This window comes from Dendronephthya gigantea, unplaced genomic scaffold (genome assembly GCF_004324835.1).
Source record: "Dendronephthya gigantea isolate DGI-Jeju-01 unplaced genomic scaffold, DenGig_1.0 000006F, whole genome shotgun sequence".
NCBI lineage: Eukaryota > Metazoa > Cnidaria > Anthozoa > Malacalcyonacea > Nephtheidae > Dendronephthya > Dendronephthya gigantea.
The window spans coordinates 292-144,470 of NW_021163016.1; the positions used below are offsets into that span (position 1 = coordinate 292).

Genomic DNA, 144,179 nt, shown 5'->3' on the forward strand with positions numbered 1-144,179 from the left:
TTTCCGTATGTTCCTTGATAACTTGTATTGGAATTGTGGTTTGCGCGGCATTAGTCGAGATGAAGTTTATGTATTCTTCAGCAAGGTTGTGTTTTGGTATCTTCGATTGCGGATGTCGTGACAGGAAATCTGCTGGGTTAACACTGCCTGGTTTGTAGATAACATTGAAATGGTATTGCTGAAGTCTTAGAAACCAACGTTCTATTCTAGCTGGAGGTTTGGACCGAGGATTGTTGTAGATCAACTGTAATGGCTTGTGATCAGTAATTAGGTTGAAAGGTGCACCGAACAGGTAAAATGTTCAATGCCCCACACGATCGCGAGAGCTTCCCTCTCGGTTTGTGAGTACCGTTGTTCTACTGGGGATAATGCTCGGCTGGCATAAGCGATAGTGTTGTCTTCGTTTGTTTTTGGATCCTTTTGCGTCAATATGGCAGATAAACCAACGGGACTTGCATCCACCAGGACTGAGGTTTCTTGGATGTATCGAAATGGCTCATAACTGGACTGTTAGTCAGAGCACTCTTTAGGTCTTCATATGCTTTCTGGTGTATTGTCGTCCATGTAAAACGAGCGTTTTTTTGGGTCAATTTCTGAGTGGCTCTGTAATGGTCGCGTAGTTTTTGATGAACTTAGCGCTGTAGTTAGCCATTCCTAATAGACTTCTCACTTCACCGACTGTTGTTGGTGGTTTTGTATTGGCGAAAGCGTCCACTTTCTTGGGGTCTGGGCTAACACCTTTTTCTGTGAATACCAGTCCAAAGAATTCAAGATTCTTTTTGAGGAATTTGCACTTTTGTAGATTGAGAGTCAGGTTACTCTCTTGCAGACGTGTAAGTACTTCTTCTAATGCTTGGTCATGTTCCTGTCGAGTATTTCCAAACACGATGATGTCATCTGCGATGTTTTTAGCTCCTTGAATTCCTTGTAATGTCTCCTGTAGGGTGTGTTGGAAGAGTTCCGCTGCAGCATTTGTGCCGTAGTTTAATCTTTTATAGCGATATAAACCGAGATGAGTGGAGAAAGTTGTTATTCCCCGAGATGCTGGGTTCAGCTCCAGTTGATGGTAGGCTTGAGTTAGGTCAAGTTTTGAGAAAAACCGAGCTCCGTTAAGCTCAATAGAGACAGCTTCTAGAGTGGGTATGGGATGTCTAGTTCTCTGAATAGCTGTATTTGCTACTCGCATATCTACGCACAATCGAATCTTATCGTCACGCTTTGGGACGACGACGACTGGGGAAACCCACTCCGTTGAAATTCCTTCGGGTATTCTCTCAATGATGTCATCCTGTTCTAATCTGCGTATTTCATCTTCAATTTTTCCGCGTAAATGGAACGGTGCTCGGCGCTGCGGTTGTGCAACTGGTGAAACGGTTTCATCGATAACTAATTCGATTTGTTTGTTCTTTAGTTTCCCAAGTCCACAGAACACAGGGCCATGTTTATCTAGGATGCGTGCGAGGTTTTTATCGCTCGTTGTTGGTGTGATTTTTGAACGTTCTGTTTCCTTGTTTATCTGATTTAAATGGAGACTTACGAGTCCAAGTTCTTGTGCAGTTTCAGAACTAAGTAAACAACCGCCGTCGTCAGAAGTAACAAATATGGTAGCTACCGTGAATTTGTGTTTCGACTCTGCTAAAACGCGGAATTTTCCTTCCATCTTCACAGGTGTTGTGGAATTGAAGGGATATGCTTTCACGGATGTTGGCTGAAGTCGGATATCTCGCAGTTGTTGGAACGTGTGTTTATCGATTACATTTATGCTTGACCCCGTATCAATGGTCATTTTTACTCTTTGTCCATTGAGAGCAATTGACGCTTGCGGGTGTTTTTGTTTGTTGTTGACCGCGTAACAATATTCTGGACCACTACTGTCGCTGCTAGTGTTGTCCTGGAGGTCTGTGTTAACTGGTCGTAGGTCTTCGCGTGGTTTACCAGTTTGTCTATTTTCTCTCGTGTTGCTACTGCGGCACTGGCTAGCAAAATGGTTTAACCACAATTGGCACATGTCTTGTTTTTGGCAGGGCACGGTTTGTTGGTGTGAGGGTAGCTGCCACCACAGTAAAAACATGTCTTATTGGATGTCTTGTGTTTTGTTTCTTTCGCGGTTGGCGTTTTAACTGCTTGAATATTGCAGCTGTCTAAATGTCCTTCAATGTCAGCTGCATGCGTCTTGCTTATTTCTTCCCGCCTGGCTGCGAGCAAAAGATCTTTTAAAACATACTTGGGGTCTCGCAACGCTTGTTTACGCACGCGACTTGACTTTCCTCCAATAACAATTTGTACCATAATTTCGAACTCTACATCTGAAAACTCACAGTTTTTTGACAGTGTTCGTAGACGCGTGTGGTATTGATCTATCGTTTCCGTGTCGCTCTGTTTTGCTTGTCGAAATTTGTAGACTTCGTATAATCGATTTTTTTGAGGCTCGAAGTATTCGGTGAGAAGTTCCGTCGCTTTATCGAAGTCGTCGTCGTTACCAGGGTCTGGAAAGTGTCGAAAGATTTCCCGTACTCGCGGTCCTGCTTGGTATAAAAGTAATGCTCGTTGGCGTGTCTTGTTTGTAATGTTGCTCGCCGTTAGAAATGTTTTGAAATCTGCCAACCAAGTACGCCATTTAGCCGCTATATTTCCTCCCGCGTCAGCATCAGGGTCAAACGGTGGCATAGGCGTGAGATATGTCGCCATTATAATATGTTTTAATCACTTGTTTTAGTCTTCGTCGCCAATGTAATATTGCTTGTTTCTTACGCTTTTTCTATGTATCTTTCTATATCCCTTACATAACTAGATCTCCCTCAATTAATGTCAATCAATCCCCTAATCAATATCAAGTCTATATTTAGCTATTACTGTCCGTGTCTATATATATATATACATTACAGAAGGGAAATTCATCTCCCTAAATTAGCCAAGTGAGCCAACCTCCGCGATTAGGCAATCAGGGAACGGGGCAAAGCTGGATAACATTTTATGCTATATATGGCTCAGTGGCTTGTTATATAAACGAGCTTAGCGTCCAAGCAAGGAAAAGTACTAGGACCTAGTTTAAAATTCCGTACCAGAAAATTTTAGTTTTAAATAGTTTCGTAAAAGACTATAGTTAAATTTTAACTGTAAATTAGTACGGAATTTGCCAATCAGGGCCAACCGGCCCCTCATCTTTCGTCTTAACAGTTATCACCACGTATTGTCTCTTCAAACAATCCTAGAAGACAGTGTAGTCTCTTTTAAACAGGGCATGAGTTTAGTTAATGCCAAAGGTAGCAAATTAAAAAACATCATAATTCAGTTATTAGCAATTTCATGTGACCAGTGGCGTACCGCAACCGTTACGGGTCCTCCGTCAACAAGCCATTTGAGGCCCTTTGCTGCATTATAGAATAGGTTGAATGATGGTATTTATATATCCCCGGATATATATAGCCCCTAAAGCTTGTGTAACGGTTATCGGATAATGGATTAACTGTAAATATAGACTAACAGTAATAGAAGAAGGAAAAGTAAGTTGCCGCGGATGTACCATTGCAAGTGCTTCCGAGATTAAAATATAAATATAGAAGTTGATAATAAAAATTGCATTATGGATAGTGAAAAAAAGCGTAACCGTTTAATTGTTTTAAAGGCGTCGTTTTTATGCAAGAACAACTATTAACTTAATATGCGAGGGTTCATATTCATATAGTCGTCTTATGCCCGACTGATTTCTTTTGTAGCTATGCTTTGCATGCTTCTAAGATTAGTTTTAAAAAAATTCTCATTCCAATAAATAGTTTAGTAGAGTATGATAATGATTTCCGTTTGACCGTTGACTTGCGTATTTTTTCGTTATATATACTGTGGTTTCTGACTTGCGAGTTCTTTGGTGATGAAAATAATTGCCAAATTACTTTTAGCATGCTTTCGCGCATTGTTTTAGATTGATACACCCCCAAGAAACAAATAAATACAAAAAATATTCACTAAATTATGCGAACGTAAAAATCCACGGCCAACGCCAATGGCATCCACAATTATCCACAATATTTATCTGCTCAACCCTAGATGAAAGAAAGGAAGATCATCCAAGTTGACAAGGCTCTGGAAGGGTCCGTTTACTGTTGTAAAGAGACTGAATAATCTGGTGTATCGAATAAGGAAAACATGAGGACCAAATGAAAAGTTTTGCATCGAAACAAATTATGGAAGTATTCTGGGACTAATCGAATATTTGGGGTGATGAACAGTGCGCACTGCTCGGTATACATAAAACTAGGACAACTCCTCTCCATCCAGAATCAGATGGAATGGTGGAAAGATACAACCGAACTTTAAAGACACAACTATCTTTGTTTGTGGAAGAGCGTCAACGCGATTGAGACAAGTATACGCACCTCTCCTTGTAATGCCGTATAGGACAGCTGTGCACAAGGCAACTGAATTTACCCCTGCACGTATGATGTTATGGCATGAGGTTCGTGTACTGGTTGATCTTGTTTGCGGATCTCCGGAAGAAAACGAACGCAAGAATTCTTCAGAGAATGTCAAAAGTCTGCAAGAAAATCTGGAAGTAATTCACTGATTTGCCAAGGCAAACTTGGAATAAAGCTACGAGAAGATGAGGAAACAGTATAATAACGACAATATATAGTGCAAACCCTTTGGAAAAAGATGATCTTGTCTGACTATTCAGCCCTCGATGAAAGAAAGGAGCGGCCAAGTTAATGAGGCTCTGGGATGGTCCGTTTACTGTTGTAAAGAGACTGAATGATCTTGTGTATCCGATAAGGAAAAACATGCAGACCAAACGATCGAAAAGTTTTGCATCGAAGCAGATTATGGAAGTATGCTGGCGACCAATCGAATATTTGGGGTGATGAACAATTCGAGACTAGTCGTTTCGAAATAGAACCTCAAGAAAGTGTGGATAAGTATCATCTCCGGATCGGTAAGATGACTCGGGAAGGAGTATAGTGTGGTGAATGTTATATAAAGACTTTTTATACCTAGTATGCGTGAGTGAACATTGCCATTGGGGGCGTATGGAAATATGCTACAAAAGAAGCGTGCACGTAGAGATAGATAAAGAAAATTGATAATAACAGAGTTTTTGTTCGAAGCTAAGCGAGTTATTACAATATCTCAAGTCTACAAGCTGCTCGCAGATGTTTAGCAAATTTTCTAATTACGAATAAAAACACGAATTATCTTTTCTTAGCTATTTTGACAGGTTGTCCTATCTTACAGTAATATTAAATCATTCAAACTTTTAGATCTGTTTCAGTCACAGTCTGCTACATATTTAGTTTATGTGCATGAGTAGAAAAAGAGGGTGGAAGAACATTTCTACAGCTAGGGTGTATAAAAAACTGCAACCCTAAGAAGCGAACATATATGAAAGTTAAGTGGGTTAATATAAAACTATGGAATTCTTTACCTTTGGAAATAAGACAAAAGGATAAAATAAAGACATTTAAAAATAGTCACATTGATCATATTAAAGAGTCGTATGAAAACATTGACTATTTTCCTATTTCATAATATTTTGCAGGTCTGAAATATTTTATTGTAATACCTAGATTTTACTAATTTCACCTAACATGTTTATATGTATGTGCTAATACTTCCAGCTATTTTATTGAAATGTAAATAGATTATAGGGAGGGCCACAAGTTTATCAGTTTCTACCGCAATGTGTTACCCTCATTAAATATCTAATAAATTTGAAAGGCAAATTTCCCCTAGGAACTTATGCATGACGGTTATTCATATGCTAATTTTGATAATTTTGTCTTCGCAAAAGATTAGAACTTATCGAGGCAAAGCCAAAAAGAAACGTAACTTTGTCAACCCCGTTATTGAGTGGCATATAATGAAAGGAAAGCCCAAAAATGACTAACAGCACAATTCTCGTTCCAGTTGCCAGCAGTGTTCTCATCTTTTCAGTTGTTTTCAAATTTATCGCAATGATTATTGGAATATTGGGAAATGTCACAGTTATAATATACACAATTTTGTTGTGTAAAGAAAAGACAGCGACATCTTACTTGATAGCAAACCTGGCATTAGCGGCTCTTCTCGTGTGTTTAATATTTTATCCACTATGGATCATCGAGTTAATTCAGACTATATTAAACATTGAAAGTGATCAGGACTTGTTTTGTAAGTTAAGTCGTGCCACGATCTTGTCTCTGCTGCCTGCCTCAGTGGCAACAATTCTCGCAATTACTGTTGATCGTTATTTATATATCGTAAAACCTCTGAAATATCATCTAATTGTGACACGTCGACGAGTATTTCTGGCCATTTCTGGAATCTGGTTAACTGCTTGCTGTGTCTACGCCATATTTTATGTTTACTTTCGGAGTTTTAACAACAGAGTTAGAGGTTTTTGCTACATATCTCGCAGCAATTATTATCTTGTGGCAGTTCCTCTTGTCTATATTCCCCTCTCTCTTATATTTCTTTTCAATTTCCGAATATTAAATGTTTCTCGACAACACCGCAGGCGAATCTTTGACGAATCAATGGTCGCAGGCACCAGCGACAACAACGAGCATTCAGGCAATATGAGAGTTGTACTTCGTCTATTTCAGGCGTTTACAGAAGTGAAAACATTTTCTATTGTTATTACAGTGTGGACGATCTGTTGCTTTTTACCAACAGTTATCGGGATCGTGTTATACGAATCATGTAGTGATTCCTGCCGACAGGTTTGGTTCGTGGTTGTTCAGTTCGATTTATATGGCATAAACTAGATCGTGAATGCTTTCATTTACGTAATGAGGCATATCAAATACAGAAAAGGTTATGGACAAATTCTTTTCAAAATTGTTGACTGCAATTGTGGCCAGTTACCTGTATTATGAAAAATTTACTTGAATTCTGTGTCTAATTTATGTGTAGAATTGACAGACACTTCCAGAATCTGGCTAACTGCTCGTGTTATCCAATCAATATTTTTACATTCATTTATATTCATTTCTATACTCATTTCTATTGCTGCCTCCTAAAACAGTAGACTTTCCCCTTTTAGCTTTCGAGCGGGCAATGCGTGACGGTAGTTGATTTTCAAGGTCAATTTGAGTTGTGATTTTGCCTTATTCGGGAGCAATTTAGTTTAACTAAGTAGCAAAAAGAATTGGGAAGGTTTTCTTACAAATTGCTTAATAATAAACTAACGCCACGCATTGCGCGCTTGAAAACTAAAAGGGGAAAGGTCTATTGTGCACAAATGAGTGTGGTTTGTAATAATAAATAGTAGAATATTTTAATATGATTCATACCAATCATGGTGTAAAAAATCTTTCCTGACATCTAAAAAAATAAGTCATCAATTCATCAATATATTCCCACATTTTGAAAGACATTCCTGGTAAGCTGGATGAATATTAAATCATGAAAGGTAGAATAAACTATAAGCAATAAAACGTAAAATAAGACGTACTCTAAAAAGTAATTTAACCTTAGCTCATTGTTGTATACTGATATAAATTACTTCATCAACGAACGCATTTTTCAGTATTAAGAGAGACCATACTTTTTGCGGTTAAATGAGAATTTTTGCACCATATATGCAGAAAAGATGAACCAAATAACCAAATGAGAATTGATCAGAATTTGGTCATGGACCTAGGATCTTTTGTTATTGAATAGAAGTGAACATGTATGATTATTAGGTGAGTTGCTATTTTAAGTATTTTTTTGATATAATCTTTGAAGTTGTTTGGATTTTTACTGTTTTTTTTTCTATATGGTTCCTCTATTTTTGTTCTTTTCTATATGGCACAAAATTTTGTAACAGGAGAATAAAGGTGCACTATAATTATTCGTAAAAAGTATATGTTATAATTATTTGTGTGTGTTTGTGTTTTTGTTTACACGTTCTCTTCTGTAGTCGCGCCTATTTTGTCGCGACGCGCGGGCGCGCCAATAGCAATGGACGATTTGCGCTTTAGACTAATTTCTTACATCGGCGATAAAAAGGACATTTTCTAAAAGAGCTTACTAAAATTAGTAAAACTGCCAAGTTTCGCGAGTTGTTGTAAATTACGAAAAACCATGCGAAGTTCACCAATTTTATATACTTTCGTATTACGGCCAGAAGTGTGTAACTAATTTAGTTAAAAGAGTTTTGGACGTATTTCTCACTTTTCGGTCAATTATAAACCTATTGTAGTGTAATAATGTTTTCAAAACGCATTTGAACACAAGTATCGATAGGAAATGTATCAAAAACTGAGTATACAAACAGCAGATATGCCTACCGATATTACTTTCACCTCTCTGATTAATCTATTTCTAACATTTTCATGGCTATTTGATCACAATTATGGCTAGTCATGCCACGCATGAGGCACTATGTTTTTATTGTTTTACATCATATTATTTTCAACCCAGTTTAATAACTATTTTTTTATAAATGGGAAACGCCACATAGTCTGAAGAGTTGAATTTATCTTTGTGTGTTTTGTGATGGCAACCAGTGCTTATAAATTGGCATTTTCTTGAAAAAGAAATTAAACTAGAAACACACAATAATTCTATAATTGATTTATTTTGTAATAGTTTTTTAATTTGATAGGAAATAAATAATATGGATTATTTATCTTTGTATTATTTTAAAAGACCCTTAAATTTTTGCATCACTTCCAGGTGAAGGGAACTGCTGTTAAGCTCCACACATGCAATATGAAACCTTGACAACTGTCGCGCAACTTCGTCTCTGTGCAACCAGATTCAACGAATATTACAACTTAGTAATGCATTTTTCCTCGTTTAATAACACTCTATATGTACAGGTATATTTACACACGTATAGTGCACGTCAACACGCAATACTCTGAAGACAACATGCAGGCTTTAGAAGGACACACTCGCTCCGAACACGACGTTACCGTGACAAAACACCACACAATACAACAAAATCAATCGCCAATTCAACTGTTCCAAAGTTTACAACTCTGCTTATATTTATACTAAAGATAGGAGATGTTCTTGTATTTTCGCGTCAACTTCCTTTGCGCAATTTACGAACGTCCCAGGATGGATGCTTTTTCCCACAACGCGGTTACCTCTTTAACCGCACTGCCCCCATTCTTCCATCCGTTTGCGTTAGCGTATGGGACAGGCGGTTTCCTTTTTCGTTGTTGGACGTGCATATGTGTTTTCGCGCATTATTTCTCCTATTTACAAGTTTACTATATCTTAACATAAACGAACATAATTATATAATACACATGCAAAAACTTTACATTTCTTCAGGCTTTTCCAAAAAGGCCTAATTGATATTTCTGTAAAAATAAAATAATACATAGCTTATCTTCAGTATTTAAAGTATTAGAGTAGACTTCTGGAAATTACAAAAAAAAAAACTCATTCATGCCGAATATTAATTGGTCCCGTTTTCGAGGTATATTTTCCCTTTTTTTACAAATATGAAAGTATATTTCAACTTATACAAGACGCCTGCTCAAGGCGTTACTCTGCCTGCAGGTGAGGAAACAACAGAAGGTGACAAAAGGTCACAAAATGAGGTGATTTTGCTTTTTGTACTGTTGGATGTCAAACTGTTTTCTATCATATACTTTTGGGATTTTTTGTTATACATTTTGTATTCATTAATATGAAATTATTCATTAATGCATCTTTATTGATTGATGTAACTAATTTATTTAATGATGTAACTTCATTCAGTTGCTTCAGTTTGTTCACTGATGTAACTTCATTAATTAATATAACTTTATTCATTGTAGCTTCATTGTTGGCATTCAAAGGTAAGTTGGCATTCAAATGTGACTTGGTATTCAAATGTGACTTGGTATTCGAATGTGACTTGGTATTCGAATGTGCATTCATGGAATTCACACTCAGGGACATTAATTTATTTTTGCAACTTCCTGCAAATGAGCACCAAAACCTGGAAATTAGAACAAAAATAGGGTTTTATAAGTTTGGCAAATCAAGGAAAAGGGTAATAAAGGAATACAAAAAAATTAGGGAAAGTCTTTGCCCATGTATCGATTGTTAGTGGTAATTACAGTTTTCCCATGCAATCTTGTGTTTCATGTCACACAGGTGCTCTGCCAAAGGAAAACTCTAAAGTAATTACCACTAACAATCGATATGGTCAAATACTTTGCCTAGAAGCGTGGCATATAAATATGAGTAATCATGCTCTGAATAAGGATGACGGTGCCTATTTGCCAAAGGAATATATGCGTCTCATTGGCAGGTGACATCATCCCTTGGTTATTTAAGAAGCTTCGATTCCAGCTTTAGATCACCCCTGATGAAGACAGTAGACTAGACTGTCAAAATGTTGGGTCCTGATTACAATTCGACCAGGCTTTGTAATTATTTATACATTTATATTTGTGATAAAAGTATATGTTGGTGTAATCTGAAATACGACACAACTTGGCCATTCTTGATTCTGTGAAACCAATTCCAAAGAAACATGTTTCATATAAAAATTCATTGCTGAATTAAGGCATTTTATAAAACCGGCTTTAAAATAGACTCTAGTAAATAGAAATATCGAATTCTTAAACATGCAGGGTCGCTAAACTTGTAGTATGTATAATTTCTGAGAGCAAACAGTACTTTGTATATACCTAGTTTGTATTAAAACACTACGTCAACGTGAATCACTAAATCAACTATAAAACAGAAAATCTTGGGTATACTAATATGCAATTACCGCCACAGAATATGAATACAATTTAAATCTTAACAACTTACCTTTGTAGTTGTTGAACATGGTTCTGAAAGCTCTTTCAATTCGACATTAATATTTTTCAATTTTTCACAAGGGAAGAACGTCGATTCAAAGTTCAAACACGAGCACAAGGACACGAAGAAAAATAAACATTGCACAAAATCACCCCCAAACCTCCCTAAATTCCGACTGATGTACATAATTCATCCGTGACACCCAGGGCTTCTCAGTCAAAATGTTTTGGGTCCCCTGTAGAAATGCCAACTTCTGTCGCCCAAAACGACGAAAAGGAAAAAAGACCAAGGCATTATTAAGACTCCGCTGCGCATACGCAGGCGGAGTAATGAATATATTTTAAACCTACCTGTCAGCTAACTGTCTGTGTTTTTTGAATTTGTTTTTTGTCTGATATTAGCACAAATAACCTGTGCGATATGTACGTTTTCCAAAAAACAGATTAATGTAGGTTTTGTACTTTTGTAAAAAAAATTTATCGAAAATGGAAAACAATTAGATTTCACAGCGAAAAACTAATATTGTTTTGAAAAACGAGGGGAAGAATGCTGCTGTAGCGGGCTCAGAGTTGAGCCTGGTCAGTGGTAAATACTTGGCAAAAAGGCACCATTTTGCGTCAGCAGAGCTTCTCCGCACTGCGCAGAAGGCGAAGTCCGGTGTCCTAGCGGATAGTGTCCCCCGCAGAAAGTGTCCCCCCGGACACTATCCGCTAGCGGATTATGTCTCCCCGGACACTATCCGCGACGCGGATAATGCCCCCCTTCGCGAATAGTGTCCCCCCGATAAAAATAACTAAAGAAGATTTAGTTCTTTGGTCGATCACGATTACGTGATTGAAAAAGTTCTAAATTTGTATTTCGAATTTTAGTGTTATTAGTGTTTCGAATTTAAACATGTTATTACAAAATATCATAACTTTAATATACGACATAAACATGACTAATGACTTGCAAGGCATTCCTCAAAAACAAAAGCGCTCATTAGCTGCACAATGGCTGGATTAATCAACATTACACAAAAGCATTTCACGAATGCCCAGGCACAATGGCTGTAAAAAAAACAAAAAAAAAACAAAAAAAAAAACAAAAAAAAAACAAACACATCACATCCTTTGTAAAATCAGGGGTAAAAATTTGGAATAGTATTCCCACTGATGTCCGAGAGATGGGGAGAAAAAATTTCAATTTGAAAATTCAGAAAAGTCTTTTAACTATGTTTGAGATTGAGGATGACTATGTTGATGTACCCACATTAATTCAATATATGAGTAAGCTTTGAAAACAGTGCTTTCAGGGAAATAAACAGGAAATTAATGCTTCCTTATAATAATGATATTTTATGCTGTCAGTATATTGGGCCACTTTGTAAAATAGATAAGGAATACTCTAATTTCTTATTTAAACACTGAGCACATCTTACCTAATTTCGTTTCACTATCCGCCCCGATTAGCTTTGCTATTAGCGGATAGTATTATTTAAATACACACTGTAATTATTTCCTTATTAATAAAATTTGATTTGATTTTGATTTGATTTTGATTTGACTCACAAAGAAAAGCCGCAAAACAACTGTATAAAGAGTTACCAGTTGCGACGACAGAAGTAAGCGACGACATGATTTTGTGTGATTTGTGCGACCATTGGTTTCACTTTGGTTGCGTCAATGTGGAAAGTATGAACAAAAATGAACAGTGGTTGTGCCCTGAATGCACGCCTCCTGCATCCTGAACAATTTATATGCATGACGAACTTTCAAGTATTGTATCATAGTTAAATGTAAAGATAAATTATTGCTATTCTTGTTCCTTTATATAGTTAAGTATGTTGTTGTGTAGTTAAAATGTATTACTAAGCAAATTTTTTATATAAAATATATTTTCTAGCAAATATTAACTTTTGTTTTGGACTTTCACGTGGGGGACACTATCCGTGGTAAAGTAATTAAAGGGGACACTATCCGCTAGCGGATAGTGTCCGGGGGGACACTATCCGCGGGGGGACACTATCCGCTGTAACACCGGCATCTTTTTGTCCGCAAAAATATAAAATGACGAGCAATTCCTCCAGGAATTTTAATATAGATCAGTGTCCACGACATATTCCATGACATAGAATTTGGACAACTTTGGATTCCGCTATGTTCTCCCGGGTCTCCGGGTGTAATTCCTGTAATCTCCGGGCGGAATTAGTACCTACCTAAAACATGCACACACTAAACACGGTCATATCTGAAATGGTCTGGTTGAATGGAGAATTTTTTTCGAAATGACGCCTGACTGGATGTCTTAGACGATTAGAACAGCCTTCAATATAGATACGAATACCTTTTGTGAATATTATCGGATCCAAGATCATATGACGGTAAACGTGATAAAATCTTCTCTGCCCACTTCGGAACATGTAAGGAACACCATGCAAGATCGAAGACGTATTTTGGAGGCGCTTAAAGTTGTGCGTGTAACCAAAATAATCCTCAAACCCAGTTCCAGATATGATAGGAGCTGTGGCATTTTCTGTTTCAATGATGATATCTAGTTCTTCAGCGCCACCTTGAAAATTTGCTAGAAGGTTAACAGCGACAACATGGCCCCACTCTTTTTCGACACGAAGTAATGTTTTGTGCTTCATATTGGAAGCGCGGGACTCGTATCGGTTCAGTTGTGCACTAAAATATCCGGTCAGCACCGGATTATACGCCACGATGTCCATTTGCTTTGTATTAATCCGAGTGCAAACGACGGCAAAACTAAATCCCGGTGGTCGCTTCACAACAATTCGCCCCGATGTCCAAAATGGCACCTCATAATTTAATTAGGCTAACCAGTCAAGAGTTTCATCCTCAGACAAATTCATGCCTTCACCGCGTGTACTACACCTCTTTTTACGCATCCCCGCCATCAAGCTATTCACTTCACGGAGGTAACCTATTCCAACGGTAAAAAGTCCAGCCAACGGAACGTTGTCAACTTGAGGCTTTCCTCCATCCCATGTCATTGTGACAAAAATCCTCTCCCAGTGATCCGACATAACATATTTTCCGCCTTTCCGCTCATAAATGCGAAAGAGCAAGGATTGGATAAATTGGGCAACATTATTAGCTGAGAATGTTGTCACTTCCTTCCCCGGATCAACATTATAACATGTGAGATCACAGCCTGAGCCTAAACCAGGTATATATTTTTCTGGCGCATTCGCCATTTTTGATACGGCCTGGTTGACATGCTCGAGGTATTCTATCCTGGAACTGGACGATTTGATCGGGAAATAGTTCCCAAATGTTGTCTTAAGTTTTATGCCTTGGACGAATTTATTGGATGTTATGGCGAAATATCCTTTGCAAGGGGCAAGGACTATTCGAACGTCTGCACAATTTAAACGCTTCCAGGTTTCCTTTTCCCCTAATTTTGGACGACCTACCATTCGCACCGAGATTCGCATAGAATATTGATATGCGACTGGAAATGTTAGGTAATAACCACAGTTCAGACAACACGGTCCGGACGAACAAAAGGTTTCTTGAATGGGAAGTTGTGATCTGGCACGTTTTCTATTGTCGTTGTATTCTTGAGTACTACACCATCCACCTAAAAAGCGTGTATTTAATATTGGTCATTGTACGTTACCAATATGCACACGTGCATGTGTGCGCGACAGAAGTCCTTATACATCAAAAACCGAATGTCGAACAAAGTTTAGCAAAAAAAGCAAATAGATATGATTTGTGTCATGCAGCGGCGAATATTTACGGCAGGGAAATATTCCGGCAAATAATTGAAGGGCCGCCGTAGAAGGGGGCATTCGGGCATGGTGCCCCCACCCACTTTGCAAAAAATCAAGATAAGCCCTTTTTCAGCAGAAATGCCCTCGCAGAGAGAAATCATTCATCAGCGTGCCTTATGTTTATTGCAAACCGAAGAAAAGTACGAAACAGAAATACAATATCTCAACAGATATTTGTAACTAGTAGGCACAGCAAATTTTCCTTGGAAGCCTTGATGCTTGATAAAACTTTTTGAACTTTGAGAAACTTTTTTGTAAACAAATAACTTTGAGCGAGTTTCTAAAATTAGAAGAACTTTGGCAAGTCTGAGCTCATATACGTTTTGTTTTTTCAAACATTTTCCCACTTTATATATTTTTATATAATTTATGTATAAACAGTCTTCATATTAGTTAAAAAAAAAGCTAATTAAGCTATGTGTTCAGAGGACCATTAATATCTCTGTTGAATCGGCATGAATGTTGTACATGTAATGCTGGATGTCCTGGTTCAGAGAGTCAATACTATCGCAGGAATTGGACAGGGAGTTGTCTCTGCTTCCGGCGCCATAATGAAACCGATTACACCTTATTTTTAAATCGCACTTATAACGGTAGATGTTATTCGAAGTTTACAGTTTATCTTCATGCAAAGAATCAGATTAAGTATCTCTCACTTACCCGACGTCGACTTTATAGCCATTCTAAGTCAATATACACCACATATATTGCCGACGCTTCGCTCCAGACTCCAGAGTGGCGGGGTCTCTGTCGAGCTAGACGAGACCACAGTTGTAGGGACGATATCATTGTTTGGTGAATTTGAAGTCGTAGACGTCGAGGGCAAACTTGTAGTGGCAACTGAAGATACAGTATTTGTCTCGGAGACGGGACTTGACGCTGTGGCATGATGTTCTAGACGGGCGATCAAGGCGTTACGGCGACCGCGAGTAGGTAACCCTTATCCGCGCACATCCGACGTGGTCACTCGAGCTCGATAGAGGTTTCCCCGTTGGCGGAGATTCTTCCCTTGCTACGGCGAACGGGAGGCATCGCGAAATATGTAGATTTTATTTCCCCTTTCTTTATCTTGCTCCTTTCCGAGTTCGTAGTGTTTGGTCTCGACGTTTATAGCATAGAGTGATAGATTTGCGCGTGTCTATTATTCTAACCCCTAATAATGCCCGTGATTGGTTGGATTTGTTCGAGGCGATAGCGCGGCGATCTGATTGGTTTTTTGTCCCAAACTTTTGGTTAGCTGGAAAACGTGGACACGGACACGCGGACACGGACACACGGACACCCGGACATGGAAAACGCGGACATGGAAAACGCGGACATGGAAAACGCGGACATGGAAAACGCAGACATGGAAAACGCGGACATGGAAAACGCGGACATGGAAAACACGGACATGGAAAACACGGACATGGAAAACACGGACATGGAAAACGCGGACATGGAAAACACGGACATGGAAAACATTTACTATTTTAAATAAACTAGTAAATGAGAGTTTTAAAGCGGAGATATACCATTGTGACAATGTTATGATTTGTTGTTATTTAATGTATTTCTTCATTACTGCAATGCCATGTTGTAAATGTTGCTTTGTTTTTATCCCTTCATATATTGCAGATACCAAAAATGGTGCATTTATCCAAAATAAGTAAAAGCCCTACATGAACATTTTTTATTGCGTATTTTGAAATTCCCAAACATATCATTTTAACATGATATAAGTTTTTCACTCGAAATGTTTTGAAACTACAAATTTAGACCGATTTCGTCGGCATGGGAATTTCAAAATACGCAATAAAAAATGTTCATGTAGGGCTTTTACTTATTTTGGATAAATGCACCATTTTTGGTATCTGCAATATATTAAGGGATAAAAACAAAGCAACATTTACAACATGGCATTGCAGTAATGAAGAAATACATTAAATAACAACAAATCTTAACATTGTTACAATGGTATATCTCCGCTTTAAAACTCTCATTTACTAGTTTATCTAAAATAGTAAATGTTTTCCATGTCCGTGTTTTCCATGTCAGCGTTTTCCATGTCCGTGTTTTCCATGTCCGTCTTTTCCATGTCCGCGTTTTCCATGTCCGTGTTTTCCATGTCCGCGTTTTCCATGTCCGCGTTTTCCATGTCCGGGTGTCCGTGTCCGTGTGTCCGTGTCCGCGTGTCCGTGTCCGCGTTTTCCAGCTAACCCAAACTTTTCATTCTCTTTCACGTGCGCGATAAATGATGCTCTTACGACCTTTGATCTCCCGGGTGCAGTGTGAGTGAACTTTGAACCCACATGCTGTATACCCTATTACTTTATATGTATTTATTATTAAATAATAAAGGAAGTTAATGTTATACGGGTCTTCGTATCGTAGTGTCGCGGGTCCTAGGACGCTTGTCCGGTCGGCTACTTGCCCCCTCCGGTGAGTACAAATATGAGCCCAGTTTGCCTGATCGAGTTGTTAGTTGCTTGCGTGAATCGATGCCGTCACAACCTTGTCCAACAAAATTATTTCGCTATAATGGCTCAGGAAAATATGTCTCTTCAAGGAGTTGCTTTGAGTTTAACGCCAACTAGCTCACCAGTCGTGTCTGCTGTTACAACTTCAACAGTGGCATCGCAGTTGATCGCTACGGCTCCCCTTGCCGTTCGCTCGTCGCCATCTCGGCAATTTCAGCCAAGTTTACACCAGCATATTGCTTCACCGTTATTCCCAACTCGTGTTCCATCGCCGGCTATTGCAAATCAACAAATCGTCAGTGTTGCTTCTACTTGGCCATCGAGTCATCCAAGTTTGACACCATTTTTCGCTCAGCAGCCACCACAACCCGTGTTACTTCAATCAGCGACGCCTACGGTTACCCAACAACAAGATCGTGCCGTAGCTGGACATTGGCAACCGCCTCAACAGACGCTGCAGCAGCCGTTGTATCGGATTCAAAATCCTGTCCCTTCAGGTACGCCATATTTGTTTTCTTCGTCTACGTCCCCGGGCCCCGGGATGGGGTTTGTTTCGCCGGGTGTTTTTTAGCCTCTGGTGGTATTGCCTCGCCCCCTCGCTTCTCTACGCTTACCGTATCGGCTTTTTCTCCCTTCGTGGTCGGGCCTGGTTTCCTCCGGTATCCCCAAAGCTTATGGCATCAATTTTCAACGGCAAGTTGGTCGAGTTGGCCTCTCTTATCGAAGAAACTTCAGTTCATGACGCTCCTTCGTTTACCATCGGGGATAACGAACTAGTTTTGCGACCGTCAAAGCGCCCTAAGGAAATTACAGATATTATGACTTGGCTCCCAGCCTTTTCTGTTTATATCCTCGTGATGACGAATTTTTGGCCGTCTCGCTCCCCGGATTTGCTTCGCTACCAGCTACTTATTTTGCGTTCCGCTCAGAAGCATCTTGGCTCGGCGTGGATCGCGTACGATCGCGCTTTTCGTCGCCATGCAGCTGCTCTCCGCCTCACCGATTGGTTACAACTCCACCCGGAGCTGTATAATTTTCATATATTCGGCGCCGGGAGTTTTCTTCTACTCCTGCTTCGCGGGTATCTACTTCGTTTTCCTCGTCCTCCAGCTCCCTTGAAGCGTCCGGTACCCCGTCGTCGTCCATTATTTGTCACTCTTGGAACGCTGGTCGGTGCTCATCGCAATTCCTCCGGTGTCGGTTCCGTCATGCCTGTGATTTTCCGGGTTGTCCTGCAATCCATCGTCGTAGCGTTGCCCACCAGTCTACACGTTGTCCTCGTTCACCATCTCGCTCGCAACCCGCGAAGTAGCGTCTATCATCAGACACCTCGCGTCGTTAGTTAATACGTAGTGGTCGGTTCGTTTGTTCCCGTTGTTCCGGACGTTAACATTGTTCTGTGCGCTATTTTAGTTTTTTTTTGTTGTAATTCGTGTTCGGTTATGAATTTGCTGATTAAAATAGTTATCTAGCTTCACTTGTGATTTAGTTGCGCACTGTTCGTACCGTTCGCACCGTTCGCACCGATCGCACTGGTCGCACCGTTCGTACCGTTCGCACTCGTCGCTCCGTTCGTACCGTTCGCACCGATCGCACTGGTCGCACCGTTCGTACTGGTCGCACCGATCGCACCGTTCGCACCGTTCGTACCGTTCGTACCGTTCGTACCGGTCGCATCGATCGCACTGGTTGCACCGTTCGTACCGTTCGCACTGGTCGCTCCGTTCGTACCGTTCGCACCGATCGCACTGGTCGCACCGTTCGTACCGATCGCATTGGTCGCACCGTTCGTACCGTTCGCACTGGTCGCTCCGTTCGTACCGTTCGCACCGATCGCACTGGTCGCACCGTTCGTACCGATCGCACTGGTCGCACCGTTCGTACCGTTCGCACCGGTCGCTCCGTTCGTTTCCGCTCGCTGTTCTTGCTATTTTTCTGCTCCGTTGTAGGTGCTTTCGTTCGTGCTGTAGATCCACCGTTGCCGGAGTCCCGCATCCTGTTTCCGTTGGTCTCCCGCGTTTCGCCGCTTTAATACGTCGAGTTTCATCGGGAATTAATCAACCATCCCAATCAAGCTATGGTTCGCTACGTGTTGATGGTATAGCTCACGGCTTTCCGTCGGGTTTTGATCCTTCACTAGTCTCTTTACGACCATCGCACCGAAACATGAAATCGGCCTTGCAACATCCCGATGTTATCGACAAATATTTGGCAAATGAAATTTCGCATGGTCGTGTCGTGGGTCCTTTTGCCTCGCCACCGTTTCCTAATCTACAGTGCAGCCCGTTTTGGGTCATTCCAAAGAAAGGCCAGCCTGGTAAACGGCGTCTCATTCAGGATTTGTCGTCACCCGAAGGCCATAGCGTTAATGACGGCATCCCCAAGGATCCTTTCTCGTTGACTTACATCTCCGTCGATCATGCCATTGCTCGTTTGTACAGCTTGGTCCGGGTGCTCTTATGGCCAAATTTGACGTAGAATGTGCGTACCGTAACATCGCTCTCAGACCTGACGAACGTTTCTTATTTGGCATGTGGTGGCCTGAGTCATATTTCGTCGATTTGGCTCTTCCGTTTGGTCTGCGTTCCGCCTCATTTATCTTCAACTCCGTCGCCGAAATGGTGGAATGGATTCTTAAAGCTAATTATCGCGTTCGTTTTCTCCTTCGCTACCTCGACGATTTCCTGACCCTTGGCCCCGGCAACTCCACCGAGTGCGCTAGTAATGTAGCCATCGCCAGGTGCTTATTCCTCCGTTTGGGTTTGCCTCTCCATCCGTCAAAGTGCGAGGGTCCTACTACTACGTTAGTCTTTTTAGGTGTGGAACTAAATTCTCTCACCCAGTCTGCTCGGTTGCCATCCGCTAAAATTTGTGGCCATCGTAGAGCTTCTTAAAAAATGGAATCGTAAGTCTTGGTGCACTCGTCGAGAGTTAGAATCCTTTATCGGCTCGCTTCACCACGTTACGAAAGTTGTTCCTCGGCGTATGATTAATTTGCTCTGCGCTTTTCGTTCACCTACCCACCCTATTCGGCTCAATACGGAGTTTTTTCCTTTAATGTTTACCTAGCTGCTGTCCGTTCCTATCATATTGACCTTGGCTTCCCGGATCCCACGAAAGAGAAACCACGGTTTCGTCGTCTGCTTCAGGGCATCCGTCGTTATCGGTCTGGCGTTTCCTCGTTACGCTGCCCCATAACCCGCGATCTATTGGATGTTATTCATTCGTCGACGGTTGGTGATCTTGGCGTCTACGATGCAGTTATGTTTTGGTCTGCGTGCTTTCTGGCTTTCTAAGACTGATCCTCTTGGCGTCGGACAGGTCCTGTACATCGGGTCTTCAAGCAATCATCTCTGCCCTGTCTTCGCGCTTCAGGCGTACCTCGATATGCGTGGCAGCGGCCCTGGTCCTTTATTCCTGTGGTCGGATGGCTTCCCCTTAACTGCTCAACAAGTCAATTTTTTCCTTCGCAAAATCTTGAGGCGAGCCGGCGTAATTGGGGAACTACTCATCTCACAGCTTTCGCATTGGGGCTGCTACTTCCGCCGCTGCGGCTGGGATTCCGGATCATCTAATTCAAGCTCTTGGACGTTGGACTAGCCAAGCTTACCTTCGCTACGTTCGCACATCGCTGCAGTCATTTTTCAACGTTGCCCCGCTGCTGTAGGGTTGGAGACTGGTGGAGAAGGTTAACGGTAACCTAACTCCAACCCCTCATCTGGCTTGGAGACATACTTGGAGGAGGTACCGTTAAAATAGCATGGTTCGTTGAGTTATTATCTGCGCCGAAAACAGCAAACTCAAAAGAAACACCGTTTCACCCCTAGCCCGACCGTTTCGCTCGGATACCGTCTCCATCCCTACCGATCGGCAGCGGGCAAAAATATAGTGTAAGAGCTGGTGTGCTATCGTACTGATGTGAGCCTTAGGATCCGTTAGAACGTTAAATGTATTTATTATTAAATAATAAAGGAAGTTAATGTTATACGGGTCTTCGTATCGTAGTGTCGCGGGTCCTAGGACGCTTGTCCGGTCGGCTACTTGCCCCCTCCGGTGAGTACAAATATGAGCCCAGTTTGCCTGATCGAGTTGTTAGTTGCTTGCGTGACCCATCCCGCCCCTTTCCCTAACGACTTCACGCGATGTTGTGAACTCTACGGGAGAAGCGTCTTATTAATCTCGCTGGGGTTTGTTTTTTTTTGTTACTTTGTTTTGCAGGATTAAGCACAGTTCTTTTCACACCCGTTTTGGTCGTGGAATTGGTGTTTGGGGTAAAGGTAAATTCATTAATGATCGCCACATTTACAGGTATTTTTTTTTGTGTGTGTGTGTACTTTGATGTTCGTATCGTTTATTCCACGGTTTCACTTCAGTGACTCACGTGTGACAGTTGATCACGGGATGGAGGAGGTACCGTTAAAATAGCATGGTTCGTTGAGTTATTATCTGCGCCGAAAACAGCAAACTCAAAAGAAACACCGTTTCACCCCTAGCCCGACCGTTTCGCTCGGATACCGTCTCCATCCCTACCGATCGGCAGCGGGCAAAAATATAGTGTAAGAGCTGGTGTGCTATCGTACTGATGTGAGCCTTAGGATCCGTTAGAACGTTAATGCCGTTTTATGTACAGAACAATTCCTCAAAGCATTGCCTCATTAACTGGAATTTACATGCGTATGTACATTACGCTTCAGTGATTTATCATAACGACAGGAAGCGGAACTAACTATTGTGTATAAATACATTCGACCGCCTGAAATCAAACCAGAATTGCTCGCCATCAGGAACAGAAAGCAAGGTTTTTATTGAGATTGATGATAAATACAATACTGGGAGATTCTGTCCTACACAAGTTGATTGACACAGACGACGGTAACAAACACACAGGTGAAAAAAATGTGAATATTTAGATACAATTAGTTTGTATATAATTTTTGCATTCATGTATTGTGTGTACGCCAACCTTTGAACTTTCATTTTCCTATCTTTGCCTAAATGTGTGCAACAAAGGTATATATTTTACAGTTGTGTTCGAAAAATCATATTAAACCATGGTATCTAATATATGCAAAAACGTTTAAGGAACAATCACTTTTAAAAATGAATAAAAACAAAAAATGATTTGAAAGATCGCTCAATCAGCAAAACCTTCAAACCTGATTGTATATTAAGAACACGTCAGGCTTTGAGTTCTGGCTAATTTGGTATTGGTCGCCAAAAAAGACATTCATTACGAGTTTTGCATGAGTCAATCTGAGGAGGGTGTCAGAAGTCTGGAACCTATATCATTTCATATTTTCATATTTCTATGCTGTATTTCTATGCTCAATCGACATAAACATGCATTGGTTAAATTTTATCATATTTTCGCTATTTTTTTAATAAATTGCATGAGTCTGTGAAAACTTTGGTAGTGTATATATACAAAAATGAATAATATAGAAGAATGAATGTCATTTGAAGGAGAAAAACTATGTATCAATTGCAATCGACCATAATTATGTGGACTTCAAACAGCCAGTGGTAGGTAATCCTGGGGAAAATCCCGATTCCAAGTTTTAAAATGAGGTAAACAATCAAAATAATAAGTTGGGATTTAATCGTGGAGGATCTTGTCCGAACGTGCACAAATGTGACCATGAATGACACCAACGTCACACATATTAACTGTAGGTGAATTTTCTACAGATAAAAATCAACGCCTTATCTTAAGACTACAAAGCCAGAATTTAGGAATGTTGAAACTGAATCGGGTGTAACAATATTGTTCAATGTTGATAACAACTCTGAACAATGTGGGCAGCACAACATTGCTCCATCCTGTTTATATCAACTTGCATCAACCTGAGCGTTTTTAGGCGTGTAGAGCGCAATAAACTCATAAAGGCTTACATCTTGAATAAAAACTACACCGTTCATCGTAAATCGCACATCAATACCACATGCCAAATTAGGAATAAACATGCGCCCAATAGAAAAATATATTGTTACACCCCCCTTCAAACCTTGGCGAATACATAACGTCGAGAGAATTATTGTGAAACTTCATGTTACGATAAGCATAGTGTGCTAGGCAGCATTAAGGAATATATCTAAGCAGAGTGCTAATTGATTTAATTGTCAAGAAAGGTCTGTTCATTTCCATTCTGTCTCGTGATATCTTGGTGGTACCCTAATTTCAGGAAAATTACAGGAAAACGCTTACATTAAAAATTTCGTAAATTGCTACAGGGTACTGTGATCGCACAGGATTATCATAAAATTATGCATAGTTATGCTGTTATATTATTTTGAAATAAATTAATAAATAAGCTAATACCAGGAACGAAAACCAGATTGTGGGGAAACGCCACTCTTAGAAATGCAATTCCGCCAGAGTCGAATACGGGGAAATACCGATTCCTATAGTTTATGTTTTTTCAGGGAATTTTAGATTTGAATTGTAACTCAAGACTCTGATTTGTTTGGCAAAAGGTGTCTAAAAGGTAAAAAAGTTAAATGCTATAACTGATAACCTATTTTACGAAGAAGACAGAGAGTTTGGGCATAATGTCGATTCCTGGTAATATGTATATATAACAATTTATATTCATTTCAACGTGAATCCCTCGCACGAAAGAATGGAGGCTACCAAGAGTCAACCTTCTCAAAGGAATGACGAGGCATTAAACTAAATTAATATAAACTGCAATTACACTGAAATTAATAAATGGACTTAAATCATGATGACAAAGTCATCACTTATATAAAGTCTAAAAAACCACATAGTTGATAAAGGTATCAGATGGCGACAAGAAGCGGAACTAACTATTGTGTATAAATTTATTCGACCGTCTCAAATTGAACTAGAATTGCTCGCTATCAGGAACGGAAAGGAGGGCTTTTAGTATAAGATTGATGATAAATACAATAATGGGAGATTCTTTCCTGCACAAGTTGATTGACACAGACGACGGTAACAAACAATCAGGTGAAAATTTTGTGAATGTTTAAATGCAATCTGTTTGTATAATTTTTGTATTTATGTATTTTGTGTACACCAAACTTTTAACTTTTATTCTTATATCTCTGGCTAAATATGCTAAAGGTTTAAGGAACAATCAATTTTAAAAATATATAAAAAGGAAAAAATTTGAAACATCGCTTAGTAAGCAAAACCTTCAAACCTAATTGTATAGTAAAAACACGTCAGGCTTTGAGTTCTGCCTAATTTGCTATTGATCGCCAATAAAGACATTAAGCATTAAGAGTTTGATTGAATCTGAAGAGGGTGTCAGAAGTTTGGGGCCTACATCATTTCATATTTTCATGGTTCTATGCTGTATTATGAATCGACATGCATTGGTTCAATTTTATTATATTTTCGCTAATTTTTTTAATAAATAACTTTGGTAGTATATACATACAAAAATGAATAATATAGAAGAATAAATTTCATTTGAGAGAGAAAAACTATGTATCAATTGCTATCGACTATTCATGGACTTCAAACAGCAAGTTGTAAGGGAAAATCTTGGGAAAACCCCGATTCCAAATTTTAGAGTAACGTAAGCAATCATAATAATAATGATTTAATGGTACAGGATCTTGTCTGAACGTGCACACAAGTGACCATGAATGACACCAACGTCGGGGGAAGATCCAGCTGCTTCGACTCATGCGATTGCATCAGTCAAAATTTTATAAACTCAATAAAATTAAGTAAATTAAATTTAAGTCCGTTAACCCGGGCCTTCATCAGTTTAATATTGATGCTGCTCATCAAAAGACTGACCGAACGTTGGAAAAATAGCCTGTAAATGTCTATTATTTTCATAATTCCCATTTTTATACTATTATTCTCCGTTGCAAAAAAGTCCCCTATTATTCTAAAAGAAATTCCGGAATAATGCGGGTGTCCAATCATAGTCATTATCTATTTGAAGTCCCCATAACCCCCTAGTTAATAAAGGTATCAGATAGCGTCTTTTTATTATTCACCGTAAGTGATTTATCATCACGACAGGAAGCGGAACTAACTATTGTGTATAAATACATTCGACCGTCTGAAATCAAACCAGAGTTGCTCGCCATCAGGAACAGAAAGCAAGGTTTTTATTGAGATTGATGATAGATACAATACTGGGAGATTCTTTCCTACACAAGTTGATTGACACAGACGACGGTAACAAACACACAGGTGAAAAAATTGTGAATATTTAGATACAATTAGTTTGTATATAATTTTTGTATTCATGTATTGTGTGTACGCCAACCTTTGAACTTTCATTTTCCTATCTTTGCCTAAATGTGTGCAACAAAGGTATATATTTTACAGTTGTGTTCGAAAAATCATATTAAGCCATGGTACAGTATCTAATATATGCAAAAACGTTTAAGGAACAATCACTTTTAAAAATAAATAAAAAGAAAAAATAATTTGAAAGATCGCTCAATCAGCAAAACCTTCAAACTTGATTGTATATTAAGAACACATCTGCCTTTGAGTTCTGGCGAATTTGGTATTGGTCGCCAAAAAAGACATCCATTAAGAGTTTTGCATGAGTGCAACAAAGGTATATTCCACACTTCCAAAAATTTTTTAAACCATGGTTTCTATAGCTATATGCCAAAGGTTTAAGGAACAATAACTTTTAAAAATATATAAAAACGAAAAAATTTGAAACATCGCTTAGTAAGCAAAACCTTCAAACCTAATTCAGTAATTGTATATTAATAAAAACACGCTATGCTTTGAGTTCTGCCTGATTTGCTGTTGATCGCCAATAAAGACATTAAGCATTAAAAGTTTTGATTGGATTTGAAGAGGGTGTCAGAAGTCTGGGACCTATCATCATTCATATTTTCATGATTGCATTGGTTCAATTTTATTATATATTCGCTAATTTTTTTAATAAATAACTTTGGTAGTATATATACATACAAAAATGAATAATATAGAAGAATACATTTCATTTGAGAGAGAAAAACTATGCATCAATTGCTATCGACTATTTATGGACTTCAAACAGCTAGTTGTAAGGGAAAATCCTGGGGAAAACCCCGGTTCCAAATTTTAGAGTAACGTAAGCAATCATAATAATAATGATTTAATTGTACAGGATCTTGTTTGAACGTGCAACGTCGGGGGCAGATCCAGACTGCTTCGACTCATGCGATTGCATCAGTCAAAACTTTACAATCTCAAAAAAATTAATAAATTAGATTTGGGTCCGTTAACCCGGGCCTTCATCAGTGCAATATTGCGAAATTTGCGTAAATTAAGACTAGTCTAAATTAAGACACGATAAAAAGATAGTGATGGTCTAATATACGTGACTATGGTTTGGTTCAATCTTTCCATGATCGAATATACCGGAATATGGTAGATTCAACATTGGTGTATCAATTTGTATCATATTTCATTTAATACATACACATCGGTCATACCATTTGATCATGGTCGCGTATACCATATTCCAGTATATTCGTCCATGGTCGCGTATACCATATTGCAGTATATTCGACCATGGTCGATGTAGTGTTCGTAACGGTCACGTGTGGGAAAGGACATGGAAGTCGAGGGAAGTGAGAGAGAGAAGGGTTTTGAAAAAGCATAGTAAATAAAGCATAGAAAAGAATACTATAGTCGAGTATACCATATTCCAGTATATTTGACCATTTCATCATTTGCCTTACTTTCGTGCAAGGTAAATCAAGAAGCAACTAAAACTAAATAAAAAATTCCTGGTTGATTTTAAAGGCATTTGACTCGTGTTTGTAACTATGGATACTGCACATTCATTTTTTTGCTCAGAATAACCTGCTCAGTAATACTATTATAGGAAGGATAAAGTTTAATGTTAATTTAAGAGAAGAGAGATGACCTGGACCAGTGCATAAGTCCTCTTAATTCTTCAGGATGCCTCCAACATTACGACCACGCAGAGGTCAAAACAAGTCCAAAGAGACTAAACCAAAGGCAGCGAAACAAGAAAGGAATCCTTGCAAAAAGAAAAGGAAGAATGAAGCCAAAGACGTAGTGGACGGTCACCGCAGTTTTAACTCGACTGGAAAGAGATTCAAATTTTCTGATAACGTAGACGGTGGTCCTGTGAATTTTTATCCTATGAAAAGAAGAGGCCGTGTTTCTATTATAAGTATGTATAAAGATTACATTAAAACCTCTTGATAGTGCGATTTTAGCCGCAATTTTATTGGATATTAATGAAAATTTAGAACTAGCAATCAGGGTTTCCAAACTCAAAGCGAAGAAATTTCATCAATTTATAACCACAAGGGAGAGAAGGATCTGTGTTAGTAGGATATATTATGCATTATTTTGAAAAGTTATTTGTTTCTCTTTTCGTCATTGCTATTCCCGTACGACGACAGTCATATTCCCGCTAGCAATACGTTCAGTAAGTGATTCTATGCATAAAATTTGGAACGTGTGAACAGGCTTTAAACACGTCTTTTGCCATTCAGATAATTATGCTGGCGATGAAGATTTCAATTATCGGCGAGGAAGTGGTGCAGACGTTGGAAAACTTACGACTTGTTTTGAAACGCTTGGTTTCTTTGTTGGTGAGCCTCACAATAATCTTTCATGTGATGCTATGAAAAAAAGATTCAGTGAACTGGCAGGCCAAAACTGGGACACATTCGACTGTATCATCATAGTTGTATTATCCCACGGTTCTGGTGGTGTGAGCGATGATAGTTCTGATGATGCGCGCTGCGATAGAATCATGGGCGTTGACGGTCAATATGTGGCTGTTGATGAACTACTGTCACCATTTAGGAGATATAATCGTTCACTGGTCGATAAGCCAAAAATATTCATCTTTCAAACATGCCGAGGGAAGAAAGTTAGTATAGGAGTCAAAGAATCAAAAACCTTCACAGGTAAAATAAAGTAACATTTGTATATTTAATTGTGTTCTGATTGGCGGAAGCCCGAGTTTCGAGAACGGAGATTCGCTCTTTAAAATCAAACTTGGAACTCTACCCCGTTGTTGTTATTAAAAAAATACTTAATGATAATACTTCTGATTGGTCGAAGCTGTTTTCGTCAGCCATTTGAAGACGGAAACCTTCAAGTATTTTTTTAATCTTACAGAGTATGGTCAAATAGCGAGAAGCATTGAAAGCATAGAAGCTTCTCTTTTTTTTTCAACTTCGTGCAAGCCATTTAGTCCGGCGGTAGGACTTCCATACCATCCAAATAAACAAAGCAGCTCTGGTTATCTTCCGCCCCAAGCCGACCACCTGATAGCATTCTCAACTTCCTCTGGTCACGTGGCTTACAGACATCCCGAACATGGTTCGTGGTATATTGATGAATTAACCAAGGCTCTTTCTGAAGAATATGGGAGTGAAGAAAGAGGAAATCGGAATCCTAGACATTTGGTCGATGTCATCACGCGTGTGCAAGGAATGGTTTCGAACAGGATCGAAGAAAAATTCATAGTCCAGATGCCAGAATTCAGAAGTACTCTGCGTGGCCCTATATATCTTTGAAATTGTAATGAAAATCCTACGTATTTTATAGGATTGCATGGGTATCTAATAATAATATTGATGTATAGATGTGCATGGCTAATTGTTGTTGCTATTATTATTTTACTATTATTAGTTTTTAATCAACAATGATGAGTGGTCTTTGAGCGCATCCAAAAAGACAAAGCTGTGTTAAGTAGGGGCGTGGTGACCGAGGGGTTATAAGGCATGTTTCCACAAGGCATTTTTCTGACATTAGCTCTGCATGTAAGCGCGCAGACAACGAAAAATTTGGCCCCACACGCAAAATTCCGCCTAGTGGAAAACATGCCTAATGGGATGAGACATCCCAAAACAATTCAGAGGAGATCTTTTTCTATGTTGCGTAATATATGCTCAAAACCTCAGTTAAATCTTCATGCAACAGCACTAAAATTTTTAGCATTTAAAATGTTTTGCGAACCTGAAAAGCATCCACAAAGTATGTTTACTGTATAATCTCAAAATATTGTGAAAATGAAAATATTTTTCGGGATACGCCGAGAAGAAAATGACACTTGAATCGAAGCTTCTTTTGTATTCATTTCAGTTATAATGGCGTTGACATTATAACATTGTTGATAGCCGCCGCATTATATTTTGTAATAACTCACAAATTCTCACCTTATTACCTTGTTGTTCTTTTCCGGTTTGTCCAGGGCTTGAACCATTCACTGTATACTTGACAGATCACCGTCTTCACCACTACACCACCAGTTCTTGTGGTGAAAGCCTACACTTTTTTATTTTGCTTAATCCTTTTTTGGAAGGATCTTTGACGAGACTTAATACCTTTTGGTAGGATCTCAAATGAAATAACAATTAAAACTGGGGAGTTCACTGTAGTGTTCATGATTTATTCTCTTAAATCTCACACACTGTAATCTTCGCACACTGTAACCTTCACACACTGTAATCTTCACACACTGTAATCTTCACACACTGTAATCTTCACACACTGTAATCTTCGCACACTGTAACCTTCACACACTGTAATTTTCACACACTGTAATCTTCGCACACTGTAACCTTCACACACTGTAACCTTCACACACTGTAATTTTCACACACTGTAATCTTCACACACTGTAATCTTCGCACACTGTACTTCGCACACTGTAATCTTCACACACTGTAACCTTCACACACTGTAATCTTCACACACTGTAATCTTCACACACTGTAATCTTCACACACTGTAATCTTCACACACTGTAATCTTCACACACTGTAATCTTACTCGTAGCTTGTAACATCTCACATGCAGATATGAAGTGCTTTAAAGCACTGTCTTTACATAAGTTGCTTATATGCGGGCCAAGTGAAGCTAATGGCTACGGTGCGTATGTTTTGTATTTTTAATGAAGTGAAGTCACAGTAAATTAAGAATTAAGAACAGCCGAATACTCATCTTAGACTGGAAAGTTTATAGCCGTAAAAACCCGTCTGAATGTGAATTAGGATATGGAAAATCTATACGTGTGATGCATGGTTCGGGTAATGTGTAATCATTACGATAATAATAATTTTGTTTATTTTCTGTTGCCTTGTTCCGTCCTTATTAACCGTGCTGGGGCCGGTTGTATCAAGCGAGATTAATGTTGAAATGAGTCTAATGAGTCAATGAGTTATGAGTTATGAGTCAAAAAATTTTGCTGCATTTTCCTAACCACAGTTTTGTTACTGCGGATAAAGATTTCACCTGATTTGCATAAAATTTACCTTCGAATTTCTCGGCTACATTTTACATTATGGCCAACATAACTCTTAAAGAAGGTTAGATATATCTATTCGTTTGATAAGCACTATACAACATTCGCGTCCATGTTGTATCAGAGATAAAAACACTCGCCTTCGGCTTGGGTTTGTATCTACTGATCAAAATAAAAATGTGATGCATGGGATAAGCAGGTCTTCACTAACGTTCAATTTATTAACTGCATGATATACAAGTTTGGACAGGTTTTAAACACAGCTATCGCGTCAGGATTCAAGATCAAAGTTGTAAATATTCATATAAACCAATTCAAATGATCACAAAAAGTTCATGGAAACTGTCAAAAAATATCGGAATCAGTCGCAAATGTTCAAAAGCGACTTACTGCGGTGACTGCGTTGTCCTACCTTGCATGTACATATGAACCCTTGAAGTACTATTGTATTAATACTGGATGATTATTGAAGAATACTTCTAACCAGACAAATGCAAATAAAGTTCATACAGACAATGAAAAGTTCACAAATCTGTAATATAATATAAATCTTAAGGGTGGTTTGCAACACCGTACCAGTAACGTACTAACCAACTGAACTGAATATGAAAATAACAACGCAAACTCGTAAACCATAAGTTCGAAAAATCCAAAAGCCACTCCCGTTGTCTTTTGTTCAGTATTTTATTCCATTTAACGAAAATAAAAAAAAAATTTAGCTGACTCATAACTCATTGACTCACAGCTCATAGACTCATTTGACTCACCGAACAGGCGTTCTCGAAATGTGTAACTAAATGTGAATGTATAAACACACGTACAAACGTCAAATTTTATATTCGGCATTTTACGAAACAAAAAAAGATTGTGGCGTCAGCACTCGTTTCCATTTGTCAGGGGCCGTTGTATCAAGCAAGTTTGCCGTTTTATTCAACACACGAACTAAATGTTTTTGATCTTAATACAAAGATACTGTTTACAACTACACATTCAGTGCATAATATTCAAGTTGACTCATTCAAGAGATGTAAGAGTGTTATTTAATTTTGACTTATCTACCATTTAAGGTGGCTCCTTACACTCTATGGTTGTATCACGGTAATTTTGTAGCGCGCGAAATAGTACACGCAACACGCGTGGCTGATGTTGCACGCGAGGCGGGTTTTTTAAAATTGCGCGAACAACTTCCGATAAACATTTGATAAACACGCGCGGGCCTTCGCGGGATGTCGACTGGTCGCGCGAGGAAATTGAAATCCTGATTTTTGTGACGTCATAAACATAAAAATAAATGTATTTTTCTCGTTTTTCCTTCGGTAAATTCTTTTCAAACTTTACACAGTTTTCTGTAATCTTGAAATGCGTAAAATGTGCAAGTTTTAAGAAAATCGTACTTGAGGATTGAAAAAAAAGTGCTCGTACGATTTTTTTTAAATGCTAACATTAGAAAGAATTATGGATAAGATTACTGTGTGGAAAAAATTAGAAAGTTTTACCGAAGAAAATTTCAAAAAATTATCTCAGAATCTGCAAATTGGCCCTTTTTAAAATCGTTATGTTACCACGGCAACGAGGATATTTTACGAAATTTTAGATATTTCGTAATTTGCGATATCATAGCAGTTATGTGGCCAAGTTTCGTGATCATACTTTGTAAGATGGTAAAATAATGGTCTTTTGAACACAATTGCGCATTACACAATCAAAACTGTAGGGAGCCACCTTAAGCTAAACGGGCTTGATATGTACAACCGAGCCCTGAATGATAATCGCATACAACTAATCGACGTCGAGGCCTTAACGGCACCTTATCGCCATGAATAGGTTGGACAAACTATTAGGTTCTGTCCGTGGTGTTAGATCTAACCAAATTTCTCTATACCAACACGCATTGGTCGTTACAGCACTCGTTTAATGGGTGTATAACAACAGTATTTTGATGCAATTTATGTCAATTCGTATTTTTCGAAAGGCAAGTTTACTCTTACCTCGCGGATTCACGTCCCTTTGACCTTTCCATATCCAGAAGTTGTTTTTTCAACATTTCATTTTCTTCTCTTAACTATAATTAGTAAGATATAAAAATAATTATCGCAAATTCTGGCCAAAAAATTGGTGGAACGACGTCGGATTAGTACGCGACAATAAACCCTGTAATCACCTAAGCGGATTTTTAAAAAAGGCGGCTTTTGTCAGTGACAGATGAAAAGGTGAGAAATTTTAACGAAAATGTTGACCTAAAGGCTTAAAACAAGGAAAAAACTGATGTCTAAAATTATTTCGAGATTAAAACCTGGTTGCAGAACGATGCTTATGACTTTGCTTATGTCGTATTCTCCCAACATTCCCCCATCGTGCATTATTACACCATAAAGGCACGCGACTCGTTTTTTAATTCTTTTATAATATAAGAAGAAATTATAGGGCAACAACAAAATATGTTTATTTGATCAATAATGAAATTCTCCTTACATGTTATTTAGGATGTTGCTTAGCAACAAAAACTTCAAAAGCCAGAAGCGTGCATTATGGCCTCACAATGCACGCGCGGTAGCCAATCAAATTGCTCGTTATATCATACTTATATTATAATTTGCATTAAATCGTGGCAAAATTACAGGCATTTAGGGGTAAATTTAGGCAAATCAACCGAAACCGATACCCCAATATATAGTCTGCGTTGCAGGCTAGTCGCTCCTCGTTTCTTTACATCGTGAAAAATGTTCAAGACTCTACGGCACATGCACAGTTGCGACGTATAAGAAAAAATCGGGTGTTCCAGGGGGAAATCTGCGCAAATCTCTTGGAAAAAACCCAAACCGCGGAAAAGCAATGATTCAAAATTTACAGTAACGGTCAAAACTCCTCAATATTTTCGTGAACTTAGCAAAAAGGATGTAGAGCATTAATAAATAAAGCAAGTTAAACTGATTTAAAAACTTTAAATTACTGATCATATACAAAAAGGTACTACATGCATAAATCAAACTACCGCCCGTAAAGTTTACACTATGACTAACTGACTGACTGTTATATCGATGATCCTTTTTGTAACTTGATGGTTCCTTTGTGTAACCAAAATGGTTACACAAAGGAACACATTGTCCTTTATGTAACTTGGTGTCCTTTATGTAACTTAGGCTGATCCTTTTTGTAACTTGCCATGTTCCTTTTTGTAACATTGGTTCCTTTACGTAGCCTGATACATTCCTTTTTGTAACTTTTGTTCCTTTAAGTAACCTAAGGTGTTCCTTTTTGTAACTTTTTCCTTTAGGTAACTTAATACATTCCTTTTGTAACCCTGGCCGAATTGTTGCATTATAGCTTAAAGGACTAAAAACTAGGTGAGATTTTGAGTGATGGAAATTAAAAGTTGTAGGTATTATCATGAATTATTATCATGTATTAATCAGTATGGCAATTCAGTTCAATTAGAATTATTACCTCAAAGAAAATGCGATGTAATAGTGCAGAATGATGACTGAAGAATTTTTTATCTTGTAAGTTTATTATTTCAGTGCAATTTTTGTTCTATAAAATTTGTTAATATGAAACGTTTTATAAGATGGCATCCCGCGCTCAGGGCAATAAAGTCTATTTAACAATTAGATAACGAGTCCGAGTTGTCTACGAGCGAATAGTCAACGAAGGCGAGTTGTCTAATTGTTTTAGCATGCACCCTGTAGTGGCCTGTACCTAGATATATTAATTTCGAGAAAATAATCGATACACCGCAATTACACCGAAAAATAATTTATTTAATGCAATTTTATACGGTCGCGCGAGCGAATTTTCCCCAAACGTTCACCATTACGAATAGACAATAGTTGAGTAGCCCATCAGAATGTAGGATTTGTAATAGACAATAGTCGGCCGGGTGTATACTAAAAACAGCCTTAACACTTTTTTGAATCATTTTGGGCGAAATGAAAGGAAGATGAGACTTTTTGTTTGATAACAAAAATTATAATAAGGGTTTTGCATATATTTATATTAAGCTATGGAGGAAAATGATCACCCTGTTCTATACACACGCGAATACGAACTAGGGATCCAAGGATAGTGCAAAGTTTTCATGCCCTGTAATACCTAAGCAACCAGACGTTTGTCCTAACATAGACATTTTGACTTATGCCAGTAAAAATATAACGAACTAGGTTAAACATTAACCAAAAGGAAATTACTCAAAGTACTCAAATTACGTTAGCTGCGGATACAGTCACTATTAAATTATAGCTAATTTTAGTTGCCCATGTAAACCGGCCAAACCGGGCGCGATTTTCTCAGTGTAGTCTCTTTTCTTCGTCAAACAACTGTGACTACATTCACTACATTTATATGATGGCTACAATTTATCCGTCACTTCATAAGAATAGCCAAAATAGTTGCGTTGGAAATAATGTAAACAAGACGCCTGATCTGGCGTTAACTCCGGCGCACGTGCCAGTCTTTAATATAGAGCTTCTGAACATAAACAATACAGTTCATATTCGCATTTAGATGCCTTGCGAGTTGCGAACCTATAAATGTTCGATTGCGAAATTTAGAAGCACATCGTACTTTAAAAAGTGTAGAAGTTCAATTGTTCAAAAATGTAAATAAACCGCATGATACATTCGCTTTGTCTTACACTTTGCTTTTGGAATAGGCGCTTATACAGTTATATTAAATCTTCAATCCTGTGCAAACTACGACGTGTCAACGCGCCCATACACGACTACATCATCTTATTAAACGGCGAAATAGCAGCGATATTATTAAAATAGGAACAGAATCTACATGTATTAAATATATTCTTACCCCAATTCAATCTAAACTTAATCGAACAGCATGAAAACAACGGTTTATTTGTTCCTCTTGGAGGAATTGCCGTATCATGCGAGCGAAATCGAATCGCGCATCGGAAAATTAGCCAAAGCTGTACACCACAACTCTTAGAAGATAAGACTGGGACGTAGATAAATACGGTTACATACACATTTCAAATACTAGAATGGTTCGCGCCATTTCAGACTTGCGACGACGAAAAATAATAAAAAAAAAAAAAACAAAAACAAAACAAAACCGAGGCGAATTTTCAACTCCGTCGCTGACGCCGGAGTAATAAACCGCGGTGCATATTATGTCTATATTATATACTTCGACGCGTAAATCGATACAAAACAATATACTTATAATCAATACTGTATACCGCCAAAATGATTTGATTACTGCACAAAATGTCCGTTTTGTATAGTATCATTTATGTACTGTATGCAGAATATCAGGTATCGACTTGCTATCGACATAATATACATTCGTGTAAAAGTCTATCAATACATAAACAACACAGCGTCGTTTCTTCCTAACCTCTTAGCTCTATTTATGGAATAAACCTTCCAAATTATATTTGTGTTGAATTGAATGCTCGTAATTCATAACATAAGTTGATAAAGTGCGTAGATTCTCAAAGAATTGCTCGATTTTTAAGCCCGGAATGTTTTGAAGCAATGCTCGTCGCTCCTCGTTTCTTTACATCGTGAATAATGTTCAAGTCTAGACGGCACATGCGCAGTTGCGACGTGTAAGAAAGAATCGGGTGTTCCGGGGGGTAATTCTGTGCAAATCCCTTTAAAACAAAACCCAAACCGCGGAAAACCAATGCTTCAAAATTTACAGTAACCGCCAAAATCCCTCAATATTTTGGTGAACTTTGCAAAAGGGGTATAGTGCATTAATAAATAAAGCAAGTTAAACTGATTTAAAAACCTTAAATTACTGATCATACACAAAAAGTTACTATACGCATAAATCAATCTACCCCCCCGTAAAGTTTACACTATGACTGACTGACTGACTGACTGTCTGACTGACTCGTTTGAATTTTCGCCACTCATCACAATACTGCAAAGTTTCTCAAACTTTGCACTAAAAATCAAAAGTGTAAAGATTGTGCACAGAACATGCCATCAAGTCTGAAAAGAGTGGAGATGTGGGTGCGTTACCAGTGGCGTAAATAGAACGATAATTCGGGGGGTGAATATTCATATATCCAGTTCTGCCCTACGGATTCCTTTTGTAATTGCAATAGCTTATAATAGAAATCCGTCGGGCAAAACTGAATATATGAATATTCACCCCCCCAATTATCGTTCTAGTTACGCCCCTGTGCGTTACTCACAGGTTAACTCTAGACTTGAACAATAACGGCATTAGGTAGGTCTTTAGGTCCTATGGCAGCCTCGCCCCGGCGAATGTTTTTGTTTTAACAAAACTGGTCCTATGGATAAATAAAGCCGATTTGTATATGATTGTAATAGTAATCGCTGCGTACGGGTAACAGGAGAACAACTACCCGCGTCAGTGCAGTGTAATGGGTCTATTCAGCGTATATTTGACAAGTATGCAGCATTGTTTTTCGAGAAACAGTGGTAGTTATGAAACAACGATCAATTTTAAAACTGTTGGAGAAGATAGAAAATGAATCAATGTGAGCAAATAGCAAATGAAAACATAGATGCAACACAAACAAAATACAGTGTAGATAAGATTACTAAAGAAATGTTAATTGTATAATATAATAAGTTCGACATAAAGTGATTAGAATAAATTGTAGTCTAACTAGTCTTGTTTTATGATTTATAAATCATAAAACTCGATGTATCCCACATGATTTACTTAATTTAGCACAGTAAGAACGAGACAGGTTAAATAAAGACAAAGTCAGCAGCAATCTTGACCCAGAATCTACGATTCTACTAGGCAGTCGAATGACTTTTCACAAATTTGATCAAGCCATTTGTTGAGCAATCGTGCATTGTTGCAACATCACTTTCCAGCTCTGGTTGAATGACCTTTGCTAACTGTTTTCCAAGCTCCACGCTATAATAATAACAAACCTTGAGTTATTGGAACGATTTATACTAGTGACGGAGGATCATTCGTATGAGTACGACTATCTAGACGAACTATGTAGATTACTAGGTCAAATTAAACAGAATCGCGCGTTTAGAAAGTGCAAAGAATTGGGAAATGATTTAGTTGGTAAAAAGAGTGCACAAGAGCCGTTTTATGATGTATTTTTCGTTTATCGTCCCCACCCCGTATTTATACTACATGACGGATGATGCGTCAAGAAGAACTACCATTTCAATTTGTCTAAATAGACGAAATATGCAGATAATTCATGTTAACAGGTGATCCGTAATTATAAGTTTCCTTCCTTTTACGCACATGCAGACGAACAAGAACGATCTATCTTTCCCTTGCCCAATTTCGTTGTTCAGTAGGAGTCATGTCCCACTGTCTTCAGTGGTTACCATGAGAAATTGACGAATATTCTTGAAAAAATTTGCAAGAATATTATTACAAAATGTGCATAATGCATTGCGAAAAGTGGCGGGATTTAATTCAGTAACGGAAACTTCGATTTACAAAGTATACATTTTGGCCATTTTGAGTTATGATTTCGGTTAGGTTATTCATTTATTTATTTATTTAAATTCGCGAATTGTAACAATTAATTGGCAGGGACACCACAACAGTGTACAACAATTACAATGGGCCCTTACAAAAAACAGAGTATATTTACCACGAAACGCAGCCATACGATACAACAAGACAGAACGAAACAACAAAACAAAACGAGACAAAACAAAGCAGAACGAAACAAGATAAAACAGGGAAAACAAAACGTATACAAGATTCAATTTCCACCGACACTGCCACCGTTATAGGTACAATGTAGTTTTAAAAATGAAACAACTGCTCGTACTCTCTTTTCTGGAATTAGATTGTGTAACCATTATGATGCTTATTGAAGTAATTTCAATTGCAGTTCTGTCTTGTAGATACATTTGGAAGAAATAGAGCAAAGTTGTCAGGTCGGAGTAGTCATTGTAAGATAGAAATGAAACGTACATGCATTAAAATGATCGCCCTGTGTGCACAATCAACTATCAAGTAAATGCAAATTAACAGAAAATGCTGAAATTCAACAACGAATACAAAGGAATTAGTGAAAAAAAATAGAACATAAAGCTTAATACATACCCCCACTGGTCAAATGAGTTTATGTCCCATATTTTGCCCTGTACAAATATCTTGTGTTCGTACATAGCTGAAAATCATAAATTAGGGTTAAGAGTGGGAATGTTTAAAACTTACATTATATCATACTGGTATAAGAATTATAAGTTTTCTACAGGGTGTCCCCAAAATATCAAATCACTCATAACAATGTAATTGTTAGAGTTTAAATGCCTAAGCACTCTGTTGGGACCCACAAGTGTATAACTGTTTGCCATAAGCATTTTTATGCATGATGCAGTAAAATTTGTTTGTACCCCTTTGTCGACTTTGTTGAAAAGCGCATCGCACGTCCGTTGTATGTACTTTGGGTACGCGTATAATTTATCACAATAAACACTGTTGTTCCGCGGTCAGCTGTACTATTTTCTTTCGAAGCAAGAACAAGGCTAATTCAAATTCACAATTTCAAATTTTTCGTATTTAGCATTTTATAAGTTGCATTAAATCCCCATGAATGGGCTAAAATTCGTGACCACGGCATTCAAATTTTAACAATGAGTGATTTCAATAGTTTTCGTTTTTTTTGGGACATCCAGTATAATGAATTGATATTCCTAGGAGTTATTTTAAAACCCAATTATTCGTCGTATTGTACTAGAACACTTATGAAATTACCAGAGACCAGCCACATACCTATAAGGGCTCCTAATGAGAGTGGTGTAAGTTTCTGTAGAACAATTGAATTTGTTGGGCGATTACCAGGAAAAACCTGAAGAAAAAAAAGCAATTTCTGCGTATAAATCTTTGGAAAGAATCTTTCCTTTTCTACAGCACTGAAAACCCATCTTTTATTTAAATCTCTAAAGTAGTTGATAGTAATAGTAGAAAAATTGCTAACAAGCTTCGTTTTAATTCTAGCTCACCTTATGAGGTATTAAATCTTTAGCATCATTCTTATTCATCCCAGCTGCCTCAAGTTCTTTAGCTACCTCATCTGGTGTCTTTCCTTTCATGAGAGCTTCTGTTTGAGCCAAAAAATTTGACAGTAAAATCTGTAAAAAAGGAGTAAAGGGAAGTGGGGTAGTACATAATAGCATGAATGGCTGTCTTGTGCTTTGTAGGAGTACGTGACTGAGCGTTTAACTATAAGACACGTGTTCTCCAATACAATTTACAAAATAAAATTTCAAAATGTAAAAAATACGATTGAATTTACGTCATCGTAGTAAAACAGTCTTCCGGACTTTTGCTGTTTATATCGAAAGTAGCTATTATTGGTGGAATATTCTCGAATATGAGATAGGTAAGTTTGCTGAACGAAAATTATGACTGGAATGTTTGATCTTGACTTTTTGTGAAGGCAACTTTGACAAACCTTATGATGTAATCCGTTAGAAATGGGATTGTGAGTTTCAACCATAGCAATAAAATCACACGGAACAACCTTCGTTCCTAAATAAAATTAAAATCCTGGGTTATTTTGCTATGTGAAAGTTAGCGCATTATCACGTGCATGTGCATGAAATAGAGAACCCCAAGCGTCGGGCTTGATGTGAATCAGGCTTTATGCCCGGCGGCAATGAATACGTTTCAATTTGTCGATCATAACAGACCTTGATGAATCAATTGGTAAAAAGCATGCTGTCCGTTAGTGCCAGGTTCTCCCCACACGATTGGTCCTGTTGAATAGTCAACCGTAGTGCCACATGAAGTTGTGGATTTCCCATTCGACTCCATGTCGCCCTTAATATAGGAATTAATACAATAAACAAGAATTAGCAATGGCAAAATACTCCAGTATACTGGCAATTTAGAATGCTCGAACAGAATTATGAAAATATCATTTCAATTTAACCATCGTGCTTCGTAATGTGTTGCATGCTTTTACAATTAGTAATAAACAATTATACAACTAATACAAGAATAATATACGTAAAAAGAATATTATAAGAATAATATTATTTTGTACGTGGTGTACCTACTAGCTTTATGCAAAATTACAAGAATCTTATTAATTATACAAGAGTCAAGCCACAGGCACAGACATCTTGCAATTGGAAGCAGTATTTTAATGAAGCTATTTTTATTTCTCACCTGCTGGAAGTATGCTGCGAATCGATGTAAATACTAGAAAAAAACAGGAGCCAATCGTAAGAATTTACACACTTTGGTCGATTTTTATGAAATCTGTACACGTGCACGTCTATTCGTGTATACAAGATGTCCCAAAAATAAAATATGAACATAGGCTAAGTATAAAAACAATTTTTAGGCGTTCTGTGGACTATCTTTAATAGTTTGAGAGGGGGGGGGGCATTTTTATACATAGAGTGTAGTTTATTGTCTAGAATAACAGTGGGATTACCAAAAATTGTTTCAACAAAACTCAAGAAGGCAAATTTTATACATGTTTATATCATGCATATTTCATAAGTGCAAGGCGTCCCAAAAAAATACTCTATCGAAATCAGACCTTGCGTTTGAACGTGATTTGTGACTCCTTAGGATTTGATTGAGTTTGTGGCTGAACATTTATAACTTCTTGATCAAAATACATGATAAACAAAATAGTTACGTGTTTAACTCTAAATGGCAAATAACATGCCATACCACGCACGTTCGTAACAAAAGGTCTGGTTATTATAGAGGATACCGGTTTTCAGGCACACTGCATGCAATATACCTGGTCATATGGAAATAAACCATGACTTTGACAGCCAAAGAAATTATTGTACCAGACACCCAGAAGTGCAAGAATAACAGGAATCTAAAAACAAAACAAACAATAATCGTCACTTGCGGTTGATAAAGGTTGATCTAAACCAGTGGTCTACCAAAAGCATGATTATACTTTTTTGTTAAAAACTGTGACAACAATGGGAACGGAATTTGAAGGTTTAAAAATTATTTCAGGTTGGTGGGTGAAAACTCGTTGGGTGTCCTCAACAAAACAGAATTATCATTTGCGCCATTTCATATGACTCCTGCACTGGAAAATTTTAAGTAGTTCTATTATGTTTATGCGGAAATTAAACACGTTCCCGCAATTTTAATTTCAGTTCCTTTCTTTACACTATTAATCGGAAGAACGGAGACAAATCATTCCGGTAATTCTTATCTTGCAAGTCAGTTATCGATAAGAACCTGAAACCTTTACACAAATTTTGACTGCTAATGTTAATACTCAATCATTTAATATAAAACTTTGAGTTATTGGCACGATTTGTGCTAGAGACGGATCGACATCCGTCTGGATGAATGATCCGTGTGACAAATAATTCGTCTGAGTATATGAAACAGTTTACGAATGCCAGGATCTTCTGCATTTTTTGTCTTCAAGCGATAAAAGTTATTTACATGCATAGCGTATGCAGATTGGCCTAAGAACACAATGTTTAGATTCTTCAATACTGATAATGTTACATACATTCTTTTCCAAAGGAGCTGAGCGAAAATGGTTATCCTAAAAGAAAAAAGACAACATTGGAAACAGGAATAGCCAGGGCCGTTGCTAGAAGCTTAATTGGGGGGGGTGTGTATATTCATATATTCGTCCTATGCCCGACTGATTTCTTTTGTACGCTATTGTACACCCCCCCCCCAAATAAGCGGTCTAGCTACGGCCCTGGAATACTGCGAATAAAGAACAATTCAAGTTCTTCCATATTTTCGATACAAGCCATATCTATTTATTGTTATTCCAGTTAAGCTAATTATAGATCAAAACACAAATACGGCAGGAACTGACAAACACATGCAGTCCTGATGTGAAAGCACAAAAAATGTAGAAAACCTTAAAAAAATTAACATGATATTCATATCTCAAAAAATGGTTTCAAAGGTTGATATTGTGGGTTGATTTTTCCTCAATGATTGTAGAGATGTATAAAATAACATGCTTATATTCACGATTGAAATCTGTGACATGATAGTGCACATAGACATGCGCATTCTGAGCGCTTCCTTTAAGCTATTCATAATCAGGCATTAGCCAGAGATAGGCCACTCATACGATATTTTTTTTCAGAAATTTTCAGAAATTCACAAACCTTTTTTTTACGTTGCGTATGAAAATAATAAAGTGATCTTTATACACCACTCATACTTTTCTATCGTACGCAATAGTGTTTTAAAATGGGAATATTGCGACAATTTCGAGCTATTATAAAAGGAAAAACCCACCATAAAATGAGCACCAGCCAACAGTGATTCAAAATTATCCATGCCTGAAAACAAGTTGAAACTTTTACAGAAGAACAAATGGAATAATTCATAAGAATATTATTTTGAAGCATGGAATATGGAAGATAACATTATAAATCATAAAATACTATACAGTATGTTCGTATTATACCCGCATGCCATGATCACACAAATCTTGCACTAAAATTGAACATTAGAACATTTCCAAAATCCAATATTTATCGACACATGCAGAAACTATGAAGTTCACTTACCAATATTTATTGCAATTGACAAGCCAATCGCTGACCATAATGAATAACGGCCACCAACCCACTGGAAAAAAATACAATGCAAAGGTTCAGTATAACAAAAAAAAATAGTAAATGATTTGTGACGTGCAAATACTTGTGTATCACGGTTGCAGCGGTAATGCAAGGAAAATAACGAATTGAACTAATTTCAAACAAGAAAAACAGCATGAACATTAACACAAACAAACGATGTTCTTTTTTAATCTTTAGATCTTTAAAAATCCTGTTATCACAACAATAGTAAGTTCATGCTCTTGTCTTGGTAGAAAATGTAAGAATATAACTTACATCCCAAAAAGTGAACATATTTTTCTCGTCAATTCCAAAGTCTTTCACTTTTGCCTGTAAATATTAAAGATGACCAACAATGAGAATAAGCATTTTAGTCATTCTCTCGATGACAAAAAAAAACATGTGCAGTTGAAATCAAATTAGCTTTTGGTGGTAGAAACTAGAACATAATATTATGCAATTGTGATTAAAAGATAACAGCTGTGTTGCGATCTAGAACATGAAGCCATGCAATGATGTTTTTATATCTCAGCAACTCGAGTCAGGTTGAAATAGATAAAATGTACTTCCGTACTTAGTTGCTGAAATTGGCTCATATATAGTATTTCATCAATCATGAATATATAATACATAATGGATAATAGATCACTGTAACATGCTCCCATATAGGTAATACTTTAACATACCGCATTCGTTGACAAGGCTACAAAATGCTTAGCCACAGCTGATTTCTAAAAGAAGTTGAAAATTAAACATTTTTAAAATTCTAATGGTTGTAATAGCATTTCATAATATCAATATCACAAAGCAAATTACTATGGCTGATGGGTATAGACCCATCTATTGAGAAGTTTTTTATATTTAATCCTGGCAATTTTTTCACGAAATGAAAAATGCTGAACCTATTGTTAATGGGCCAAGATTCAAATCTGCAAGTGAAACAAAGTTCGACGTGTCTTAATTTGACCTTGTAAAATTTTCAGGCGATAAATTATTTAATTCCTTATTCCCTAATAGTCAGGCACACTTTTAGGGCAAATATAAGAGCCTGCTCTACTAACATCTCCAGCAGTATCCAACAGCCATTTTCTTGCAGACGTTGCATTTGTGATGGTCTCAATGGTCGTGAAAGTCTAAAACGAAATATAGAAAGCAGATTTTATATAGGTTATAAGAGCAATCAGCTGATCTGGAAAAAAAATGAAGCAATCAGAAGCCCGATCCTTGACACAAGTGAATTATCATTTACTGCATTTAATAACGCACTGGAAAATTCTTTGAAAATAATTATGCTTATAAATGCATGTTTGCTTTCCATCCAAGTGTACATTGGAATTAAAATAAAATGATCCACTCATTCAAAATTCTCGTTCCAGGATTTAGAAGCTTCCCTTCTACGATAACGAACTTTAAGGCCAATGTTTTCCACTTCAATCGTATATATATATATTAATATATATATATACGCTACGCTTCGTTACGATACGGTTGAAGTGGAAAACAGATGCCGTAAATGTACGACACGGGGCCGAAGAGATACTCTCGCCTATCCTAGAGTTTCGTAACACGTTTTTTATATACTTCAATCGGTAATCATAGCAAAACAAGAGTTGGTAATTTCTTGACATTTGCCTATTTCTTAGTATCAAATGAATGCCGGTATAACAACTGCCTAAAATAGACAAAACACTTTTCGACGTTTCGACCAGAGGGCCTTGGTCACGAGAGTTAGTATGAAGAAACAAGCGACCGGCAGTTTCTTCATATTAACTCTTCTGACGAAGGCCCTCAGGTCGAAACGCCGAGAAGTGTTTTGTCTATGTTACGCAGTTGTTATACGACATTTGATGCTAAGTTGTTTGAAGGCGCACGTTGCTCTCTGGTAATATTTGCCTATTTCTATTGTATTCGGCTTATTGCAAGCTACTAACTTCATCGGGATAAAAATCTCATACTAATACTTCGAGGCCACAATAACAGTGTTGTTGCAGGATTAAGTTTTTCCAAGGTTGTTGCCAAATGCGTGCCATCAATATTTGATACGAAATGAACAGAAGGTCCACCTTTAGAATACGGTTTTAATTTCGGATAACCAAAATGGACCCTACAATAACGATAAGTAACTTAAATTTATAAGTTATCAAAAGTTACGCATGCAAAAGTTGCCGTATATTCCAGGTCGTTGGAGATGGAGCATTTTTTAAGATTATCTTTTATAAGCTGTGCATTGCAAAGTGGACAATACCGAAACGACTTGGGCGTGTCTCCAACAACATTAAATCAAATTATCGACTGGATTTCGTTTGCACTCTTATGAACGAATGACGACTACCAACGACGGATGAAATTCAAGTCAGCGGCTATATAGAATCAAAATCGGCTTTTTTAAATTGGCATCGTTTTAAAACAAAGACCCGTCAAAAATTATTGTCCACATGCATGGAAGCCGTCTTAGATGTGTTGAATATCAACGTATCATCGATCACACGCAATAAAAACAGACAGTTTGGACCAGTCTAAGAGCCGGCACATCATCGGACAGAACTTGGACAGAACTTGGATAATTATAGGTTATTATTAATGAGTGTTTTGGGCATTCAAAAATACTTTAATTCCTACGATTGAAAGAGCTATCATCTAAGTTTTTCTCTTCGGATCAGATTTTTGTCAAGAAAAATTCTCGAAAAGCATATTTTTTGATACCTTGGAGGGAAAAAGTTAGAATACATTACCAAGTCAGATCCTCCAATACCAATGTTAACAACATCCGTAATTTTTTGCCCACTGAAACCTTAAATGAATGGAAAAATTTATGAACGAGACACAAGATGAGACTTTATACAGTCTTTACAAAGAGTTCATGTAATCTGTAAGACATTGCATGTTTTCGTATATGTACAGCATATTTGTCAGAAAATGCTTTTTCTGCTTTCAAATGAATTCCGAAATTGTAAATTTGTCATTTAGAAGCTCTTTTTAAAAAGAGTAATTTGAATAATCTCCAATCGTATAAAATAAAATAATATCAGATAATCATATTGACGATTTCCGTTGATGTCGGGTCAAATATTCCATTCATCAACAGTCGAAATTTCATAAAATTTGAATAGAGTCAACTTCATCAAACCTCACCTTTCCAATCCCCACTACGAACAGCATGACAAAACTTTCTCATTTGTTCCAAAACAGAGTTGACATCATCCATTACCTTAAACAGTTCAACAAATTTAGACCTTTAAATCTAAAGTTTGAACGTGCATTCAGCAGTGCAGGCAAAAGCCTGAGATTAAGGAGGATGCCCACAGTTTTCCCATTGCGACTCATAAGATCAGATGAAATCTTCAGCAGTCGTGAAGGAAATCGCGTTTTCCGGGGAAACCTGCAACTACGCAACGCAATTCTGCGCGTATTCATATATTCATGTTTACATACCGCAGAAAAATAGCCTTGAAAAGAGATCAAAACGCACCACCCTACCCAAATGAGGCTTCTAACTACGACCCTGATACTAATTATGTATGATCAACGCCCAATTTTCGTGTTGCTTTCATTATTAAAGAGAGGGTGTCGAAAACATCAAAGACGCGCAGATTATTATTTAATGGAAATTATCAGTATAATATTATCCCGTAAGCAGCGAGATAATAATAAGGGGGTTGTTGTAGACGAGATCAGCCCTGTTGCAGGGGTGGATCCAGCACTAGTGCACTCGTAATGTAAATTATTGCACTCGTATTTTAGAGAGTTTCATGCAAGAGAACTGCATTCAATTAAATCATTATTTACATCAGCCTAACGCGGAAAATGTTATTTCACCATTTTATTTTTAACGAAATACTGTATTTCAATTAAAAATACCGGTTTATCATTTTGGCCTCTTAAAGGAAGGCTCTCATAATGTATAAAAGCGGTATATTCAAATTTCGTTTAAGAGGTGATAACGTGAATGAATATTCGAAGTTCTATACCTACATTTTTTCCATCAACAAGAATGGGTGTGTTGGAACGATTACGAAGAGCCACGTGAAGAACTGCTCGTTTCTACATATTAGAACATAAAAAATAGATTAAATCTATTGATATACAAAAAAATACTTTGGAGCGTTTTGTGTTACGGGATGTAGCCATTATAGAGGTTTTGATCCATTTAAAAAAGGGCGACTTTTTGTCACGTTGAAGATTATATAATCTTTGTAACATTATAATCTTCAACCTGTCACAGTGCATATCGGTATTTATAAATTAAGAAGCTTGACACTTTTTTAAAAATTACTTTTGGGTATTTTTAAAAGGTTTACGTTTTTGAAAAATGATGTAGCTATATGATATGGTTATATATCGTTACCTCAGTAAAATTTATTTTTTCACCAGAAAATAACCTTTCCCGAGCAGCCAGAACATTTCTACTTCCAGCCTGAAATTTGAAATTTATAGTGAAATTACAGCAATATATACTAGGTTACGTGCAAGGTAGGGATTGCTGCGAGCATTTTATTGGGTCCAAGTGAATTGTTATATGAAATGTTAGTAAACTAAATCCGTTTTAACTAATAGGAATAGCAGGTTTAAAACACGTAAAGTGAACCTCTATTGAGCGTTAACTCGCTGGGACTGCACATGAATTAATACCTGTTAGCGAGAACACTGTCAATGACGTCAATATATGTAGGTCAATATATGCTATATCAAGGAGTGAACGCTGTGTTGCGAGTTGCCGCTAGTACTTGAAGTCTTTAGGAGCAGCTAGTTTTAAAAATGTTTTAACATACGAATCACAACAGGAGTATGAACAATAATAGTAATATTAGGTAGAATTTTGCGCGCGTAGCGACATTTAAATTTCCCCGCAACAAAGTTGAAAGTATTGTACTTTTTGAAAAGGGAAATTGAATATACACAAATCTTACCAGCTCAAACAAAAGTTTCATTGTTTCCTCTGTAATTATGTTTTTCGAGTAATCCAAGAGTATTTCCCCGTCAGAGGTAGCCACTGACAAACTAAAAAACATTAATTTTATAAAAACTGTAACATTATACATGTTGTGATGAAATGCAATAATAAAACCAAAAATGTCTTTTCAGCTTGAATTTGAATATTGAGGGGGGCTTACTACAAAATCTAACCTGATTTAAGGGATTATGTAAACAGGCTCTTAACTATATAAATGCCTAACCAGTGGTGTAACATTTATCAGAGTGATCAGCAGAGCCTAAGTAAATTATATGGGAGGGGGGATATTCATATATTGATCAGCATTATTAGTTTTTGGGATATTCATATATTTGATCAGCATTATCAGTTTCTTTTGAAATTGATTGTTTTTACGCTCTGCTAACAATGTTCAGTAAAAATATTCTTTTCAAATCCATAACGAATACCATTGTTATTAAGGTGTTTTGAATTTAAAATTAAGCTGTGTAATTTATTCTGTGCACCCCTAGATCCGCCACTGCTTTTTTGTTTGTTGGCATGTTTGTGAACTGAGCTAACAAGGTAGCCTGGGCACTGGTTATTCAAATCAACTTTAAACTGGTGGCTAATTATCATCTCAGTTCATTGCGGACAATTAACACATCAGTAAACAGCTTTTAGAATAACCATTATACCAGAATAACCATATTCTATGTTTTGAAATTAACCCATTTAATCAATGAATCCAGTTTGACATTTTGCAAAACTCACAGGTGGCAATTAAGATAGGTTTGGGGGTCATAGTCAAAAGTTTGATTGGGTTGTTAGCTTTGTGGAACCAATCAAAAATCATGTGACATGTTTGTCATCATTATGAGAAAGGTCTATTGTAATTAAATAGCTAGCAAATGCACACCATAAAAACTGTAAAGAATTTTGCTAATGAATGGTAGCGTGACAGAATATTATTGATAGTCAGATAAATGATGGGTATGTGGATTAAGATAAAGTCAGTATATATTTTCAAATAATATATATTTATAAAGAAGGACATCCTGTTTGTATGCACTTGACTAAGGAAAAGGTAATTTGTCTGAAATCCATCTCTGTATAATAATTAGCAAACAGGTTAATCAGCACAATTGAATTATTTGGTTTGTTCTATATATGTTCTAATATATTGTGATAATTTTCAAATGGTTACTTAATTGTTGTCCATGTATTGACTCCATTCCCCGTGCATATACACTTGGGTAAAAAGGAGGTGTATTGCCCAAATGATACTAGTTTAGCTCAGCTCTGCTTGAAACAACTGTAAATCGATTACAATCGCCATAAAAGTTCAATTCTAAATTTCTGCAGGGATTATTATGCTGAATGAAAGCATAGTCAACTGGCAGGTATCGATTTTAAAAAATAAATTTCATAATACATACCATACGGAAGGTAGTTATATAACTTTAATAGCACGAAGAGTGTGTTTATTTGGAACATTTAAAGGTCAGTCTGTTTAGTTCATACAAACCTAAATTTGTCAAAACGTTTCGAATCATCTTCGAACAGCTTTCTCATGTGAATCTTTGATCCAACTGCGTCATAGTGTTCTTGCAAAGCTTTAAAAGTTGGATCGTCTCTCAATCTCCTTCCACTATCGTCCATGTTTGACAATTATGTTTGACATGTTATATAACCGAAGTTAATTAATCAATTCATAGTCGTCACTGATTGAAATTGAAAGGAAATCAAGCATGATCAAGCATGATCCACTCAGAATGCTTGTGACAAAAAATTACCAAAATGACCCAAAAATTACCCTAAACTATGGCAGCTAATGGTAGCTAATGGTGTTTCTGGGTAGCTGTCAGCTGTACCGTCGTACGACTAGGAACCGAGAAACACCAGTAAACAAAACCCTTCCTCATCAAACATGCAATATTGAATATTCAGCCCTGCCCACACGACGCCGGAAGAATTTAAAAACGTTAGAATACTTTTACGGTGACGGCCTGACTGACGGGTTCCGTACAAACGTATTCGGCGTTTCCGTCCAACTGAAAACGAAAGAACTTGAAAACGACGATTGAGTGGATACGTGTGGACGGCTTTGCCGGATAATTTGAAAACGATGTGAAAACGATGACATAACGTATTAAATCGTTTCCATAGGCTGGTTGTTTTCAAATATAGGGTGAATAGGCAGAGTTTTGCGCGCGGGATGAAATTATTTGTTATCTGTGCGTTCTCCGAAAAGCAAAGAAAAATTCCGCTCTGCGCATCCCATGTTCTATAAACGCTAAAAGGCATAATACTTCTCGAACCGAGTAATTTTCAAAACTAATATATACCAATGCCTTTTCGGCAAGGCATTTTCTACATGGAGATGAAATGGAAAATTGTGAAAAAACACAATAATTATATATATATTTACATTTTAACAAATTACAATTTGAAACATTTACAATTTACTATAGTCTCTCTCTCTTCTCTCTCTGCGCACAGATATGACCAAGTTGTTGCGGAAACAACTATAAACGTTAAAACCTGAGATATAAGTTTTCATCCTTATCGTATGATTTAATGGCAGAAGCAACTACTCAGCATTCCATAGAAACTTGGAACAAAATGGTCTTCGTCTTTTTAGAGCCTTATATAAACCATGTTGCAGCGTGTATCGATTGGAGTGAAAAATTGTGACGTTTTTGATAAAAAAAATACAGCAAATCTTACATTTGACTGCAGAGGGTTGTTGCCTAACGCAGCAGAATGAGGGCTCCAATTTACAACACAACTTTCACACTGAAACTGAAGCGTCGACGCCTTCATCCATCCATAACCAGTCGGGCTTTGCACACAAGTAAATTTGTGGGGATGACGATTTTTTGGAAAAAGCATCATTAATTCATTTCCTGTGATTACCAGTAATAGTCGCCAGAGTATTGATAAGCACTGAATGGATACGCTTTCTGATTGTCCCTGTAGTGTAAAGCCTTGAAGCATTTTTCACAAAACAAACTTGGGTCTTCCGACATTAATAGATCATCTCGCGTTAGCCACCTTGGAAGAATAATCATGCACAAGGGAATTAAAAATAAATCTTTATGACATTGATAAAGCCACCGTCCTCTAAATTCCAGGAGGCGAGTAGCTTTTTAGCGGAGACAGAAACAATCATACAAATCTAACGGTAACGCCACTTTCTAATACTAAAGGCAGGTTGTAATGGGTTGAGGTGAACCCAAATTTGAAGCTGGAACAACCTCTTATGTAAGCCACTAAGCCTCGCGAGACACGTGACTGTAGTACCTACGGTATAACAATGAAAATTACCTGGCGCTGTATATTGAACAAATCATACATCTTTGTCTCTTTGGTCGTGGACGAAATATGTGAAATGGATAGTTACAAACATCTTGTGGATCATCCGCATGTAACATTCTAACGAAACGACGAAAAATAAGACATACGTATTATCAAGTCCAGCTTGCAGAACCAGCTCAGCAAAACTCAAAATCCAAAGAAGTTTACGTAATATGCAAGACACGTACATCAGCACGTGGATGATTGTTACGACAGTAATTTTACCATAACTAGAATGCCGATATAGCTATGCAAGTGACGTAACACACGGTTATTACAGTCAGGAACTACAGCTCAAAAGACAGTATTTTTGAAAATACGGATTCCGTATAACGGTGAAAACATACGATGAGAAAATGAAATGTACATATTGTTGAAATTTAGAAGATCAGCATACGTTGCAAAACGTACTAACAGTAGTGTGCCACTTGAAGCCCGGTATTCATTTAGTCGTAATTCTCGTGAACAAATCATTTTCACCGATGAGGAATAGTCAGGATGTAAATTTGTCTTTGTTTCTGTATTCAAATCGGTCATTGCTTACTGCACACACATAGAAATATTCTCAATCACATCAGCCACCTTGACATGTTCACAATACTCACGACTGATCGAATCCATGCAGGTATTAATAGTTAGCAACTAATATTTGCCTGGAATATTTACCTTAAATCACGAAACAATAGCAAATGCTCACAATCACCCTGGTGCACAAAAACATAGGGATAGCCAAGTTTAATTGTTAAATCCTCAAACTTTGTCTCTTCCATTTTCTTGCTTGAACAAACACCGTATCGAGGTAGCTCGCCATTGTGTTTTTTGTTAGTCCAATCCATTATGAGTCTGGAAAGAAGTGAAAAAGCAACATTTAAGTTCACGTATTTTGGCCGGAAAACGTAGAAAAACATCAAACCCTTTTGGTGTACCTCCAAGGGCGTAACTAGAACGATAATTTGGGGGGGGGTGTTTATTCTACCCGCGACGGCCGGGTTTCTATTGTAAGCATTGCACTTAGAAAAGACATCCGTCGGGCAGAACGAAATGTATATGAATAATCACCCCTTCCCTAATCATCGATCTAAATACGCCCCTGCGTACCACTCAAAGTCCTTTAGCTTCATTGTTTACATTATATAGTAGACTAAGGGCTGTTTTCCACTGTCGTGTTTCTTGCACGTACGTACACGCACGCGTAAAAGCTTAAACCTTCTTAGTTGTTGTATAATTAATCTCATGCCAGAAAAAAACGTATCAAATCATGAACAGAATCCAACCCTATGCATTTGTTCAATCGTTGATTCCATAAGGCTTTACGTTCGTATAGAAATACGCACAAAAACGCGACAGTGGAAAACAGCCGTAAATCTTGAACAGCATTTAGTGTCAACAACAAGCAACAAGAGTTTTTTTTAAAATAATGGAGCTATATTATAGTCACAAATGTCAACGCCATTACCACTGAAATGAATACTATGAATAAAGAACAATACTAAAGTGACCTTTTTTCTCTGCGTATACGCCTAGAAATCTCTTTCAACAATTTTGTTTTCAGATTATGTAGTACCGTGTAAACATAGCTAATTTTCTGCTTTCCAGCTTTGCAAAACATTTTAAAATGTCAAAACGTTAGAGTACTGCATGTTGGGAGATGATATAAGGTTTTCAACACATATTACGCGACATAAAAATGAGACACCATGCAATGCCAATGGGTTGATCCGTATCTTTTTTGGCGTTTCATCGCCTTCTTATAACCTTGCATATAGTCAATATTAGATTTTCACTTCAAATCATCGCCTATCCAAACCCAAGAATTTGTACCCAGGTAACCTTTCCAATCACTTTGTCCCAGATACATGTAACAACTTTACTATCACAAAAATCACTAACCATCTCTTTGCATGCATTCTTTCCTCTTACACTTACTTAATAATAAAACGAGAGGTATTCTTCGATACTTCATGCATGCTTGAAGAATGCAAATTTAAATCAAGTCCATGATCCTGACGAGATAGAGTGTTTTGACGTCGGTTGAAATATGCTATAGCCCATAACAGTTGACTTTGAAACAAAATTGACAACTTACTTGCTATAATCTCGACATAAATCGCTTCTTGTGTCATTGTAGAAAACACTCTCAATGAATATAAAAGCAGACGGGCAAATATCCTACAAAATTGAGACTACATTATTGTTACTTCCTGTAACGGTAATTTAACATACAGATCAACTTTGCCTTAATTGTTGAGCAATTCTTACTGGGCATTGCATTAAACAGGCCAACGGTTAAGCCTCCATGTTAAAGTAATGAAAGGTAAATAATTTTATGGCAACCCAACGTTTAGGAACCAGTCTTCGTTTTCGCAATTTAACAAACCTGTTGCCTAACATAACAGTATTTTTCTTCTTGCACGAGAGTGAATACCATACCTTGCCTGTAGCGATTCTTGCAAAATCGGGATTCTCGCTGTGCTCCCCGACAACAATAGAATCCGCGGGACAATATATTTTGTCACGTAAATCAGTTAATGTCTAAAACGGATAAACATGTCCCGCATTAGCCTGGCACTATATGTATCTTGTACGTGTTACGTGCAAAAACAGCGCATATCAACATATAGAGTACATGGGTTCTATGCAAACGTCACTGCCGTTTTCTTTCAATGAAATACGAATAAGGCGAGCTGTGTGCATGTTACTTATATTAATAAAATTCTTGTATTGATTATGAACAGATTTTATGAAGCATTGATAAATGTTCACCTTCTTTCATGTCTCTGTACTATTTGACTGAGGTATTATTGCATGAAGCAATACTCAAAAGTGGGGTTAAGGCTAGGTTCGCACAGGATCGACCGGGTGAATTTAGGACCGTGCTCAAATTCGTCTGGTCTCCTCGCGTGAACACGTAGAACCGGTAAAATATTCATTCGTTTCCATCGTGTGAACACCTGAACCGGACGAATTAGAACACGTTTGCAAATTTGTCCGGTCCCTAAGTCACGGATGGGAATACAGCTGAGGAAAACTACTGCTTTATTGCTTGCAATTGGCGAGCCAATCTTGTCGACTATGCAAATTGTTGCAAGTTTGAAAGCAAGAAGATGGTAAAAGGTTCTTAAACCGTTTTAGCATTTTATTTCTGCTATGTAGCTAAATATATTTTCGTGATCAATGACTGAGAAAATCATGAATCTCTCAAAAGAATTTAATGTTGATGATTTGTCAGGTGGGTGCTACCGCGTATATACAATACAAGGTTCATCAAGAATTTTCAACTGAACTTTATCCTTAAAGGTCTGTTGACACGATCCAATGTTGTCGGATCCGATTCACTTCTGATGGATGTTTTATAGTCAGTTGACTTGCAATGTATATAGTCAGCAAATCAACTAGAACCAATGAAGTACTGTTTTATCAATAACAAACCACATTCCATACGTCAGAAATGAATTGGATCCGACATATTGGATCGTGTGAACGGACCTTAAATCAATATCGTGTAACTTTCCGCATGTACTGTACAATATGCATGAAAACAATTCGAATTACTTTTTAGCAATAGCTATGTCCTACCTGTCTTCCAAGTACCAAAAATTCTTGAACTTTTCTTAACTATATTAAGACGGAGAAAAAATTATGCATATATATAAATAAGTATGAAATACTTTATAATTCTTGGAATAGTATTGATTAATTACCTTCACGGGATGATATAGTGCTACAGAGAGGACAACTTCTGGTACATCTATTTTATGACCGGTGACAGCTGCTTTCGCCTTTTGCTAGAACAAACAGAGCAAGCTAAATAAGTTCTTCTATGTTTTGAATTGGAATACATCATCGCCCCGAATTGCTAGACTGTTTATCAAATTGAAATTACTGAAAGTCGCTATTCGGTTAACAAATTTTAAGATTGATAGACGTTAGCTTTATGACTAATAAGTTCAAACCCAAATCAAAGAATGTTTATATACCTACAAGCTGTTCTGAAAGGATGATATAATTCTTCTGTTTGAATGATGCTCTGCGAGAACTCCTGGATTCAGGTAACACGCTGTGAAATACAGGAAAAGTGCTAAATGAGATCAGGTTTTCAAATACATTATTAATAAACATGCACAATTACGCTAAAATTACGTTTTCAAATGCATTATTAACACAATTACGCTAAAAGAGATACTTGTGATCGAGTCTTGATAGGCCTTTAGCAGGGATGACTAGAACGATGATGATTGGGGGTGGGGAGGGTGTTTATTCATATATTCGGTTCTTCCGGACGAATTTCTTTTGCGAGTGCAGAAGCTTAAAAATCTGTCGAGTATGTACAACTGAATACATGACTATACACCCCCCCCCCCCAATTGTCGTTCTAGTTACGGTCCTCGCCTTGAGCCAGGCAGAATGGCACTATATTCATGGGACTAAAATGAGAAATTAAAGGAAAGTGGGGAGGAAATCCCGGAGTAAAATTCTACCTGGGCATGTTAGGGCCCGTCCACACGATGCCGGAAGAATTTGAAAACGCTAGAATAATTCTTACGGTTACGCGTACCGTGCACACGTAACCGGGCGGATACGTGTGGACAGCTTTGCCGGATAAATTTGAAAACGATGACGTCACGTATCAAGTCGTTTCCATATTAATGTTCGACATTATAATTATTGCTGTATTAGTTTCAAGTAAGTCTTATTTAGGTTATTTTCATGGTGAGTAAAATCTTCGCCAATTCTTTTGGCATGAAACATGTCGAAAATGTCGGAGTATGGTTATACACAATTTCTTATTCACGACATGCATTTAATAGATATACTCAACAACAATATTTATGAGTTCGGGCTTGTCGGCTTGATGCTTCCGGCATCGTGTGGACAGGGCTTTGTTCTGCCTAGCTTTTTTAGGTTTCCAATAAACTCATGAAACAAATTATTTTTATCATGCACCTACATAGAAAAGTCACGCTTTCCGAAAGTCGAGCAATTTCTCAAGTGCAGTATCACGCAATCCTGCAAGGAAAACCATTTAGTATTTTCTCTATAAAATAACTACAATGAAACGACGGTCAAATTTTCCGCGCAAAGCGGCATTGTAAACTTTCCGTGCAGGATTAATTGTCTCATACTGCACGCCTACGAACCAATCAAATTGCGTGTTTCATCATAGTTATTATATAAAGTCTCATACTTAAATCTCAAAATCGCCATTTTACAGCCGCTAGATGTTTTTGATGGGCTTCCAAAAGATTACAGAGTACATATTTAGAAGGAAATTTGAACTTGTTTTAACTTATTCAGTAGAATTTTCGTTAAGAACAAAAGAGAAAAGCACAAATGTGATCCAGTCAATAGTTTTTCCTGTTATAATTTTATTCTACAACCATGTCACAACAAGATGATGAAACAACATAATATTGACATATTTAATGTTTGCTTACTTTAGAGTGGCTAGATTTGTTTCGGAGAGATATATTGTCTTACTTGTGGCATCCATCCTATCTATATCCACATCTTTACACTATTTGAAAAAAGAACAGAATTTAGTCATATAATGCATTCTAAAGTATTATAAGGCATGAATCACAACCATGGAGCCACTGTGCTAGTATATGGAAATCTAGTCAGGGTTTTATAAACAAATGCTATATTAGATCACACAGTGACTATTGTATTATTTCACAAATAGATAATGTTGAACCATTGTCTAGCACTTCAGTTATAGATACATGGTATGGCATCATTTATGATAAGAACAAAATAGTTGCCACAAAATAGTAGCTGCTGGGGCAAGCCGAAAAAGTTCCCAAGTTAAACAGGCAAACAGTTTGTTTTTGTTTTCCGCAATACTTGGGAAATTAAACAGGTAAACAGTTCATTTTTGTTCTCCCCAACATTTAGGAAAATTGTTAAAGTAAAAATTTTTGCAATCTATATATAGGACTAAAGAAATGCTATTGGCTAGCTTAAGACAAGTGCTAAAATGTGATTGCCTAACAAAATAAACAAGCGATCACTGATCAAATTCATTAAAATTTTCTGAAGTCACTCTGTGCATCTGTTCTCTTATATATTATGGCTCTTGACCAATGAAATTGCTTAAATTCTAAACGTTATTATATAAACAACTATTATACAGGACATGGGAGAAGCATAAGGATTTGAGCAATCATATGCTTTCCTTTACCATTAAAATTTATGCAAGACCTACTGTATTTCCTTATTAAACATATCATATTTTTATATTCTTTTTCCATTGTTTTTATCCTGTGGATGTAAACACTTTTATCCATCCTGAATTTTAGCAGGGCTTCAACCTCTTGCTACACTCTATAATGTGTAAGGCTGATAGAACACTTTATCTAACAATCAGAATGATTTTATTATGAGGTAACTGCTCACACTGACAACCATGTTTCACGTGCATGTATGTGAAATATTAAGGGACTCAAAGAATTGGATATGAATCAGTTGAATCTATGTATAATGTATAATTACCTTAAGATTACTTGGACTTTGCAGATCGAAACATACAAAAAAGACAATTAAAATATTAAGAATTAAATCTACTACAATATAACATATACACTGCATTGTTTTAATTTAGTAAGCTCATGGTCTAATATATGTCATAGGCTGGTCATTGCAAGGCATGATTTTCAGTATGGATGAGTTAGTGTGTATATATAAGCCCATTGGAAATTTTCAACACCCCCACAAAAGTTTAGAGTAATCTTGGCATGATTATACTGCATGGTTTTTTTGTTATTATCATTGATCAACTTGTCAATGCCTTAAAATTTTTCTGGGGTTGTTGATTGTAATCAAATTGATTCATTGATATAGTATTATATCTCACATATTATGCTTATAAAATGGATTATTTAACGCACACAGTTATTGTTCCACGTATTTATTAAAATATCTAAAGGTCGGAAACTTTATTCGATGGATAGCGCTATGCCGCTATCCAGCTTTCGTACAACCGGTCTCTACAGTTTTTGGTCAAATATAAAGGCAACATAAAAAATCTTTATAAATACTTCAATTTACCTACAAACATCTTCAACTTCTTGTAAGGTGTCCTGGGCTATGTTGTCCAAAAGTTTTGATCGATCTCTAACATTTTCTTCAAGACTAATATCCTCAACATCAAGTGTTGAGGTCATTTCTTTTTTGAAATCCTTTATATTTACCAGCGAAGAGAACTTAAAAAACGCCATGTTGAAATGAAATTTAGGACTTGAGGAAATGATGTACTTCATGTATGCCTCTTACGAAGTCCTTAAAATGACGCCCAGACAAAGACATGGACCATGAAGATTGAAGACTTCATGATCAGATTTCTGAGAAACGCCTTGGGCTTGGTGTGTGACAATTTACTTTCAAAATACGTCTTGATATAACAGTAACAACAGATATGATGCAATTCGCGATGACACGTCTTCAACTCTTTCTTAACGAAACGTAAAACGACTTTGAGGTCTTGAAATGAGTAAATGACATATCCCTGGCAGTAGCAAAACATCGCATAGAATCGTACAAATATGGACACGTTAGCATCGTCAGCTCAATGAAACACCAAAAAACAAACAGAAAATATAACCTCGAAAAACGGGAGAGGGGATTGTGAAAACCTCATTTTGACTGGCTTGTGCAAGCAATGATTTCTTGAAAATCAGGAATTTTGATTATATGGAATGAAGGTTTAGGTTTTGGTTTCCAAAATATGGGAAATTCAGTAATATTTTTGGCGGCTCAACTCATAGCTTGCGCGATGTTAATGCTCGAATAATTATGTAAGAATGATTTCTTGCAATAACTCAGTTGTTCGTATTTTTTCCTTTGAAGTTATCTAAATAAAGTCTAACATTGTGCCACTCCACCAGAAAACCTGGCCGAGATTGAAGCGAGAGTTCAACAGGGGATGGATATTCTGAAACAGAACCGGCCAATGGTTCTTTCTGTCGTTTTTAACTTGATAAAGCCAAAGAGATCAAGAAGCACAAGACTTTGTGTGTGGATATAGAAACGGGGGACTGAAGTTAACTTTTGTAAATCCTGCTCTTATTTGGCTTTGTATACTCTAACGTGTTGCGGTAAAAAATTAATGCGAACATCTGAACCTCGGAATGTAATGTTTCCCTTTTGCTAAAGCCTAGCAGTTCATACGTCTCATTCTTTTTCCATTTGCTCCACTTTATTTATTGTAAAGCTTCAGTTAATCGAAAATGCTTGATCAGACAATTACCATGAAATCTAAGCCATATTTAAACATTTCATGAGGCATAGACACGTAGACAAATAGTCACAGCTTTGTACTTCATTTACTCTACTCTAGCAAAAGTAACCAATAGATACAGAGATGGAACTAGGTGACAAAAAGTACTTAAAAACTTTTTTTAATACGCGCACCAGTTCCAGACTCTGTGTTATAATTCTCTCTGCCATGCGCGCGCAAATTATTTTGAAATCAGTACGAATGCGAAAAGACCGTTAATTAAGAATAAACGTCCGAATGTATTCGTGACGGCAGACGAACGTATTGAAATACGGAAAGCAGGGCGCTTATATATATAGCGCCCTGACGGAAAGCGTTGGAAATATATAAAACAAATCGAAGTCGAACGACGGAAATGTTTCAAAGGGAAAGGTATAAGTGCTTAATTAAATTCTGATTCATTGATTAATCTTTAATTTGCAAATTAACCTGATCTTCTGGCGAGATTTCCGAGAGGCCAAACGAGGTTTAAAATTTGTTTGACTTCTCTGGCACCGGTTGTTCAAAAGCCGGTTAACCTGTGATTAAATGTATTTTTAAGACTTATATTCTTATATTCTTATTATACAATATTCGTATTCAAAACTGTAAGAAATTATTCGTGTGTACATGTTTCCTCCCCTTAGACTAAGTCATCCATTATGAATCGAAGTTAATCTAGGATTAAGAAGTTATACTATGCACCTAACTAGGTTAAGCCAGCTGGGTTAATTTTTTTATAAATTTCAGGCACTTTAAGATTGACGTTTATAGCGAACCGCTAACCGCAAACTAAAGTTCGTATTCGTCATTTACTAATTCGATGTTGGCAAATCTTGGCCATGAAAATTGAAGCATGAAATGTGAACTTAGCCTTCGAAGACCTGCATGCCGGTTTACTTTAAATGCGTTTTATGATAAACATACTTGCAGGTTCGGTGAGTCGGTATTTACGCACCGAAGTAGGCTGAAACTTTCAGCCTCCCGAAATGCGTAGATCCCAGACTCACCATACCTGCAAGTATGTTTATTTTTTATGTGATCATGCCATTTCGGGAAAAAGTGTTCAAAAACGTACGCAATGGTTTGCCTGGTGGGTTCAAGTTTGAACAAACCTGTTCTTAGCCAACAAGAACACAGCTTTTACACTAGGTATGGGATAATAATGTCTTCCTCTTTCGGTTACCGGTATCAATCTTAAGCTCTCTTATAACTGAGGGTTAACGCTAACCCCGAGCACAAACTAAAGATTATATATTCTTCCTCTGTGCCCTGGGTTCAATTTAACCTGCTTTTGAACAAAAAATAACCGCCTCCGGATCTTGGGTTTTGCACTAGTGGCAAAATAATGTGTATTTACCTAGATATTGAATGGAAATGTGATGAATTTGAACGTTGTTGAAATGAGAAAGAGAATTCCGAGATTGGTAAGAAATATAGTTATGCTATTTCAAAATAGCTGTTTTCTGGAAGCTGACTTAACTGCAATTTCCAATGTATTTAAATTTGCATCAAATATATTCACAGCTCGCCCATTTGAACCTCGTGTCTCTACGAAAATGGACTGAAGCGGTAAGTTATGATGTATATATATTAAAAAATGAAGTGTCTGTGAAGGAAAAAGGCCTATAGCCTATTATGAGAACACAGAAATCAATTTCAAATACTGTACATCTTGCCGGAATAGGTGAAATTAAAACGGTGAAAATCACGGACTAAATTACAAACTATATTTATTTAGTGTAAACTAACGAAAAAGCATTTAAAGCGATTTCTTCTGCCGTGATTTTTCCGATTGAATTATGTAATCAGGAGCTATATTTTATAGTAAGATTTTAAAGGGCCGAATATTCAGCTCGGAAAGCTATGAAAGCCGCGATAACACCGAGGCCTAGCTAAAAAGTCTTCATTGTAAACAACCCCTTACCGAAGTTTACTAGATCGAATCATTGTGTATATTCAGTGATTCAGGAGTCTGATCCTGATTAGGTGTTTTCCAGTCGAATCGGCATCAATAATATTTCTGTTCTGATTAGTTGAGATTGATTATTTGAGGTCAATTTACAGGCCAGAAAAATACATATTTACACCTTTTTCCCTTCCATTCGTAATACTAAAGAACGAATCACCGCCAAACAAGCAACAACCAACTATCGAGAAAGCACCACCCCGAAAGGTGGAGTTGAACACTCTTATCACCACACAACAGGCTTCAATTGTGGGTAAGAAACCTATTCGAAACGCAGAAAATGGTACCCTCTCTAACGCACAACACTCTGCAAAGAAAAAAACACTCCCAAAAGTTGAACATCCCATCACCACACAACCGCCTTCGTTGAAAGAACCAACCCTAAAGACTAGAAGTGACACCCCAATCATCATGAAACAGTCTACAAAGAAAGAACGTCAGCAAAATGTGGAGACTGACACGCACATTACTGGTCAAAAGCCTGTAATGGTGAAGAGAGAACCACCGTCAAAGGCGAAGACCAACTCTTCCGTCACCACTTCACATCCTGCAAAACAAGCGATACATTCTCCGAAAGACCCCGAAGAAACAGAACCATCGCTAACTCAACCAGATTATTTCAGTGACTTCATTTCGCCACCCCCCGCGCCTTCGCAAGAGGTTAGTTCTACCCCGTTATTCACCATTGGGTTCGCTTCATCCGCAAAATCGTCCAAGAACTACAAGAAGCCACAGCGGAAATTACTGACACAGAGAATAAAACGACCGCTGAGACCACCGCCGCCTGTAAAGGTGACCAGCTCAGGCCTCCGAGGATCCAGACGCGCTACATCATCGCCGCAAGAATACAAAGCAAAAAATGAGTTCAAAGACTCCAGAAGAACATTGGTAAAGACAGAAACGCAGACAGCACGTCAACAACACGAGTACTCAACCAACGGAACAAGATCTCCACCTGGAGTGAACCAGGCCGGGAGACCTCAGAATAATTCAATGGAAACGAGGTCAACACAACCGATGCCATTAATGTCTGTGGCAACTTATGCACCCTTTCCAGAATGGAAAATGCCGTATCGTCGAGATGGACGAAAGATAATTGAAAAACATTGAGGCTGTTACCAATATTCACCATTGTACACAAGCTCCATTTTTCCTTATCTATTCAATCTACAAGCTCGGATTAATTAACACAGTACTTGTTAACACAGTACAAGCTAGGTCACAATGTACATACACATGGAATTACTGAAAAAACTATCACAGGCACAGAGTTTTAGATCTTGGAATATTGTGAGTAAATTGTCAAAAGGGGTTATTCTGAGCTGGAGTTGCTACCATTTTTTGAAATTGTAAGAAAATTCTGGAGATGAAAACTTAGTCTAGGACCTGTAAAGGAGTTTGTATGCACTTCATTTAATTAAGACAGATTATCTCAACTGTTTTAGGGTAACATGATCATGCTGGTCGACATGGCATATGTGCCAAAATGTGAATCCGGGACGAAAGTCTTGAAAATGACCACACCCAGAAACGGCATCGTTGACAGCTCTAATTCCGGAATTATCCAAGCTACAGTCTTTCTGAGTTATTTATATGGTTCAGAATGGTTGCTTTTAGGGGTGGTTACTGGAGGGTGAAATTATCCTAGTTTCATATCTTACAAGAAAATGAATGTTTACCATTCCAGGTCAACTGCTGATTATGCATAAAATTACAGATTCACCTGGCAAAGTCTATTTTTTCCTATTTAAAAAATTTTTTGCTATATGATGAAAAAACATGTTTATTTTAGTATATTTATTCTACATTTCCTAGGAAGTAACAATGTTTTGTTGCGATATGACGTATTTCATTTCACTAACCCCCCGCCAGAACACGATGTCAGCCGTATTTTGCAAATTTAATCGCCGATTTTCGCCGTCCGTCCCAAGCGCTTTCCAAATATTGTACTTTAACACGATTCTAGTTGACTACTGAATTATTGAACCAATTTTCGATGGGTTTTGAAGTAGTGCCATGTAATATTTTTTCATTTTTGTGTCCATTGACATTTTATCATTTATGTCGATATTGCAATGTTTCGCCGCCTTTCTGCACGATAAATGCCACTTCTTGATCCCCAGCTGTATTTTTTTCACCGCATCGATAAATAATGGATAGTACAACATCACCTATCAAAAATTTAAAAGCATTTGTCCCACTTGGAAGTCAAAAAACCTCCCCTCGTTTATTGGGAGTGCTTTTGTCCACGAGGACTCGTCGCAAGTTTGTTTCATTACCGATAAACGAAGGGAGGTTTTTTACTTCCAAGTTGGACAAATGCTTTTAAATTTTGGATAGCTGTTACTGTACTAACAATTATTTATCGATGCTGTGAAAAAAATACAGCTTGGGATCAAGAAGAGGCATTTATCGTGCAGAAAGGCGGCGAAACACTGCAATGGCGACATAATTGATAAATGTCAAAGGACACAAAAATGAAAAAATATTATATGGCACTACTTCAAAACCCATCGAAAATTGGTTGAATAATTCTTTAGTCAACTAGAATCGTGTTAAAGTACAATATTTGGAAGGCGATTGCGACAGGCGGCGAAAAATTGCGATTAAATTTGCAAAATATGGCTGACATCGTGTTCTGGCGGGGGGGAAGTGAAATGAAATACGTCATATCGCAACAAAACATTGTTACTTCCTAGGAAATTAAGAATAAATATACTAGAATAAGCACGTTTTTCACCATATGGCAAAAATTTTTAAAAAATAGGAAAACCATTAGACTTTGCCAGGTGAATCTGTAATTTTATGCATAATCAGCGACAGCAGTTGACCTGGAATTGTAAATTCATTTTCTTGTAAAATATGAAACTGCGATAATTTCACCCCCCAGTAACCACCCCTAAAGGCAACCATTCTGAACCATGTAAACATTCAGAAAGACTGTAGCTTTGATAATTCAGGAATTAGAGCTATGTCGACTATGCCGTTTCTAGGTGTGGTCATTTTCAGGACTTTCGTCCCGGATTCGGATTTTCGCACATATGCCATGTTGACCGCGATGGTCCTTTACGGTCCTAGACTAATTCTTCTTTCGAGAGATTGACCTTGAAATTTTGCCTTTTGACGTTTGCGGTTCGCGTTTTCAGCCGCTAGAGGTGTATTTTCACGTAGCTCATTTACCTCAGCGAATTGTCATTGCAATTATGTCTCGTTTCACACGTATAAACACTCCTAGAAGCCATATTGGATATCCAGATCTTCTTTGTGGTAATTTTCTAGCCAGTTTTCAATGAGTTTACTGATTTTCTTTAAGAAAGCGGCTATCACTATTCACTGATAACGCGATTGGCAATAATGACGGTTTACCATGATATTGTAAGTCGATAGTCGGTTATTGAAATGGAGGTCCTTTTCAACTTTGCCAGGTGTAAACGACATTTGATTTAAAAAAAAATTGGAGCATTAAAAATAACTAGTAGCAATTTAACACGAAACAGGATGCCAATTTTAAATCGTTCTAACATAAAGTATAGGTATGTGACTGCTAACTAAATGTCAAATTTGCAACAACGGCAATGTCAAACCGCTAACGTGAAACCGCGGTTTGCGGCTTGCCGTAAACGTCTAAAACTCTCTAGTGTGACGCCACCTAACCCAAGCCAAATACGCGAGCACACGCAAGCACAATGCCACTTGGTGTGTGCAGGAACTTTTTCATGGGGGTACCAATTTCCTGTACACACCAGGATGGCGTAGTGTTGCGTAGAATAACGCGTGCGCTTCTGAAAAATTTTTGGACTGGAAATCCCCAATCCCCCATTTTAAAGATTGCCACCAAAAAGCCGGGAAGTGAAGTCACATGAAATTTTTAAAAAAAGTATGTTTTATCGTGAAAGAGGTGCACAGGGAGGAGTCGAAAATGTTTCGTTTTGCACAGCTGGTTGTAACAAAGCAAATGCATTACAAAAAAACGTATAATTAACTGGTAAGTGTTTACTAAATCACCCTGTGACACAGCCCGTGAAACGAACGCTGGCTGACGTCACTCGTCAATATCGCGCGGTGGAGTTAAAAATAAGGAGACTTAGCATGAGGACGTGAACGTCAAAGACGACGTGAAAATGGCGAGTATAAATGGCGTGGCATGTCCATATTTGGGCGCATCACGCCATTTATTCGCCATTTTCACGTCGTCTTTGACGTTCACGTCCTCGTGCTAAATCACCCTAATACCTTAAATTCAAATACTCCTCAAAAAAGTACGCTTGAAAAGTGTCTACCTTTGTGAGTGTTTTCAAAAGTTTATTTCGGACACGCGTGGACGTAACAAAATGTTTGCAGATACAAACGAGCCCGAATACGTGTGGACGGGCACGTAATTCGCAAACTTTTCGGCAATCAGAGTTCACTGATCACAATTCTCCATCTCGACTCTAAAGTTCTGATATGGTTAACTGTAAGTTTAGTGGCTGCGAGTACAACTGCACAAGATTTATCAATAGGGAGCTTTAGCAGCGACTAGTGACTCGTCATTCTCGCGCGTTGTTTGCTTACGCCATCAGCCAACACTCGTAGTCGCCGGGCTTTTTAGTACGAGTTAGTTGGCAAATTTCGAGGAAAGTAGTGATCAGACTTGTAATGAGCTTTATTAATAAATACAGTCTCAACTAACGAGAACCAGCAACTATAAAATTTGAGAGATTTTATAACAAATTTCGGCGGGAGCGTAATTTCAGCGTAGCGACAAGTGTTGTAATGCACGCCATATTGCAGTTTTAGGCGCTGTTTATACTAGAATTACAAATTGTAAGTGAAACTGCTGCGAGTAAATACACGTAGTACCTTTTCCTTCCCCAACCATTTCTTGGGTAGTCTTCAGGATAGTAATGGCAATATTGCGTGTCAAAAAACTTAAACTTGTTTATATTATGATGAACGTATGCAATATTTTATCGCGGTTATGCTGAAGAAGAGAATTCTCCCCGAGTTGAGATCGCACATAAGTTACGTAAGTGCGAATATGAAGTATCGCGCATTTGCATAGGATGAAACCGCCGTTCTATGTGTCTATGGTACGTGTGCTCAAAAAATCATCCTGACAAACAATAATAATAATAATAATTTATTTATCCATCTTAGGTATAAAATTACAATGGATTTACAATTACTAAATATGATTAAAATGTATGTATATATACAAATATAATAAATTTACGATTTTAAAATTATGTCTATAATAGTGCATTAGTCCTTGGAATAAACGAAAGTTTATGCCTATTGGTATGAGAGAAGAACTGCGGTAGAGTTCTTGGAGTTCTTAGATTATATGTTGTCGTCACAATATCTGGTATGTATTTCCTGCAAGGGTGCGTTTCATTATCCATAATTTTCTTGTATTCACGTATGGCGAGCATGTCACGACGCTGTTCAAGAGACTGAAATGAATCAGACGGCAGAGCAAGTATTTTTAGACTTCGAGTTTGAATGTTCTCCACCTCATCTATTAAATATTGTGGTAAACCACTCCAAATTGGGGCTGCATATTCCAAAACCGGCCTAATTTTCGTGAAGTAACAAGTTAAACCTACTTCCGTCGGTAGGTTTGCTCGGCGGCATTCCCGGAGGTGGAATAAACGTTTGTTTGCCTTTTTAGTAATTTCTTCAACGTGTGTGTTCCATTTAAGGGTATCGTTACACCAAAGGCCCAGCAGCTTGAACGTTTTTACTCTTTCAATTGTATCATTACCAATCATAAGTGAAGGTGGTGCAGGAATTCCTTCTTTGAAGCAAATCCACATATCTTTAGTCTTTTTTATATTAAGTTCCATCTTGTTTCTAAGTGCCCAGTCATTCGTTGCATCTAACACCGTTTGCATGTTGCCAGTGGAGCAATATGAGATTGCCTCATCCTGAGTGCAATCATCTGCATATTTGTATGTATTAATCTGCAAATGGTTGGGAATGCAATCTTCAAGATCGTTAACATAGACATTAAACATTGTTGGTGAGATGACAGAGCCCTGGGGGACTCCAGAAGGACAGGACCTAATAGATGATAAACTCGCACCTATTTTTACTCGCTGGCTTCTTCCTTCTAAGAAACTCTTCGTCCATAACCAAAAGCATTTAGATACATTCATTTCAGCTAATTTTCTTAGGAGCAAGCCATGGTCAACCATATCGAAAGCTTTACGAAAATCAATAAATAAGGCATGAATTCCCATTCTTCCATCCCGTGAATTTTCGGTCTTATTGTACCAATTTTGGATAATACTCGCTAACGCAGATACTGTTGATCTTCCTTTTGTAAATGCATGTTGATTATCTTTGATGTTAAGGTCATTTTTATTCAGTTTAAGTTGTATGGTTTCCAAGATTTTTGCCATTTGCGGTAATACAGAGATTTGCCGGAAATCATTGTCAATATCATTCGGGGGGTATACTTTGGGCACAGGGGTGACCAATGCGTGCTTATAGAGAGTCGGGTATTTGGACTGGGAAATGCTAGAGCAGATGATATTATGAATAATAGGGGCAAGCTCTTCACTGTAACGTTTCAGTAGCCATGCAGGAATGTCGTCCGAACCGCTTGCTTTCTTAGGGTTTAGGTGTTTGAGAATTGCCTTAATTTGTCCAATCGAAGGTAACAGCGGCTTGGTATCTTTGAGTAAATGTTCAATTTCCTCTAGTTTTGGTTTTTCATTAGGAGTGGTGCTCTGCCAAGGCTTGGTAAAACTTTGTTGTAAGCGTTCAGCTAGGTCATCTGTGGGGGCTGCTGAAGATTGGAAGTTACAATCATTAGCAGCCACAAGTTCATATATAATTTTATACCACTTTGCTGGGCTTGTTACACGTGTATCTTCCGCTTTCGATTGATAATACGTTTTCTTAGCACTAGATATAAGTGAAGAAACTTTGTCACATAATAATTGGTATCTTGATCTGTTCCCTGACGTAAACGCTTTTTGTCTGGCCTTTATTTCTTGCTTTATACGCGGGGTCATCCAAGGTTTATCTGAAGGATGAAAACGTACAGTACGTTTGGGCAGCGTTTTATCAAGAATACGCGTGATCATACTTGTGAATTTCGAAACTTTATCGTCAATCTCATCAGCATCATAAACCATTTCCCAGCTTTGCCTGTTCAGATGGACACTCAGATCGATTAAGTTACTACATTTTGTCAGGCGTACTTTTCGGGAAATCGCCTTCACTTTTTCTTTCAGCTTTGGGGTGAGTAAGAGACACTGATGGTCCGAGCGGCCAATCGGCGGGAGATGTTGGATGTCATTGTAAAATTCTGACATATTAGTAAGGATTTGATCTAAAATATTTCTGCCCCTAGTAGGAGCTCGTACAACTTTGCAAAGGTTAAAGCGCCTACATACTAGATTCAGTTTCATTTTGTTAAAATCTCCGGCGATGATTATACCTGCTGAAGGATGGTCCTTCAGAATTTCATCAAGTCCATTTGTGATATACTCGAGCATTGCTCTTTCATCTTCCATCGTCTGACCTGGTGGGTAGTATACACTAATAACTATTATGGCACTATAAGGCCTGGGAGTTCTAGGCGGTTTAAGCAGGAGCCATAAGACTTCTTTATCTTCCACTTCAAGATTTGTAAGACGGGTAGTAGGCATTTGATGGTGCACATAGGCTAAGACACCGCCACCAGGGGTAGGGCGGTCTCGTCGATATGCGTTGAACTTCTCACTAATTTCTATAGCAGCATCCGGAATATTTGAGTTCAGCCAGGATTCTGTAATTATGACCAGAGATGGGTTATTGACAGCAGCGATTCCAGAAAGTTCTGTAATTTTATTTGTCACATGACATGCATTGGTTAGGAGTATAGATGGAACTGAGTAGGTGCTAGGTGGCATAACTAAGTTACTTTTCGTTAAAGAAATTGGCACTAGATTACAACGATATTTTTGAGCATTATATCTCAGTTTTGTAGTGGGTCTATGCGAAGAGATTCGGACTGGAATTGAGTTCACCATTTCACTAGAGGGTGCATCATCATCATCTAGTTCATTTCCTGCTAAAAATGTCTTGGAGGAGTAATAAACACCCTTCTGAACCAGCGGGTGGGGGTCTTGTCTTAGCGTCTTGGAGGTGTCATTGGGATCGACGCCAGAGGTGGTGGTAGGTATGGAAGTGGAGGTTGGTATGGGGATAATAGTGGATACGAAGGGGGCAGGAAAGGGGGGTAATGAACTGACTGGAACGGGGGAAAATGACGAAAATTGAGAGGAAAAGGGGGCCAATTAAAATTGGGTTTTTGAGGTTGTAATGAAGAGGCATGGTTTTCCGTATTTTGAGGATGACGTCTGATTGTAGGGTCATTGCCTTGGGTATGGAGGAAATCACAATTATTGCCTTTAAGGCAAAAGCCCTTCCTACGTACAAAAGGGCAGGGAACCAGATGTTTGGGGGTTTTAAATTTATCTAAATGATTAGGCGCTTGACTGATTACTGTGTTATTTTGCTGAATAATGTTCCTGCTTGCATTAAGATGACTTGCTTCGCACACTTCGTTAACTTCAATTGTATTCTGCTCATTATTTATCTCTTCTTCTGCAGTAGCAATACCTTTTTGCATATAATTAAGCGGATTTCCATCGTTTTTCTGATTTTTATCTATATTTTCTTGAAGGTTTGTAAGAACTTCGGTTATATGTACCAGAGAATCAGATAGTGCACGAATGGCTTCGGTATTGATAGCCTGTCCGGCCATAAGCGCTTCAGTATCCAAGCTGTTAGCATTACTTTTGTGAACACGGCCTTGCTGAGTATCAGTTTCGCTTGAGTTAGCTGAGTCGTTTACGACAACCACATCATTCTCGAAGTCGTTTACAGCGACATTTTCAGCGAGACTTTGACTGAGCATAGAGCAAAGAAGCTTCGTAATTGCATCCGCCTCTGCTCCTTCGAGATGTAGTAGGTTCTTGCTCCTTCTCCATTTGATTAAAATATTGTTCGATTTAAATACTTTCTGGTCGCCGCCTGGCCTGCTCCCACACACCGTCAATATTTAGATCTTGACTTACGAAATACTTCAAGGATTCGTAGTCACCGTTCCAAGCAAGGCGTAGATTGTTTACTGGAGATGACATTATGCATTAATCGTATAATCACAAACGAAGAGGCGATAAAATGAGATTTCCAACTAGGCTGAAATAAACACGTCCGTTCACAAAGACCACTTAAACAAAAATCGCTGAAATCGAGATGCCCGTCAAGAATATAGGGCTGCTCGCTTCGCTCGCAGCAATAATCTCGGATACCAGGGACACCTTATATCAAAAGGTTTTAACCGCTTTAGCTGGTAGGGTGACTCTGGGGGTAGGGAAAACTTTTATCTATGTTTATAGCACTTTGTCTTCGCCTTCAGGGTTAACTTTTCGACGCATACGCAATAGCGAACGGAACATTTCTTAAAACAAACACTATCGCATCCTATCTGCTTGTAGTGGTTGGCGATATTTCTTTAAAATATCGATACTTTCGATACTAAGAATTTGGTTCTTGGTATCGATACTATTTTTCAGTATCGATGATTTCGATATTAGGTTACGTGAGGATTACATGGAGTATTTCAGACCTATTAAGCATTCTTCACGCTGCCCACCGATTGAGATCGACGGGGAACCCGCGAACGGGAGGCTGCGAGGAAGACCACGATCTGCATAAATTAGGTGAAAAGTGCCAGTATCGATATCGGTATCGTATCGAAAATATCGATAAAAAAATATCGATATCGTATCGAATCATAAAATCCCAGTATCGCCCACCACAATCTGCTTGCAATTTTATCATATAAACTGCTGGTACCCGAAAGCTGGTACCGGATATCGTATAAACAGCGCCTTAATTAGTGAAAAGCCAATATTTCAGCTAAAAGGTCAAGTATGTTAAAAGAATGAAGGGTTGAATTGTTTTATTTGTTTATGTTCGAGCAAGTCTCTTCCAAGAAATTCTGGCAGTAAAAGATGAGCAATGTACAGCAGAAATTATACTTATGCATCGCAACAGAACAATTGTTTATCATGCAACGCAACAGAACAATCGTTTAAATTACGATCTCTTTAATTTTAAGACAGAAGAGGATGTGAAATCTCATGAATTAGCCAATAAAATAGCAAATATTAAGGGGTGTTGCATTACAAAGGCATCAGTCGCCGAGCACGCGTAAAATGTAAATTCCTCCCATGTGAATGAGCAGATAACCTCATGATAAACACGGTTTGTCGAGAATTGTGGGGTGACAAAACGAAAGCCTTGATCGAAAGTCTAAAGCAGTATGGCTAGTGCACCAGATTCTGCTACTGTAAAGCAAATGGAAACACTGTTAGAGTGTTCTGTTTGTATGGAGACATTAACTCAGCCACGGACATTGTCATGCTACCATTCATTTTGTAAACACTGCTTGGAGAATTATGTCGCCGTTCAGCGCGAGAAGGCTGTTGAAGCTGAAGAGAAAGTACCAGAAATCTTTGACTGTCCATTATGCCGCACGGAGTTTTCAGTCAAAGAAGGGGAAAATATTGGCGAGAAAATGCCAGCAAACCACTTTATTAACAACCTGTTGGAATTGCTCAGCATACAGCAACAAGTCTCTCATGTAGAATGCCAGTCGTGTAAAGCGAACGCTCCTGCGGCGAGCAGATGCATATCGTGTGAGAAATATCTGTGTCATAAATGTCTGGATGTCCACAACAACTGGCCTGACTTTGAGGATCATGTCCTTTTGACGTTGGAAGAACTATCTAAACCAGAAAACCGAGCGAAGGCGAAAGCCAAACCTCGTTGTGAGAAACACGACAAAGTTCTGAAGTTTTACTGTGAAACATGCGAAGTCCTTGTTTGTCGATACTGCATGGATCTTAATCACACTCGGCCCGAACATGCATGGTTTCCTTTGGCAGAGGTTGTTGTACAACGCAAAGAAGCGTTAAACGCATTTTCCGGTATATTTGAGAAGCGAAAGAACGGCGCAGCCGAGAGTAATCGTAAGATTGAGGAGGCAATGGTGACCCTGAAGAAAAACGCTACAAAAGCAAGAGACGCCATCAAGCAGCAGCAACAGAATATCCTGAATGCGTTCACCAAGAAACTCGAGAAAGAAACGACAGCCTTGCTTGACCAAGTTGAGATAAAATACAGGGAAGCTAAAGAGCTTCTCTTGAAACAACAAACCGACGTGAGAGCCCATTTCGAAAAAGCAAAAAGTTTGTTGGATTTTACCAGCAATATTCTTTGCAGTGGAAGCGACGAGGAACTCCTTTCTCTCAAACACGAGATTGAGGAAAAAGCTGGAAGCATTGAGAATGAACGAACAGACTTTATGAAGCCAGTCCACGATGGCCTTCTTGAATATCTTCCAAAACCAACCAAAGATATTATGGAGAATTTGAACTTAAACAACTTAGGAAAAATTGGTATGTGTATATAATAGCTACTACTTAATACTAGAATTTCTTCTTATTATTGTAATAACTGCGTTGTTGTGAGTTTCGCTTTAGACCCTGTATATTGTAATATTAAATAGCTATTCCCACTAATCTAGCTAAGCTTCACAAATATTCCTTGAAAACTTTTCATTAGCACAAATTTTTGACATGGTGATTTGCATATAAACTAATTTGCGTATAACTTCAACAATAACAGCCTTTAACTTTTACTATAAATACATATAGCAAAAGTACATCACCTAAAATTTGCCGTTACCCTGGATGTTGCCCACTGTTTGCACAACGCTTTGATGATCGAATTACTTACCTTGTCTGTTTCTACGTTCCGGCAACTGACTGTGTCCAAATGTATATATACGCTTTGTATGGTTGAACTGCCTTATGAGACTGATAATATTTTTAATGTGCGACTGCAGAAAAAATCTGGGCCGCACAGGAAATTCATATTAGGAATACGAAAGACAATATATTTAACAGAATTTCTTGGCATATTACACGTCAATTCATTTAAATTTGGCGCACTGCAGAAATACCAAAGGTAAAAGATTCGGTTACTAAAATGTTTCTAAATGGCTGTTCTATCCATCTAGAGGTCGGTGCTCTAAGTCTGTGGCTCTGACGTTACGACAGTTCTGGGCCCCCTATACTTTACGAGAAACGTGGCTATTGTATTCCTACGCAATATTTAAATAACTAATAGAAATAATTTGGCTTAGCTTTTCATTCTTTGTTCAAAATACAAACAAACATACCATGAGACCTTGTACTCTATTAGCGCTTGACAGATCAGTTAAAATAACTTATCTTAATCTTATGAAAACAACTATAGTTGTAATGGTAACACAGAAAAACATATAACTAAGCCTTATTTTGTTACAAATAAATATCATTTTAGTTAACCCTGTTGTGGTACAGTCCTTGTCTGAAAGATCAACCATCTTGGAAGGTAACATTGACCATGCTAGGCAACTTGTAGAGTGGATGAGAGACAAGACGTTTGGTTGGCACCTTTGTTATCGAGCTTCATGTGATGACTGGGAAGGAAGAGATTTTCATAGAAAGTGTGACGATGTCGGATCAACCTTAATCTTGGTGAAATGTGGGACAAACATCTTTGGTGGTTTTACTGATCAAAGTTGGAAGTCGTCAACAGGTATAATTTGCACTAAACATATCGCGCACCAAATACTGGACATTGGTCAATAAAAATTCTTTAGAGGCTTGCTTCAACGAACATTTACGTCTCTGAGCTCGATGAAATTTGCATTATAGGATTTTTATTTTCTTGTTTCCTGAATCAATTCTCTTAGATATGAATCATTGTTTATTAGGAACCACTTATTAATCCAATGCTATACAGACTGATCTTCAGTCTATATGTTCCAATATGACTAGGGAGCAGCGTGACAGCGTCTTCAAGCATCAAATGTGGTATAACAACCGCCTAAAACAGACAAGAACACTTCTCGACGTTTCGATCTGAGGGTCTTCGTCAGGAGAGTTGGTATGAAAATAAATAGCGAGAACACATGTTTTGTATTGGGGCAAAACACGTGATAAAAGTGGGCCAATAGAAAACAAAAAATCAAAACAAGAGGGATGGAGAGTGCCAAGACTGTGTTCTCCCTCTTTATTTTCATACCAACTCTCCTGACGAAGGCCCTCAGGTCGAAACGTCGAGAAGTGTTCTTGTCTATCTTAGGCAGTTGTTATACCACATTTGAAGCTATGATCTTCAGTATAGTTGAATTCTATACAACAGACCGCAATCTGAAATTTTCTTTGTACAGGCCGAGCAAGTATCCCACATGAAAAAACTCTCTTCGCTAAAAAACGAAACATTTTTATCTCTTGTTTCGCCAGGGAAAAGAATTCGCTTGGAGTGAATATTTTTCGCTGTTGTCGAGTTGTTTTTGGTTTAGTACCTACTAAAAATAATTTTCTTACATTTTGGAGTGTATAATAACCGGACCAGTCGGCAGCCAATTAAGAAGCACCATTTTTGTCATAATAAGGTTCTGTCATCAAATCAAGATTAATTTCCTGGAATTTTTTTTAACTTGGACTGGAATTTAGTGAGATTGTAATCTAAAAATTTGGGTTCGTTTAAATGTCACTCCAAGTTTGTTAAATATATCCTAGTCTTTAACAAGTCTTCATATAATTTTTCTCATGTAACATTGTCTTTGATAAAATTACGTCTCGTATATCACCCAAAATCAATATATTTCCTATTTCGTTTCAGCTTACGGGGAGTATAAACGTTCCAACTCGTCATATCTGTTTTCCTTGGTCAATAAAGAGAATATCCGGCCATTCAAGTGTTTGATCAAAGTTGGTCAAAATGACAAAGCAATCAGCTGTCAACGTGACTTGAGTGCAATCTTTGGTAGCCGTGATTGTGATCTGTTCATCAGCTCTAATGCCAACACAAACCAATATTCATTCAGCGTCCTTGGTAACACATATCAACCTCCCCCAGGATTTGAACCTGGAGCACCTCAAACGAATATTCTCCTGGCAGGCAGCTTAAAATTTACCCCATCAGAAATTGAAGTTTTTCGGAGTTAAACGTAGGTAAAATTAATGGATGGCAAGCTATTATTAATGCTTACGACAAGCATGAAATCTCTAACGATCGATTTTTTTTATTTCTGTAACAATAGCTTATTTTACCAGAAATAAAATATAAAATATATTAAACACCTATTAGACCTGCATGTGATGCAGATTTATGAAAGCAAACTAACGACTAAAACTGGCCACCGTCAGTCGTCACATTTCAAGAAAAACTAACTCAGCCATGCAAAAGGAGGATGATCATTGATCACAGCCGATCGAGGTAGTCCTGCGATTGTGCTCAAACAAGACTGAGAGGTCCATGACGTCCATCTTGTATTGAGGAAACTTCATACAAAATAAGTTCCCAAATAGGCAGAGCCCCTTTTCGCTTCTCTCCTGAAAGTCGGAGTCGCACAACTATGCCCAAACTGCTAAGAAAATTAACCGCACCACTATACCAAAAAATCCGTTTGAGATAGTTTGTTTTAGGTTTTGGAAGTGATGGACCGGTATCGTTGCTTCACAAATTACAGTCTCAAGCTTTTTGTGGCAAGAAAAAAAAATTGTTTGTAAGTCTAGATCATGAACAATTTCGACGAAGTCCTTTCAGTCGAAAATTAAGATGATTTCTCAGTTGTAGCTATCTTTTTGGCTGCTATATTGAACAGATTTGTCTTTGATGATATAGTGGTTATAGATTAATAATTAATTATTGATCCACATCACCAAACCGCTATTAAATGCATACTAATATATCTTGGGTGGAGTCATATAAGTGAGTGGTATATATAATATAAGTGTTTTAGTCTATATAAGATAAGTGAGAAATGATGCTTCAATTTACGATGATTCAATTTAAATTAAAAAATCCTTTTTTTGAAATCTCTGAGGAACCCATTGCAGATTGCAGTCAAATATATTCGTGCATGTTGAACCTTCAAACTAAAACTTGTATTTGTTGTTCGGCATGCTAAATTTAAAGTATGTTTATGTTCTCTGGAATGTTATGCATGGTTAATTTTCATGTCACTCTACATATATGTATAGACTAAGATTGAAAATTGCGGTTAAGTTATAACATAACATACAACATGACTAATTTCGTTGGATGGTTTAATGATAGAAACATCTCGTTTGTACAACCACGTTGGTAAACAACAATTCTCTAAGAGACTGTAGATACGAGGCCATATAATATATTGATCAGCACACAGAAATGATTTTATAATATAACATTTATAGTACGCGCGTGCTGATTGGTCGAGAAGCGTGTTTCTATAACTGTATAGAAACACGGGAATTTTCCCGCCGAACTTGACAAGCGAAGCGATGTAATGAGAATTTGTAATTGAATCGAATTATAATATTTGTACAAAATCTTTTGATTGAGTTATATTATAAAAGAAATAGAAAACATTTTTTCCTGTGTTTCTATACAGTTATAGAAACACTTGTGGGAGTTTGGGAGAACTCGAAATAACGTGGAAAAACTCGCCCTACGGGCTCGTTTTCCCACTGATTATTTCTCGTTCTCCCAAACTCCCACGCGTGTTTCTATAACTGTATAGAAACATGGAAAATGTTTTCTATTTCTTAAATATTGACACACTGGTTTTAATTTTAATTTGAATAGTGGGAGACTTTTGCGGAAGTTCTAAAATATAATGTTGCTAAGTGACCTTTATATTAAGTGAATTTATTTTCTTCAACCAATGAGAACGACGTGCGTATAATGCATTCTTAGCGGGGTCCAGAACAGCTTACTGAAAACATTTCCTGGTATTTAAACAATAACAAAATTCCGTAATAAATGTTATATGTGAATATTCCGTTAAATGCGAAAGTCTACTATTACTCCGCCAGGCAATAATTATTATATATACAAAGTATGGCTAGAGCAGCAGATCCTGCTCCTACCAAACAAATAGAGGATCTTCTGACGTGCTGCGTTTGTACAGAAACGTTGGAAGAACCAAAGACGCTTCCCTGCTTTCATTCATTCTGTAAGAAATGTCTCGCGAAATATATTGAAGTTCAACGTGAGAAAGCCCAAAAGGAACAGGGAGCCCAGCATTTGTTTGACTGTCCTATGTGCCGAACACAGTTCGAACTGAAACAAGGCGATAGTGTGGAACGAATTCCGCCAAATTATTTCATCAACAACTTGTTAGAAATACTGCCAGTCATACGACAACAAACACAAAAGCTACGTTGTGAATCTTGCAAAGCTCAAGCACAAGCAACATGCAGATGTATTGAATGCGAACGATATCTGTGCAAGAATTGCTTGACAGCGCACAAAAACTGGCCAGACTTCGAACAGCACCTTGTGATGACATTGGAGGAATTGGCGAAACGTGAGAACCAAAGCAAAGCGAAAGGAAAGCCACGTTGCCAAAAGAAAGGCCACGGAGATAAATATCTTGAGTTTTATTGCAATACCTGTCATGAATTGGCGTGTATGAGCTGCGTTGTCTTAAACCATTCCAAAGCTAACCATGACTATCATCCTATTGACGCAGTGGCTGAACAGCACAAAAAATCTTTGAAAACAACTTCCGCCATTTTACAGAGGACGTCTAACGAAGTTAAAACAACCTTACAAAAAATAAATCACGCCACTGAAAGACTACAAGTCAACACCAAAAGAGCTAAAGATATGATCCTGGAACAAGAAAAAGAAATCTTGCAAAAGTTAACTCAGAAAGTAAAACACAACACAGCAGTCTTGCTTGGGGAAGTCGACAGAGCGCACAACATAGTGAACCAAAGACTTGTACAACAACATGACGAGATGAAAGCTTATCACGAGAAGGTGAATGGTTCACTGGATTTTGCAAAGAATATTATTGAAAAGGCAAGCAATGATGAAATCCTTTTACTTGGTACAGAAATCCAGGTTAACGCCAAAGATATAAAGAAGGATTGTCCAAAGATGAAGAAACCAATTCATGATGGTTTGATTGTATACCTTACAAAAACAACGGAAACTATTGTTGGCAACTTAAACTTGAATGAATTAGGAGAAGTGGGTAGGTTAATGTAAAATCTATTTCCAAACATTGTCAATTACAATTACTCCTCATAGTCTACCCATGCATGAGTTTCTAAGAGAATCTTACACAAATCGGGTAAAGTTTACCTTACTTTTGCCCCCCGCCGTGCCCAAAACGAAGGAAAACAGTCCTCTGCTCGCAGGGCACAAAATGTATGCAACATTTTCAGATATTGCAGAGTCGTGGTCTGCATCAGGCAACTCCTTAAGGTAACAGGCTAACGATAAATCGAGACCTTGAAGAGAACTTTCTAAAGCGCTTCGGTGATGAAACCATGCAAGACGGAAAAGTGGAAGTCTCCATTCAGTTGCCATTCACGATACTGTTAGAAAACTGAAATAATTGTGTTTGTTTTTTACAGCCTGTGATCGTCTGCCGTTGAACGGTAAGTATATATTAACTAATCTTGAATTATATTGACATGTGTGTGATATGTGTTTTTGTGCATTTGCGACTAACACACTTTAAAACCAATAATTCTAGCTGATCGTGGTTCTATACATTATTAAGGCCGGCGCACACTAGAGCTATGTGCTTAGCAAAAAGTCATTCGTGGCCATTGGCGTAAGCCAGTTGCTCTCGTGTGCGGGTGACTTTTCCGGCGACTTTGGTCATTCGTGCCACTTACGGCAAATATCTAGCATGTTTGATAATTTCTGCCTCGCGTGCCGAAATCTTTCCGTGTGCGGCAAACTGAAAGCTATCTGCTTATGGATTGTCTTAACAGCGCATGCGTCATATACAAAAGTAAATATCCAAGATGGCGTACAGATTGCAAAAACAAAGTTATGGATGAAAATGAAGACGAAGAGATGTCGTTATTTTTGTTGCTGTTGCGTAGGACTAGACTAAACACCGTTATCTAAGTGCTATTAATTATATTTCTGCAAAGCGCATTCCCGTTTCTTTCTGTTTCTGAAATCTGCAGAGTTCACATCATATAAACAACTGTATTCTGACCAAAGATCAACCAGTTTGTCTTCCAATATGGCCTCAGCCACCAATTCGTTTTGCTTTGTTTGCACCGCTATCTTTGATGTTTATTTTTGTATATGACGCATGGGCTGTTAACACAATCCATAAGCAGATAGCTTTCAGTTTGCCGCACAGGGAAAGATTTTGGCGCGCAAGGCAGAAATTATCAAACATGCTAGATATTTGCCGTAAGTGGCACGAATGACCAAAGTCGCCGCAAAAGTCGCCCGCACACGAGAGCAACAGAACTTTGCTAGCGGTTTGACGTTTACGGCAAACGCCAAACCGCTAGCAAAGTTTGTGTTTTAACTTCACTCTCTTAAGTGTGCGGCAATTTCGCTAAATTACAAACGTTCTACATAAAACTTGTGACGTTCAGCAGTAATGTAAGGAAGCAACAGGTTAGAAAAGCAGCAAATTCAGCTTTGCCGTATAAAATTTAATGCTTGAACGGCTGAAGGTGTATGCAGTCGTTCAAGCATTAAATTTTATGCGGCGAACGTGAAACACATACGGCAAAGCTGAATTTGCTGCTTTTCTAAATACATCAGGAATAGCCTGTTGCTTTCTTACATTACTGCTGAACATCATCATCATGTAGAACGTTTGTAATTTAGCGAAATTGCCGCACACTTAAAAATAGTGGAGTTAAAACACAAACTTTGTGAGCGGTTTGGCGTTTGCCGTAAACGTCAAACTAAAGGTCTCTAGTATGTTTTTCGAACTCAAAATTTGAGGTGTTGCATTTATGGGGTTTAATATTATGCACAACCGTAATTGGATAAGTTGCATAATTTGGACGATCGTTCGATAACGATGTTACGACTAAATAAGTATAAGTAGAAACCATGTACTTTAAAAAGGACACAACATTTTTTACCCTCTTAGTACAATCTTCATGTGAAAGATCAACTATTTTGGAGGGTAACATTGAACATGCAAAGCAACTTGTAGAGTGGGTGAAAGATAAGAAGTTTGGTTGGCAACTTTGTTATCGAGCTACAACTGATGGTTCGAGTGCAGAGGATTTTCATAGAAAGTGTGACGATGTTGGACCTACAGTGACCTTAGTGAAATGTGGAACTAACGTTTTTGGTGGTTTTACTGATCAAAGTTGGAATTCATCGCCATCATGTATAGGTACATTTCATTCGAGATCACGACGTCATCAGGGGCCTTGACAAAACTGAGCTATCATGTGCCTGGAGTCATTTGTCTCCGTTCTTCCAACTGATAGCATCATGGAGGGAAATTCTAAATTTCATGCAATTTACATTTGAGTACACAAAGCGTGTTTTCGCATAAGGATAAAAAATTACCTCAAATTTTTCAGTGCTGAAGTCATATGAAATGAAGGAAATAATAATTTAGCTTTGTCAAAGACCTGGCTTCTGATTAACAGTTTTTTATACTCAGATCAGCTGGTTTGTGAAAGGGCTTATTTTCAAGACGATGAAAAATTAGTGTGTATTCGATTCGCAAACTTTTCTGTCTCTACTATTAGATTAATTAGAATGAATTGAATTTCGGACTGAGCAGACCGCGAACGAATTCTGTAGTGTACACAATCATTTTCGACGATCACTTACGTTCCCGGAGCTAGGAAACTTAATATAACTCCAAGTCACCTCTTCTTCTCAGGACGGTATGCTCTTTATGTTATCAATTTCAATCACAAAACCATACATTTCCTTTATTTCTCTGATGAGAATCTTGTGTTTGATAAAATAACCTGACTGTTCATCTTCGTTTATCTGATTTACTCAAAAATATATAAATATCTTTTCTTTTGTTTCAGATTTTGGGCAGTATAAACGTTCCAACTCGTCATTTCTGTTTTCTTTGAAAAATAAAGAGAATATTCGGCCATTCAAGTGTCCGATCAGGGATGGTCAAAATGACAAAGCAATCTGCTGTCATCGTAACTGGGGAGCAGCCTTTGGTGGTGGTAGTGATCTGTTCATCAGTCACAAAGCAAACCGAAACAAACATTCATACAGTAATCTTGGTAACACATATCAACCTCCCCCAGGATATGAACCTGGAGCCCCAGAAACCCAAGCTCTCTTGGCGGGCAGCTACGAATTCACTCCATCAGAAATTGAAGTTTTCCACAGTTGAACGAAGGTAATTAGCATAATATTAGAAATTTCAACGGCGTTCTGAATTTATACTTACACCTCAGCGGTTACATGCACAAGTTATTTAATATATTAAACATTTAAACACAGCAATGTCTTGACAAAGCAGACAAAGGACTATAAACTGTTGGCTATATCATTTTAACACTCATTCGAACCCTGGAAATGAAGAATGACGACTGTTGAAAAAAGTAGCTTAGTGTTGGTGACGAAACACGGTCGGGAAGGAAGTTTCCAGTTTTTTTACAACTATTTTCAATGCCTTTTCCTACCACATTCCACTGCAAACGCACATCTGGGGAATGTTTCAAGAAGCATAAGTTTGACAAAACGTAACGTTCTTAAGTGAGACGCTATTTTCAACTCGTTAAATGACAACTAATGAGTATTTATATTTCTTATAGGTTAAAAAAACATCTCAATTTTACGCAGCTGATATACTGCATTAAGACATCAGAAAATATTTCTAATGGGAACGATTAATCTAAATATTTCTATTTCAATGACAACAGTAGATAATGGTATACGAAAACGACAGATGTGGTCAGTAGTGTGGAGCAAACCTTAGGAGACCAATAAAACACATGGTAGATTAAGATTATAGTTCAAAATAGATCAAGTCAAATGAAGTGAAGTCTGAGTTTCACCGAGTCTGTATTATTATTATTATCATCAGGAGCATTTTTATCTTGTCTGGCATAATGCGAATATAGATGAGATTTGAATGAATCTATGAATCTAACACTCTCGTACTCACAGGTAAGCTGTTCCAGGAAACGGTCCCTCGATATGAGCAACTAGCTGCTTTTGAGCAAAGTTGTCGATGGCTTGTCAAGATGGAACACTTTATCATTGTTGCTTCAATCGTAGTTACTGTTGCATGGTGACGGAAAGTAAATAAGTTTGATAAGACGCTAGAAAGCTTTAAATCTTTTGTGGTGGAAGAATTAATGAATGAAAATCTGAAATGGCCATTTTTTAAAATCTTGCTTAATAAAGTCAGAGGAGCAAATATATCCGCGAAAATTATCGGACGTACTTTAAAGATGAAAATCGTTTTGACCGGATTTTAGTTTCAGAGATGTGACCAGTCAGCCTTGTTGAAAACAACCAACAAACCTTTACGAAGCTACTACAAGCGCCAAACAGCAAGCAAACTATTAACAATATGACTATAAAGATAGCCTTTTTTATTTTTCGATTTCTATATAAAAGCCACTCCAACTCCGAGTTTACTCGAATCTAGAGTGAAGCTAAAGCCACGAATCCGCAGTGAACTCTAAGAACCCGGAGCTGAATATCCTGTCACCAAAATGTTTGACTTTCTTATGGCAGCAATTCCAGAACATACCTTTTTACATATATTTCAATGTAGATATCAAATAACAGCATATTGTCTAAGTCAACCCCAAAATACTTTTAACGATTCAATTATATTTTTATTCACTCAATACTTCACTCACTTTCACTTCATGCACTTTCTTTATGGTTCAGATTGTGAGCGGATCCTATCAAAATAAACTTCTTTTTTTTCGTATATGTGACTAGAGTTTATTTGCAGTCACCCAGCCATTAATTCACTGAAACAGAATTGTGGATCAATTAATCAAATATTTGTGTATCATCAGCAAATAAACATAAAAATGTAGATTTTAAACAGTTTGGCAAATCGTTAATACAAACCAAAAACAACAAATGACCTAATATAAATCCTTGGGAATTCCACAAATTATTTTTTTGGTTGAGACTTAACCGTTTATATAACCGAGAGATATAACTGAGAGATAACCGTTTGTTGATTTCGAGAAACCAGATATGTTTTGAACTAATCATATTCTACCCCAGTAATTCCATAATATTTCAGTTTCAAAAGCAGAATCTCGTGCATGATCAATAGAATCAAAAGCAGATAAAGTGGAATAGCCTGGGCTAAAACCAGAAGTAGAGGGAATTGTAAATCATCCTAGGATTGTTTCTCGAACGTACTATAAGTATAGGTAATCAAGTATAATTTCGAGTGCGATTACGGATTAACAAGCACGAGTGAGTTTTTAAAGGCTGCAAAATAGCGCGAGTCCGAAGGACGAATGCATGGATCACAGCTTCACACTAAAAAGCGTGCGCGATTTCTATATAAAAGTTGCGCCTGCTCCGTAGAAATAGGCCTTCTCCGTAGAAATAGGCCTTCTCCGTAGAAATAGGCATTCTCCGTAGAAATAGGCCTTCTCCGTAGAAAAATAGGCCTTCTCCGTAGAAAAATAGGCCTTAATTCTCCGTAGAAGTGGGCCTTCTCCGTAGAAATAGGCTTTACTTAATTTAACCCGATATATAGTGCTAAAAATATGAATGGTATGGAAATTTGAAATAAGGCCTATTTCTATGGAGAAGGCCTACTTCTACGGAGAAGGTCCACTTCTACGGAGAAGGCCTATTTTTCTACGGAGAAGGCCTATTTTCAAGTCTACGGAGAAGGCCCATTTCTACGGCCTTCTACGGAGAAGGCCTATTTCTACGGAGAAGGCCCATTTCTACGGAGAGGGCCCATTTCTACGGAGAAGGCCCATTTCTACGGAGAAGGCCCATTTCTACGGAGAAGGCCTATTTCTACGGAGAAGGCCCATTTCTACGGAGAAGGCCTATTTCTACGGAGAAGGCCTATTTCTACGGAGAGGCCCATTTCTACGGAGAAAGCCCACTTCTACGGAAAAGGCCTATTTTTCTACCGAGGCCTATTTCTACGGAGAAGGCTTATTTCTACGGAGCAGGCGCAACTTTTATATAGAAATCGCGCACGCTTTTTAGCGTGAAGGTGTGTCCCTTATGGGCCATTGTACTATTCACTCCGGCATCAGCGACGGAGTTTAAAATTCGCCTCCGTTTTGTTTTGTTTTTGTTTTTTTTTTCATTTTTCGTCGTTGCAAGTCTGTAATGGCGCGAAGTATACTAGTATTTAAAAGGTTTATGTGACCGTATTTATCTACTTCCCAGTCTTGTCTCCAAAGAGTTGTGGTGCACAGCTTTGGCTATCTTTCCGATGCGCGATTCGATTTCGCTCGCATGACACGGCAATTCCTCCAAGAGAAACAAATAAACCGTTCTTTTCATGCTGTTTGATTAAGTTTAGATTGAATTGGGGTAAGAATATATTTAATACATGTAGATTCTGGTCCTATCAGTTTTAATAATATCGCTGCTATTTCGCCGTTTAACAAGATGATGTGGACATGTGGTCGTGTATGGGCGCGTTGACACGTCGTAATTTGCACAGGATTGAAGATTTAATATAATTATATAAGCGCGAATTCCAAAGGCAAAGTGTAAGACAAGGCGAATATATCATGCGGTTTATTTACATTTTTGAACAATTGAACTTCTATACTTTTTAAAGTACGATGTGCTTCTGAATTTCGCGATCGAACATTTAGGTTCGCAAGGCACTAAATGTGAATATGAACTGTATTGTTAATGTTCAGAAGCTCTATATTGAAGACTGGCACGTGCGCCGGAGTTAACGCCAGAACAGGCGTCTTGTTAATAAGAAACTTAGGCTGACCAAAGTCTATATTCTGTTTTTTTTACTATTCAGGCGAAGCTTGTCATTACATTGGAAAGAAATTTAAATAGAATTCCATTTCTCCCACCGCCTGAATTTAAAGATATCATAAAGGACCTACAAGAGAAAGAATGTCAGTCATCGTGGGCGTGGCTAGTACGCCAATGTAAAAAGGTATGCTTTATTGTGGAAAATATATAGATAACCGATCGGATAATTTTAGAATAAAAATTACCGGTGAAATAAACTTGTTTAATGGAATGCGTATAAGAGTAAAGTTCAATAAATTAGAAGCTTGATTCTTTTTTTTCCGCTAATAAGATTGTCCACCAATTAGCAGGGGTGGAAAAATGTAGCAATTTTTTAAACAGAATTATTTGGTTATTTCTTATCAGTATGACATAAAAAGGTTTGATTAGAAAGCCAAATTTTGCCTAGCTGTTTCTTGCTTTGTATAAATTGTATCGGTAGAGTCAATGTATAATGAATAACGAACAACATATATGCAGGCAAAATGGGACAGCATTTTCTTGAATTTCTCTGCACTATTGTGTACTTTAGAACAAGCGAGAATTTGCCGAACGTGGCCGTGGGGAGTTCCATGTTGTCTCCGTAATTATGAATCTACCTTGGTCTACGTAGACATTCTTTCTCAGATCATTCATAGGGTCTATGATAAAAATTTCTGATTGACAATTCAGGTATACAACGATGATGAAATTGAGGAACAATTAAAAGAAATGGCTGAGAAAAAGAAAGACGATTTTGGAAAACAGTTGAATGAGCTGAAGGAAGAGATCAAAAAGTTCGAAGCGAAGATTGAAAATAAATTACAGAATATTGATTAGAAGCGTTGTTGGTAAACTATCAAAGAAGGGGTTCAGGTCCATTAACAGAACATTTAGAGTGTTTTGTTTGAAGTCAAAAGTTTAATGGATCTTAAAAGATTTTCGTTATTGCTTGAAATTGAGGAATTCGTACGACTTCCTTAATTGAATTGCTTGAAACTTGAAAAATGCATCTCCATGAGTTTGAGACATTATTATTATTATTAGTTTATTAAAATCGTATCGCAGTACAACTGAATTACACGATTATCATAACATACAGTATTAAATATTATAAATACTGAATAGGTTTAAAAAAATATTCACTAGTCTACTTCAATAGCCCGTAGACCGGCTATTGTTTTGGTTTCTTATAGAGTATAGACAATACTCATAGGCGGGTTCGTGAGATTTTTCTTTAACAATATATTGTACTGGGTTACTAAAGTTTGTCTTGGATTCCCTTAACCTATGAACAAACAGCTCGCAAGCCACGTCTCTACAATTTATCAAGGTATCAAGTTCTGTATCAACCAACGCGTCAGCATATGACAACGTCGGGCAAATAATTTTAGGAGCACGGCGCTGGGTAGATTCAATTTCGTCTTAAATAATTATAATCGACATGGATGTTCCACGTGAGATCATTAGACAATTGAACGCCGAGTAACTTGAATGATGACACTAGTTCTATAGGAACGCCTGCGACATAAATAGGACTGAAATAGGTAAAGTTACATTTCAAAAAGCTTATTATCATATCCTTGCATTTCTTTGGGTTAAGCTCTATTCTTCTTTTTATTGCAATCTGGGAAATCTCTTTTACGACTTTGGGAAGTAACTCGGAGAACCCCGCGGGATGATCTCAAAAGCTGTCGAATCGTCCACAAATTTGATACGGCCCTGCCAAGTATTTAGAAGCTGGTTGACGAGGATTGCAAACAAGATAGGGCCAAGTTTGGTACGTTGTGGTAAGCCACCAGTTCTTCCCATGAGGAATAGCAATTGTCAATTTTGACACATTGTTCGCGGTCAGTAAGGAAATCATGGATCCAATAGAGCACTGAGCTGACTCGAGAGCTGCTAAAATTGAATGTAATATAGGTAGACTAGGGCATGGGTTGTGGATTTTCTCGGAAGGGAAAATTTTTTAGAGTCCATTTTGTTAGCAACTCGCGACAACAAGGATTTAAGTGTAAAACCTTCTAGGACTTTTGCCACTTGAAATGTTAAGGCCAATAAGGAATGTGAACATGCTTTACCTAGTCCTGACAAATTTTGAACTTAACAGTATGATTTGTACAGCATACATATAGTATTGCCACTTTTCGGCGTGTTTTGGGTCTTTTTCCAAGTATTTTGTTAATTACTTTGGCTATCCGATGTCAGCAACAAGGAAGACAGTGTGAACGTGGCACATATTACCTAGACTTGTCATAGACCTAGCTGGTCCAGGCCAGATCTAGCCCTAAAGTGCAAACGAGGCCTAAAATTCTCACGTCATTACAAAAAAAACATTAATTGGCATCATAATTTTTTTAATTTAATTTTAGTTTTGCAAAGTTTACAAACTTTTAATTTTTATCTTGTAAACAACGTCAATGCCAGTTGTGACGTAATCAAAACCTAAGCATACTATACTTAAGATGGCGAGCGTGATTAGGGTGAAACCATGGAAATCTATAGCAGTTATCAAAAACATAGGAAGCTGTATGCATTTACTGCCAATAATGTTCATGATTGAAACGAGCCTGAACACAGGCTGATATTCTTGGAGAAAGAGAATGTCATGAAAATAAATAGGGAAAGAAAGGGGAAAGAAATGAAGAAATTTCGGGAGATCGATTCTTTTTCTCGAATGGCGACGTTCTAGGAGAGCCTCAGGTTGCATCATCTATGCTAATGTTACCAGCTTTCTCGTTTATGCAGCTGAGCTCGTTTTCTAAATTCCTGGTCAAACAAAATAAGAACAGGATGTAGAATATGAGTGCCGACATCATTATTATTCTATTATTATTCTCAACTTCCTTTTTATTCTATTTCCATAATTCTATAAACTATGACTAAAGATGCATGATGAATATAAAGGTACTGCATGTGCGTTCACAGATTGCTCCAAGTTCATTATAACACGATTAAACAAGCAAGTGTAGTCATTCATTTAAACTACAAACTTATTTACCTTTTATCATTTACCATGTCTTCCAATTGCTTTTGCTGGCGACGAACGAGAGTTCTTAAATCTTGTATTTCATTTTCATAATGCTCTTTCAACAATTCAGCTGCTCGCTCTTGTTCCTTTACTCTAAAGATTAGAAAGAATAATATCATAAATGTAGGTAATCATACTGTGAAATCTTAAATATTTAAACGAAATATTGGAAACAAGCGATATAACATCGATATGACCAAACCAGAAGGAAGAGCAACAACGTACGCACACCGAGGGCATGACACTCGTCTAAATACAGATTAAATTGTACAGTAAAAATGTTTCTGAAATGTTTACCTTCCTTTAAAAGCTGTAATCTTGAGAAAAGCCTTGTTCTTGCATTCCTATATAAAGATAGATGAATGCTGGAGCAAACAAACAGTATTACGAAGGGTATGTTTTTGTATATCATTTTTCTTATACCTTTGTTGGGTATGGTAACTTGCAATGAAAGGGTTTCAAATTCATTTCAGACCAAGGCGCTTCTTTCGTATACTTTATAAGCGCCCTGTTTCAAACCGTATCAAGATATGAGTGTTTGGAAACAAGGCACTCATGGAAACCAGAGTTAATAGAATATACTTGGTTTGGAGACTAAATAAAATTCAATACAACTCATTAACTATGTAATTGTCTAGGTTTATGCAAAAAATGGTTCCTTTCTCATCATGTGTCTATTGTATTTTAGCCAAACGTACCAATGGCATTGGTCTTGCTAAGCCCCTCAACCTTGACTTGAAAAATATGTTAATTATAAGATTATTATTGGTTTATCTGTGCAAAATACAATAGACATGTGATGAGAAAGGTACATATATTTTGCATTAATCTACCTCAACATAGTTAATGAGTTGTATTGTAGTTTTATGTGGTCTCCAAACCATGTATATTCTAATAATTGTGTGTAAACCCAGCACATAATAATATATATCAAATTTTCACTTCGATAGCAACCAATTCTGTTCGAAGAAAGCCAATTGGTAAATTTTGCTTTGTAATTCCCTCTTATTATCCATGATATTCATATCAACACTTGAAAGCGATGTATAAATTCTCTTTTTTAATTAAGCGCCATAAGGTTGGGGGGGGGAGAAAGAAGCGATGCAATGTAAAACCAGATAGATCTACTGTATAGTGTCACATAAATAGCTGAACAACATATCGACCAGTACCTTGAGCTTATCCTCTTCTAGTTTAGCAAGTGAGTGAATTTTCTTGTTTTCTAGTTGTTTACTGGCGAGCTGAATGGAATTATTTCAAACGTCAATGGTATATATACATAAGAGAGGGTAAATCAATTACGATTTTGTCGCACTTCACTCGATGTAGGTAAATTCTAAAGGTTTTTTCTCAACTGTCCTGGCTTAAATCGAGTTGTGTATGATTCCACTCGCATTTAAGACCCTTTAAAACTCTTCAGTATATATACATATATGTAACACATTTATGGAAAACTGGCATTAAATAATATATTATTATAATACATTTATGGAAAACTGGCATGAATTGTTTGATTGATTGGCAAAATATAATCATATCATTTATACAAAAAAAATAGTTTAAACACTGGGGCCGGTTGTATAAAACTACAATTTGAGTAGTTAAATCGTAGTTAACTCAGTAATACACGACTCTCATAGTCTCATCGGTCAATTCTGTCACTAACTATAGTTAAAAGTTAACTACGTTTTTATAGAAGCGGTTCCTGCATGCTAGGTCCAAGGGTCGTGCGTTACCGCATATTTTAAAAAAACTGAAAGGGAAATTCCATGTTAAATCAAGGATTCACTAAAGGCCTTTATTGTATGTTCTAAACCTTGCACAAAAGAGACAGGAAAGCAATAGAGATATACAATATTCTGTGCTAAATATGCTGAGTATTTTGATCTCTCACTAAGAAGACAGTAAAACTGCAGTTCGCAATTGTTTCTTCATTTTTTTGGGAATCTAAAAACTGTTCTACAGTTATGCACACAGAAAATTTTTAACAATTTTAATATGTCTTCTCTTAAAATCATTTTTCATTCACGAAGTGCCCATATACCACACGGTTGCCCATTTTTGAATATATCAAAAGGTATCTTAGAAGACTTTGCAATACATTTGTGACTGCAAAAATTTTGTCTCGATGGATTTATTAGCCTTTAAAGTTACTGGACATGACGTCAAATCGGGAATTTCGTGCAACTTAAACAAAAGAAAACTGATTTTCATTGCCGTTATACCTACACGCGCGATCAAAATTCCACATTCAAACACATTTAGCGACATATATAGATAACGAAGTTCACAGCTCTTACCATTTCGTTAAGAGCATCCCTTTCTATAGTTGTCTTTTCAGCCTACACACGCACAAAGAAGAAAGACGTTCAGAGAACGGTTGTACAAAGTTCAACCTACTGTATTATCGGATAGTGATTTTTTGAATCGCTCAATTGGTTCATTATCTCATACACACTAATACCAATACTTCCACTTACCACTTTTAGTACTTCACTTAGGGTGTTTTGCGCGGCAGCCTCCCTTTGCTGAAGATGGGAACATTGCTCCTTAAGAAGTACAGTCTTACGCTCATTTTTTCTAAGATAGAATGAAAAAGCATCTCTTCAATATACAGTGAGAAACAAGCAAAAGAAAACGCTTTGCAAGTGCAGACGATGCTCAAATCTCAAAATGTGATGACTTAATTCTGGAACATACTGAAGACAGACGACAATTCCATTATGAATGCATGCAAAACGATATCGAGCTTTCGTACAACCGGGCACGTGTGATGTGTGATGTGCGACGATACCTTTGAACTTCTGTGAAACTATGAATCTCTCTTTCTAATTGCGCATTAACCAACTTACAATCTGCAATGAGACAGAAAATTATAATAATGAAAACAACATTGCCTGATGTTTCCCCCCAATCGAGGAACACAAGGAGAGGATCAACTATAGCGTTGAACCACTTTTTGGCATATTATTTAATTCCTTAACTATGGAAATGTAATGATGTACAAAAGTTGAAGACGACGAGTGGGTGAGACCAGTAGCGTAGCCAGCCCGACAATTTAGTTATGCTATGCTAATATTTTGGTGTTCATTGACTGTGAAAACAATGAATTTGTAAAGAACTGAATAATGATAATAACATAAAATTTGCATAGCATGACTAAATCGTCAGGCTGGCTACGCCACTGGGTGAGACTAAAATGTCATATTCACGTACGTATATAGGTCCGTATCCGGACGATCTTTAAATCACTGTTCGAAACATGCCAATTACTGTAAGATCTGTTTGACCTCTAATGGACCGCAAGTGCTGTAAAACAACTTGCTGAGGTTATAGACATAGTTGCAATGTTACCTGCTAATTGCACCGACAGATTGTTATTTTCATTTCGCACACTCTATAACGAAAGTGGAATAAAATCGTAACTACGAAAGCAAGAAATAATTGATGGTATTTAAAAACTAACCTGCAGCTGAGAAGCGAGGGAGTCGATTTCTTCTTGCGTCTTTTCCCGTAATTCACTCAATTTTCTAAGAAAAGAAACACCACATGAGAATGGAGAACCAAAGAGAATCATCGTGATTCTGAGAAAGGTGGAATTTTTGTTTGAAATAATTTAGAACCGCGACTGGCCAATTACCGCGTGTATACTTAACCAAGGAATGATCCAACAGTGAACCAAATATTGGTAAATAATTGTAAAATTGTCGCAGTAAACAACTCACGTGGGTGCATTAGAAAATTAGAAATATGTCGACTAATGAATTAAACAAAGAAATACCTATCTAGTAAACTAATCTAAAAGTGAGAAAAACGACAAAATATTTCCACACCTTCGGCTATCATTGACAGTTACTAGATGCTCTTCAACAGAAATGTGTTTCTTCCACTGTGTCAAGGATTCTTCTAATTCTTGCTTGTACTCGTTCAAAGTCGTATTCATAACTTCTATTTTCGACTCATAACCGCTTTTCTCTACTTCAGCCCTCTCGCATTGTTGGGATAACCGAGTCACTAAAAATGCATACATCAATTGCATACATCATAAAAGAATTGACGACGATGTCTGTCGCCTGTCATGATCACTTGAAATGACATGGAAGTAGTTTCCAAAGTATAACGAAAAAGAGTATGGAAATATAATTATCACGGATAATCCTGTAATTTCTAAACCAACAATTTAAGTACCTTCTCCTTTATAGAATGCCGTGAGCTCTTCTAACTTTTGGTTTTGCAACTCTTGACGTTCCATTAACACTTCATTTTCACTCAAAACTAACTTGCATTGTTTTTCCAATTGTTGCCTAGTGGATTAGAAAATCTCGTGAGAAAATAAAACTTTCGAAAAAAAGGCAAGTGGCTTGTTGCGAGTAGGTCAATATGCGGCTAATCATGAAAATTTTCTTCTGCACAACTTTTTAAAACTATTTGCAGAAGTATAAAGATTATTTATACGGGCAATAATGAACTAATTTTGCAGTTTTGTGCAATTCATTCTAGCGTCATGGCCGAGGCAAATGAAAACATCGTCTTCTGGGAAAAATTACTCTAGAAATGAATGTAATTATTTAACCTATATATACAGCCTCATACTGACAAGGAAGTCTTCTATGACAAGCTTTTATGTGATAAGCTTTAATTGTTCGTCTGTACGCCCAAGATTTTACACAAGTGAACTTCCAGCTGATCTGAGTTCATGACGTCATAAAGCGTCTCGACAAAACAGAGTTATCATGTGCCTGGTGTTATTAAATTGTCATTATTTTTCCAACTAATAGTATAAAAGGTGGAAAATTTAAATTCTAATAAGCAGTTGGGGAAAAAATAAGCGTGTTTTCACATAAATATAATAAAATTATTTGATATTTTCGAGTGTCGAAGTCATATGCAATGAAGGAAATGATAATCCAGTTTTGTGGAAGTTCTGGTTTTGTCCACAGGAAGTTCACAGTTTTATCCCATACAATTCTTATAGACACTCGTATTAAGAATGTATACATAATTTTTAGTGTAACATATAATTATATACTTTTGAATGTAAAGGTTATTATAATTCAGCCTTCTATAAAGCTGTAAGTCATAACTTTAATAAACTATCTATCTATCTATCTGGCTTCTGATTGGTTCATTTTTATACCCGGATCAGCTGGTTGTCACAGAAAAATCTGTAAAAATTGGGCGTACAGACAAACAATTAAAACTTGTCATAGAAAACTTGCTCGGCTGTAAGAGGCCTAAAGGTTGAATGGTTTTCTGGTAGATTCCCCTCATTTAAAATTTTGCCTTAGGGAAATATTGAAACGTACTCACCATTCCAGCTCGTCATGCATTTTTGATTCTGAGTTTCGAAATTTCTAAAAATAGAAAAATGGTATTTCACAGCGAAGAAACGAACGATTTTATAATCGGTGATCTGGTTTTTCATTTTTCGTCAAAAACTGCAGTTAAATTTTGAATAGTTGTAGACACATTTTTTTCACATTTGTTGATCAGTTCGTGTTACGCACGCGCAATAGTTACGGGTAGGAATAAAATGTACGTGCATTTGCAGTCAAGAGCAGAGAAATCGCTAGTGGGAAACTAGCTTAATGACTGCGTATATTTCTATATTTATACCTCTTCTAGTTTTACATTCTCGTCCATTATTTTATGAAGGCGCTCTTTGAAATTTTTTAACTGCTCCTGAAATGTAACAAAAACGTACATGAATCATACATTGATCTAATAACGCACTGGACAAATGTGTGAGGTGAGATCCCATAAACCCCAGCACTCTCTCGTCCCCCCCCCCCAGGACATGAAACTGGATATTCTCTTCGTAATGATAACTGACAATGTCTGTTTATAGCAAAACATAGGACATGTAGGTTAAGTAAGAGTTTTCTTATGGCCGGGTGTCAGAACTGTCTAAATTCATAATGTGTGAATAACAATAATAGTTAAAGGAGTGTTTGCTTTTTCTCATATGCTATACCAGTGTAATTTAGTTCTTAAATGCAAAAAAGATATCTTTTGAATAAATTTGAACCCGAGTTGAAGTTAATGAGTTCACGACAACCAGGTATATAATCCATCGTAATTATCGCTACTTTCATTGATCAAATTTGAACCCCTAAATCGGGCGTTCATTGCTGTTCGGAAGGTTCGGAAGTTAATGGACCTTCTGCATAATAGACGAATTTGTAGCTGGTGCATGACAAGAATTAGGAAATAAATCATCACAGTTAATTTGCATTTAGTATAATTGCAAAGTTTGGCTGCTGCAAAATGTCAAATATCAACTCATTTAGTTACACACTACCGGCCGTAATAAAAAGCATCGAAAATTGCCAACTTTACATTGCTCTATATTCCGTAGATTCGCAGCCAAACTATAATTTTAGTAATTTTACTAAATTTAGTATGCACTTTTCGGAAATTGCATCAATCAATTTTGCAAAGGGTCGACTAATTTATTTCAAGTTTCATTCATGATTTGTATAATTGCTCTATCCAGTGTATTGACAGATTAGAGGTATTATAGGAGGTTTGGCGAGAGCAGTTAAAACTTTCAGGTGTCACGCGCGGTCTTATATACAAAGCACATTTTCCAATCTACATTGGCGAAAAGAAGTTTAATAAGCTGCATATACTGTATAGCATTACCAATCTATTAAAAGTGGTAGAATACGTAATAAAAATTTGACGATACAAAATCTATCTTCAGCACATTTACCTCGTAGGTCTGAATTATTGCTTGATTCTCTTTGATGCGGTCGTCGTACGCAAGCATTAGCGGAGCCACAAACTTTTTGTTTACCTGCAACAACGATGACAGTACAGAACAATTAATGTTAGGTTTGAAGCTAACTTTGAAACTTATGAAAAAAATGTTAGGCTTTAATACTTGTATTTCGAATAATTCTCGTAATATATTCCTGATAGTCGACACTCTTTAATACATTGGCAACCTTAAGTTGCAACCAACGAAAATCGCACCAGTAATTGCAACTGTAAACGGGCTTTTATGTAATAAGAATCGTTGCAGTTCATGACATACTTACAAGCCACTCTGGTAGGTTACCCTCATTAACAAACATCTGGTCAACTTCCTAAAACATTTCAAATGAATAAATATTTGAACGGGGTGTTCGTTAAACTTCAACTTTGTAATTCCCCAATTAGGGAAATGTTGTAGAGACATTTTGAGCATGGAGCAATCGCAAAGCATACCTGAGGCGAAAGTGGGCGATATTTAGCTTGATAACGACCAAGTTCCACGCTCAGCCTATGAACTGACAACGAAAATTGTTAAGGAATAACCAGAGTGGGGCGTCTAGCATAGCGAACGCCATAAGATATACAACACTATAACCTCTTGATCTTAAGTTTCGATCTATTAGGGCCCAGGACGGCTTTTTTTATATTATAGACATGCAGTGTTACATTTTATGGTACGGGGTATATTATTAGATAATTTTTGACAAAACCAATAGCTAGCGTTGTGGTCATTGACGATGAGTAACTCGGAACGTAATATTAATGGAGGCAAACGCTGTCCACGCTTTGCAGATTCTTTGAATATTGTGCCGCAAAGAGGAACGTCACAGTAAGCTAAGTCATATCGGCATTATAGTATGATAGAAAACATGGAAGACACTCCAGTTTAATGCTTTATTAGCGTAAGAGTACTTTACCAGAGTCCTTCAAGAAGACATTTTCCCGTTTCAGTTCCTCAATTTGCATTTGTAACAGATTAGATGAAGTACCTGAAAAGCAATTATGCTGCCATGCAGATCATGTTGTCCTAGATTTTAGCGGCAAACGTAAAGTTTCAGGGTGTACTACAGTATCTCTGGGAGATAAAAATACGATATTCTTGCAAGCACGTAGGATTATTGTATTCCACGAATGTAGAACATTGCTTCGCGCACTGCACCGGAGTTATAGCTGTGCCAAACTAATAGTAGAGCTGTGCTTTCTCACGTAGCTCACGAGCTCCTGTCTTGCTGAAAATAGACAAAAAATATACCACAAAGAACAGTAATATACCTGAGCCAGGCGTCTCAATATTTTTGACAAAAGATTCGTTTAGCTTTTTCAAACTCGTGTTTTCTTCCGATAAAGATTGGCTGAGTGCTTCCAAAGCTGACTTCTCGCGATCCAGTGTTTTAACCTGAAGATAAAGTTTCCGACATGCTTCCTTTGCCATTGTCGTAGACATTTGTTGCAAACTAGTAGTCTTAGACTTATTATTGTCTCGATCAACTTCAACAGAATCTGTGTGGCTCTCCTGCGAAAGATAAAAAGTATATATATATAGCAAAATATTGGCGGACTACTGCAAGTAAAGCCTGAGAGCGCTTCGCTTCGACCTTGCGTCTAAATATACAGATCCAGATGAATATCCGAAAGAAATTGATAATGAGGTACAATCCCTATACTCGCGCTCTTTCATAGTCCCCGCATGTACACAGTTGTCCTAGTCATCTTCGTGTAAGTGTAAGTTGAGGGGGTACCAATAGGGTTTCTTGTGAAAACTATATACTCAAGAGAGATGATTAAGCTTAATTACGTTCAACTCCTAAAGTGTGAAATCTTCATATTATTCTGTATCGTTTAACAATACTTTCATGGGCTCTATTTGTTCTACACTGATTTCAATATCTACAACTTTAAACTATAATACGCACTGTATATATGGAGGCTGCTCGAAAAACATCAAAGAGAGACAATCATGCACTCATAACACCTTTGTTTTCATAACTATATTTGACCGATCTATCAAACTCGCACAGATAGTTTATTTGATCGGGAAATCTCAGATTTCGTTCCCCATTAAATAAAAGACATAAATAGATCACACTAACCTGACGGTTTTCATTAGAATCAGGGATTGTTTCACAATGAGAAACGTCTTCTCTCGACCTACTCTCACTTTCCAAATATGGAGTCTCCGAAGCATAAGATCCTTTCGTTGACAAAGCACGCAACTTGTTAGCAACTACGAGTTGTTGTTGTACCAACTGGGCACTCTGGGAAAAACGTTCACGATGCCCTTTCTTCTGCTTGGCTGAGTTATGTTGTTTTTCTGATGGTTTTGGTTCTTCTAAATGGTTTCCTGTCTTCTGTTTTGATTTGCGTGACTGTTTGCCAAGTTTTTGTCGTCGTTGATGCTTCAATTTCTTCTCTTCCCGAAGGTCTTCTGATGTACCATGTTTTTCATCAAATTCTAACGTTTTTCCTGAACGTGCAAGTGTATGCCATCTCTCCTTGTAAGAATTAATACTTTCCGTACTTAATCCTTTACCAATTGGTGCTTCTCGTTCCCCAATGGGCGACACATCGGACGAATAAGCCGCCAGATCCGAGGCCGAAGCCCCTAGTGGTGTCTCTTTTCTCCCAGAATGTAAGACTCCAGGGTAGACATCGCTGAAGTTATGTATACTGGTCTCACGAAGTTGGTCGTCTTCAACGCTTGCACGACTGTCAAAACTACCAGTTTTATTAAATCGTTTATCTTCGACCCTAGTAGCATGGTCAAAATTACCACTCTCCACCAATTGTTCGTCTTCAACCCTGGCAGGGCTGTCAAAGCTACTAGTTCCATTAAATTCTTCGCCTCCCACTTGGGGAGGACTTTCAAAATTCTCTTCCGTTGTCTGTTCGTCACGCAGTCGAAATTCATTCTGCAAATTAGTTTCAAAGTCTGTGGAGAATCTGTCTTCAATGAAATCATCCATAAATTCAGATGTCAAAATATTGTCATTTAAATCTGTTTTCGTAACTGTCTCGTTTTCAATCTGCTCTGAAATCTTTCTTGGTGAATTTCTATAATTAACAGCAATATGGCATGTTACCTTTAAAAACTTATATATGCACAAAAACTTATGATCATTTCCATTGGCTGAACTTTACAATACATTTCTGTTTTAATCAATAGCATAGTTTTGTTCTTTAGAAAGCAAAGAAAAGCATTATCCAATTAGACGAAAGCTTCCAAGCACTGCGACATGACCCAAATGTTTGGTCGAACCACCGTATACAGCTCATACGCGGTGGGTATAGCAAAAAACAAAATCGCCAACAGTTTTGCATTAGCAATCATTAGCTGCTAATGCAGGAGAAATTAAAACAATAAGTACAGTATAGTTCCAAGATATCCAAAACAAATCTACAAAATATGAGATTACGCACTTTTTTGACTTATCTTTACCGCTTTTTCTTTTCTTACTGCTTTGTTTCCTGGGATATGGTTTAGTATCAGGATGATTGACAGCTGTACTTGAATCATCATCAGATCCCATTCCACTAACACTGGTTATGTCATCATCACTGCCAGAACTGGCATGGATATTGATTTCTTCTTTCTATATACCAAAAGAACATGCATGTTCAAGGCAATGACCATTATCCTGGATAGACTGAGTTTATGAGGAACTATAGTATCACAGAATAGACATTATAATTCTAATGTATAATGTCTATTCTGTGCTAGTATTAAAGCTAAAGTTTCGCGCTCACTTTTCGCAGCTGATCTCTATACAGTAGCTGAATGCAATATATCATATGTTTTACTACTAAACCGCCTGGGTACGAGGCTGTATATGCCTAGTTGTTGAACGGACATCAAATTAGATCATAGATCAACTGTTACCTGTGATTTTCGGTTCTTGTTAACTTTCGCATAAATTGGTTCTACTGGCGGGTTTTCTGCACTCTCCTTATCTTTATCTACAATCTGACCTCTACGTTCAGCAACTAAAGCATCATCCACTGTGGCGTAATGTCCTTCTGACTCATAGTCCTCGTTCATGTCTAAAGTTTCATTCGAAGTTCCAGCATTCTCATTCATACTCCTTCTTGGGCTCTCCCCGACGACAATAGCCTGCGCTAAGTTGCCAACACTTCCCAACGCCGTTGACAATGTAGACAGGTTCTTCTTCCTTCGCGGCCATGTTTCAGAAAAGCTACGAGCTGTGCTTGGAACAGCTGCAAAGATGGCGCCTGGTACCAGACAAGCTCCGATGCGGGACTAAGATAAAAAAAGTTTATGTCATCAGGAATGAGGAACGCAAGTCTATTAGTGAAAAGACGAGTCTTGTGAAATGACTAAAATGGTGCCATGTAGCTATAATGATCAATATATATCCTGTGCGGCTATACAACCAACATTTTACCATTGCACGCATTCTACTCCAAATTCCCAGTGGATTTACTAATCAAGATTTCAAAATCAGAGTTGCCTCTTACATTATTATGACATACTGTAACTACACAGAAACAACACGAAAATTGAACCGGATTCTTGTGTAGGCCTGATTTTGCAATATACGAGCGCAATATCAGCAGGCCACCAAACTTCCACCTGTGTGATCAGCATTAGGTGCAGTGATGCCTAACTGCAAGGGCCGTCGCTAAATTACTAGCGACGTGGATTACTAGCGACGTGAATAGTAGCATCCATGAATTAGTTACGAATGTTCAAGTTCAAATAGGAGCTCGTACACATGAGAGCATAATTATTCATTCTTATTACTCATTCACATCCATCAAAAGAAGAAAATCAAACATAAAGTCGCAGGAAACATCGCAAGTGTGAACGGGCCTGGCCTAAAGCCGGTTTTCCACTTGCGAAGCGAATTTATTCTTTTGTATTTGAGCAATTTGTTCAAGATGGTCGCAGATGACCGCTCTGAAACAAAAATAAAATGTTGCTTCGCGCGAAAATTATCGCTAATGGAGAACTGGTTTTAAGCCGTTCTTACAGTAGGTGGAATTTTTCGACCGAACGAAATTTCTCGTCTGATACTCTTTTTAATTGTGAGAATTAAACCGCAGCGGATTCCCTTCACTGGTCACCGTCCCCGCGCGTAAGCAAACAACGCGCGAGAATGACGAATCTCGTACTCGTAGTCGTACTCGTAGTCACTGCTAAAGCTCCCTATTAGCGCGTGTCATTCTGCGAGACAAAAATTACGCAAATATATCTTTGATTATATAAAAACAAAAACACGATGCCTTAAGGCACTGTTGCACGGTGCAATTTTTGAAAGATGTAAATTTGGGAACCACGAAAATTGTGTCTATAACTTTCCATGGATAATTCTTACAGTACTTCACATTTTCAAAACGCATCACTAATTCCCATCTCTTAAAAGTATACAGGTATTACATTGCATTGCAATTCGTGTAACACAGCCTTTAATTGGAGTATATTTATATATTCATGTTCACATAACCCTAAAACAACCGCTATCTAAGAAATCAGTCAAATGTGGATTAGCATGTGTATAACTTTCAGGGCAATTTGAGGCAACCTTGGGTAGAATTGTTGAGAGGTTAATGTTCAGGTTCATGTTCAGAGATTCATCGCAGCAATTTTACTTCTTATATAATAACAGTTCTAAATAAATACTTCTTGATCTTTGTTCTGAAAAATACTAAACATGGGATATATGGGCAATTACAAATCAACTAAGTAGCCTACACTCATTGCTTTAATCAAAACCAGTAAGCATGCAAAAGCTGGCTCTGGACCCTTTCTTGATATATTAGAATAATCCATTTGCAGTTTTAAAAAGTACACTTGTTTGACATATGACAGGATTTAATCTATAAGTCAAAATCTTGAACACATTCCAGAGTGGACCATTCAAACACTGACATGGAGATGTTGATTGTGATAAAATACTGAAGTGCACAAAAACTGTAATCATGTTGCATTTCATCGATCATCATTCACATAATCTAATTCTCAATATAGAATCTAATTCTAATCTAATCTAATTCTCAAGATTATCTAAGTTTTATAAAAGGTGGGCAATTAATATTAGATTGAATGATTTAATATTAGATTAAATTGATGCATCGATTCTACCTTTATAATGAATACAATTGGTTCGTATCCTGAGCAACCTGGTTCAGATTATAAACCCTATATTGTAATAATATAGGGCTAATTTTATATACAGGGTGTCTTAAAAATACTAGAACAAATTGATTTATGCTGGCATTCCAATTTAGCATACTAGCATACATACCAAATTGATATGTGTATACTAATTAATAATGAGCAAAATAAGCTTATTTCAAGGCATGTGAACAATGTTTGGGTTATATAATTTTATGTGACACATTGTATAATTATAACAAATACAGATTTAATTAGACTTTATTGAGCTTCATTGTATGTCTATCTGCTCAAAACTAGTCATCTTCAAAAAGTTAAATGAAAACAATTAAATGCTCTATCAAATTGAACATATAAGATTTTTACAATACTAACACACATACATAGCCAAATGATTGCTAGCCTGGCCTACAACCAGATACTTAAATATGAATAGAAGACTAAAACAATTATCTTTATTTTAGTGCTTGCTAAGTCTTAATATGGATTGACTAACAAGCTTTGATTGATCAATTAACAACATTACAGGCTTTTATATATGCATGTAAAAAATTCAATAGAGGAAATGTACCTAGTTTATTTTTACTTTCGGAGAATTTGAAGAATGAAATGTAATTGATATGAAAATAAACATAAAATAAACCTCTTCAGATGAAATTGCATCTTAATAGGTAAAAGCTCTAACATCTTAAGAAAGGATGAAAGAACTAAACTGCAAGATTTAATAGAATTGGTGGAAGCTAGTCACAGAGGTTAACCATTAGAGCTCTTAAGTCTGAGTTCTGATTATACATGAATTCATTCGAATATTAAATTACAATTAACTCAAACATATATATTTACATAGAATGTGCACATACAGCGACAAATGTTGTAGTAGATTACTTTGCCGAAGTAAAATGCAAAATTTCCACTGGGAAGATAGCACAATTACGAGAGTTAGCCAGTCGGGCTGATGAAATAATGAAACTTTCATAGCTCGGATAAAACAAATGTAACAAAATTATGACAAGTATTGGGGAATATATCCCCTGATCGTTCCAGACGACTAAGTTCTTGGTCCTGTAACAGAATATAATGGAATTATATTTACCAAAGATAGTCCGGAATGCTTTTCTCTCTTCTTCTTATTACCCATATCATTTCATTGTGTTATTATTTTTAAAATCAATCGATATAATTTGACATATTGTTTCAAACTGTTTTGAAACTATTAAAATTTTTCTCGTAAGGAATTTTAAATTAGGTCCTAGTACTTTTCCTTGCTTGGACGCCAAGATCGTTTCTATAACAACCAACTGGGCTATATATAGACACTGTAAAATGACATAAAATGTTATCCAAATCCAACCAAGGGCCGTTTTTTCAAAAACCGGTTACCTTCACCCTGGGTTAAAGCGAATCCTTTTATTATTTTTTTTAATAAACATTTTTTTAAGTACATGAACTAAAACACTGGATTAAAGATTAACCCTGGATAAGCGCTAACCTGCCTTTGAAAAACTGGACCCTAGCGAACACAGTGATAGAGCTCATTAGGCGAACCTGGCGAGGTTTGGTTCACTTGGCTGTCGTCAAGATTCAAGCACCCGACCAAAACAAGCCTTAGGAAGAGCACAGAATTTGGGACGATGTAATTCCGTTGTACTCGTACGCCTCAACAATGACGTAATTTTAACATAACACAATCGATAAAATCATAAAAACACACTCCGTCAAAGTGCGAATCGCAAAGACAAAACCCCGGCACAATTGGAGGAAAAATAAATTGTCCACAAATTTTCTACCGCATTATGATAAGGCAGATCTGCTAAAATTGTTTTTAAATCTAAATTTTCTTCCGTCTTATGATCAGCTAAATTCTTTTAAATACAAGAGCAAAGTAAATCAACTCATTCCTGAACAACTTATCCCTTCCTATAAAATTTGAGGAATTGAATTTAAGATATATAATGAATAAAAAGAACAACTTACGTATTGTGAGGATTCCTCCGTGACATATAGATTTTTAATTTTCTTTCTAAGATTTTGTCCTTTCACAGAACAGTATGTTCTTTTTCCTCGCCGATGACACGTGGTCTCCAAGACGGGCGAGGGAAACAAACGGAGACGCAGCGACCGAATCAGCCACTTCAAATTATCGCATTGAGAAAGGTTTTTTGAGCGCAGCTCCTGCAAATGCGACTAGTCGGTTTGCAGTCTGAGTCAAAAATGAAATCATGAATTGTTACGAAAACTAATATAATGAGTTGATTCGCGATTGATGATGTCATTAATATTGCAGCGTGCGCAACAACCTGGTACCCAGGCGCGCAAATCCCGATAGACTTTTTCATAGATCCCGGTAAAATCTTTAATTACTTAAGGTTTTTAAAGAGTCAACTGGTTTGAATTGAATTTTGTATGTTTCCACTCGAAATTAAGACCCTTTGAAAACCTTTAGAATTTGCCTGCATCGAGTGAAGTTCCACAAAATCGTAATTGATTAACCCTCTTTAATTTCTTAGTATGCATTACGCGCAGCGCAGATTTTTATTTAGTTAGCCACGCATCAACCACAGCGCATTTTTTTCAGCTACCTCTGTAGCTTTGTAGCAAAAGCATTTCACCGGCATCCCAATGCTGTTGGTTCAATTCTTGCCGGATGACCGATAGTTGACCATTTTCTTCAACTGTTCCTAGCTTGAATTTGGATTCTTTATAATATATGATTCTCACACGAATTTAAGACCATAGGAAACTATACCTGCATCGAGTGAGATGCCACAAACCTTGATTGATTTAAGGTGTTATATTACAAGGTCGTGAGGATGATAAAGGATAAGAGGATGTAAGATAATAGAATAGACATAACAGACACAAAACAAGGGGGAATATATTAATAAAGAAGGCGGTCAAGTAGAATAGAACTGCCTTTGATGTTAAGTGAGGGCTTTAACGTAAGTAGGCTTTCGTGAATCACTAGTTCATAATTAGTAGAGCATGAGCAATGAAGCAAGATTTTTTAAATGGTCTACGACACTGAAACAAGGATTTATACTTTATTTTTTCTCACAAATATTGGCTAGGAGGTGTATCGTGTTTAAAAAAGTCGTCCATTCTCCATCATTATTTATTAGGTACGTCTGGTGTTCGTATAACTATGATCCCTGCATTCATACAACTCTCTTCTTACTCAGAATACTGCATTCATACAACTCTTTTCTTACTGAGAATTACTCAGAATATAGGAAGTATATAAAGTTTAAAGTTATCCAAAGTTAAAGAAAACTTTTTTTGACAGTGGACTAATTTAAAGTCATTAAAGTCGGCAGAGTGTCCTGTGGTACTATTATTGAGTCCCGTGGTGAGAAATAAGCATGTCTTCATGTCCGCACGATTCGTGGATCACACTGATCACAAAATAAGCGTTCGATTTTAACAGCTTTTTTAAAATCTGGAGACGTGAAAGAAGCTTAAGCGTACGTGCATGCCATGGTTTTGATCAAATTCTCATTTGGTCATCTTTTCTGCGAACATTCTCATTTAACAGCAAAAAGTATAGTCTCTCGTATTACGGAAAAAATGCGTTCGTTGATGAAGTAATTTATATAAGTATACAACAATGAGCTAAGGTTAGATTACTTTTTCAACACAATCTGTATACTACTCTCTTTATGATTGGAATTGGGGGCATGGGATTTTTCAAAATTTTTATGGATTAAAGTTTATTTTACCTTGCATGATTTAAAATTGATCCAGCTTACCAGGAATGCCTGTCAATTTAAAATGTGGGAATAAATTTTCCGACAAAATTACGTCCAATGACACGGCGTGTATACATTTAACTTTATTGTCTTATTCTTTTTTAAATGCCCGGAAAGATTTTTTACACCATGATTGGGATATATGAACCATATTAAAATATTTTAAAAAGTTTAAACTAGATTACAAAGAAGAAACAAACATATTATTTGATTCTACAAACCACGCTCATTTGTGTACAATTGTTCTAATAGCGCAATAAAAATTCTGATGTTAAGTATAGAAATGAATAAAGTGAAATTAATGAATGTAAAAATATTGATTGGATATAACACCATATATAATTAGCCAGACTCTTAACACTAGCAACTATTGCAGTCGAGGATTTTGAAAATTATTTGTCCATAAGCTTTTCTGTATTTGATATGCCTCATTCCGTAGATGAAAGCGTTTACGATCGAGTTTATGCCATATAACTCGTAGTTAACAAACACGAACCAAACATACCGGCATGAATCACTACATTCCTCGTATATAACGCTTCCAATAACTGCTGGTAGAAAACAACAGATCACCAACACTGTGATAACAATGGAAAATGTTTTCGCTTCTGCAAACGCTCGAAATAGACGAAGTACAACTCTCATACTGCCTGAATGTTCGTTGTGCTTGCTGATGCCTGCGACCATAGATTCATCAAAGATTCTTCGGCGTTGTTTTCGAGAAACACTTAAAATTCGGAAATTCAGAAGAAAAATGAAAGAAAGAGGAATGTAGAGGAAAGTAAGCAATAGAAATTGCCGGATCTTAACAAGCAGTGATATTCGGCAAATACTTCTGATCCCAATTTTAAAGCTAAAAAAATGAAAGTAAATTGTAACATAAACACAACAAGCAGCTAACCAGATTCCAGAAATAACCAGGAACACTCGTCGACGTGTCACAATCAGAGGATATTTCAGAGGTTTCACGATATATAAATAACGATCAACAGTAATTGCGAGAATTGTAGCCACTGAAGCAACTACTAAAGACCAGATCGTGGCACTGCTTAACTTACAAAACAAGTCCTGATCACTCTCAATGTTTAATATAGTCTGAATTAACTCGATGATCCATAGTGGATAAAATGTTAAACACACGAGAAGATCCGCAAATGCCAAGTTTGCTATCAAGTAAGATGTCGCTGTCTTTTCTTTACACAACAAAATTGTGTATATAATAACTGTGACATTTCCCAATACTCCAATAATCATCGCGATAAATTTGAAAACAACTGAAAAGATGAGAACACTGCTGGCAACGGGAATGAGAAGTGTGTTGTTAGTCATTCTAGGTTTCTTTTGCCACAGTTACGTTGCTTTTAGGCTTCGCCTTTAAATATACACCTGTGCGTTGAAGGCAAATTGACGACTAAAATGATAAGTTCTAATCTTTTGTAAGGCAAAAAATTAGCATTTGAATAACCGTCATAAGTGCCTAAGAGAAATTTATTAACTCGTGCACATAAACTCAATATGTTCTTAAAATTTCAGTGTTGCGAAGCAGATCTAATGGTTTGAATTGCTTAATTTACTGTCAGATACTTAGGATGAAACTGGCAAAAAAGCTAAGAAAAGATAGATGTAGAATACAGTGACGTAGCCAGCCTGACAATTTTGTCCCGCTATGTAAATTTTGAGTTATTATAATTATTCATATCTTTAAAAATTCATTGTTTTCACAGTCAGAGCATGAACACCAAAATATTAGCATGGCGGGACAAATCGTCGGGCTGGTTACGCTACTGGTAGAATACCCTCAACAGAGTAAAATAGTCAGTATTCTACCTTAAAACCGCAAAAAAGAATAAAATAATCAGTATTCTATAAACACTGCTGATTTTAAACGTTATATATAACAATCTTAATTATATTCTTTAGTAGGTTGTAAAAAAGTTTGTGTAAACATCTGCGTGAAGCTTTATATAGACTTGAGATATATGCTTAGCTGTATATTTCTTGACCCTGATGCAATGCCTAATGCGATTCGGATTGAATTTTATTCATTGTATATAGGATACAATGAAAGTGTATAATAATACTCCATGGGCATCTAATAAAATATATGTATATAACTCTCAGTGGGCGGTCGTGTAAAATATAGTTAGTATTTTAAAGCCCATTAAAGAATATCACAAGTATACTCTAAAAGTGTACTCTAAAAGCATACTCTAAAATCATTCTAAAATTATCTTAAGCATGATGTATACATTGACAAAATTTATTCTATTCAAAATTCAAATGTTTTCCTGAAAAAAATGCTTTTAATTGAGTCTCAAAAGAATCAACTGTTTCACCACGTCTAATTTCTAGTGGAAGAGTGTTTGATATAAGAGAAGTAGCGTATAAATAAGTTGGCTCGAAGGTTTTTTGCATTTGTTTTCACAATCTTCAGCAAAGCATAATTGTCCGATTCTATGTCCCAACTATCATAAATGCATGCACGAGAGTTTGAGTCACCTGAGAAAAAAACTTGCTCACTGATCTTATGTTTTATAATCCTTTAAAGGCTTCGCTGCAAACCTTCCCGACGTGAACATCCATCGACATGTGATTAGCAAACCAGGTTCCTAAATCTCTAAAATTTTCAGCAGGTTTAATATCTTCTGGGCTTCAACATTAATCATCGTTACCGCCTTGTTTTGGGTTGCCTGGATTAAAGTCCTCTTATATATATCGATAGCAATGGTTAGTCCATGGCCGTATCTAGAAACTTAAATGAAGTAAAAAATGAGTGAAATGCCTAAAACATGTCGCATGTCACTTCCAGTGAAATGGGAGCTCCGAGCTCAGTGATTGGCTGAGAAGAATTTTCAGCAGGCCATTACTTTCCCGGCCTTTACCCCCCATCCATTTACGAGATGAAAAACAGAGAAATTCTAAATGAAAAAGGCATGAATAAATGCTCATGAGAAAATTTAATTGCTTTTGAAATTAATAAGACGTCTCCAGACAGTTTAGGTAAACTAAATAATTCAATATTTTGTTTTTGTTTTATCAAATGCGTACAAGGCTACTAATACGAATTCATGCATTTCTTGTTTGTTTCAAGTGCAAATGCATAGCTACTTATGCCATATAATAAACTTTTTATTAACCTCGCTTGCTTGGTCTTTACCGAGAGATGTCGGACCGATGTCTTATTATCACTAGAATTAACTACTGACGTAGCCTCGTGTACACGGTTTCCCCAAAACTATTGAAATCACCTATTGTTAAAATTTGAATGACTCGTTCGTGAATGAATGTTTCCTGTGGGGTTTAAGGCAACTTATAAAATGCAAAATACAAAAATTTAAAATCATCAATCAATCATTTAAGATCATTATAATATGTTGAGCATCGCATCCTTGGAAAAGTGAAAACACAACGTTAATTCATCCCACTGTTTAAACTAAGCGGTAATAATTTATGCTGCTCTGCTATATTTACAAGTACTTGCAAATTTGCTGCATAGTGAAATTAAATATGTACATGTTAATAAATACGGAACTTTGACTTTTTTAATTATACTCGAACTTAATTTTTGTCTGGCAAACATATATTAAGCCACCTCCCTTTTTCATCGTCATTTAATTAACATTCGACACACAGGTGCATATTCAACTATATCAAAATAACATATTTGTTGTACACTCCATCATTCACTGCTTACTGCTATACAACATTAAACCAAAAATGACTAACAGAACGAGTCTCATTCCAGTTGGCAGCAGTGTTCTCATCTTTTCAGTTGCTTTCAAATTTATCGCGATGATTTTTGGAGTATTGGGAAATGTCACAGTTATAATATACACAATTTTGTTGTGTAAAGAAAAGACAGCGACATCTTACTTGATAGCAAACTTGGCATTAGCGGATCTTCTCGTGTGTTTAACATTTTATCCATTATGGATCATCGAGTTTATTCAGACTATATTAAACATTGAGAGTGATCAGGACTTGTTTTGTAAGTTAACTCGTTCCACCAGCGAGGCTTTAATGTTTGCTTCAGTGGCTACAATTCTCGCAATTACTGTTGATCGTTATTTATATATCGTGAAACCTCTGAAATATCCTCTGATTGTGACACGTCGACGAGTGTTCCTGGCTATTTCTGGAACGTGGTCAACTGCTGGTTGTGTTTACGCTGTACTTTATTTTCACTTTCGGAGTTTTAGGAATAGAATCAGAGGTCTCTGCTGCGTACCTTCCAGTAATTATTATCCTGTGGCAGTTCCTCTTTTCTATATCCCCCTTGTTTCTATTTTCCTCCTGAATTTCCGGATTTTAAGTGTATCTCGAAAACAACGTCGAAGAATCTTTGACCAATCCATGGTCGCAGGCATCAGCAACCACAACGAACATTCAGGCAGTATGAGAGTTGTACTTCGTCTATTTCAGGCGTTTGCAGAAGCGAAAACATTTTCTATTGTTATTACAGTGTTGGCGATCTGTTGCTTTTTACCAACAGTCATCGGGATCGTGTTAGACAGCTTTTGTAGTGTTTCCTGCCAACAGATTTGGTACGTGTTTGTTCACTACGAGTTTTTTAGGATAAACTCGATCGTGAATGCTTTTATCTACCGAATGAGGCATGTGAAATACAAAAAAGCTTATGGACAATTTTTTTTCGAAATTCTGGATTGTACTTATTGTTGTTAATTTTTATTTGGATTTTGCATGTGTTCTAATTCTCTGTAATATTGTGACTTTGCTGATTTAATCAAGTTCGTTTTTTAAAATAAAGTTAAATCGTTTAATTACTCCGCCTGCATGCGTATGCGCAGCGGAGTCTTAAAATGCCATGGTCTTTTTTCCTTTTAGTAGTCTTAGTTTTGGGCGACAGAAGCTGGCATTTCTACAGGTAACCCAGAGGCCAAAACAACTTCCTTTTTGACCTAGAAGCCTTGGGTTACACGGTCCACGGATGAATTATGTACATCAGTTGGCATGCAGGCGGAGTGAACGCCTTGAGCAGGCGTCTTGTTGTTTTAAAGGCGTATTTCGTATGCAAGATCAACTATTAACTTAATATGGGAGGGTTCATATTCATATAGTCGTCTTATGCCCGACTGATTTCTTTTGTAGCTATGCTGTGTTCCTAAGATTAGTAAGATATGTAAAATGAATATGATGAATATTCACCCCCTCCCCCAATTACACATTTTCGGCCTTCTAACCTTGACAAATTCTTGTTTAATTGATTTACTTTTGTTTAGAATAAGCAGCTTACCTTTCCTTTAACACGCCCTGCAGTTTCTTATGGAGTATTTTAATAATCCTAGATTACTGTTTTAGTTTTTTTTGTCTACATTACATCATTGAAAAGCTCTCGAGTATTGAATTGGTCAAGTCCTGTGGCGTAACTGGGGGAGTCAGGGTATCAAGTGACGGGGGGCTCCAAGCTTTAGCTCCCCCCGGATATATAAATAGCATCATTCAACCTATTCTAGTGCAGCAAAGGGGGGCCTCAAATGGCTTGTTGACGGAGGACCCCCAGCGGTTGTGGTACGCCACTGGTCACATGAAATTACTAATATGATGTGTTTTTTAATTTGCTACCTTTGGCATTAACTTAACTCATGCCCTGTTTAAAAGAGACTACCCTGTCTTCTAGGATTATTTGAAGGGATGTGGGGCTGGTTGTATAAAACTCTTTAACTACATTTTTCATAGTTAAATCCTTGTACACGAAATACTAGTGGCGGAGTTTGGCTCACTTGCCTGTCATGATATCATCAAGCACCTGATCAAAACTAACCGTAGAAAGGCCACCCAATTTAGGGAGATGTAATTCTGTTGTACTCGTACTCCTCAAGAATTTTCAAACTCCTCAAAACGTAATTTTCACATCAATAATATGGACAAAAAACATACTTTATCAAAACCGGATTGTCAAACAAAACAGGGGCAAAATCGGAGGAAAAATGAAGTATCCACAAATTCTCCACCGCATTATGATCAGCTAAAGTCCTTTAAATCAAAGAGAAAACTATACGGCTTTCAACCAAAATCTCAGCTGATTGGTCAATTCTAGTTTTCCTTAGCAATAGGATAGCAACGGAACCAGCGATGAAAATTGAGTATCAAACATGTTGCAATCGATTTATAAAGCTTTGATACAACCCTATTTCGATTATTGCTCCCCCCTTTGGGATACCTGCAACAAGACATTGAAAGATAAGCTGCAAAAATTTCAAAATCGGGCAGCTCGAATAATAGCTGGCGCTAGCTATGAAATTAGGTCTGCAGATATTCTTCGGGCACTTGACTGGGAAAATTTATATTCCAGACGAAGTATGACCAAGGCAGCATTATTATATAAAATTTTGAATGATTATACCGCACCTAATTTGAAAGAATTATTCATCAGGAGGAATCTTTTGCAAAATAATTATGACCTCAGAAACTGTCACATTGATTTGGCTCTTCCAAAACCGAGACGAGAATTTCTGAAAAAAAGTTTTAAGTACAGTGGTGCTAAACTTTGGAATAATCTTTCGCAAGAAGCTAAGGAAGCGCAATCTATTTATTCTTTCAAAAATATTGTAAAGCAAATGAATTGTTAAATAGAATTAAGATTCAATCATGTATAGATCTTAGCATACGGCCGGATCACACCAACTTAATCTATTTTCTTTCTTATATATTTCTCTTTTGTAAATAGCTATGTAGATATATTATTATCTTTTGTAAATGTTCTATTGTGTTTTGGACGCCCCTTATGGAAACCAACTTTTGTTGATAAGGCTAGCGTCATTAAAGAAGGTTTTACATACATACATACATACATCATTTATCGTTGTCTACTCTCCAAGACGGGCGGGAAAAACAAGCGGGGACCCAATCAGCCATTTCAAATTATCGCTTTGAGAAAAGTGTTTTTAGTATGCAACTCCTGCAAATGCGACTAGTTGGTTTGCAGTCTGAGTCAATAATGAAAAACATGGATTGTTACGTAAACTAATGAGTTGATTCGCGATTGATGATGTCATTAATATTGCAGCGCGCGCAACAACCTCGTACCCAGGCGCGCAAATCCCGATAGACTTTTTCATAGATCCCGGTAAAATCTTTAAATTCTTAGTATGTATTACTACACATCAACCACGGCTCCGTTTTGTCAGCAACGTCTGTAGCTCTGTAGCAAAAGCATTGCACTGGCATAGCCTTGCACCGTCATCGCAATGCTGTTTGTTGAATTCTTGCCGGATGACCGATAGTTGACCATTTTCTTCAACTGTTCCTGGCTTGAATTTGGATTGTTTAGAAAACTGTACCTGCATCGAGTGAGATGCCACAAACCTTGATTGATTTACCCTATTTTATTCATAAGGTGTTATATTACAGGGTCGTGAGGATGAAAAAGGATAAGAGGATGTAAGATAATAGAACAGACACATAGCAATATACACTTAATGTATGCTCCCATGGGAAATAGTGAGTTTTCTTTTCCGAAGAGGCAGTGATACGTGGCAAACACTCTCTGATTCCGGCGTTGCCGAAGCTAAAATACTGAAAGTAAATTGTAGTATAAAGATAACAAGCAAATAGCCAGGAACACTCGTCGACGTGTCACAATCAGAGAATATTTAAGCGGTTTCACGATATATAAAAAACAATCAACAGTAATTGCGAGAATTGTAGCCACTGCATGAAGCAAACAGCAAAGACCAGATCGTAGAATGACTTAACTTACAAAGCAAGTCCTGATCACTCTGAATGTTTAATATAGTCTGAATTAACTCGATGATCCATAGTGGATAAAATGTTAAACACACGAGAAGATCCGCAAATGCCAAGTTTGCTACCAAGTAAGATGTCGCTGTCTTTTCTTTACACAACAAAATTGTGTATATTATAACTGTAACATTTTCCAATACTCCAATAATCATTCCGATAAATTTGAAAGCAACTGAAAAGATTAGAACACTGGTGGAAACTGGAACGAGAATTGTGCTGTTAGTCATTTTTGAGCTTGCTTTTCGTTGTATGCCAGCAAATGATAAGTTTGGCCTCAGTTACGTTACTTATGCGTTTTGCCTTCGAAAATACACCTGTGCGTCGAATGAAGCCAAATTGACGACGAAAAGGATAAGTTCTGATTTCTGCAAGGCAAAAAATTAGCATTAATTTTGAATAACCATCATAAGGGAAATATGTCATCAACTCATGCACATAAACTCAATATGTAGCAGACTGTGACTGAAGCAGATCTAATTGTTTGAATGATTTAATTTTACTGTAAGATAGGACGAACCTGCCAAAATAGCTAAGAAAAGATAGTTCGTGTGACAAATAGTCTGTGTATATCAGTTAGAAAATTTGCTAAACATCTGCGAGCAGCTTGTAGACTTGAGATTACTTATACAGCTGATTCAATTAAGTTTGTAACAGGCAATAGGCAAATGTAAATTGAAAGCGCGAACAGTGTCATGGGTCCAGTGCATTTGACTAACTAATGCATCGACATATTTTGAATGGTGTCGTTAATGGACGCTAATTATTTTATTATGTTATCATTCGACCAAACAATGACACTATGCGAACAACAGAGTACAAAAGACACATATGAAAAATGCGGTGATTTTGCAATTCCCAAAGGAACATGTGCATTAATCACAATAGCTTGTGGTTGCACTTTGCAGGCGAGCAAACAGTTAGATTGATAAATAGTGCATTTGGTGGATATTCGGTTCCAAAGTCATGGAAAATTACGAGGAAGAAAGCGTTAATATCCGGCATGTTAAAAGTTACACGGCAAGGTAATAAAAGGCAGAATGACACATATACATGTCAAAACGTCGACATTTTTAACGACGTGAAAGCGCTACGTGAGTTCCTGTTCAAGCAGTTTAACGAGGAACTTGCACCAGCAATCGATGCTGATTCATTTCGGTTATTTCTATAATACAAAATTAAACAACGTGTATTTCACATTACCGCTATACAGTATAATAACAGCCTTAAGTTCATCCTCACACTATTCCCACGAGATGATTATATTTATACTCAACAATGCTTTTCCAATAATAACTTCATTCGTTGCATAATCATGCATAAAATGCCATCAATCCCTTCATGCCTCTTGCGCGTGGAATATTCATTGGGCTATTGCCTGCCACAAACTTAATTGAATCAGCTGTATCCTGCATAAGCCTGATGCAACGACTAATGCGATTTGGACATTTACTATTGTAAATGAGGTGAAAATTAGCAGATTTCACTTGCTTTAAAAAGAGGGTTATTTTGCGAATTCCTTCTTCAAATTTTGGGTATATTGCGAGAAGTATACTTGTAATTTTGTACACGATTTTGGCAAAAGGCTAATCGTCAATAGATTTTCAATGAATGTAAGATTAATATAAGAATTCTGTGGAATTTAGGCTTTATAACATACTTGTCTACAGGGTTTGCGTTGGAAGAACCATATTCTCAAAAGGAAAGGTAAATTAAATTCAATATCACGTAATTTTTAAACATGGGAATAGATCTTCATGACAGCAACACGGTCCGATTTTGACAAACGTGAAAATAAATGTCGATTTTAGAAATTTCAGCGTTTTTAGTTCTATTATTATAAGTTTATAATTCATTGCATGTTTGTTTGTGATTGACGCATCCGCTATTTAACAGCACGGTATCGCGGTTCATTGACCCTATAGTAGTTGGTAATGTAATATAGGAAGGATAAAGTTTAATTTTATCGGATAATTATATCAAAGTTAAAGAAAACGTTTTTTGGTAGTGCACCCCTTTAAAGTCATTGAAGTCGGCAAAATGTCCTGTTGTACTTATATGAGAAATAAGAAATATATTTTAATTGACGCGCTTCGCGAGTAGCGACAAGTAGGCGGTAGTCGCGACAAAAAAGGGGCGAGAAGCGATAAAATTCGTCAAATATAGGCGTGACTCGACAAAAAAGATATGACTTTCTAAAAAAGTGCGACTCGATCAAAAAAGGATCGATTACAGTGCACCTTTACTAGTGCACCTTTACTAGTGCACCTTTACTAGTGCACCTTTACTAGTGCACATTTACTAGTGCACATTTACTAGTGCACCTTTACTAGTGCACCTTTACTAGTGCACCTTTACTAGTGCACCTTTACTAGTGCACCTTTACTTTCTTGTTACTAGATTTTCTGCCATAGAGAAGAACAAAAAACACAACAGAAATCTAAACAACTTCAAAGACTATATACATTGGCGGTCAAAAAGAACTGCTCAAAACAAGTAAAAATGCTCTCAAATTATCGTGACCGTAACTGCATGTCCTTCTAACAACATATACGAGTAAATCTGGACTAGATTACATGCTAAACTATATATGTAATATGAATATTTTGTTGCCCTCTTTTGACATCCTTACATGCACCGGTGTGGCATACTTTCTGTTAAGGTGGTAATCTTAGTTAAACTGAGGAAATTCATCCTATGGACAGTCTTTACATGCAGCAAACGTCTTTTGACCGTGCAGGTCAGTCCATTTTTCTTACTCCCTCTTCCTGAAACCATTGCTTGACTATCTTGGAGGTGTGGCAGGTTGCATTGCATTATTGAAATATTGCTTGGAATGAGAGAATTATGCATAATGCCTATGAAGCCCTCTCCTATATTTGCTCCTTTTTCATGAATTTGTGTCTAAGCAGTTCTTTTGACCGCTAGTGTATATTAAAATATTGATTGTCGCGATTTCTGTCACATACGGTAATAGCAACATTTGAGCAATTCTTTTTGACCACCAGTGTATAAACACGCAATGCGGATAGTAAAAACCAAATTGCGAATGGACAAGACATCTTCTTTGGAGTCAAAATATGATTCAAACATGAAATAAGAAAAAAATATGAGTCAAAATATTTTATGATATGGGTTAGCAAGACGGTAAATTTTCGAGTTTATTTCAGTGTCATTTTCAGACAAGAGGAAGATTACTCTGAAATAAAGTGGAAAATTTACAGGCTCAACCTGTGCTTGTTTGAATCCTATATTATCACAATTCCCCTTACTTTTGTTTCAGAGCTTCAACTGAAACCATCTGAAACAAATTGCAGAAATACAAAGTCTGACATTTCGACATAACATTTCGCACCCTTGAATTTACATTTTACACACCGAAGCTTCGTGATCTCCTCCGCAACGGTAGCATTCCTTGTTTCTCTTGCCCAATGATGTACGCTTCCCATGCGTGACCCGGTCGACTGCTCAGTTGATTTCACTGAATTTGCATTTGTTTTTGTCATATGCAAATCACCAACATTCTTTGAAGCACTTTCCATAGCCAAAGCTAATTCAACAGCTTTCTGATATCTTAAACCAGGTTCTGCCAACAATCGCTTCTGATTGGTTGTTTATGCCACAAACAAGACGATCACGGAGCATGTCCTCTAACGACTCTCCAAAGTTACGATGTTCTGAGAGATTTCGCAAACCCGAAACGAACAGCGCCACACTTTCGATCGCCCTCCTTTCGGAATCGACTGTGATATTTAAAACGTTCGACAATCTCGCTTGGCTTTGGATTGTAGTGTTTTTGAAACTCTCGATGATTTCTTTGACCTCAGTATCTGCTGGTTTCTTTGGCTGTAATATATCTCGCAACAACCCATACGTCTTGCTGCCACAGTCCACAGACACTTAAAAGTATAGCTCTCTGCTTCTTCCCGTCTGTTATATCGTTCGCCATAAAATATTGTTCTAACCGCTCCACATACTGTGTCCAAGATTCTTCGCTTTCTTTAAACTCAAACGTAATATCCTCGTCGCCTATGTAATAACTTCAACTTACCAGTGAATCGTTATTCGTTATGTATTTAAACTAGCTTTACCTGCTACTTATATACACAAATCTACCTAAATAATTCTACATATTACATGAATATTTAATTAATATCTATTACACTCTCTTTCTCTACAGTTATAGAAACACTTGACATTTAACGTCGAGAAACTGCCCTGTACGGGCTTGTTTTCCCACTGATTATTTCTCGTTCTCCCAAAATCCCACGCGTGTTTGTATAAATGTATATATACACGCAAAGAGTTATAATGCATGACGAATAAAGCACACAAGCAGGTATCTCGACACTGTGTGGTTGGCAAATATTCTTTAAGGACAGTAATTGATTGGAGACCACCTCAACAATTGCAACTGAAGACTGCTGTAAGTTAATGTAGTTATGAATTGCCTGATTTATACTAGAGACGGATGGGGCATCATTCGTTTGAGCATAAACACACGACCGAATTACATCTAGACATCTAGACAAACTATGCGGACGAATTTTTTAATTTGGCAAGGTTTCCGTGACAGCGATCGGTGTTATGAGATTACGTGCAGTATTGCACTTTGGACAGATAGTTTTACGTCAAATTTTTAAAAGAAAATATATTTATTCTTTTACATAATTCTAGAAAATTTGGCATCGCTACTCTGAGTTTCATGCAAAGAATGGCAATCATCAGGCGACTAAATTTTATTTCGTTCTGAATTGCCACGCTGTGATATGAAACTCAGAGTAGCGATGCCAAATTACAGTATAATTCTTTCAACTAGTTGTTACTTTAAGTTTCATGCATTTAAGCAATCATCAGGCAACGTACTAATGAAAACACGGTTAAATCACGCGAGCTATTACTTTTTTGACGCGTTTTGAACGTTTGAAATGTCCCACGAGGAATTTGTGTGCGTGGACTCATTTTGTGAAAAGTTCACAGCGTTTGTTAATTGATGTCGTAGTCTTTGTCACTTTGATTTATCTTCCAAACGTATTTTGACAATTCAGTGCTGTTCTCTCATGCTCCCACGCGTGCATTTTTGTATAACTGTTTACAGGGTGTCTAAAAAAAACGCAACCACTTAAATATGCAAGAATATTAATATTGTTCGGGTTTGCACCATAGTTCAGCTAAAATGACTTTTAGCGTTTTAAATGAAGGATTAAGAGCCATTTTCAATTCCCAGAGGAGCTTATCTACAATATTGCGCTTTAGAGCTGTATTAATATTCTTGCATAGTTGTAAAGTCGTTGCGTTTTTTTTGAGACACCCTGTATACACGCAAAGAGTTATAATGCATAACGGATAAGGCACACAAGCAGGTATCTCGACACTGTGTGGTTGGCAAATATTCTTTAAGTACAGTAATTGATTGGAGACCACCTCAACAATAGCAACTGAAGACTGTTGTAAGTTAATTTAGTTATGAATGGCCTGATTTATACTAGAGGCGGATGGAGTATAAACACACGACCAACTTACATTGAGACGAACTATGCAGACCGGAATTTTTTAATTTGGCAGGGTTTCCTGAAAGCGATCAGTGTTATAAGATTACGTGCAGTGATTGCACTTCTGGACAGAATGTTTTATGTCAAATATATCAAACGAAAATATATTAGAGTCCTTTAATTTTCAAATATGTTTGCTTAGCTCGGTGGCGTTTTTCTCTAATTTATTACGGGAAGAGCAAGTATGGTTGAGGTAGCGTGTCTTAAGTGTGTTCTCAGTAAGGCCAATTAAGGCAGGTTTGGCGAGATTTTTTCGTGCTTTTATTCTTCACGGTCGCTTGGTAGACTATAGCTTTTGTTAGGCATTTTTCTTGCAGCAGACAGGAATCTTTCGCGCGGCAGTTGCAATTATTTTCTTTGTCGGTATTGCTGTTGGCTTCACTGATTACGTAGGATAGATTTGTTGCTCTGGACGCTTGGCATACAACTGTAACTAAGCTTCAATGTGTTCCGGATGAAATATTTTGTGTAGTGGGTGGTCATGGGGAAAGGATTCGTCTACGGCTTTTAGAAATTGATGGCCGATGTTAGTTTTTACATTTGAGCTGTAGGGGAGATTATGTCAAGTGATATTACGGGATCTGTGGCGGTTTTGTTGGGTGGGTTGAGGATCATAGTGTAAGTTGTAGCCGTTCTTTTTCAATGCTTCTTGGTATGGCTGTTTACTTGAGTCGAATGCTTGCTCGTCTGAGGAGATTTTTGAAAGGCGTTGGTTGATGGTTTCCTGGATTCTGCATAGGATTGATGGGGGGTGATTACTCTGAACGTGCACGTACTGCGGGACGTTCCCTGGCTTCGTATACGGTCGATATGTGCCGGTACTAAGGTCGAAAGTAATATTCAGGAAGTTGACGCATTTCTTATTGGCCTCGATCGTTAGCTTTAGTTTTTTTGTCGCTGAATACTTTGCAGATTTCTATCTTTACTCTTTCAATTTCTCTGGGTCAGACGTTGGATGCGCTTAGGCCATCGTCTCGGTAAAGTCCAACAAGCTTTAATTTCGCTAAAGAGCAAGGAGTTCTTAGCTTGAATCATAATGTGTCTTTTTCTTCTTCTGTGATGTTATCATACTTTGACGCGAACGTAATGGTTTTGTTTAAGAGCTCGTCTGTTTTCGAGGGGTAAAACTCGACAACGTGAAAGCTAATAATGTTAGACAACAGAACTGAATGACACAATGGCTGAGAAGGAATGTTTTATCACACTAAAAGATCATAAACCGAACTTCAACAACAACCCGTCATCGCGCCTCATCAACCCTGCGAAATCCGAAGTCGGAATTGTAAGCAAACAAATCCTTGAACGAATCAACAAGAAAATAGTTTCAGCTACAGGGGTCATGCAATGGAAGAACAGCGACGCAGTAATCGAATGGTTCAAAAACATTAACAACAAACCTTCGCACTCGTTTATTAGATGTCGAGATTTACCCCTCGATAATAGACGAGCTCTAGCGTCAACAGCAATACCGACAAAGAAAAGAATTGCAACTGCCGCGCGAAAGATTCCTGTCCCCTGCAAGGAGAATGCCTAGCAAAATCTATAGTCTACTAAGCGTTACTTAAACATTTTAAACAACGAGATTTCCGCGTGGAGGCCTGGATCTTACCTACAAGAAAGGCTTCATGATCCGCCATCTTATCTTCATACTTCCGGCGAAGCTAGCGTTCCAGTCTTATTTGAGTTCACTGGTATATTATTACAAGAGTTATCCTTTTGTAATATCCTTATATACTTTCCATCCTTAATAACTATAACTTATGCTCGGCCATCACTAACGTCACTGACCTAACCGTAAAAATGGTCTACAAAAGGTATTTATTGGGATCCTATAATTATAAACAGCGATCTGTACTGGAAAATAATCTCATTGACTACATCATAGACTGAACAACAGTTATTTAATTATATAGAAGATGGAGAAAACATATAAATTTAGTTGGAGGCTAAGGATAATGGTAAGTTATGTGTAAATATTTTATTATTCGCTTTTGTGTAAAATATATTTCTATAGCTGATGCATGTGGAGACTTCGCTATTAAATAACTTAAACATGATTTTTTTCAGTTACTGTTGTTTGGAATTTCGTTAACGTCCATATTTTTCCTTTTTCGAAAACTTGATGTCCCGAAAATAAAATATTTTTTACGTAAGTTACGTATTTATATATTACTTGCAGCACCCCACATGGCCACAAGGGGAGGAAAAGTCTACCAGCTAGCTTAGCATCTTGACCTCATAGCTCTTTTGGAAAAGCATTAGACTAGCAAACTAAATGTCGCAGGTTCAAATTCATAGGCATACGGATCTAAAAATTCAGTGAAGGTGGAGCAGGTGAATAACTTCAGCAAAATTTATCCCATTCAGAGTAGCCCCGTCACAATAATGGCCGTAATTGTGTAAAATAGTTTCAATTTGAAATAGCTTTCGTTTAATTGTCTTAAGTACATAAACTATGAAATGTTAAGTCGTGTAAACTAAGGGTAATTGAAAGTTCCACTTAAGTCGTCAGGACTCTAGTTAAGTTTCACCAAAATTTCCCACACTATTGAAAATCAGGGCTTGCTCTCAAATTTTGTGGCTACTGAAAACCCGGCTTAACGACTACTTTAAATCTGCGTTTCACATATTTCGCAACTTCTAAGGGATTGCTGCCTCAAAATGCCAAGTGTGTCTTTGTGAAACATCCTGTAAAGAAAGCGAATACGAATTTAAAGTAAATGGCAACAAAACAACAAAATGGCGTAAAAGGTGTAAAATATCAAAATTATCTTTTGTTATAGGATACGGTTATGTCGATTTAAATATCGTAACCGTTCTACAAAAGTTGGACGAGGAAATAACTGACACAGGTACAGATGCAGATAATTTATAATGAGAGTCATTTGGAAACTAATTTTTAATGTCTTTGACCTTATCGTTTTTATAGATATCGTGCATATTTTCCGCGGTGATTTAGCTGATAATTCTACGTGGAAATTTGATTTCAGCGAAATTTCTAAGAGACGATTTGGACGAAAATATTCAGAAATCACAAGTAACGATCCGAATGGCAATAATCGGGATTTCTTTAATCCCCTCAACTACAGCGGGATTGACATGTTGATTTTCGAAGATTATGGAGCCGGCATTGTAGAAAGATTTCTATTGGAGCATCGGGTAAACTTGGGAATGAGAGCGTTTGTCACATTCGAGGTACGAAAATAAACTATTCCATCTTTGCTTGACTAACTAAGGAAACGTGTACTCCCAACAAGTTCTTGCTGTAACTCCCTGATTCCCTAATTTAACTTCAAAAAATTGAAATTTCTAAATTTAAATCAATAATAGTGTGCATAACGTATAATTATGAAAGTGACTGACGCATTTGTTAGTTGTAACCTTGATGGTTGCTGACCGATCGTAGGCTGCATATTTATAAGGGCCGCGGAACCATATACTGGATGAACATTTCAATTGAACGAATATTTCGCCTGATTTTCTTTTAATTTGTAAGAATTCGACTTCGAAAATTCGTTAGATCGCTCATCGAAAAATTTAGCCCAGTGGAAAACCGCCTTTGCAAGGGGGGGGGGATTGCTAAACTAAAAATTAGCTAAAAAAGGTTACTCTCTTATATATAGCTATCACATTTATCACATGTGAAGATTATGAAAGTAAAACTAGTTATTTTACTCCTTACTAGACACAGACAGATTGCTAATAAATTGCGAAAAGTTTCTCAAAAAGATACATCGCTAATTTTAAGAATTTTTTATGACGGCACATATGATCACAATAGCTATGTTAATGTGTTGAGTAAAACCCATCCATAGTATAGTATAGGGAGCTCGTGATAAAAATGGTCTTAACTGGAAATTTGTAATTTAAAGATGGGGCAATTGTAGGGCGTCTGCAGAAAATCTTCTGTATTTTTGATTCCCTGTGACTTGACTTGCAGAATTTTGGGGGGAAATTACTGACGAAACCATCTCGCCAGAGTGGGATTTTTTGAAAAAACACCATATATCACTGCGCATTTCTCATTTTACCACTGGAGATTCTACTTTTATCACTGCACAAATTGGTTATCACTGCACACTAAAATTACGTATGAAAAGATGCCAACAAGTTGCTCCAAAGCCAAAGGCTGAAAGCCAAAGGCTGAAATGTGCTAAAATTATTGTTCAAAATTTAAAAAGTTGTTGGTAAAATGGAAAACAATCACTGTTTTCGGCATAGAAATTGATTGTCTGCTTCTTTATATATTTATTTTAAATCCCTCTAAATAATCCCTCTGAGTAAATCCCTCTATTTCAAACTTCAACGATTAGTGTTAAGTGTTGCATCACAGTAACTGACTATAATCGTACAAAATTCATGCTGATTCAACAAAGATATTAATGATCCTCTGAACACATAGCTTAATTAGCTTTTTAACTCATATGAAGACTGTTTATACATAAATTATATTAAAATATATAAAGTGGGAAAATGTTTGAAAAAACAAAACGTATATGAGCTCAGACTTGTCACAGTTCATCTAATTCTAGAAACTTGCTCAAAGTTGAAAAAGTTTCATCAAGCATCAAGGCTTCCAAGGATAATTTGCTGTGCCTACTACTTACAAATGTCTGTTGAGATATTGTATTTCTGTTTCGTACTTTTCAGTCTTCGGTTTATGAATTTTTAGATTGAATGCCAATAAATATAAGGCACACTGGCTAAAGATTTCTCTCTGTGAGGGCATCTGTGCTGAAGAAAGGGCTTATCTTGACTTTTTGCAAAGTGGGGGAGTGGATGGGAGCACCATGCCCGAATGCCCCCTTCTACCGCGGCCCTTGCATTAGTTGCCGGAATATTTCCCTGCCGTAAATATTCGCCGCTGCATGACACAAATAACATTTATCTGCCTTTTTGCCAAACTTTGTTCTACTTTCGGTTTTTGATGTATAAGGACTTCTGTCGCGCACACATGCACGTGTGCATATTGGTAACGTACAATGACCAATATTAAATTCCCCCCCTATTAGGTGGATGGTGTAGTACTCAAGAATACAACGACAATGGAAAATGCGCCAGATCACAACTACCCATTCAAGAAACCTTTTGTTCGTCCGGATCGTGGTGGTCTGAACTGTGGTTATTACCTAACATTTCCAGTCGCATATCAATATTCTATGCGAATCTCGGTGCGAATGGTAGGTCGTCCAAAATTAGGGGAAAAGGAAATGTGGGAGGCGTTTAAATTGTGCAGACGTTCGAATAGTCCTTGCCCCTTGCGAGGATATTTCGCTATAACGTCCAATAAATTTGTACAAGGCATGAAACTTAAGACAACATTTGGGGACTATTACCCGATCAAATCGTCCAGTTCCAGGATAGAATACCTCGAGCATGTCAACCAGGCCGTATCAAAAATGGCGAATGCGCCAGAAAAATATATACCTGGTTTAGGCTCAGTCTGTGATCTCACATGTTATAATGTCGATCCGGGGAAGGAAGTAACAATATTCTCAGCTGATAATGTTGCCCAAGTTATCCAATCCTTGCTCTTTCGCATTTATGATCGGAAAGACGGAAAATATGTTATGTCGGATCACTGGGAGAGGATTCTTGTCACAATGACATGGGATGGAAGAAAGCCTCAAGTTAACAACATTCCGTTGGCTGGACTTTTTACCGTTGGAATAGGTTACCTCCGTGAAGTGAATAGCTTGATGGCGGGGATGCGTAAAAAGAGGTGTAGTACACGCGGTGAAGGCATGAATTTTTCTGAGGATGAAACTCTTGACTGGTTAGCCTACTTAAATTATGAGATGCCATTTTGGACATCCGGGCGAATTGTTGTGAAGCGACCACCGGGGTTTGGTTCTGCCATCGTTTGCACTCGGATTAATACAAAGAAAATGGACATCGTGGCGTATAATCCGCTGCTGACCGGATATTTTAGTGCACAACTGAACCGATACGAGTCCCGCGCTGCCAATATGAAGCACAAAACATTACTTCGTGTCGAAAACGAGTGGGGCCATGTTGTCGCTGTTAACCTTCTAGCAAATTTTCAAGGTGGCGCTGAAGAACTAGATATCATCATTGAAACAGAAAATGCCACAGCTCCTATCATATCTGGAACTGGGTTTGAGGATTATTTTGGTTACACGCACAACTTTAAGCGCCTCCAAAATACGTCTTCGATCTTGCATGGTGTTCCTTACATGTTCCGAAGTGGGCAGAGAAGATTCTATCACGTTTACCGTCATATGATCTTGGATCCGATAATATTCACAAAAGGTATTCGTATCTATATTGAAGGCTGTTCTAATCGTCTAAGGCATCCAGTCTGGCGTCATTTCGAAAAAAGTTCTCCATTCAGCCAGACTATTTCAGATATGACCGTGTTTAGTGTGTGCATGTTTTACGGGCGCAAGGGTACTGGAGGAATTACATCGGATATTAATGATTACGGAACCTCTAATTCCCACCACAATCTACGATATACCCCGAATGTGATCGATCGTTTCGAAGTGACTGCGGCATTCGAGAACCAACCGTCACCTAGATCAGTCAGGAAGATCGTGTCCTTAAAAGTTAAACAACGGGTCACACACACGTTTAGAGTTCGTGAAAATAACGTGGGGGTAATTTTACGCAGGATATATCGTTCCATGGTACCAAATCAAAAAGCTATGGTCGAAGTAGATGGAGAAGACGCTGGAATATGGTTTTGTGCACAAAGAGCTACAATGGAGGCTAATTCATTGCGTATCGACGATTATTATATTCATCCTCGTTTTACAGTCGGGAAAGTCACTTTAGATGTGACCTTTGAAGCAATTACATTGTGGGAGAGTGCCTCGATTGAAGTGATTTCCATGATAATATGATATTTTGAATGAAACTATTAAGATTGTTGTCGTCTGATGAACTAGTGTTATCAGGATGTTGTTGACCAGTTTACGCCGTAGTATGATAAAAGCACGAAGAAGAATATATATTTGCTCGTGTGTACGCGAAAGGTGTGTATTTGACAAATTTTTCAGTCTTGACAAGTTTTGCGATAATACATATATGTCGAGCAAATTTTACGACAATACAAAAACTTCCAAAAACCGCTCATTGGGTCGAAGATATTGTTGTGAAGTTTTCTACTGTCAAGTTTTCCTACCGCAATTCTGTTCGGGAGAATATCCGAATGAACTTCGTAGGAACTTTGAAACTTACCGGAAAAACGCATGTTTTTCGGGGCTTTTGTGGGTTTTCGTTTTATCTTTGGATAATCTGTAAAAGCTTTTGTTCAACATTTTTTATTCAAATATATTATTTATCGGTTTATATTATTTATTATTCGTATGGGATAATTTGCGGGTTCTAAAGAACAAATTCCTTGTCAAGTTTTTCTTGATGGCCGTACACACGAGCATTTTTGCTTGTTGAAAAGCTGGAATGACTAGCTTTTTAACGAGGCTTCTTTTCAAGGAAAACACGAGCAAATAACACTTGACAAGGAAAATTTTCCCGTCTGTAAAGGCTTTACTCTCGCTGTCAGTTTCATCAAACAATACCATAAAAAACTTAATGGAGGTACCAGCTGAAATACATGCATGCATCAACCCCTCGCTATTTCAAATGAAGCAAAAAGTATTATGTATACTAGGTCTAGGCATGTTCCCCAAGCCGGTGTGGAACACCGTGCAAAGGTACTAATTCCGCCCGGAGATTACAGGAATTACACCCGGAGACCCGGGAGAACATAGCGGAATCCAAGGACGTCCAAATTCTATGTCATGGAATATGTCGTGGACACTGATCTATATTAAAATTCCTGGAGAAATTGCTCGTCATTTTATATTTTTGCGGACAAAAAGATGGCGGACTTCGCCTTCTTCGCAGTGCGGAGAAGCTCTGCTGATGCAAAATGGTGCCTTTTGGCCATAGTATTTACCACTGACCAGGCTCAACTCTGAGCCCGATACAGCAGCATTCTTCCCCTCGTTTTTCAAAACAATATTAGTTTTTCGCCGTGAAATCTTATTGTTTTCCATTTTCGATCATTTTTTTTACAAAAGTACAAAACCTACATTAATCTGTTTTTTGGAAAACGTACATGTCGCACAGGTTATTTGTGCTAATATGAGACAAAAAACAAATTAAAAAAACACAGACAGTTAGCTGGCAGGTAGGTTTAAAATATATTCATTTAAGTTGAAATGTACTTTCATATTTGTAAAAAAAAGGAAATGTATCTCGAAAACGGGACCAATTAATATACGGCATGAATGAGATGTTTTTTTGTAATTTCCAGAAGTCTACTCTTATACTTTAAATACTGAAGATAAGCTATGTATTATTTCATTTATACAGAAATATCAACTAGGCCTTTTTGGAAAAGCATGCATGCATCCCTGGTTTTAATCTTCATTTGTAGCAAACATTCTTTAAACCTTCCTTGAAGTTTCATCCCTAGTATTCCCTACTTCAGGTGCTCAGCGTATTGCATGTGCCCCAATTCTCTGTTTCCATGAGATTGTTGTGGAGCATGCATGAGCTATTTTTAGGATAGCATGCAGCAGCAAATACATATGGTACATCTCACATTCCTTCAGGCTGAAACAAAGAGCTATGGCAATATTTCATGTATTAATTTATACTCTATACTATTGAGGTCTCCTTCCAGTTTTATTTTGTGTCGAGAAAATGTGTCAAATGTCAAGTTTGTTTGTAGAGTTGTTGTGTACTGTATAATTATATTCATTTATGTTAAAATATATAAATTTGTAAACAGGGGAAATAATGCGTGCAAACACATACGCACGTCCAACCACGAAGAAGGAAACCGCCTGTCCCACACGCTAACGCAAACGGATGGAAGAATGGGGGCAGTGCGGTTAAAGAGTTAAGGCTGCTTTCCACTTACACGTTTTTTATACGCACGTACATGTACGGAAAATTTTAAATGCTTTTAAATTTTTATTATTTAACATCTAGGTCAACTAATGCATACTAAAATATGCAGAAAACGAAGTTCCTTCGATTTATTCACTTGGTTTTTTCAAAGGTAGCATGTACAAGGATAAATCCTTTTACGTGGGTGTACGTGCGTATGAAAAACGCGTAAGTGGAAAACAGCCTTAAACCGCGTTGTGGGAAAAAGCATCCATCCTGGGATGTTCATAAATTGCACAAAAGAAGTTGACGCGAAAATACAAGAACATCTCCTAGCTTTAGTATAAATATAAGTCGAATTGTAAACTTTGGAAGAGTTGGATTGGCGATTGATTTTGTTGTATTGTGTGGTGTTTAGTCACGGTTACGTCGTGTTCGGAGCTAGTGTGTCCTTATATATATATATATATATATATAATATATATATATATATATATATATATATATATATATATATATATATATATATAGTCGTTGTAGAATTCCAGTATCAAATCCTGGCAGCGTATTCGAGTTAAGACATGCACATGCATGTTTGAGACTAATTTGATCGAAGTAACTAGAAGAAAATAAACCATCACAAAAAGAAAAATCTTACTTAGATTAGTGCAAAAGCAAAGTTTGGCTGCGAAATTTTGTAAAATACGGAAAATATAGCCATGCGAAGTTGGCAAATTTTGTATACTTTTGTATTACGTGCGGAAATGTGTAACTAAATTAGTTACAAACTTCTGGCCGTAATACAAATGTATACAAAATTAATGACTTCGCATGGTATTTCCGTAATTTAGAATAACTCGCGAAACTTGGAAGTTTTACTAATTTTAGTAAGCTCTTTTAGAAAATGTTCTATTTATCATTACCAACCACACTCATTTGTGCACAATAGATGTTTCCCCTTTTAGTTTTCAAGCGAGCAATGCGTGACCTTAGTTGATTATTCAGCAACTTTGAGTTGCGATATCGCTGTGCTTAGAAGCAATTTTGTTTGTAAAAAACCTTCCCAATTCTTTTTGCTTCAAATGCGGCAAAATCACAACTCAAATTGACCTTGATAATCAACTATCGTCACGCATTGCGCGCTCGCTAAGAAGGGAAAAGTCTATTGTTTTAGTAGGCAGCAACAGAAATTCTGATGTTGAGTATAGAAATTAATATAAGTGAGGGTAAAAATATTGATTGGATAACACGAGCAGTTAGCCAAATTCTGGAAGTATCTGCCAATATTACAAAGAATTTTTTCATTACACAGGTTACTAGCCACAATTGCAGTCAAGAATTTTTAAAAGAATTTGCCCATAAGCTTTTCTGTATTTGATATGCCTCATTCCGTAGATGAAAGCGTTCACGATCGAGTTTATGCCATACAACTCAAATTTCACAAACACGAGCAAAATATACCGGTGTGAATCACTACAATACTCGTATAACACGCTTCCAAAAAAAAAAGAAACAGATTGCCAATACTGTAATAACAATAAAAAATGTTTTTGCTTCTGCAAACGCCTGAAATAGACGAAGTACAACTCTCATACTGCCTGAATGTTCGTTGTGGTTGCTGATGCCTGCGACCATGGATTCGTCTGAGATTCTTCGGCGTTGTTTCCGAGACACACTTAAAATTCGGAAATTCAGTAGGAATATAAGAAAAAGAGGAATGTAGAGAAAAGTAACCAATACTGAAATTGCCGGATGTTAAGAGGCAGTGTTAGGCGGCAAATACTTCGGACTCCATTGTCGAAGCTAAAATAGTGAAAGTAAATTGTAACATAAAGACAACAAGCAGTTAACCAGATTCCAGAAATAATCAGGAACACTCGTCGACGTGTCACAATCAGAGGATATTTCAGAGGTTTCACGATATATAAATAACGATCAACAGTAATTGCGAGAATTGTAGCCACTGAAGCAAACAGCAAAGACCAGACCGTAGAACGACTTAACTTACAAAACAAGTCCTGATCACTTTCAATGTTTAATATAGTCTGAATGAATTTGATGAACCATAGTGGATAAAATGTTAAACACACAAGAAGATCTGCTAATGCCAAGTTTGCTATCAAGTAAGATGTCACTGTCTTTTCTTTACACAACAAAATTGTGTATATTATAACTGTAACATTTCCCAATACTCCAATAATCATCGCGATAAATTTGAAAACAACTGAAATGATGAGAACACTGCTGGCAACTGGAACGAGAATTGTATTGTTAGTCATTTTTGGGCTTTCCTTTCCTTATATGCCAGTCAATAACCGGATTGCCAAAGTTACGTTTCTTTTTGGCTTCGCCTAAAATGATAAGTTCTAATCTTTGGTGAAAACGAAATTATCAAAATTAGCATATGAATAACCGTCATGCATACGTTCCTAGGGGAAATTTGCCATTCAGATTTATTATATATTTAAGCACATTGCAGTAGAAACTGACAAACTTGTGGCCGTCCCTATAAACTATTTACATTTCAATAAAATAGCTGGAAGTATTAGCACATACAGATAAACATGTTAGGTGAAATTAGTAAAATCTAGGTATTACAATAAAAATATTACAGACCTGCAAAATATTATGAAAAAGGAAAATAGTCAATGTTTTCAGACGACTCTTTAATATGATCAATGTAACTATTTTTAACTGTCTTTATTTTATCTTTTTGTCTTATTTCCAGTGATAAAGAATTCCATAGTTTTATATTGGATATACTACAGTGTGTATCAAAAAAACAGCAACCAACTTAACATTCATGTATATTCGCTTCTATTCAATAACAAAAGATCGCAGGCCCCTGGGAATTATTAGGGTTGCAGTTTTTTATACACCCTAGCTGTAGAAATGTTCTTCCGCCATCTTTTTCAACTCATGCATATAAACTCAATATGTAGCAGACTGTGACTGAAGCAGATCTAATAGTTTGAATGATTTAATTTTACTGAAAGATAGGACAACATGTGAAAATAGCTAAGAAAAGATAGTTCGAGTGACAAATCGTCTGTTTATATCAGTTTGAAAATTTGCTAAACATCTGCGAGCAGCTTGTAGACTTGAGATATTGTAATAATTCGCTTAGCTTAAAACTCTGTTATTATCAATTTTCTTTATCTATCTCTACGTGCACGCTTCTTTTGTAGCATATTTCCATACGCCCCCAATGTTCACTCACGCACACTAGGTATAAAAAGTCTTTATATAACATTCACCACACTATACTCCTTCCCGAGTCATCTTACCGATCCGGAGATGATACTTATCTACACTTTCTTGAGGTTCTAAGTCGAAACGACTAGTCTCGAACTGTTCATCACCCCAAATATTCGATTGGTCGCCAGCATACTTCCATAATCTGCTTCGATGCAAAACTTTCCGTTTGGTCCTCATGTTTTCCTTATTCAATACACCAGATTATTCAGTCTCTTTACAACAGTAAACGGACCCTTCCAGAGCCTCGTCAACCTGGATGATCTTCCTTTCTTTCGTCCAGGGTTGAGCAGATAAAATATTGTGGATAATTGTGGATGCCATTGCGGTTGGCCGTGGATTTTCACGTTCGCATAATTTAGTGAATATTTTTTGTATTTATTTGTTTCTTGGGGGTATATCAATCTAAAACAATGCGCGAAAGCATGCGAAAAGTAATTTGGCAATTATTTTCATCAAAGAACTCGCGAGTCAGAAACCGCAGTATATAGCTAACTATAACGAAAAAATACGCAAGTCAACGGTCAAACGGAAATCATTATCATACTCTATACTAAACTATTTATTGGAATGAGAATTTTCTTAAAACTAATCTTAGAAGCATGCAAAGCATAGCTACAAAAGAAATCAGTCGTCCTAAATTACAGTTAAAATTTAACTATAGTCTTTTACGAAACTTTTTGAAACTAAAATTTTCTGGTACGGAATTTTAAACTAGGTCCTAGAACTTATACTTGCTTGGATGCCAAGCTCGTTTATATAACAAGCCACTGAGCCATATGTAGCATAAAATGTTATCCAACTTTGCCCCCTTCCCTGATTGCCTAATCGCGGAGGTTGGCTAATTTAGGGAGATGAATTTCTTTTGTACGTGCATGTAATCCTCAAAAACGACGTAATTTTCACATTAATCATGTGGACATTTCACGTTAATCCAAATCCGAATCGCCAAACAAAACAGGGACAAAATTTTCTATCGCTTTATGATCAGCTAAATTCTTTTAAATCCAAGAGCAAACTAGATTAACTCATTCCTAAACAACTTATTCTTTTTTTTTAAGTTTTAAATAAAATTTCAGGAATTGAATTTAAGATATAATTATAATGAATAAAAAGAATAACTCACGCATTGTGAGGATTCCTTCTTGACATATAGATTTTTCTTTTCCAACTTTCTAAGATTTTGTTGTTTCACAGAATAGTATGTTCTTTTTTCTCGCCGATGACACGTGGTTACCAAGACGGGCGGGAGAAATTAGCGGAGACACAGCGACCCAATCAACCACTTCAAATTATCGCTTTGAGAAAAGGTTTTTTGAGCGCAACTCCTGCAAATGGGACTAGTCGGTTAGCAGTTTGCATGAGCCAATAATGAAAAACATGGATTGTTACGTAAACTAATTAGTTGATTCGCGATTGATGATGTCATTAATATTGCAGCGCGCGCAACAACCTCGTACCCAGGCGCGCAAATCCCGATTGACTTTTTCATAGATCCCGGTAAGTTTTAAATGCCCCGCAGAATTTCATGACAAAAATAGATGAACATTACTCACATTTCACACCCTTCACGGCTATTTCTGCCAGTAAATCGTTTTGAGTTTGATTAATTTTTTATATGATTCCGAAATGAATATAATAAAATGGAAATTGTAATCACGCGTTTCATCTCACACCAAATTCACTCCACTCAGTGCAATTACCATCATTAATTATATCAGTTTACAACAATGTGTAAAGGTTAGGTTTCGTTCTTCAAACACCCTGTATGCTCTCTTTGTTAATGGAATTGGGAGTATATTCAAAATTTTTATTGTTTGAAGTTTTTTTTATCTTTTATGATTTTATAATGACCCAGCTTACCAGAATAGTTGCAAAATGTGGGAATAAATTTTCCGACAAAATTACGTCCAATAATGGCGTGTATACATTTAATTAAATTTGATGACTTATTTCAGTAATGTCAGGAAAGATTTTTTAATTTACGCCATGATTGGTACGAATCATATATATGTTATTTACCGGCTGCGAGGTCCGGATAGAAAAATATTTTCTCGAGGTATCATAGGTTACCCGAAAATTTGTTTTTTCATTGAATTAATCCACAATTAGCATTTTGATCCGTTATAATTTGCATTACATGAAGTAGCGCACGCACTCATAATTAAAAAATGTCAATGATCCTTTATGTATAAAATATATACAAGGTTGGCAAGTATATTACTGTACACACATAATATATCAATAAAAAAATACATCAAAAACACTTCAATCTCTTAAAAAAAACAGCTCAGTATTAGCACGAGTAAATTTTAAACATGTATCAGTCCTGTTATTTTTTTGGTCTTAAATCACACCAAAAAGGATGAATTTATCGAAAATTCGTCAAAATTTTAGCGAAATTTTTTCAAAACTATGCGGGATGATAGTTGCCTGCCTTACTTCACAGATTTATGCCCTGTGATTGGCTGACTTTGGCGATTCGCCCAAACAACGCCCACGTCAAGCCAGTGTCAGCCAATCACAGGGCATAAATCTGTGACGTAAGATAGATAAACCGTTTAATAATACTCATATGGCAGCCAATCGGCTGAATTGGATGAGGCTATACAACAATTTAAAAACATTATAAAATTATACTGTACACTACTAATAAAAAACATCTATATAATTTACTATTCATATTATATTATAACGTGTCCCTATATCTATTTGTACGATAGTTAGGAATGTAAAATTGTTCGAACTTCTAAAATTGTACATATCCGGAACTTTCATAGGTAAAAGATGATGGAGTCTATGGTTTTCATCGTTAACTATTAATTTAAAAAGTTTTTTGCACAAGTCTTCTCTTCTCACCCACAAATGCTTCATATCAAGAGTAGCCAAAGTATCTTTATACGATAGATCGGGAAAAAATGATACGCATTGCTCTTTTTGGATTCTTTCGATTATGTCTGAAAGGTATTTAGTCAGGCCGTAATGAACGACCTGACAAGCATATTCGAGAGTCGACCTGATCGATGCAATGTAAAAACATTTTAAATCGTTACTGTCAAGACTTCTTGAGTTGCTTTAATAAATAAAGACGCTTGGCAGCTTTCGTTCGTTATTTTATCAACATGTCCATCCCATTTTAGATCTTGACTTAACGCCCAGTATCTTCTACTCGAGCGATTTGTTCTTGTAACAAAATAGTGGCAAAATTAGGCTCGCTCTGTTGGAAATTAATTACCATTTCTTTGCATTTGGACCGATTAAGTTCAAACTTGTTGCGTGTTGGGACCAACCCACAATAGAATCTGTCACTTCTTGGATAGAGTTGGTATTAACTTGATAAGTGAGATTCTCCCAAATGCTGGTGTCATCAGCATATTTAATCATGTCACCCATGAACTGGTCATCTGAGATCGAGAGGTCATTAATCATTACGAGAAATAACCACGGACCAAGCTTCGTCACTTGTGGAACCCCAGCATTAACTGGTTTCCACGTAGAAAAACAGTTTGAATTCAGCTTCACTCTTTGGAATCTTCCACGTAGAAAATCGACAATCCAATCTATAACCGATGAATTCAAGTCAAGTCGTCGTAACTTCTCATAAAGTATATTATGATCTATAAGATCAAACGCTTTACGATAGTCCGTTAGAAGTGTTCGCACAGACCCGCCCGCCTTGTCCACTGTCTCTGACCAACGATGGATCAAAGAAATCAATGCAAGGGTGGTACTTGATCCTGGTATAAACCCGTATTGATTAGGATCAATACATTTCATTAACGTCGGTTGAAGATCCCTCGTGATTACAAAATCCTCTGCAATTTTACACAAAGTTGAGCTCAATGAGATGGGCCTAAGATCTTTGTTAATGTCTAACACTTGTTTACTTTTGGGGATCGGACAAACATTTGCCAATTTCCAAACCGAAGGCAACCGGCCATCTTTAAAAGAACCATTCAAGATTAATTGTTGCAATAGGAGATACCAATACAGTTGCAAATTTCCGCAGAACCCAGTTTGGTAAGTTATCAGGACCACTTGATTTACCCGATTTGATGCTGTGTAAGTGTGTCCACACTTCCTTTTCAGTCACAACAATCGTAGCGTTATTCTCTGTCATGGGTGAGATATTATTATCCAAAGGGAGATATCCTTGCATGGGTTCCAAGAAAGTACTGTTAATCGTATTACTTAGTGTGACAGGATCCTGAATATCGTGTTCTAAGTTTGAAAATATGGAATTACATCCTGATCCTGACGGAAAACTACACAAACGTTTCACCTCGTACCACCAATCTTTAGGGTTACTTTGCTTTATATCCTTTACTTTAGCTTCGTAATATGCTTTCCGACACTTTTTCCTCATTCTATTAACTTTATTTCGTAACTGTTTGTATAAAGTATCGTTATTCTGTGCAAAAGCTCTTTGCCTTTTATCGATCAGCGATTTGAGATTACAATTCATCCACGGTCGGTCATTTTTCCGTATCTCAACGGTTTTTAGTGGCGCCAGAGTGTCTAATCCATAGTTGATAATGATGGTTAGAGTATCTAGGTTTTCTTCACAACTGAATTCAAGAGTGATCACAAGATCCCATGGAACTTCACAGAAAAACCGATCGAGACGTCGTACAGTGCTAGGTCTTTTATCACGTACATGGCATACTTGTGTCGTTTGAATGTCTTTGGACCTGAGCTTAGGTAGCGCAAGAATAGTTATACATGATCTGACAGACCCAGTATTGGGGCACAAAAATGTGTATCATAAAAATCAGCAAGGTTTGTCATAACTAAATCCAATTTACTTGAGCCTCTTGTTGGAGAGTTAACAATTTGTTTAAGTTGGAATTGTCGAGAAATATGCCCAACAGGCAATTTATTAAAGTCGCCTGCAATAATCAGTCCACAGTTCGGGTATTTCGCTTCAGCAAACTCCAGAGATGACTGCAGATATTCTGACATAAGTTTGTTATTCGCACTTGGGGGGTGATATAGTACAGCGGTGATAAGCCTAGAAAAACCTCTGGGTATAGGCGACGTAGATTAACAACAACCCAAAGGACCTCAAGGCCGTGTTCGTTTGGCATTTCAAGAACATTAACTGTATGTTTTTCTTTCACATATATGCACACTCCACCGTGTTCTCTTTCGGTTCTATCAAGTCTGAGCAAGCTATAGTTATCAATGTTAATTACACTGTCCGGAATGTTAGATTTCAACCAGGTTTCCGTTATAAAAACAAGATCAGGATTATGTTTATCAAATACATACGCTAGCTCATCAATCTTGGGAACCAGAGACATGACGTTGGCCAACATAATGGGGGGAACATAGGTGACACATCGTGACTCCTTTCCTGTCAGAGGTGGCTTGGAGGGCGGAATGGAATTTATATGAGTATCTTTTCCGGGAGGTCGTGGTGTAATCGTGCGTAATCGGGATGTAATCGGTGAGACATACTAGGGTGATCGGGATGCAAAATTGTGTGAACGAAGTCCAAGTAAGCATTCCATCCAGGAGGGCGACTGTGGTTTCTCGTATGTCGAAAAAAACGGGTATGGTTTTTCTTTTTGTAACCATGTTTCTTCCTTCCTTTACATTCTCGGTTGCTGTAAATATTACGCTTATCGTAGCGACTGGTGATTCGGACCGGGATACGGCGGGATTGTGTTTGTAGATATTACTTGACGCGGGCTAATTGTGGGATCTTCTTGTACACTAATAGAGTTAGATTTTGCACTGTTGACAGGATTATAATCGCAATTGGGTGCGTTTATAAGTGATAAGGAAGCAAGCCACTTGCGAGATTTAAAATCTGGTCTTGGATCACAGGTTAATACTTTTCCTTTACTTATAGGCGGTGATTGTTCCGTAATTTTTTGTTCTGGATCACAACAATGTGCTTTCTGGTTGATCATTAGTTGCAATTTTTCTGGTATACAATTTTGAGATCCATTTGAATGATCATTTGAATTTAAATCATTACTAATATATAGCTCGGGTGGCATTTGGGGGGGACAAGTTCCTTGGTTATGACAATTGATGCGGGTGATTGATTTAGGATTTCGACTGAGCAATTAGGGTGTAAAGGCTCTGTCTCTCTATGAAAGACAATTGATGCGGGTGATTGATTTAGGATTTCGACTCAGCAGTTAGGATGTAAAGCCTCGTTAAGCGGTGCGGGCTTTGTTTCCGCACAGATATTTCTCGCATTGCTAATTTTGCTATTGAGGGTTTCATACATTTGTTCCTTGAGTAATACATTCCAAACTCTGCAAAGAGTCGACCCTTGACTGTAAGACTTCGATATCGAACTTAATGTTTTCTAGCAAGTCCGCCGAATCACACGGACGCCTTTCTGCAATGCATTGATCAGTTTGACTCTCCCGATCTATAGTAATTTTTTTGTCATAATCTGCTGGATTTTCCGATGCACTAGCGTGAGACGGATCGGCAGATGATATTATATTCGGGTTAACAGAGGAGTTTACACCGTTAGCATTGTACCTTTCTTTGCAAACTTTGATTAAATCGTCTCTTAACATGATGCCAGCTTTCCCTTGCAGTGATAACGTGTTTTGTTTTCCGCGATACCAAGTAAAGGTTAGGTCCACATCAGAACTTGTAAACTTTCGTGCGGTGCCACCAGGTGAGGACCATTTGCCAGATATTTTGAGAATGTCTTCAACGAATTTCACTAGCTCCTCAAGGTTATGTGACCATTTAATTCGCTTGCCATCATAATTTGAATACGAAATGTAATCACTTGACGAATATCTTCAAATTCCCACATTTTGAGAGCTCAAATAGTTGATAAAATTTTGAAAATTACGGAGCACAAATTACACGTCAGCAATGTTGCCTTGTCAACAAGGCAGGCAATTATCATCCAGCATGGTTTTGAAAAAATTTTGCTAAAATTTTGACGAATTTTCGATAAATTCATTTTTAATTATGAGTGCATGCATGCGCTACTTCATGTGATGCAAATTATAACGAGATCAAAATGCTAATTGTGGATTAATGCCATGAAAAAACACATTTTCGGGTAACCTATGCCTATGGAGGTATCAAAAGCGAGCCGAGCCCGCAGGCCGCAGGCCGAGAGACGTATTTCGGACCGAGGGGAAATATTTTTCTATCCGGACCGACCAAAACGGTAAATAACGTATTTATTTTTTACAAAAAGGGGAGTACAATTTATTTTTTGAAAAAAAGCGGCATGCAATTTGTACAATAGACCTTTGCCCTTTTAGCTTTCAAGCACGCAATGCGCGACGGTAGTTGATTATCAAGCTTTTGAGATACGATATCGCATTGCTTAGAAGCGATTTTGTTTGTAAGCAGAAAACCTTCCTAATTCTTTTTGCTTCTTTCTTAAACTATATCGCTTCTGAATATGGCAAAATCACAACTCAAATTGACCTTGAAATCAACTACTGCTTACTAGATAAATGGACTTTTCTCTTTTCAGCTTTTCAGCGCGCAATGTGTGACGGCCCGCAACAATAAAAATTCTGATGTTGAGTATGGAAATGAGTAAAGTGGATGTTAAAAATATTGATTTGATTTGATTTGATGTTTAATAGGACTCTTTCGTAGTGTAAGCACTAAATTAATTTTTAAGTTATTTACAAGGTTAAAAGGGTCCTGATATGTCTAAAATTACAATATATACTGTCTTTTAGTAACTTCGCAATTTAACCTGTTCCGATAACAATCCGGTACCACATACTAAACTGAGAAAACTGCGCCCGCTTTGCATGAGCAACTAAAATTATAATTTAATATTAAAATATCGCGGCTAACGTAATTTGAGTAATTTCCTGTTTGATTAAGGGTAATGTTTAACCTAGTTCTTTATATTTGTACTGGCATAAGTCAAAACGTTTATGTTGGGACAAATGCCTGGTTGTCTATCCGTTGAACGTTTGAGACGCGTTAGAGTCATTATCTAGGAATGTCTAGAACTAAAATACAATCATTTGGTACGAAAAACGGAGTCAAAAACTCTTGCTGCTCTTGTTTTTTGCTTCAATTTTTCGCTTCAACAATTAAAGTATCACGCTGAATTATGTGAGGTACCGTTCCCAGTTTTATCACAGTTCACCGGGTAGATAAGGTAAAAAACCTTTTATTTCTTAATATTACCATGGATAAAAGTTGGACAGATGACCATCTCAGTCATAAAAATGCCTTATAGGCATCCATTTTGCTATAGCAAGTACGTGTTTATTGCGTAATATTGATTGCATAACATCCAGTCGGATTATAGAAGTAGCTAGAAACACTTGCTGAATCGTTTTAAATATTACACAGAATTTAAACACAGAACTCAAGTTAATTTTTCATTACGCAGGTCGCTAGCAACAATTGCAATCAAGAATTTTGAAAAGAATTTGTCCATAAGCTTTTCTGTATTTGACATGCCTCATTCCGTAGATGAAAGCATTCACGATCGAGTTTATGCCAAAAAGCTCATATTGAACAAACACGTGCCAAACCTGCCGGCATGAATCACTACAAGACTCGTATAACACACTTCCAATAACTGTTGGTAAAAAGCAACAGATCGCCAACACTACAATAACAATAGAAAATGTTTTCGCTTCTGCAAACGCCTGAAATAGACGAAGTACAACTCTCATACTGCCTGAATGTTCGTTGTGGTTGCTGATGCCTGCGACCATGGATTCATCAAAGATTCGTCTGCGTTGTTTTCGAGAAAAACCTAAAATTCGGAAATTCAGAAGGAAAATGAAAGAAAGAGGAATGTAGAGAAAAGTAACCAATAGAAATTGCCGGATGTTAAGAGGCAGTGTTAAGTGGCAAATACTTCTGACTCCATTATCGAAGCTAAAATAGTGAAAATAAATTATAACATAAACACAACAAGCAATCAGCCAGATTCCAGAAATGGCCAGAAACACTCGTCGACGTGTCACAATCAGGGGATATTTCAGAGGTTTCACGATATATAAATAACGATCAACAGTAATTGCGAGAATTGTAGCCACTGAAGCAAACAGCAATGACTTGCTCGTAGAACGACTTAACTTACAAAACAAGTCCTGATCACTCTCAATGTTTAATATAGTCTGAATAAACTCGATGATCCATAGTGGATAAAATATTAAACACACGAGAAGATCCGCTAATGCCAAGTTTGCTACCAAGTAAGATGTCGCTGTCTTTTCTTTACACAACAAAATTGTGTATATTATAACTGTGACATTTCCCAATGCTCCAATAATCATCGCGATAAATTTGAAAACAACTGAAAAGATGAGAACACTGCTGGCAACTGGAACGAGAGTGGTGTTGTTAGTCATTCTAGCCTTTTTTACCACAGTTACGTTACTTCTTGGCTTCGCCTTTGAATATACACCTGTGCGTTGAAGGCAAATTGACGATTAAAATGATAAGTTCTAATCTTTTGCAAGGCAAAAAATTAGCATTTGAATAACCGTCATAAGTGCCTAACAGAAATTTATTAACTCATGCATATAAACTCAATATGTTCTTAAAGTTTCAGCCTTATAATTACACCTGCATGTGCGTTGAAGGCAAATTGAGGACTGAAATGAGTTCTAATCTTTTGCAAGGCAAAAAAATAGCATTTGAATAAACCGTCATGCATAAGTTCCTATAAGGGAAATTTGTCATTCAAATTTATTATTTATTTCATATTTAATTTAAGAGGGTAGCACATTGCAATAGAAACTGACAAACTTGTTGCCCTCCTTATAAACTATTTACATTACAATAAAATAACTAGAAGTATTAGCACATACATATAAACACGTTAGCTGAAATTAGTAAAATCTAGGTATTACAATAAAATTATTACAGACCTGCAAAATATTATGAAATAGGAAAATAGTCAATGTTTTCATACGACTCTTTAATATGATCAATGTAACTATTTTTAACTGTCTTTTTTGTATCCTTTTGTCTTATTTCCAGTGATAAAGAATTCCATAGTTTTATATTGGATACTACAGTGTGTATCAAAAAAACAGCAACCAACTTAACATTCATGTATGTTCGCTTCTATTCAATAACAAAAGATCGCAGGCCCCTGGGAATTATTAGGGTTGCAGTTTTTTATACACCCTAGCTGTAGAAATGTTCTTCCGCCATCTTTTTCAACTCATGCACATAAACTCAATATGTAGCAGACTGAAGCAGATCTAATAGTTTGAATGATTTAATTTTACTGAAAGATAGGACAACATGTCAAAATAGCTAAGAAAAGATAGTTCGTGTGACAAATCGTCTGTTTATATCAGTTAGAAAATTTGCTAAACATCTGCGAGCAGCTTGTAGACTTGAGATATTGTAATAACTCGCTTAGCTTCGAACAAAAACTCAATTATTATCAATTTTCTTTATCTATCTCTTTGTGCACGCTTCTTTTGGAAAATATTTCCATACGCCCCCAATGTTCACTCATGCATACTAGGCGTATAAAGTCTTTATATATACATTCACCACACTATACACCTTTCCGAGTCATCTTACCGATCCGGAGATGATACTTATCCACACTCTTGAGTTTCTACGTCGAAACGACTAGTCTCGCACTGTTCATCACCCCAAATATTCGATTGGTTCCATAATCTGTTTCGATGCAAAACTTTCCGTTTGGTCTGCATGTTTTTCCTTATTCGATACACCAGATCATTCAGTCTCTTTACAACAGTAAACGGACCCTCCCAGGGCCTCGTCAACTTGGATGATCTTCGCTTTCTTTCGTCCAGGGTTGAGCAGATAAATATTGTGGATAATTGTGAATGCCATTGCGGTTGGCCGTGGATTTTAACGTTCGCACAATTTAGTGAATATTTTTTGTATTTATTTGTTTCTTGGAGGTGTATCAATCTAAAACAATTCGCGAAAGAATGCTAAAAGTAATTTGGCAATTATTTTCACCACCAAAGAACTCGCGAGTCAGAAACCACAGTATATAATTATAACGAAACGTTACGCAAGTCAACGGTCAAACGGAAATCATTATCATACTCTACTAAACTATTTATTGGAATGAGAGTTTTCTTAAAACTAATCTTAGAAGCAAAGCATAGCTACAAAAGAAATCAGTCGGGCATAAGACGACTATATAAATATGAACCCTCCCATATTAACCCTCCCAAACTAATCATTTCTTGTATTAGACGATTGTATTCGGTATTTTCGAGTTTTAAGAATATCTTTCATCCATAACCTTTTTTTGTATTTATTTCTTCTTTTTCGTCTTTGGCGAAGCAAAATGAGCATTGTTAATTCACACTCCTCCTGCGACGCCATATTTCAGTAAATTTTACCGCGCTGTGTATCTTTTTACGCGGCACTGGAGATTAAAAATACGTACGTTTTTTTACGTGCGTATACGTACGGAGAAAAAACGCGTAAATGGAAAACAGCCTTTAAAACAATTAAACGAGTACGCTTCTTTTCATTATCTATTTTGCAATTTTTATTATCAACTGTTATATTTATATTTTTAATCTCGGAAGCACTTGCAATGGTATACATCCGCGGCAACTTACCTTTCCTTATTCTATTTATAGTCTATATTTACAGTTAATCCATTATCCGATATCCGTTACACAAGCTTTAGGGCCCCCCGGATATATAAATACCATCATTCAACCTATTCTAGTGCAGCAAATAGGGGCCTCAAATGGTTTGTTGATGGAGGACCCCCAGCCGTTTCGGTACGCTACTGAAATTGCTAATAAGATGTGTTTTTTTAATTTGCTACCTTTGGCATTAACTTAACTCATGCCCTATTTAAAAGAGACTACTCTGTATTCTAGGATTGTTTGAAGGGACAATACGTGGTGATAACTGTTAAGACAAAAGATGAGGGGCCGGTTGACTCTGATTGGCAAATTCCGTCCTAAATTACAGTTAAAATTTAACGATAATCTTTTACGAAACTATTTGAAACTAAAATTTTCTAGTACGGAATTTTAAACTAGGTCCTAGTACTTATACTTGCTTGGACGCCAAGCTCGTTTATATAACAAGCCACTGAGCCATATATAGCATAAAATGTTATCCAACTTCGCCCCCTTCCCTGATTTCCTATTCGCAGAGGTTGGCTCACTTGGCTAATTTAGGGAGATGAATTTCCTTTCTACTTGTAATCCTCAAGAACGACGTAATTTTCACATTATTCATATGGACATTTCACCTTAATCCAAATCCGAATCGCCAAACAAAACAGGGACAAAATTTTCTATCGCCTTATGATCAGCTAAATTCTTTTAAATCCAAGAGCAAATTCGATTAACTCATTCCTAAACAACTTATTCTTTTTTTTTACCAATGAAGTTTTAAATAAAATTCGAGGAATTTAATTTAAGATATAATTATAATGAATAAAAAGAATAACTCGCGCATTGTGAGGATTCCTCCTTGACATATAGATTTTTCTTTTCCAACTTTCTTTCTAAGATTTTGTCCTTTCACAGAACAGTATGGTCTTTTTCCTCGCCGATGACACGTTGTTACAAAGACGGGCGGGAGAAACAAGCGGAGACGCAACGCCCCAATCAGCCACTTCAAATTATCGCTTTGAGAAAGGTTTTTTGAGCGCAACTCCCGCAAATGCGACTAGTTGGTTTGCAGTCTGAGTCAATAATGAAAAACATGGATTGTTACGTAAACTAATGAGTTAATTCGCGATTGATGATGTCATTAATATTACAGCGTGCGCAACAACCTCGTACCCAGGCGCGCAAATCCCGATCGACTTTTTCATAGATCCCGGTAATTTTTAAATGCCCCACAGAATTTCTTGACAAAAATAGATGCACATTACTCACATTTCACACCGTTTACGGTTCTTTCAGCCAATAAATCGTTTTGAGTTTGTTTAATTTTCTTTATTCCAAAATGATAAAATGGAAATTGTAATCACGTGTTTGATTTCACACCAAATTGGACTCCACTCAGTGCAATTACCATTATTAATTATATCAGTTCACAACAATGTGTAAAGGTTAGTTTAAAAATTCCTCCGCCTTTTTTGTTCTACAAAAATTACATTTTGTGAAAATTACACTTTGATACATTCGCACCTTTTCAGTTCTATAACGTAGCGCATAGGTACAGTCCTCTTCTTTTACCTTCGGCATTAGTTGGTGTAAAGGGTGATTCGCTAGTTTCATTCTATTCATGTATTTTTCGCAAATTGTAGTTCTTCTGTCAGGTAGTTTTTCAATTCCAGCTAGTTTTAGCACTTTTGGATACAATTCAGCATATTGGAATTAAGGCTCTTCAGAGCTCTTTTCTGGATGGATTCTATATAGCATAGCAGACAAGTCTTTTGAAAAAATTGCCACACGGGGACGGTGTATTCCATTCATTATTGGTCGAATTGTAGCTAGGTATACCGTTACAATAATTGAAGGAGCAACGCCAGCTTTACTTGAAAATTCGTAGGGAATAGAGTCTTTTGCATGCTGTTTTATAGATATGGTCTTCGTTCACACGGTATCGGATTTGGTCGTCACGACATCTTCGTTTGCCAATATAAAGCAACGATTAATAGCAAATTCTTTTTAATTTGAGAGATTTGGTATATTTATTCAGATCTCGGACATTAAAGATCTTAGTAACTGTTCCGATAACAATCCGGTACCACATACTAGACTGAGAAAATTGCGCCCGCTTTAAATGAGCAACAAAAATTATAATTTAATATTACAATATCGCGTAATTTGAGTACTTTGAGTAATTTCCTGTTTGATCAATGGTAATGTTTAACCATATTTTTACTGGCATAAGTCAAAACGTTTATGTTGGGACAAATGTCTGGTTGCTTAGCACTATATATCTAAATTTGCACTATCCTTGGATCCCTAGTTCTAAGTTTTTGAACGTTTAAGACGCGTTAGAGTAAATACCTAGCAATGTCTAGAACTAAAATACAATCATTTGGTACGAAAAACAGAGAAAAAACTTAGTTTTTTGCTTCAATTTATCGCTTCAACAATTAAAGTACCACGCTATGTGAGGTAGCGTTCCCAGTTTTATTGCAGTTCACCAGGTAGATACGATAAAGATATCTTTTATTTCTTAATATTACCATAGA

General features: G+C 37.2%; 8 protein-coding genes across 12 annotated transcripts; 4 read left to right on the plus strand and 4 right to left on the minus strand.

Moving 5' to 3' along the window:
- Positions 1–1,989: 1,989 nt before the first annotated feature.
- On the minus strand, positions 1,990–2,688 carry LOC114516545. Its single transcript, XM_028536068.1, has one exon. The coding sequence runs from the start codon at positions 2,686–2,688 to the stop codon at positions 1,990–1,992; it is 699 nt and encodes a 232-aa protein (XP_028391869.1).
- A 20,630-nt stretch (positions 2,689–23,318) lies between these two features.
- On the plus strand, positions 23,319–28,673 carry LOC114516655 (caspase-7-like). Of its 2 annotated transcripts, XM_028536187.1 has the most exons (5): positions 23,319–23,923; positions 24,959–25,132; positions 26,854–27,092; positions 27,421–27,840; positions 28,055–28,673. In XM_028536187.1, exons 3-5 carry the CDS (start codon positions 26,855–26,857, stop codon positions 28,453–28,455), a joined length of 1,059 nt encoding a protein of 352 aa, XP_028391988.1. In that variant the 5' UTR covers positions 23,319–23,923; positions 24,959–25,132; position 26,854; the 3' UTR covers positions 28,456–28,673. The 2 variants fall into 2 exon arrangements, with proteins under 2 accessions (XP_028391988.1, XP_028391987.1); XM_028536186.1 differs by lacking the exon at positions 23,319–23,923 and having other exon boundaries at positions 24,618–25,132.
- An 8,088-nt stretch (positions 28,674–36,761) lies between these two features.
- Positions 36,762–49,342, minus strand: LOC114516546 (glucose-6-phosphate isomerase-like). Its single transcript, XM_028536070.1, is given in 23 exon segments — positions 36,762–37,046; positions 38,217–38,283; positions 38,889–38,964; positions 39,119–39,247; positions 39,571–39,647; positions 39,809–39,938; positions 40,290–40,322; positions 40,879–40,962; positions 41,623–41,658; positions 42,378–42,421; positions 42,653–42,713; positions 42,980–43,033; positions 43,390–43,434; positions 43,765–43,836; positions 43,953–43,968; positions 44,682–44,786; positions 44,788–44,807; positions 45,436–45,494; positions 45,836–45,911; positions 46,676–46,744; positions 47,049–47,117; positions 47,611–47,701; positions 49,141–49,342. Coding segments are annotated over 23 exon segments (1,671 nt in total). The 5' UTR covers positions 49,275–49,342; the 3' UTR covers positions 36,762–36,922.
- Positions 49,343–50,075: 733 nt separating this feature from the next.
- On the minus strand, positions 50,076–58,184 carry LOC114516859 (snRNA-activating protein complex subunit 3-like). 4 transcript variants are annotated; one of them, XR_003686325.1, is made up of 12 exons: positions 58,020–58,184; positions 57,465–57,480; positions 56,408–56,487; positions 54,954–55,029; positions 54,674–54,757; positions 54,549–54,587; positions 53,403–53,504; positions 53,059–53,141; positions 51,639–51,815; positions 50,943–51,050; positions 50,343–50,669; positions 50,087–50,140 (listed from the first exon to the last, which is right to left on the minus strand). XR_003686325.1 is itself a non-coding variant. In XM_028536449.1 (11 exons), exons 1-11 carry the CDS (start codon positions 58,133–58,135, stop codon positions 50,528–50,530), a joined length of 1,023 nt encoding a protein of 340 aa, XP_028392250.1. In that variant the 5' UTR covers positions 58,136–58,184; the 3' UTR covers positions 50,076–50,527. The 4 variants fall into 4 exon arrangements, 3 of the variants coding, with proteins under 3 accessions (XP_028392250.1, XP_028392251.1, XP_028392252.1); XM_028536449.1 differs by having other exon boundaries at positions 50,076–50,669; XM_028536450.1 differs by having other exon boundaries at positions 50,076–50,669; positions 57,178–57,480; positions 58,020–58,094.
- A 13,202-nt stretch (positions 58,185–71,386) lies between these two features.
- On the plus strand, positions 71,387–75,310 carry LOC114516849 (E3 ubiquitin-protein ligase TRIM33-like). The gene is made up of 3 exons (XM_028536435.1): positions 71,387–72,642; positions 73,571–73,828; positions 74,921–75,310. Exons 1-3 carry the CDS (start codon positions 71,505–71,507, stop codon positions 75,244–75,246), a joined length of 1,722 nt encoding a protein of 573 aa, XP_028392236.1. The 5' UTR covers positions 71,387–71,504; the 3' UTR covers positions 75,247–75,310.
- A 1,759-nt stretch (positions 75,311–77,069) lies between these two features.
- On the plus strand, positions 77,070–78,802 carry LOC114516547 (E3 ubiquitin-protein ligase TRIM33-like). The gene is made up of 3 exons (XM_028536071.1): positions 77,070–78,269; positions 78,655–78,678; positions 78,777–78,802. Exons 1-3 carry the CDS (start codon positions 77,126–77,128, stop codon positions 78,800–78,802), a joined length of 1,194 nt encoding a protein of 397 aa, XP_028391872.1. The 5' UTR covers positions 77,070–77,125.
- A 1,314-nt stretch (positions 78,803–80,116) lies between these two features.
- On the plus strand, positions 80,117–81,397 carry LOC114516548. The gene is made up of 2 exons (XM_028536072.1): positions 80,117–80,408; positions 81,067–81,397. Exons 1-2 carry the CDS (start codon positions 80,117–80,119, stop codon positions 81,387–81,389), a joined length of 615 nt encoding a protein of 204 aa, XP_028391873.1. The 3' UTR covers positions 81,390–81,397.
- A 5,895-nt stretch (positions 81,398–87,292) lies between these two features.
- Positions 87,293–102,112, minus strand: LOC114516796 (centrosomal protein of 89 kDa-like). The gene is made up of 22 exons (XM_028536378.1): positions 101,987–102,112; positions 98,638–99,015; positions 98,178–98,350; positions 96,851–97,811; positions 96,033–96,273; positions 95,678–95,749; positions 95,214–95,275; positions 95,045–95,092; positions 94,717–94,800; positions 93,618–93,683; positions 93,312–93,355; positions 92,190–92,305; positions 91,835–92,015; positions 91,468–91,531; positions 91,356–91,398; positions 90,796–90,856; positions 90,482–90,581; positions 90,302–90,343; positions 89,174–89,242; positions 88,299–88,345; positions 87,972–88,094; positions 87,293–87,739 (listed from the first exon to the last, which is right to left on the minus strand). Exons 1-22 carry the CDS (start codon positions 102,029–102,031, stop codon positions 87,670–87,672), a joined length of 3,090 nt encoding a protein of 1,029 aa, XP_028392179.1. The 5' UTR covers positions 102,032–102,112; the 3' UTR covers positions 87,293–87,669.
- Between the last annotated feature and the right edge of the window lie 42,067 nt (positions 102,113–144,179).

Excerpts from the sequence above, each read along its gene's own strand:
- LOC114516545 (XM_028536068.1), bottom strand. The coding sequence starts at position 2,688 with ATGGCGACATATCTCACGCCTATGCCACCGTTTGACCCTGATGCTGAC.
- LOC114516655 (XM_028536187.1), top strand. The coding sequence starts at position 26,855 with ATGCCTCCAACATTACGACCACGCAGAGGTCAAAACAAGTCCAAAGAG. Across the intron at positions 27,093-27,420 it reads AGGCCGTGTTTCTATTATAA|ATAATTATGCTGGCGATGAA; the intron begins GTATGTATAAAG and ends TTTGCCATTCAG. Across the intron at positions 27,841-28,054 it reads AGAATCAAAAACCTTCACAG|AGTATGGTCAAATAGCGAGA; the intron begins GTAAAATAAAGT and ends TTAATCTTACAG.
- LOC114516859 (XM_028536449.1), bottom strand. The coding sequence starts at position 58,135 with ATGACCTCAACACTTGATGTTGAGGATATTAGTCTTGAAGAAAATGTT. Across the intron at positions 53,505-54,548 it reads TTTTGGTACTTGGAAGACAG|ACATTAACTGATTTACGTGA; the intron begins GTAGGACATAGC and ends TATCCGTTTTAG. Across the intron at positions 51,051-51,638 it reads CTATTGTTTCGTGATTTAAG|AATGTTACATGCGGATGATC; the intron begins GTAAATATTCCA and ends TCGTTTCGTTAG.
- LOC114516849 (XM_028536435.1), top strand. The coding sequence starts at position 71,505 with ATGGCTAGTGCACCAGATTCTGCTACTGTAAAGCAAATGGAAACACTG. Across the intron at positions 72,643-73,570 it reads AAACAACTTAGGAAAAATTG|TTAACCCTGTTGTGGTACAG; the intron begins GTATGTGTATAT and ends ATATCATTTTAG. Across the intron at positions 73,829-74,920 it reads AAGTTGGAAGTCGTCAACAG|CTTACGGGGAGTATAAACGT; the intron begins GTATAATTTGCA and ends ATTTCGTTTCAG.
- LOC114516547 (XM_028536071.1), top strand. The coding sequence starts at position 77,126 with ATGGCTAGAGCAGCAGATCCTGCTCCTACCAAACAAATAGAGGATCTT. Across the intron at positions 78,270-78,654 it reads GAATGAATTAGGAGAAGTGG|CCTGTGATCGTCTGCCGTTG; the intron begins GTAGGTTAATGT and ends TGTTTTTTACAG. Across the intron at positions 78,679-78,776 it reads TGATCGTCTGCCGTTGAACG|CTGATCGTGGTTCTATACAT; the intron begins GTAAGTATATAT and ends CAATAATTCTAG.
- LOC114516548 (XM_028536072.1), top strand. The coding sequence starts at position 80,117 with ATGTACTTTAAAAAGGACACAACATTTTTTACCCTCTTAGTACAATCT. Across the intron at positions 80,409-81,066 it reads TTCATCGCCATCATGTATAG|ATTTTGGGCAGTATAAACGT; the intron begins GTACATTTCATT and ends CTTTTGTTTCAG.
- LOC114516796 (XM_028536378.1), bottom strand. The coding sequence starts at position 102,031 with ATGGGTAATAAGAAGAAGAGAGAAAAGCATTCCGGACTATCTTTG. Across the intron at positions 93,684-94,716 it reads CAATAATTCAGACCTACGAG|GAGCAGTTAAAAAATTTCAA; the intron begins GTAAATGTGCTG and ends GTTACATTTCAG. Across the intron at positions 91,399-91,467 it reads CCCTCGCTTCTCAGCTGCAG|AGTGTGCGAAATGAAAATAA; the intron begins GTTAGTTTTTAA and ends CTTTCGTTATAG.